Genomic DNA, 122,509 nt, shown 5'->3' with positions numbered 1-122,509 from the left:
ATATTATTCCCAGAGAAAATTTAAAAGAAGGAAACATCTAACTTCTCTAAAATGATAACACTGATACCAAAACCTGAGGGGGAGGGGGAATATATATATATATCAGACGACTAATCTAACTTATGAATAAAAATACAAAAATATCTTAAAGAACATATTAACACAGAATCCAGCAGCATGTAAAAACCAAGTAAAAGGAAAAAAGAAAAAATATTTCATGACCAAGTAAGGTTTATTCTAGGAATGTAAGGATGTTTATATGTTAGGGGAAAAAAAATCATATGAAAATATTAGGAGAGAATAATAGATTCAATGTCATAGATGCTTACAAGTCATTTGAAAAATTCAACCATTACTAAGAAAACAAGCTTAATAAATTAAGAAAAAAATGGTACTTTCTTAACATGATATATCTAACTCAGCACAAAGGCTGAAATTATGATTAATGGGTAAATACTTCAAGTATCTTTACTAAAATTAGGAATAAGATAATAATGGCCACTCTCACAAATATTTAATATTATATTTGATTTACTGTTCAATACAATTAGACAAAAGAAGGAAACTGGAGTTATAATAATTGGAAGGTGTAAGTAAACTATTACTATTTGCAAGTATTATGACTATATAATTGAAAAACCCCAGAGATTCAACATTAACAACAAAACTGAGTAATAAAGACTTTATAAGTAAGTTACAAGTTATATAAATATATAGAAATAAAATTCTTTCATTTATACAAATTATTACCAGAGAGAAAGCATAGTGGAAGATCCATTTAAAATAGCAACAACAAAAACATACATAGAAAAAAATTTTAAAGAAGAATTTTATGAAGAAAAATTTAAAAACTCAACAGAAGACTTCAACAAATAGAAACACATACTATGCCTTTTCATCATGGAGACAACATCATAACATAACTTCCTCACCATCCAGCACATTCGTAATTCATGGCTGATACGGCTGTATCAATTCAAGTAAATTGCAGTGTGGCGTCTACAACTAAGAACTGTGACTTGAGGTAAATCAGAACTTCTCTAGGAATGAATTCTCATCTCTAAAATGAGGTTGAACTAGATTATTCTTTCTTCTGATTCTCACATTCCACATTCTACTTATTTCAGAATAAAGATGGAAAGAAACTAGACCATTTTAGCTTCTTGGCTCTCAATAAGGAGTAGGTTGGACTACACGTCCAGAATCATTAAGAAAGTTTTTTAGTTGAACAGTAGCAACCCTGTATAGTTTTATATGAGGGATTGGCAAACTTTTTTGTAAAGGGCCAGAATAGTACACATTTTTGACTTTGCAGTCCATGGGATGGTCTCTTTTGCATATACTAAACTCTGCCATTGTAGTATGAAAGCAGTTATAAATGATATGTCAATGAATGGTTGTGATTGGATTTGGCCCACAGTTAGTTTGGTGATTCTTGTTTTAGATCAAATACCTTTCAAACCATCTGAAGATAGGCAGAAAAACCAGGAAAAAAACCCTCCACACTTTAATGTTAACATTTTATTAACTCTGGGTGCATAATATAACTGGTACTCATATCTAAAAACAACAAACCAACAAATTTTCATAATTTCAGGTTATACACACTTTAAGTTAATGAACTAGATTTATAAAAGCTACAAAATATTTCACAAGTATGGGATGATGTGGTCATGAGACTTCATTGTAAGAATGGGTATAGGATATGTTAAGAGATTTTTCAAACCTCAAAGGACAATTTGAAATTTACAATGTTAATAAAGTTCTTGCTTAGATAATCAACATTTTTATCTTCATTCATCAGAAGATTTAATTAGAGCAGCTTTCTTCTTATACTTTTCTCCAATCTCTCTAATCTTTTCCAAGAGATCTTCAGACGCATGCTCTTCATACTCTCTATCAACTTTAGCAATCTGCTCCTCAAGGTGTTTCTAGTGGAAACAATTAGCAATTGTTAATGTAAAAACATTCCATTTAAATTTCATTTAAAGTGTTTAATTGTCAAATTTACAGACAAGAGTATACCATTTGGAAGAGAAGGCATACTCTTGTACCCACTATGCAGGCTCCTTTGTGTCCTTTCCTAATCATATCCCCTTCTCTTTTCTCCTGAGAGACAACCATTCTCCTGAATGCTTTTCTTTTCCTTAACACACACACACACACTCTCTCTCTCTCTCTCTCTCTCTCTCACACACACACACACACACACACACACACACACACACACACACACGTATGTTTCTCTAAACAATATAGTTAGTGGTACCCGATTTCAACCTTCATATTTATTGAAGGATATTAAATGTAACGTTCTATGACTTATTTTTTCATCCAGTATTTTAAGGCATGGTAGGCTGAATAGTAGCCTCTCCAAAGATGTCCATGTCCTAATCCCCAGAACCTGTGAATACATTATCTTACATGGCAAAAGAAACTTTGCAGATATAAGTTAAGGATCTCAAGAAAATACTATTCTGCATTACCCTGGTAGACCACAAGGGTCCTTTTAAGAAGGAACGAGCAGTGTAACAGTCAGGGGGAGAAGATCAAAGGATAGAAGAGAAGTTAGATAGAAGAGAGGACAGAAGATGCTGTGCTATTGGCTTTGAAGCTGGAGGGAGAGGTGACAAGCCAATGAGTGTAGGTGGCCCCTCAAGGACTGCAGCCCAGAGGCCCCCTTTAGACTTCTGACCACCAGAAATATAAGAAAATAAACTTGTGTTGCTTTAAGCCAATTTAAAAATTGGTGATAATTTGTTATGGCACCAATAGAAAACTAATACTCCAGGTTATTTTGTTATTTTACTATTTCAAATATATTACCATTAACATCATGTGGCTCACAATAACAAAAATTTATTACCTCAGAGATTGGAAGCTAGAAGTCTAAAATCAAGGTGCTGGTGGGGCTATGTTCTTTCTGAAAGTTCTAGGGAAGAATCTGTCCTTGCCTTTTCTCAGTTTCTGGCAGTCCCTGGCCCTTGTATTCTTCCCAGCTTCTACCAGTTATCCTTGGCACTCTGTAGTTGGTAGCTACATCACTATATTTCTGCCTCCATTTCCATTCAGACATTTTATAGTCTACCCATCACTGGATTTAGGGCCTACCCTAATCTCCTATGACTGCATCTCATCTAATTATATACACAAAACTTTATTTCCAAATACAGTCACATTATGAGATTTCAGATAGACATGTATTTTGGGGGTATATTGTTTAAACCAGTACAGTACCTCTAGCAAAGTACAAATTTAATTAAATACCTAGAGTGAAAATGCATAGTTTTATTAGGGGTTGCAAAACTGTTTGCTAAAACTGTTACATCACTTTGTAACTCCATCAATATAAATAAGAACTCTCATTTCTCCAATTCTTGCTGGCATTTAATATTACCAAACTTAAATTTTTTGAGGGTGGGAAATGGTATATTTTTCACATGTTTGCTAGCCACATTAGGTCTTTGTGAAATTCCCATTCAAGTCTTTTTTTTTTTAAATAAATCTTTATTGTTCAGATTATTACAATTGTTCCTTTTTTTCCCCTCATAGCTCTTCTCCACCCGGTTCCCAACCCACCCTCTGCCCTTACCCCCCCGCTCCCCCCGCCCCGCAACCACTGTCCTCATCCATAGGTGTACGATTTTTGTCCAGTCTCTTCCCGCACCCCCCACACCCCTTTCCCCCCGAGAATTGTCAGTCCACTCCCTTTCTATGCCCCTGATTCTATTATATTTACCAGTTTATTCTGTTCATCAGATTTTTTATTCACTTGATTTTTAGATTCACTTGTTGATAGATATGTATTTGTTATATCAATTTTTGGTCTATTCTCATGTATCTTTTCCTGGACTCTTAACCAGAGAGATTGGATTGTATATACAATACTAAAATGTGTGAGCTATTATAGCTTTATAATAATTTTTGGAACATCAAAACAAACAAAAGAAAAAAAAGATTTTGTGTCCTCTCAGGGAGGTTAGGAATCTAAAGGAGTTAGCAACCTTTTCCTGTCAAGGGCCAAGTAATAACTATTTTAGGCTTTGTGGGCCTAAAATACACTAAATGGTCTTTGTATCTGCTGAGCCCTGATGTTGTAGTAGGAAAGCAGCCATAAGTAGTATGGAAGTGAATGAAGTGGCTGTGTTACAATAAAACTTTATTCAGATCCAAATCTTGTTTTCTAATTTTATATTAACTGATTAGAAGTTTAATAGTTGTGGTTAGCTTTCACATAAATCCATAGTGATAAATCACTACTGGATTAACAACACTAAGGTCAGACGAATAGTTATCTGTAATAGACAGAGGTACAAAGGATGTTGACAAATATTTAGTACAACTCTCTCATTTTACAGATGAAGAAAATAAAAACCAAAAGAAGTCAAATGATACATATACCAGAAAGCAGACTTTCTCAATCTAAACCAATATTTATATATTATGAATGAATATTTCTTTTATAAACCTAGAATAAAACAACACCATCTTTGGGAAACTGGCAGCAAATTCTATATTGTTGATGTAATAATATCATTGTTTGCTGTTTATGTGAACAAAACAGATTGCTTTATAAGATGCACAAGTGTCCCCTTACCACACTGCTAGGTAGGATTCTTCTGATAAATTTATGCTAGATCATATTTCCCATAGAAATAAAATATATCATTTAATTTCTGTAGAAATAAGACAGAAATATAGCAAAGTTTTAAAAAGCTTTCTTAGAATGTAGAAAAGACCTTCACACACTTACCTCCACAGAGCCTACATGCGTGGCAACCATCTCTAAAAGACACTGCAAGTTATTTCCCACTTTTCGTCTTTCTTCAGTTGTGGTCTGTACAACTAGTTGGTATCTGTAGAATAAAGACTCTTGTTTGAGTTGTCTAGGGAAAAACTTAACATATCAGTTCTAGTTAGTTCACTTCTCCTTTTCAGATTCAATAAAACCAGGCTGTGATTGGGATAGCTGCTGCTTGTTCACATATAATTTACAGAGATCCAGCTTTCAATCATTAAAACAGAAATAAAAACATTTTCAAAGACCCTTGACAAACAACAAAACAAAACAGCAACACAACCTCATTCTTTGGTAAACAAAGCTTGGGAGCAAATGGTCTTACCTAAATCTCCAAAAGAATTGTAAACTTAATTTTTGATATAATATTTTCCTATGATTATCATGCATAATAGTATTATAGTAAAAATTCCTGTTTACAAATGCTTTTAGGGGCAAGGCATTAAATACACTTGAATAGGAGAGGGGGAGTCTTGTTTTTAGGCATTCAAATTCAAACTTGAAACAAAAACTACAAGCCAAAAAAACCTTCAACTGAGTTTCCTATTCCTAGGCTACAAATAAAAAAATGAAGAAGTGATTTTCTTAAGGCTTGTACTTCCAACATTAAAATAAGATTTTAAGTTACTCGAAGGCCACTTATGACTTAGAGAACCTGTGAATTAACTAGTTAGTAAACTAATTTTATATAGTTTGCATGAGAGAATTATGTACACAGAGGCAGAGTATTTTAAAGAAAGGAATGTCACCATTTTTAGTTACAGTTATTACATAATATGTCTAAAATTTTCCTCTGTAAGTTTTAAAATTATAAGGGAAACCAGCCGGGAAAACTTAATGTATAATTTGAAAATAAAAAACTTCTAAGAAATGTACCATAGTGTCCAATCAGTTCAGCTATAATGCTTGTTTGGAAACATGTATTTGTTTCAACCTCATATATTAGGTAGTAATTTGAGCATAATGCAAATTTTGCATTCTCTTATGTCAATTTCCTGCTTGAGAAACATTAGGTGAATGCAGAAAACTGCACGCAGCTGAATCCAGATGCAAAGGAATACATAAAACACAAAATACTTAAGCACAGACCTAACAGGAGCACTAGCTCCTTCAGTTCATTACATGTGTGATGAGTGACATGCATCCACATCTGGTAGTCACAACTTTCCATTTTATTTCAGATAATCCTCCTTCTACCTCTTCTCAATATTCACAAGCTGCAACCCTTTGATTACCCATTTCCCCACACAAACTTCAGGTCTTTTAAAGGTAAAATATATTTATCGTAGTATTTATGCTTTTCTTAAATATTTAACATGTTTACAATTGTGCTAGCATTTTCATTAAGTTCAAGTTTTTTGTTTGTATCACTGACAGAGTTTTTGAGTATTCAAAACTTCATGTTTCAGAAATATTTTATGCTGTGTTTATATAAAACAGAGTTTTTGAGTATTAGGCCCCAATCACAATTTTCCCATAAGTCCTGTGATTTTTATTGCAGATTCTGCATAGTGTAGTGATTACAAAGGCAGACTGACTATATAAAGTATAATTAGTTCATATATACCTAATTTCTAGAAACTGTATCTTAATGAGAGCTCAGTAGAATTTATTAAAGCTTAGTGAACTTATTAAAATTTACTAACAAATAGACAAAGTTATTTGAATTGACTTAAAATTTTGTGTTGTTTTGAAGGATCAAAAGCCATTTCTTAATTAGATCTAAAAATGAAGGGGGCAATAGCTATAATAGCCGTAGAATGTATTTGTCTGATAAAAGTATCTTTATGTTGTAAGCTATTCTGCTTAAGTTCTAGTCACCATTCCCTCAACCCCCAAAATAGCTCTGCAATACAGATTAAAGCAAATAAGCATAGATCTAGTTCTATAGAAATGTTAAAGAATTAAACTGAAAATAAACATTGAACTTACTCCCGCTGAATAGAATCTAATTCATTCATAGTTTCACTGAGGCCCTCATTAACAGCACTCTCCAGCATGTGCTTGTGTTTCTCCAAGGACTCCAGCTCATTGGCACATTTGTTGTCCTCTTCCTCAGCTTCCTATCAGGATAAAGTCATGGTTTTATATATATATATTTTGATAGTCACAGTGTATATACTTCAGGTGGATTTTAAAAAATGTATGCAAAGCATTTGAAAAAATCAGGTTGCATCATCATTTGTATTCCCAGGATGCTTACTGCTTTACAAGAGATATTAAAATGCTTCTCTGGGAATCTTATACTGTGAACATAAATGTTACCTTCTCAAGAGGTCTGCATAAAATTCATTCCACAGTATGTTCAAGACTGTATCATAGGAAATTTTATGATATTCTAATTAAAAATTTTTTCCATGAGCATCAAAGATGCTTTATTATACGTAAAAATGTGGGTAACTTTCATGCTACCATTATTTCACATATGTATTAATTATGTATAGGCAAAGTAGCCCAAATTCATAAATTCTTAGGTTTCTCAAGATGAAATATACTAAAAAAGTCTTTTACTTAAGTGCTTTAACGAAAAAACTCAAGTGCTGTCATAGAGAACATATGAAAAAACAAAAATGATTACCAAATGCCTCATATTTCATATGAAGATCATATTATTGTAGTGTATTTTCTAAAAATGTCACATTGCATAAAAAATGTGTAAACCCTAAATACATTACAGGTAAACAAAAAAGTTTTTAATTCCTAATACTTTGTCATTGTAACTAAGTGAAAAACAGTGGTGTGGTTAAAATTTTCACATAAATTGTATAAGTGGTTATGAGTATTTTCTTAAGTAAAATGCTCGCCAGAAGGTGGGTTAGAGGTGGTAGGGAATGAATCTTATTATTTTACTCACATTTTAGATTTCACATACATGATCTTTGGAATTTGGCCAGGATTGTCAGTTTGGAATGACATTTTATATGAAATGACATATACAGAAGGCCTTATTGGGATTTAAGCTTTAAGAGTATGTTTTGGTCTTTCAAGGATACTAAATCACATATGCAAGTATAAAAAATTAGTGAAAGAGTAAACATCTATGGTGAAATAGCCCAAGTCCAGAAAAAAGTCATTTAAAAGAATAAAAAAATAACTCCTTATAATAAACTTTGGAAGAGAAGACATAACTAATACACAAGTTATAAGATACAGCTTAACTATTTCAGTTTGTTGTCAAAACAGGTGCCCCATCAATCACTCATGACATAGCTTTGCCTAACCTATACAAATTGCGGCAAATTTCTTACCTTCACTTTTTGTTGGTAGAGGTCATCCAGCTTTTGAATTTCTTCTTTCAGAGTTCTTACACTTCTTCTGCTTTCCATTATCATTGTATTTAACTTGGAGAAGAAAATGTTGGGTGAGAAATCGTAACTATACATAAAAAAATTTTTAATAAGTTATAGGACTTTTGTAGTAACAATTAACTAAACCATGCTATTTCTTCTAGTCCTTTTGGACACTCACCTATGATTTGTCTTAAGAAGCTATTTATTGTAGAATTGTATACCTGAAACCTGTATAATTTTATTAACCAATGTCATGCCAATAAATTCAACTAAAAAAAAAAAAGAATTTATTACCCAAAGGGGAGTTAATTTCAAGGAAACTTATAAATAACTACAGGCTCGATGCACGAAGATTCGTACAAGAATGGGCCTTCCTTCCCTGGCTGCTGCAGCGTTCGCTCTGGCCGGAGCCGCCTTTCCGCCTTCCCACGCTGCCCAGAGGCCCGGAGTGGCTGGGGTGGTGTGGAACGCCTGCGTCGTCACCACGACGCAAGCGTCCCACTCTGCCCCCGGCCGCTTGGCACCTATGTATGCAAATTAACTCACCACCTTTGTTGGGTTAATTTGCACACTCACTCCTGATTGGCTGGTGGGTGTCACGAAGGTACAGTCAATTAGCATGTTACTCTTTTATTAGGTAGATGTTTAAATGCAGAGAGTAGTATAAGAGGCCATTAACTAGAAATCAAAGATGTGGCTTAATTCTCAGTAAAATAGGATTCCATTATCTGTTTTTTCTACTAGTAGCTGTGAGAATGCTTTTAAGCTCTCATATATATTATATAAATATCCTATCCTATATTTTTATATTAATTTATTAATAGTAAATATAAGTTGCTTTTGCTTTCTAGTTTTTTTAGACTTTATTTATTTTAGTTATCTAATTTTCCATTTATGCTCACTTTTTGGGATATTAAAGAAAACTATTCATATGGATTTTACCAATAACTTACTGATTGGTTACAGTCAATGATTCTTCCAAAGAGTAATAAAGTAAGCAAATTTAATCTTGTACTTTAAGTTCTGTTGAAACTAAAAGTCAGAAAAATATTTCCCACAGGAAACAGAAAATAGTAAAATGTATAAACTGACATCTTTCTTTAAAAGGATGACTCTATATGTACATAAAATAAAAAAAATTATACACACACACACACACACACACACACACACACACACACACACTAGAGGCCCTGTGCACGAAATTCATGCACGGGGGGGGGGGGAGGGGGAGGTCCCTCAGCCCCGCCTGCACCCTATCCAATCTGGGACATCCCTCTCACAATCCAGGACTGCTGGCTCCCAACTGCTCGCCTGCCTGCCTTCTGAATTCCCCTAAATGCTTCTGCCTGCCAGCCTGATTGATGCCTAACTGCTCCCCTGCCAGGCCTGTTTGCCCCCAATTTCCCTCCTCTGCCAGCCTGGTCACCCCTAACTGCCCTCCCCTGCAGGCTTGATCACCACCAACTGCCCTCCCTTGCAGGCCTGGTCCCTCCCAACTACCCTTCCCTGCTGGCCATCTTGTGGCAGCCATCTTGTGTCCACATGGGGGCAGCCATCTCTGACCACATGGGGGAAGCCATCTTGTGTTGGAGTAACAGTCAATTTGCATATTACTCTTTTATTAGATAGGATGGAAAAATTTAGTGAAGATATTGTTATTTAGCAAAAGATAGGATGGTAAAATGACTACACTTGCTAAAAAAACTTTCACGTACTTTTTATTCAATCATCAAAAGTCCCTTGTAAGAGACGTTCTTTTCCTATTTTACAAGTGAGTGGAGTGGGCAGGAAAGAATGCTATTTACTCAAGATCATGCAATGAGCATATGCCCAGAACTCAGACATAGACATTCTAACTCTAAGGACTTTCTCTATACCACCTGCCTTTTCAATTATTTTAAAGCCTAGAGTTACAGAAGCTATAAACTTTGCTTCCAACCTAAGGATATTTTACTTCTGAAATAATTAGTAAGTTAAGCTAGTTGTTTCATTAAATTCAACTGCAATAAGACCAATGGACACCCAAATAATCTGAACTTCCACTGGGCCCTCATGGATGGTCAAAATTAAGTTTATTTATCTCTGAGGAGCTTCTATTTTCCATGTCAGCTTACTAAAGTTTCATCAATTAAACATTTCCTCACTTGATTATAAAAATATACATTCTTTCATTCAATAAAGAGCTCTAAAGTTACTTATAAGAAGATAGAGCCACTAGTAGACTGGAATTCCATCACTACTTGACTCCAATCAACCAAGATACCTGGAGGAGATCTTCCCTTCTTCCTTCAAGTCAGTTTCAGAATACACCCATTTTCCTCATGAAGAGAAGTAAGATTCCAGCTCTTCTCTGGATTCTATGCCTTCATATTTCTTTATGGGCTACATTCATATCCATCAATTCTCTTTGCTCTTAATTTTTAAAAACTTTACCCTTGAACTCCCTTATCTTTGAAACAAAACCCTCTCCCCCATAAAACACCACAAAATAAAACCACAAAAAACAAAAACCTTTCCCATATATTTCTAACTACTGTTTCATCTCCTTTCCTCAGACACATTTATAATAGTCTAATTGGTAGTAGTCCACAAAGAGTAGCCTATTTGTACTAAAGTATCTTTCATCATTTAAGCTTCAATCCACAGTAATATGCTTTCTGGCTCCTCTGCTTTTGAAAATGTCACTAGTATATCTTAATTGTTAAAGCCAAAGAGCAACTTTCAGACTTAATCTTATTTGACATCGGAGTAACACCTGATTACTCCCTTCTGAAATCCCCTTACTTGTGTTTTAAGACCATGTAAACTCCTGGTTTCCTCTTTAAGTTTTGGGAGGTCCTTCTCATTCTTTCTCACAATTTTCTCTTTGTTTGATTAGACTTTGGATGTAGATGTTCTCCCAAGATTCTGATCTTGGCTGTATTCTCATTCGCTCATTTGGGAGAGCTCTTTCTCAATCTCACAACTGGGAGATCTCCTGGCTTTAATTAACTGCATACTAAGAAATACCTACCTATATCTATATTAGAGGCCCGATGCACAAAGATTCGTGCAAGCATGGGCCTTCCTTCCCCTGGCTGCTGGCACCACCTTCGTTCTGGCTGGAGCCGCCTTTCCGCCTTCCCACACTGTCCAGAGACCCGGAGCGGCTGAGATGGTACTGAACGCCTGTGTCCCGGCCGCTTGGCGCCTGCATATGCAAATTAACCCACCATCTTTGTTGGGTTAATTTGCATACTCACTCTTGATTGGCTGATGGGCGTCACAAAGGTATGGTCAATTAGCACGTTAGGTAGACTAGAGGCATGTTGCACCAAGATTCGTGCAATAGGCCTTCCTTTCCCTGGCTGCCAGCACCGGTTTTCCTCTGGCACCCGGGACCCAGGCCTTTGCTCTGGCCACAGCAGAGAAGCCAAGCCTTGAGGCTAGGCTTCTCCACTCTGGCCGCAGCGAGGCGTGGCTTTTCGGCTTCTCCACTCCAGCCGCAGCAAGACTTGGCTTCTCCACTCTGGCTGCAGTGGAGAAGCCAAGCCTCTTTAGTCTTCGCTCTGTGCCTGCATATGCAAATTAACCCACCATCTTTGTTGGGTTAATTTGCATACTTACTCCTGATTGGCTGGTGGGCGTAGCAGAGGTACAATTTGCATCTTTCTCTTTAATTAGTGTAGATATCTCCAAACTCCAACTGTCTATTGGACATTCTCCACTTTGGTCTCCCAGAGACCTGAAACTCAGCATAACCCAGCCTGAAATTCTCTCTTCCATACCCTTCTCTTGTATTCTTTATCAAGGTTCTAGAACATCACCAATGACAAAGATTCTTTCCTTGACAAAACTATGCTCTTCTGAACTCTCAACTAGGCTGAATTTTGGGCTTCATGTTTGTCTCTGTAGTGCCCAATTTTAACAAGAATTTAAACCAGAATCCTCCCATCTTTTGTATCTGATCAGGTTCCTCATCCTCCATGCCCCTCCACCTTCCTGTGTTATGTTCTTGCCTTCAGTAAGAACTCTGCTAGGCTGGTTTAGCCAAAATCCCCCTTAACCCTTAGTTTGTTCAGTAATTTTCTAATCCCTGAACTCCACCCTGCTCCTTGGCTATAAATTCTCATTTTTCTTTGTTATATTTGGAGTTGAGTCCAATCTCTCTTGCCTACTACAAAACCCCATTGTAATAGTCTCCCTTGAATACAGTCTGCCTTATGGTCTTTAATAAGTGTCATGAATAATTTTTCTTTAACACCATATACTAAAGCTAGACACATGAACATTTTTAATTTATCTCTTCCTTAAACTTTACATACAAATGGACTAAATTATGTTGTTTTAACCTTTAAATCTTTTTTCTTCATCTTTACTGCAGAGGCCTTAGTTTGAGTTCTTACCACTTATCATTCAAGTTACTATGCAGTCTCTTAACCCTTTGCACTCACTTGCTTTTTTCGATTCCTTTATTCTACTGCTAACCGTGTCGAGTCACACTTGACATCCAAGTGCAAAGGGTTAATTGTGTGTATTTATCCTTCGAAAGGGCAATACTATGAGCTTACTAAAACACAGGTGTTATTCCCTGACTGAAAAAATTTCAATGGTCCCCACTGCCTACAGAATAAACATTCAGCCAACAAGCAACTAACCCCCTTCATAATTATATCCTTGTTACTCTAGGCTGCTCCCTTAATCTATTTATTATACTAATAGTAATTCATTAACATGCTATGCTCTTTGGTCTCTGGACCTTCAGTGGTGTGTCTAGTAGTATCCTTCTGTGTAATCCACTGGCCAATTCCTACTTGTTACTCACAACTCAGCTCAGCTACCACTTCCTTCAGAAAGAACCTAGTGATTATTTTAGATAGGTGTATTATCTAGATAGGTGTATTTACACTACAAAAATGTTATAAGAAAAATAAGTGTTTTCTAGCCCTCCTTTCTACCTGAAATAGTGTTAAAAAGGGCAGATATTGTATCACCAACATCAATTACAACAATACCAGATACACAGCAGGCTTTCAAAAATATATCTGCTTCGCCCTACCCAGTTTAGCTCAGTGGATAGAGTGTCAGCCTGCAGATGGAAGGGTCCCGGGTTCGATTCTGGTCAAGGGCACTTACCTCGGTTGCAGGCCCTAGTCGTGTGTGCAGGAGGCACCGAATCGATGTGTTTCTCTCACATCAATATTTCTCCCTGTCATTCCCTCTCCCACTCTCTCTAAAAATCAATCCTTGGGTGATGATTTAAAAAAAAATATATATATATATATATATATATATATATATATATACATACACACACACACACACACACACACACACACACACACACACACTAAGTGGCCAGATTATTATGATCTCTGAACGCATAATAATCTGGCCACTCAGTGTGTGTATATGTGTGTGTGTGTGTGTGTGTGTGTGTGTGTGTATACATATATATATATTTTAGAGGCCCAGTGCATGAATTCGTGCATGGGTGGGGTCTTGCCATCCTGGCCAGGGGGAGGGGACATGGGCGGTTGGCCGGCTTGCCTGCTGGTCGAACTCCTGGTCGAGGGGACAATTTGCATATTAGCCTTTTATTATGTAGGATATACACTGAGTGGGTAGATTATTATGCATTCAGAGATCATAATAATCTGGCCACTCAGTGTGTGTGTGTGTGTGTGTGTGTATATGCTTAGTAAATTTCAGTTGCTAATATTTAAACTTTACATTTATATTCATAAGTGTAATTGGTTTAATTCTTTTGTGATGTCTTTTATCAGGTTGTGACATGAGAATTAGCTTTATAAATGAAATTCTTAAAAGATTTATGTTTATACTGTATTACTTCATAATTCAAGTAGATTCCCTCTATATTTATAGTATACCCATTTCTCATTTGTATGTTCCTGTTTTTTTCTTAAATGATTTTGGCAATTATTTTAAAGTACTTTTCAGATTGATTAGTTTTGTCATTCTAATTTACTAATTCAATTTAAACTGTTCTATTTCAAATTGCTATTTTACCTTATCCTCTCTTAACTTGGATAAACACTGTCAAATTGAGAAAATCGTTTTAGTCTTTAGTCTCTGAAGCAAATGGCATTACTAATCACTCTCTTTTCCCTCCAGTTTTATTGAGATATAATCAATATATAACATTGTATAGGTTTACAGTGTATAACACAATGATCTGATACCCTATATAATAAAAGCCTAATATGCAAATCGACCCAACGGTGGAATGACCGGTCACTGTGATGCACACTGACCACCAGGGGGCAGACGCTCAATGCAGGAGTTGCCCCCAGCCACAGGCCCCAAGCCAGTCAAGCCAGGTGCCAGCGGGGGCCTCTGATTGCCCTGCTGGTCACCTCCCAGATTGGCCCTGATCGTCAGCCAGGCCTAGGGATCCTACCCATGCACGAATTTCGTACATCGGGCCTCTAGTATGTATATATTGTGAAATGATTAGCACAGTAAGGTTAAAGATCACTCCTTTCTTGAAGTCTTTCTTACTCTGACTTTTATAGCATATTCTTTTCTTCTGATTGTTCTACTATTTTGTCTACTTACTCTATGTGTTTTTCCCAGAATCTTCTTTTTCCAATCCCTTAAGTGTTGTTCTTTCTCAAGATTCAAGCCTCTGCCACTTTCTAGTACAGTCTCCCTTAGAAATATCAGTGACATATTCAATGATCACATATATGCCAAAGATCCTGGAATCTGTATTTTTGGACCAATTCTCTCTCTTATGTTTTAAATCTATTGCTTCAACTTCCTTTTGGATGTCTATGTCCCATAGATAGCAAGCTCAACATCTCTAGCACTATCTGTGTCACTCCTGTACTCATTTTTCTTCTCTAGGTTGCCCACAATAGAAAAATGAAAGTCACTGTTGATTATTTCTTTCTCTCGTATGTTTTACATTCAGCCATGAAATGCTTAGGTTCTACCTTAACATTTCCTAAACCTGTCCCTTTCCTTCTATTTCCACTACAATATACTAACCTCTTAACAATTTTAGTTGCTTTCCCTTTAATCCACTTTTCTCTATGACCAAATGAGTTTGCAAAAGTACAAATATCATTAGCATAATGGCATGTCAATCTCTTTCTCCAAATGGGAATTTATATTTCATATAAACTTTATCTTTGGAACATTAGCTAGCCTATAGTAGGCATCTTACAATCCCCATCCCTCTTCAGTTGTTCTGACTATAGCCTTTCAAAAGTTTCACTGTAAATTTAAAAGGTGTTTCAGTCATGAGGTCCCTATTGCTTGGAATTTACACCTTTTTGAGAGTTTCTAGGTTTGGTGCCCACCCCAACAAAAGAGAGAAATCAAACTGGAGCAGGCTACAAAAGACTTAATCTTAAATAACCCTATGAAACACCTGTTAAAGCAGTCCTAATTCCTTATCTTTCCATACTGTAATGTTACAGAAACCCCAACTTATAACTATAGTATCACAGAACTCCTCACTTATATGTTACACACTTTTCTTTTTTAGTGGAAAAATTCTTTCTAATATAAAGTAAGTCTTGATAGAATTTAACATTAAAAATATTTGGCTTACTTGCATTTGTGTAACACCACAGGTTTTATTTCCAGATGATAAAAAAAACAAACAAGTTTCTATTCTGAGAAAAAAGATAGGGTTTCTTTTATACAGTATTCCCCCCATATCTATGTGGGAGAAGTTCTATGATCCCCAGTGGATGCCTGAAACCATGGACGGTATTGAATACTTACTTGAACACATGCACTGCAGTGCTACAACAGTCGATCCGATAACTGAGATGGCTACTAAATGACTAAACAGGTGGGTAGCATATGTGTGGATAGGTTGGATAAAGGGATGATTTACATCCTGGGTGGGGATAGTGTAAGATGTCCTGAAATGTCATCATGTAACTCAAAACAGTGTGTAATTTAGAACTTATAAATTGGTTTATTTCTGGAATTTTCCATTTAATATTTCTGGATTGCATTTGACCATGGGTTACTAAAACTGTAGAGAGGGAAACTGTGGATGGGGTGGGGGAGGTGGGGACAATTGTATCTTGAAATCTGTTAGCCAGAACACAACAGTTCTTGGAGAGTTGAATTAACTAGGGTTTTCCTTTAATTGTTTATTGTCATACTAACAATACATTTTGTTTGCATTTGAGTAGCTTTTTAAACTTTTCTTAATCAACTATAAGAATGTTTATTCTAAAGGTTGTCCTATATAATAAAAGCCTAATATGCTAAGTGTCTGGTCGGCTGTTCAACCAAAGCGTAATATGCTAATGATATGCTAAGGCCACTCAACCTCTCGCTATGACGTGCACTGACCACCAGGGGCAGACAGTCGACTGGTCAACCAGTTGTTATGATGTGCACTGACCACCAGGGAGCAGATGCTCCAACTGGTAGGTTAGCTTGCTATTGGGGTCCAGCTGATCGGGACTGAGTGAGACGGGCTGGACACGCCCTGGAGTCCTCCCTCGATACCTCCTTGGCTGTCCAACATCACCTCCCTCTCCAGCCCCGAATGTGCACTGGTGGGGTTCCTCGGCCTGGCCTGCACCCTCTCACAATCCTGGACCCCTCGGGGGATGTCAGAGAGCCGTTTTGGCCCGATCCCACAGGCCAGGTCAAGGGACCCCACGATGCACAAATTCGTGCATCAGGCCTCTAGTTAAATATAATAGTAGTATTCTCTTTCAAGGATATTGGTGTAGCTCATAAGCAGAAACTTTCAGAAAACTACTTTTAGAAACAAACTTTCACAGACATTTAAATATGAGTTTCCCTGAATTCCAAGAAAAATTTGGTAAAAATAAATTTCTTAACCTATTATATCCAGTTAGCTTCTAATCCCAAATGATACATATCTACTTTTAAGGGAGCCACCTTAAAGCCCTTTTAGCATAAAAATGAATATAATTAATTTATCTCTAGTTAAATGAGGCAATTCTCCATTAAAAGCAAAGGGAGCCCAGCCAGTGTGGCTCAGTGGTTGAGCGTTGACCTATGAGCCAGGAGGTCAAAGTTCGATTCCTGGTCGGGCACATGCCTGGGTTGTGCGCTTGATCCCCAGTGGGGGGCATGCAGGAGGCAGCTGATTAGTGATTCTCTCTCATCATTGATGTTTCTTTCTTTCCCTCTCACGCCCTCTCTGAAATTAATAACAATATATTAAAAAAAAAACCCACAAAAAACAAAGGGAAATTTACTCAGTTACATATATCCCTTTCTTATATCAATGATATATGAAATCTAAGATGCTTAAATTACTTAAAAAAATTACTTCAAATGTTTCTAAGTCAAGGGCATTCCCAACTCTCATTTATCATATTTTAAAATTCATTCCTTAGTAATTAGAAACCACAAATCACATGTAATTTTAAGTTTAAAAAAATCTTATTTTTGCTTTTAAGGACTATGTTTTGTTACTTACTTGTTCTAAAGTATCATCTAACCCCATTTTTTTATTTAGAGCTTTATTACTTTCTTCTTCAGTTTGGTTCAAGAGTTCCTTGAGTGGTACCTATAAAATACATAAGAATGGGGGTTACATATAGCATATGTAATTATAAAGTTTCTCTTATGAGGCATCTACCCAATGTGATAGGAGGAACCACTTTTGGAGAAAAACAGTGAATTTGATATCCTGAATCTAAATGAACACACCGTCAATAAGAATATAAAATTAATTTTTAATATAATTTCTATAGAATATAACTTGCTTTTGGTTTTGAATACATGCAAAATTCTAGATTTGCTTATCTATTCTGGAAATCCACTGTTACTATTTAAACATTATATAAGTATACTTAGTTTTATGCAATCTTAGAAACAATTTGTATGTTTAATGCTATATTCTCCAGAGGTATCATTTTCTTTTAATCCTTTTTAACTGTTTAGCCTTACAAATATCTGCTTGTATTTCATTTCTTCACTTTTTTGCTATTCATTGTGACCCTACTGTAATTGCAAAGACTAGAACAGCGACTGTCTCAATAAGCCACACAAACAGGGGACTCTGCAAAAGAAACAAGGAACAACTCAATATACTACTGTAGAAAGATCATTGGGGTATGTTGTTCTGTGAAGAAAGCAAGGTGGGTGAACAGAATAGGTCAATGTTTACAAGTTTATTTAAATAATAATACAACTCAGGAACAACCAGATAGGAGAGCTACAGAGAGTAAGGTATTTGGGAAGGGGCATGCTCTCTGGGCTTTGCCACTCTCTCTGCATTGCCACATATTCACAAAACCAGAAGCTCTTACCTGCTTGTATTTCTTATGTGTGTGTTTTTTTCCTTTTTTTTCCTGATTTATTTCAACATAGCACTTCATTGCTTCTTATTATCATTATTATTATTATTATTATTATTTTGTTGAGGTAGAACTTACACATTAAAATGGTTAAATAAAATAATTAAGTTAAAATAAATTTAATATAAAATTAACTTTTAAAGTATATAATCCAGAGGCATTTAGTAATTCACAATGTTGTATAACCATCACCTCTAGTTCCAAAGCATTTTCATCACTCCAAAAGAAAACCCTGTACATTACTATATTTCAATAGGCCTTTTGAAGTTATTGGCAGGTTTTAATTTGGGCTGCTCTGTTTTGAAAGATGTAGTGTCCTCTTTATCTTTTCTCCAAATACTACTTATAACAGTTGGAATGGTACCTTCTTGATGCTATTTCTATTTTTATTATTCTATTTTTATGTAAAACTATTTCTAAGATAAATAAAAAGTGTTTCCTTCTTTTTCTGAGCATATGTATTCTTTTTGCAATAGATAATCTTTTCTGATTTGATTCAGGTAATTATTTTATTACACTAGTAAAGTCAAACTACTCAAAGCAGCAGTGAGTACATTCTATCTGCCTGACTGCCTGCCTACCTGCCTATCTGTCCAGCTATCTAGCAATTGTTTGAGAAACAATTCAGTAGAAGACTAAATGTTTACTGGGTGCACCTTTTGAAATTGAAAATGAGTGTGGTTTTATTTAATCAAAATCTATCTACCAATAAACTGTAATCTCTGGGAAATCAGAAACTATCTTTCTGGGTATTTTATTTCCAACACTTAGCTAATATGGAACACTTGTACTAAATAACTTATTGAAGGAATAAATAATTCTCAAGGGAAAAATGCATAACTTTAGAAATGAAATTCTTTATTTAAAAATTAAGTATTTAAAAATTTACATTTTTGGAGGGACCACTAGAGTACTGAAATTTGTGAATAATTGAGAAATTGCAATAGAGCAATTAAAAAATTTTCTTCCCCAAATTACATCCTTAGATATGTTTAACAAATTAGGTGCAGATTTCTCATCATTGAATGCTGAAGTCACTTAATGCTCTATTATATTTCATGTTTCATGTGTTTCCTTGTGTATAAAACTATTCTCCACAGACAACCCCAAAAACCTTTCAAGATTCATTCCAGGTTCACCAGCTCTGTGGACGCTTTTCCTCTTAATTCTGGGAAGAACTGGTCTTGTTACCATACCTTGTAAAGACTTCTACTAAAGCACAATTTTTTACTAGATAGTTAAATAGATAAAATAGGTAGATAGGATGAAAAGTCATTATAGTTCTAAGAGTAAAGTACAATAGAGAAAATTTCTACTATCAAGAAGAAGATAAAAACTTTCAGTGCTTTATTTTTAGTCCTGAATTATAGACATGCTGAAATTTAAACTTTTACCTATAGACATATGAACTAGATAGCAATCATATAATCTGAAAATCTTTGAAATACTTATGATTACTTACATAAACTTGAGCTCTGTATTTGACAAGGCAGTTTGCACCAGCTTCAGGATAAAACTTAATTTCAAAGTCATAACCTTTAGAATTCTCAGCACCCTTAGGGATAAGTTTTAATTTTCTAGCCAACTTGTGATACTCTGCTAATTGTGTTTCAATCTGTAAGAAGAGAACAAAAAAATAAATGTTAAAAAAAACCCAGCCCCTTTCCAAATGATTTTCAATTGGCATTTCTGTAATTTTACACAAAATTATATTGTCTATTTTTTAGTATTTTAGTAATTTAGTATTTTTAGTTGTAAAAGTGGAAATTTTAAAATACAAAGAATAAAAAATGTTATTCACACTCAATTTGTAGGATAATTATAAGACTATAATTAGTAAGCAATATACTACTGCTCTTCCATTTATCTGACAAATAGTTTGAAATAAGAGTCCATCCACATTGAGATAATAATGAAAATTCACCTCCCCTCCCGTATAGAACCAATAAATAGAGCAAACATAAAGAAAAAAATATGAAGCAAACCAAACTTAGGTACATACATCATAGGCAACCTATTGAAAACAAAAGATAATATTTTGCCAATATTTTGTTAAGGATTTTCATTTCTGTGACATATATTTGTTCATCACCACAAACAAATAAAAGCTCCATGAAAGCAGCTGAATCCCCAGAACCTAAAATACTACTTAGCAATATAGTAAACACTTTTTATTTGATTAAAGAAATGAATCTGCAGAGTTTAGGCAATTTATTTTCATACTTTTTCCTCCATTTAGTACATACTTAGTTTCTCATTGCTATTACCCATCTATAAAAAAGAATGCAATGGCAAAAGCACTCATTGGAACTTGCTTAAATAATCTGCCATTTCCAAAAATTTATTAGCTCTACTTATTTATTAAATTTAGGATTTCTTCTTTATGAAAGGAAATAATCTCAACTACTACAATTTGTTATATAGTAGCTTTCTAGGAACCATTAAGATATGTATTTAGGTGTATTTGTCCTTATACTAAATGGTACTAGGGGTAGTTTCTTCTGTTGTTTACTAGCATTTTACTTATTTAATGAAAACAGCTTTCACAAACCCATGTACTTTATCATGCCAAACTGCAGGGAGAGCAAATATGTGGTACATGTGTCTCTACTTTCTCCTTCCCACAACCAATTCAGACAGTGAAAACTGATCAACTCTTTTCTTTTTAATCTAGATGCACTCTCAATGTCTATCTCAACAAAGATTTCCAGAAGGCTACCCCCAGTCAGCAGTGCATGTAGAATAAAAATTAGTCCAGAAAAAGAAGAAAGATGAACAAAATATTTATATTGAACTTTTACATTCTGCAACCATTCTTTACTCTCTCTTACCCAGTATCCAACTCAAGGGCTTTGTCTTCAGTGTCCATGGCCGTACTCTGGCTCATTAGGCCATTGTTTACCTATCCCAGATAATTTTCTTCTTTCAGCCCGGTCCTCCAAATCAAAAGTAGCATTCCCATTGGTACAGCTAGTTTTAGTTAGTCAAACTCAGAGTTTACTTAGTCTAGAGATTCCTAACTTCCCCTTTTACATACAGAACTCAAGAGATAAAATATACTCATAAATAATTGTTGAAGTAAGTCATTTCAGATTCATCAAGCTAATCTAACCACACTTCATTTTATAAATAAGGAAATTGAAGCTATGATAGCTCAGATGACACACTGAAGTGACACAGGCTTGAGGTGGCAAATCCAGAGCCAAAACACAGGTTAACCAAATTCTAGGTTCAAAAACTTTAGGGATCACCACCATAAACTACTTCTTATAAATGCATATTTTTCTCCTTAATACATGAAGACAGGAATTACCTAGAGGGTTAGGAGGATGAGGGAGTACAGATGATTAAGGCAAAGTAAAAGTATAGTGAAACAGGGCCAAAAATAAAAGGAGGTAATGCTTATTCCTCAAACTGAACTGTCTATTCCAGATTAACAATTACATATGTAGATGTTAAAATTCAGATTTTTAATAATGCACCTATTAATTTGCATTATACCTATAATGTACTTTATAATGTGACCAGGATGAAAAGTAGTATTGCCCCCATATGCAAACATGGCTGCATTTGAGCTCTTTTTTTCATTTTAACAATGGTGATAAATATATATAAGAAATATTGTACTAAGGGAAGTGCTGGAAGAGGATAAAACAATGTCATTTCTTTTGGAACAAAAGATAGAGACTAATTTTTTCTTGGTGACTATTTAAATTTTAGAACTACAACTACCAATAAACAAACATTGTAACTGAAAATACTAGTGTACACAAAAGTTTGAAACTCTCAAAAAAAGAGCCTATTTATAGACATGCTTTCTTTTCCTTTCCTTAAAAAGAAGCTTTATATAAGTTTTCTTAGGAATGCAAATAGTGTATATAGCAGAAAAGATTGCTGTAGAACTGACAGGAAAAATGTCCCTAGACATTTTTAAGTCAACCTGTTAACTTATTATATTGTTTAAGAATACACTGGTGTCATGTTCATAATGCTGAATCATTAAAAGTTCATGTATACTGACAGCTACATGTAAAAAAGTAAATAGCATATAGCCATGTAAGACAGAAGTATAGAATATTTATAAAAGATTGCCTAGAAATTTACATTGTTAGTAGGCCCACTCTCAACAATGTTGGCTAAAATGATAATGTACTACCTATAAAATTAAAATAAAGTTAAATAATTTGGTTTTGATAGCGATCACTAGTGATCACTATTAGTGAATCTGACAGAAACTTTTGCATTGTCTTATTGCATATGACAACACTAAGTCCTTTCTGAATATTTCCTTTCTCAGCTTCTATTCTCTTGACCTCTCTGGATAGTCTTTAGTTTCCTTTTAGGCCTCTCTTAAAGAACCTTATCCACTCCAAGATGGTGTTCTCAGAGTTCTATCTTCCTATGTACTAGTATTCTTCTTTGGTTTCCATCACAATATTACTGTATAAGGATTTTTACTGAATCTACATTGCAAAGCCACATTGTCCAGATCCATATAGCAATAGCCTATTAGACACTTTCACCTGGATGCCCAATGAACACAACAGGTTCAGCAGACCATCCCCTTCCTGACTGGTGACTTTCATTTCCAAGTGAATGGTATTACTGCTTGTTCAACCACCCAAGCCAGACACTGTGACTATTCCCCTTTCTTTCACCAGGTCTTTTTCACTCTCTCTCCTATCTAGTCAGAATCTACCCACTTCTTTGAATCTCCACTTACATCATCCAAATTCAGCTTGTAATTCCTCACCACATTACTGCCACAGATCCTTATCTGTTTTGTTACTTTCCAATCCATTTTTCACATTACCAAAACTGAGATTTTTCTGAATTGTGGTCATATCTATTTAAAAAATTTAAAGGCTTCTTAGAGTTTTCAGGATAAAGTCCAAACAACTTCTAGACATGAAAAGGATCTTTACTGTCTGGTCCATGCCTTATCTCTTGAGTGTCATCTGTTGCCGTGCCTCTGTACCTTGCTATTAAGCACCAGCCACATGGAATGCTTAGGACACCAGAGTGCATCATGCTATACTCTCTGTGGTATTCTCATAAAATCCTTGGTTTGCTGACTCCCCCCTACCCTTGCCATGCTAACTGTTCCTTAAACTTTCCATTTCAGTTCAGGTGCTGTCTTTTCAAGGAAGCCTTTCTAAAAACCACCTTATCCATCTCCCTACCCTATACACACTAAATCTGGGTTAGGTATAATATATGCTTACTCAGTTACTTATGTAAATACCTATTAAAGGTCTGATCTCACGGTAGAAAATATCAACCAGATTAGAAGTTTCTTGAGGGGAGAATACATGTCTTTTTATCTTTATTTCCTCTAGGTCCAGCATGATGAGTGGTACATAGTAGATGTTAAATAAATGTTTGAGTAGTGAATAGGTAAATTAAGAGGTGACTCTTATCCTCTTCTAGAATGAAAGGCAGGAGATTTAAGAAAATTATTTTCATGGCCTGAGAAACCTTTTTGCTTATTTTTTGATTCACTGTTTGACAATAAAGGCTACCTTAATTTGACTGACAAAAATTGGCATGTTACTGAATTGACATAAAGGGATGAGTGTGTTTTAGTAAAATGTCAATGCTAAAAAATTTTACCTCTTTAGCCAACTTATTCTACACTAGTGGCCCAGTGCACGAATTCGTGCACATTGAAAGGAAATTAATTAGAAGAAATATTTTAATATCGCTATTCGCCCTTTCTCTATAATAGAAGTGTCAACCAAATTCATGATTGTCAATGACAGATGGAAACACACGCATGCGATAGGTGCCAGCAAGAGCTTTATATGTATAGATAAACTTGCTTAATTAAACCTGCTTTCTGATTTAGCTAAACTTTTTCCAGCCCAGTGAAGCACTCCAACTTCTCTTTCAGGTAATTGTCAGCAACACAGCAGTAAATATCAACACGAAGCAGATTATTATTGTAAATCACACAGGGAGAACAAAGGGTAACATATTTAACTGCAGCAGTGTTTGACTATATTCTGCACAGTGAGAAAACCTGAAGTCATTTACAAGGTCCACCATTTCTTACTTCTCTTCAGTCAGGTCAAGTTTCTAAGCTTTCTAAATCTCTGTTTTCTGGGTAATGAAAAGAAAATAGGATTCCACTGAGTCTCCTATCTACCTACTCCAGGACTTCTGAGAGGATCAAATGAGATGAGGCATGGGAAAACACTTCACAGATATTTGGTTACAGTGTAAAACGTTTCCACCTGGCTATAAAGCAAGTCATGTTCCTGGGCTGAAGAAACTCAAAGGAGGCTAGTTGCTAGGAGAGGAAGCCTGGCATTGCTATGTGATGTCATTACCCGGTGCCTATAGCCACCGTTTCTGGGCTGGGCTGAGCTGTGGGCCACATTTTGCACCATGGCATCTCAGCAGCATTGGCTGTGATTTGGTGGGGTGTCGCCCCGGAGTGGTGGCAGGCAGGGTCTGTGTCCCACTTGGAGGAATCTGAGTGTTGCTTTGTGGGTGCCAGGTCCGCAGTGCCATTTCTCCATAAATGGCCAGTGTGCGTCATGGAAGCTCCTGTATTGAGTGTCTGCCCCCTGGTGGTCAGTGCGCATCATAGCAAACGGTCGGACACTTAGCATACTAAGCCTTTTATATATATATATAGATATTCAGTTCTGAATTAGGATAGACCTTTACAAAGGCTTGCTCTGGTGAGCTACCACTCTGGAAATGCTATGACTTACCGCTTCTTTGCCTCTGGCATATTTTAACTCCTCATTCCACAACTGCTGCTGTTCATCCTCCAGGTCCTTGGTTAATTTATTAATTGTCTGCTGCAATTCATTTCTTTCATGATTTATTCTCTCAATATCTGCAACTGAGTACTTCTGGTTATCAACAATATTCTGTAGTCGAGTATTCTCCTGTTTCATTGTTTCACATTCTAGTTCTGCATAAAAAACACACAAATTTGTTAAATTCCTTCAATTTCTAGAAAGAAATTATGCCATTATTTAGTAGAGTTGATTAAGGTGTTTACATTTTCAAGTTATGTACATGTATAATTTTCTCTTTTGGATAATTCTGTTTGATCCCACTTTAATAACATTCTTAATAAACAAAGTTTTATGTGAACCTTATTTCCCTATTGCCATGCCATGTTTTTCAGAAAGTGCTACATGAAAAATAATATGACCCCATGTATAATGATTACAACTAAGAATTGTTACAGCTAAGAGAGATAGTCTGTCAATGTTCAATTCAAATACTTTTAACATTCCTATGTGATTCTCTATAAGCTTGAAAATCCATAAATTCTTCACAAAAATATATTTTTTAAATAGATCAGTTTATTCTTATTCATTGATATTTCAGTGATTTCATCAGATATTAATTAACCATAGTGATTAGGCTCTTGCTTTGTCTATTTACCAAAATTTGTAATCCAGAATGACTATATTGTACCAAGAGGATATGGGACATAGAAACAGCAAATGATTATACAAAAAGGAAGAGGAGTTATAAAATTAAAAATATTTGGGGTTATATAGAATAGTGTTTTCTAACCTTCTGTGACTCAGCTTGCAAAGAATATGAAAACATTTTTAAGCAGGCTGGGATAAATGGATGAAGATGCTCATGACCAAAGGGGCCAAGAGAGATCATCCTGAGGGCTGAGAGGATCAAGATCATGGCTTTGTTATAATCTATTTGTAGCACTGTTGCTGGAAAGCTCTGTACCTGAGCTCATAATAAATTAATGGTTGGCTTAAGTAAAATTTTATACAGGAGTCTGCACACAAAAATCTGTAACATACAGTATCGATAGAATTTAAATATGTCTCACTCACTTTTGGCCATGAATGGCTTTAAATAATCAAGAAAGTTAAAGTTTAAATAATCAAGAATAAAATCATCTTAGGTTAACAGCTGCCATATTATTGTATCAAACTAAATCACTCTGGGAATTGCAAATGATTGAGGTACTTCTCTCTCACTTTAAAGTTATTGGGGAAAAAAATTCCCATACCAAAAAAGTAGGAAATATCAAAATTCTCTTGATTAAATACTAATAAAGAAGATAGAATATTAATATTATAAAGTATTGATTTAACTGCATGACAAACATTGCTATAATAAGAAATTAATGGGGTGGCCCCATTAATTTGAGCTAAAAGGAAAATAAGAAAGAGAAAGAACTCTTGGACACGGACAACAGTGTGGTGATTGCGGGAAGGAGTGGGGTGGAAGAGGTATGGAGGGATAAATGGTGATTAAGGGGGAAAAAAATTAGTCCATGGTTCCTTGTCGCTATAGAGAACAAACATTAGAGATCAAATGTAAACTATTCTAAGAGCTGGTTTCGAGCAAACCTAATACACACAATCTGAGTTACTTAGCCATCACCCTAATAATTATAATCCTTGGCAGATGATCAATATTTCATAGGGTAAGAGTTATATCAAATATCCTAAGGACAATCTACATAACTCCTATGTGAGGCAGACACTACCTGTAAAATACAAAAAGAATAAATTGAAGCAGGCAAAGACCTGGGAAAATAGTATAGTAGGTTCATATACTAGTAGTTTTTTATTTTGTAACTGTCGTCCAATGGCCCTGCGATTTGTAGATAACTTCCTTTGCTTTCCTTCTGGTGCTAGAGAAGTTTCGACAAATCATGTACTACTAGTACAATAACATTTTCAGTGTTTTATGATTAAGATCAATGTGTTTATGAAAACAAAGTTAGGGACACACAGGCTATAAACAAGCTTTTTTTAATTGGGCTTCTGTTTCATAATTATAATACTTGCCTCTTTTCGTTGTGTTTTCAGTTAAGCTGTTGAGTAGTTTAGGCGGTAGTGATGGAAGATAACATAATCACAGCACACTGAGGCTAGCAGTGATTTAAGAATCTGGCTAATTAATTACAACGTGGAATACAATATACTAGTATATTTATATGCAGGCAGCATATGCTCTTAGATTAGGTCCCTCTTGGCTTCAAAAAGCCAGGTGCCTGAAAACATATTAGAAGGTATAGTAGGTTGAACAATGGCCACCCAAAGATATGAAGTCCTAATCCCTAGAGTTTGTAAACATTACCTTATTTGGAAAAGGGGATTTTGCAGATGCAATTTAGTATTTCGAGAAGAGACTACCCTAGGTTATCTAGGTGGGCCATAAATGCTATAAAAAATGCCCTTAAGGCCCTAAACGGTTTGGCTCAGTGGACACACCATTGGCCTGTGGACTGAAGGGTCCTGTGTTCGATTCCGGTCAGGGGCACATGTCGGGGTTGTGGCTCAATCGCCAGTGGGGGCATGCAGGAGGCAGCCGATCAATGATTCTTTCATCATTGATGTTTCTATCTCTCCCTCTCCCTTCCCCTCTGAAATAAATAAAAATATATTTTAAAAAAATGCCCTTAAGGACAGAGGCAAAGAGAAACTAACACAGACAAGAGGACAGACATACAGAGATGGTAATGTCAGAATGGAGGCAGAGATTGCAGTGACATGGCCACAAGGACAGGAATGCTGGAAGAGGCTAGAAATGGATTCCCCTCCACCATCCTTGGAGCAAGCTGGTCCTGCCAGATTTCAAACTTCTAGCCTTTAGAACTGTGAGTGAATACATTTCTGTTGTTTCTAGCCACTGAGTTTGTGGTAATTTGTTACAGCAACTGCAGAAAGCACTGAAAACTTGAAAGCCAGCCCTGGTCGACGTGACTCAGTGGTTAGAGCATCAGCCCATTGTGGGTTTGATTCCTGATCAAGGGCATGCACCTGAGTTGCAGGTTTGATCCCCAGCCCCAACTGGGGCCATGTGGGAGGCAACAAACCAATGTGTCTCTCTTACATCGATGTTTCTCTCTCTTCCTCTCCCTCCCCTTCCATTCTCTCTAAAAAAATCAATGGAAAAAATATCCTCAGGTAAGGATTAATAAACAAACAAAATAACCCCAACACAAACCAATAAACAAAAAACTTGGTAGCCTGCTTTAGCTATTTACCATTAAAGGAAAAAAGATATGATGACAAAGTTGTCTCTATATGTGATAAATCCCATGCAGGTCCCCATCCCAATATGAATATCTTTTAGTACTAGCTGTGCTTACCTATTCTAGAAATATCTTCATCAAGACCATTCAATTTCTGGTCCAGAATGGCTGAATGAGACTCCAAATTGCTCATGTATGCCTGATATTTTTGAACATCTGCTTGTAAAGAAGCTTTCAGTTTTCTCAATGTTTCTAAACGATTCTTTAAAAGAAAAGAACACTAAATTAGTTATTCTCATCAATAATAATTCCATACTTTCCTTGAAAGTAAAGCAATACTTCTTAAATTCATCATAGAGAAGGGTAAATAGAATTTTTCTTTTATTTTTAGAGGGAGTCAAGGAACTTTACTGTTATTACATAATTAAGGTGTACTTTTCAAGAAGTCAGTTTGGGATAGAAAAAGTCAAGAGCCAGAATGAAAAAGCCAAACATTTAAAATCTGATATTTTACAGAACAGTCTAGCTGCTTCAATAATATAATACACAAAACAAAATTAGGTATCTAAATATTATCATTTAGCTTTTAGAAAGTCCCTAAAATACATTATATTATATAAACTCTTTTATTACCATTTCCTTTCCACTAACTAAAAAGATAAAAAAAATAAATAAAAAAAAATTGGGGCTCTTATACAGTGTTTCCTAGAGGTGTATAACAAGGGGATCTGGTTCAAAATATCTTTTGGTCTTATGTAAATAGGTAAGACTCTTTCATCATATTCTGAACATCATTAGTCCAATACTGATAGATCCCAGGGGAAAACAAAGCTCCAGAGATACAAAATGTGTTTTCATTGCGAGTTCTGTCCTATAAAAAAATTTAGCTTTTAAAGAAGCTTATTTTATCTATTTAAAAAAATTGATAAATAGCTGGTATTCAATAAAGAGACTCAAGAGTACAAAAGAGCAAAGTCTATAAGTTTATTGAAGATAAGCATGTTTACTAACCGGTTCTTTTTCTCTTTCTTGTTCCAATCTTGCGATCTGTTCATTCAGTGCTTTGTTTTTTGCTGCTAATGATTCCAGTTTGAAAGCATCTACATTAAATAAATCCTCTGGAGACAAAAACCAACAACTTCATAAAATCTCAAATCTTCCTGGAACATTGTCCCTCAGGTTTTCACCAATGCTTTCACAAAACACTTTCAGTGAAGGACACTCACTCTGTCAGATAGCAAACTGTTCTCCTTTCTCCACTACACTCTCAATCTCCTTATCCTGCTTTATTTTTCTGCGTAGCACTTAGCACCACTGACTTATGGTTGTTCATTTGATTACTGTCTCGGTCTAAAAGAATGTAAGCTCATTAGGTAGGGTAGGACTTTCATCACTTGTTCATTACTGTATCCTCAGTGCCTAAATGGTTGCTGGCACACAGTAAGTATAGAATAAATATTGTTTAAATAAATGAATACAATTTATGATTAATTATAAACAGAAATATCCAAGAACTAAACAGACGCTATCTGTTTAGATCACTATGAATTTTCCTCTTTTAAAACATTATTTACCTTGCTCCCTTTCTAATGTGGAGAAGCTGAAATTATCCTGCTTATTCTTCAGGAGTATGAGAACATAGAGAATTGCTTTCACCTTCCATGGCAATAGTGGCAAGAAAATATTCTCCTGTTTTGATTGATTTTATTGTCTTTGGAGGAATAGCTTTCCACAAATTTATCTATTTTAGCTACTACTCTGGCATTTTATATACAAGGCTATTTCAATAAGAGGAACAAAAACGTAAAATAATACCTTTGGAACATTTTAGAGTTAGTTAGTAAATACTGAATGTCACTAGGTTATAGCTGAGTGGAAAAAGTTTTCTTTGGAAATATAATGGACCACTAACTCTGTCACAAATACTGAAAGCAACCTTAGGTCTTTTGACTAATTGATGCTTTAATTTCTCACATAGTAAAGCAAAGATATCACAGAAATTTTATCCTTCAAGGGGAATAACACTTGCTGATTATCTTCTGTGCTCCTGCTAGTGTGTTTGATACTTTATTCACATGGCCATCTAATCTTGCAAAACTTTAACAAGTAGTTTGTTAAGTTCACATAGCCAATGAGGAGCAATGCCTCAGGTCTGACTCCAACACCAGTATTCTTTTTGCTCAACTACTACTTCTTTTCACCAAGGAAACAATGAAGATAAAAATCAGTAGGCATCCAAATGAATTTAATGTGAGTGCTTATATAAACATTGGGTATGGTAAGCTAAGCTATAAATGACCAAAAGCAAGCATGCTAGGAATGAGAACACTTACTCAGCTTTGACTGCACCTCTGCATTCATCTCCTCAAAGCTGTCGGCACCAGTCATGAAGCTCTCATAGCATTTTACAGTGTAGTCCAAAAACAACTGATTGGGTTAAGCAGATTTAAAAACAAAACCATGATTCTCTATTTACTTTGTTTCACTTTTTTAGGTGGAAGTTTAAATTTGAGTTTTAAAAAAAGTCAAGAATACTAATTAACTATATGAACTCCAATAAATGAGACACAACCCTAGGTTTTAAAAAAAAGTCAAGAATACTAATTAACTATATGAACTCCAATAAATGAGACACAACCCTAGGTTTTAAAAAAAAGTCAAGAATACTAATTAACTATATGAACTCCAATAAATGAGACACAACCCTAGGTTATATCATTAATAATGCCGCACAGACTTGGTCTGCTATGTATTTCTAATACAGGGGATGAAAAATACACTTAAATTTGGATAAAAGTGATAGTAAACAGTAAAAAACACCCATACCTTCAGAATTTGAGAAGGTCAAACAAGGAAGCCTGTTAATAAATACAATTCAACATAAAATGCACAAACTTATTTACTAGGGATAATCTACTTTATAAAAATTTTAATGAATCATTAATCATGTAAGTCCAATTAAGCTGACAAGATCTAGTTGTGAAAACCAGAACTTAATATTTAAGATTATAATTTCACTGTAACTTCAGGCTTGAAAACAGCATGATTAGTAGAGATCTAAATAATATTATACTATCATTCTTAATATTTATCCAGGAGAAAGTAACACTGTATTTTGCAGTTATGAGTTGTTTTGGTCACAGAGGATGCATCCTTTGTTAGGAGGTAAGAATGACTGATCAGAATTTTCCATAGCCTAGATGACGTAAATATCCCTCAAGACAAACCAATTCCCTTTGCACTGATTCTGTGCTTACAAGCAACCTTTTCATTACTTGGCTGATATGAAAGGGGTATTCTGAATAGGCAGTATGAGTATTCCTATAACAGGAAAGGTGTATCACTGATGGTAAATTAATACATTTTCAGTTTACTTTAGATAAGTTTCTTGTGAATTCAATGAGGATGAATCAGTTTCCTTTAAGCGTGGTCAATTTTGATTTTTCAGATTAAAAAACACAAAACACGTTTCTGGATCCACAGAGCTGAGGCTCAGAATCTGGTAAAGTTAAACAGTTGATAATTCTCTAATTAAAAATTGCACTTTATAGTTACAAAAGTGCTTCTCTATATATTGTCATCTGAAATAATAGTTAAAATAGCAAGAGTAACTTTTATTGATTTAACCTTTAAAATAAATGTAAAAAAATTAATATTTAATAAGTGTTGAACTTATAATTGGGTGAAATCTGAGGTACAAATAAATCTAGTCCAGTACACATATGCAACTTGAGAGAATTTTCTCTCTAGCTGCTTCTCCATAGTTGAAGTAGTACAGAAGCATAATTATTCTTTGTTTAAAAAAAAAAGGCAATATCAAGTCAATCAGTTGATACATCACTGAACTGTTTCATAGGTAGTAATAAAAGATGGGTCTGAAGTTATTTCCACTTTCTTTTTTTGAAAAACGCTCCAAAAAGTGAAGAATTAGAGCAGATTATATATATACATATACATACATATACATATACATACATATACATATACATATTATATATATATTTTTAGGGACCTGTATGGTGATAGGTGTTTATGGCAAGGGACATTAATGTTTAATGTCAACATTATAAATTTATTCCTTATAGTTGTTCACTCATTAGGACATATGAATTCGTTTGTTTTAGGAAATAGGGTGGGGCTAGTTATTCTGGGCTCCAATAGAGTGTGGTTTGAGAACCAATTTAGACTGTTTACTTTTGGAAGTGGTAAATCTGATCTAAGCGGCAATATGCCTAACTGAAAAGTCAAACACAAAAGAAACAAACAAAAACCACACATGCAATATTTGAATACTCAATCTATAATGCTTTGTATTGACAAAGAATTATATTAAAATAATGCTGCCTTATTGAATGCTGCCTCTTCCTCTCCTATTTCATGGTTCTAAGAGATAGGAGAGGAAAAGAAATGTTATTATGTATACATTAACAATATCATGTTATGATTTAATTTCAATTGCCTTGTATTTTTTATTTACTTAGTTAACATTTTCAAATGTCTGTGCCTAGTAAATTTCAGGAAGTTACAATATAACTCCAAGAGTAAATCCATTGAATAATATTAAAAAAAAATCAATTTTAAAGTTTTTCAGGAAGTAAAAAGACAAGCTCTACAAAAGAACATATTAATTTCAAGGTACACATTTATTTAATAATATCATAGTTTTATAGCTGATTACTATAAAATAAATATTTATAGTAATCAGAGGTACCTTATTATACATGATTCCATCTTCAGTTTCTTCTCCCCAAGGCTGGCCATCATCAAATGAAGGTGAGCTTTCTTTCATGGCAGTATGTAACTAATCAGTACACAAGCAACATTAAGTTTATGAGAAAAACACACAGCTCTCATGTTGTGTCAATTGTTTTTAGTGTCATTTTTTGATGCATTTACATTGCTCATGCTTGAAAGTCTCTTCAGAGATTATTTTATTGAAGCCTTAAGTTATAATCCTTTAGATATTTTAGTAACTAAATCCCATAGGATTAAACAAGAATGGGTTTTAGTTCTATTCTACAGAGAAAGATACGCTGATCTTTACACTATTAACCCATTGGAAGCATATACAAACATTTAAAAAAATATATTTTTATTGATTTCAGAGAGGCAGGGAAAGGGAGAGAGAGTTTCTTAGAAACATCAATGATGAGAGAGAATCATTGGACGGCTGCCTCCTGCACGCCCCCTACTGGGGATCGATCCTGAATCTGGGCTTGTGCCCCTGACAGGAATAGAACTCAGGATCCTTCAGTCTGCAGGCCAACGCTCTATCCACTGACCCAAACCAGCTAGGGCATACAAACATTTTAATGCAACTCTGAGAATCCAAAACATAAAAAGTGAACCAATAATAATTATTTCTCTTTTATATGAACTCAATTTTGGTGCTCAAATGTTATCTACTGACTCCTTCAGTATGTATAAATATGAAATTTAGATTGAATTTTACAATATAAAATCTCCAAAAGTACAATTGTTTAAGCTTAAAAATTACTACAGATAGTAATTTACAGCAAAACTTTCAGATGTTTATACTTTACTAGGGGCCCAGTGCATGAATTTGTACACCTTGAAAGGAACTGTATCGACCCATGAATCAGGAGGTCACGGTATGATTCCAGTCAAGTCACATGCCAGGGCTATGGGCTCAATTCCCAGTAGGCGCATGCAGAAGGCAGCCAATCAATGATGCCTCTCATCATTGATATTTCTATCTCTCTCCCTTCTTCTCTATCAAATCAATAAAAACATATTTAAAAATATATATAACCCTTTAAAATGAAAAAAAAAATTAGATTTAGAGTTATCTTAGGAGCTCACTTGTCAATAGAAGCCACAATAGGTATTCCATGACCTCCTGTAATCAATGTGGAAATGCTATCTCCAAACACATGACAGCGGCTTAGACAAAAAAGGGTAAAATGTTCTAGCAACAACAGGGTTATTTGGTGGGGAGAGCAGAGAGATAGTTACCCAATGTCCATAGGTATCACTGAGGAAAAACCAATTGGTATATAAATGCTATATATAAAGTTCAATAAAACTTGAGTTGTATTAAAGGACTATGGTACTGGATTTCTTCTCCAGTTGAAATTGGGGGTACTGAATGTACTAGAATAGCTACTGGGTCAAAATCCATCCACCCACTGCCTGACTACATTTAGTGAAGAGCCAGCTGATGGGCAAAAGAATGCTGGGGGGACAATATTGGTTTTAAGGATTCTAGCACTAAGTAGTGCAGGAAACTAAGAAGTTATAAAAAGAACTGCACAAGACTAGATAAAAATTCACACCTCTGAACAGTCGAAATACAGCATATAAATCAAGAGGAGAAAGAGGGAAAAATACTTGCATCCTACACATAAGAACTAATTTCTCCAAATTGATTATTTTTTATGCACAAAACTAGAGGCCCGGTGCACGGAAATTTGTGCACATGGCGGGGTGGGGGGCGGAGAGGGGTGGTCCCCTCAGCCAGGCCTGTGCCCTCTCGCACTCTGGGACCCCTCGGGGGATGTCCGACTGATGGCTTAGGCCCGCTCCCTGGGCAATTGGACATCCCGTTGGCAGCCCAGGAGCCCTAGGGGGAGCCGTAAGGGGAACGGGCCTAAGCCATTAGTTGAACATCCTTAGCACTGCTGCGAAGGTGGGAGAAGCTCCTGCCACCGCCATTGCGCTGGCCAGCCATGAGCTGGCTTCTGGATGAGCAGCACTCCCTCTGTGGAAGTGCACTGACCACTAGGGGGCAGCTCCTGCGTTGAGCATCAGCCCCCTGGTGGTCAGTGTGCGTCATAGCCACCAGTCGTTCCCAGTTATTCCACCATTAGGGTTATTTGCATATCACTCTTTTATTATTCTAAGTAAGAAAAAAAAGGCAAAAGACACAAATAGGCAGTAATAATGTGAAAAATTTTCAAGTTTAAATACAAAAAATGCAAATATGAAAATTATCTATCATGTCAATTATTAAAAACATTGATAAGCTTAATATATAAATTCAATAAAAAAGTGTTCAAATTAATAGCAGGAGCAAATAATAAAATACAAAATAGGCCAAAAATATGCACAAATAAATTATGACAAACCATATAAAACATAATAGCCTATATAATAAAGAGGTAATATGCAAATTGACCATCACTCCAACACACAAGATGGCCGCCACAAGATGGCCAGCAGGGGAGGGCAGTTGGAAGCGACCAGGCCTGGAGGGGAGGGCAGTTGGGGGAACCAGGCCTGCAAGGGAGGGCATTTGGGAGGAATAAGGCCTGTAGGGGAGGGCAGTTGTGGGGGGACCAGGCCTGCAGGGGAGGGCAGTTGGGAGGGACCAGGCCTGTAGGGGAGGGCAGTTGGGGGGGACCAGGCCTGCAGGGGAGGGCAGTTAGGGGCAAACAGGCTGACAGGGGAGCAGTTAGGCATCAATCAGGCTGGCAGGGGAGTGGTTAGGGGGTGATCAGGCTGGCAGGCAGAAGCGGTTAGGGGCAACCAGGAAGGCAGGCAGGCGAGCAGTTGGGAGACAGCAATCCTGGATTGTGAGAGGGATCCCAGATTGGAGAGGATATGGGCTGGGCTGAGGAACACCCCCCCCCCCACCCTGTGCATGAATTTCATGCACCGGGTCTCTAGTATATATATATATATATATATATATATATATATATATATATATGTATATATATATATATGTATATATATATATATATACATATATATATATATATGTATATATATATATACACACATATATATATGTATGTGTGTGTGTGTGTGTGTGTGTGTATATATATATATATTAAAACAAGCTATTTTTCACCTTCCTAATGGGTAAAGATCTTAAAGCACGAATGGCTATGGTATGGGAAAATTGGTATGTTCATACATTGTTGAGGAGCTTTTAACTGGTGCAAGTTTTCTGAAGGCAAATTTGTCAATATGCATAAAAAGTTTAAAAACTATACATAATTTTCACAGCAAAAATGTAACTTTAAAACTGTATCTCAAGGAAATATTTTAAGTTGTCTTTGAGTTGTGGGTATATCACTTCCTGTGTATGTTTTTTGTATTTTTCCAAACTTTTTGCAATAAATATGGATTTTAATTTAAAAAGAGAAATTAAATAAATAAATGCTATGGGGAAATAATTTTCTACTGACTCACTTTTTTTGAGCTGTAAAAGCTCATGCAAACAAAGACTCTCCTTGCAAATGTGGTACTTCCTATTCCTCACCTCTGGAATCATGTATTAATAGTTTGAAGAATTTAAAAGGCATTTGAAAAATGAAAACTGATGCAGACTTTAAGATAACTGACCAAAGCAAGATTAGGAGAGAAAATGAAATATCTTGAGGAAAAAAATTTTCTATGTATACATTTTATAATGAGAAATCAAATACCTTAATGCAGTCGATTAGCCAAACCAAGGCTGCCACAATGTGAGGCCATGTATGAGGGGCCCCTACGGTATACATGGAGCTTTTGGATAATGCAAAAGGATACCTATGAAAAATCAAAAAAAAAATAAACTTAGTAAGTTAATGTTATAAAAATGTCTAAATTAACCAAGAAATTATATTTAAAAACTTCCACATATACACCAATAGTCTTGAATTGTTTAGAAGTAAGATCATTGTTGAGATTCTGTCCTTAGTCATCTTACTCTCAGATGATTTTGTGTATTTTTTGGTTTCTTTACTGCAGATTACTGTGAATATATATATCTCCTAAGCTACAGAATGCAATTTACAACCAATATGAATTTGTCTCCTAAAAGATCATCTATCCCCTCAAACGAAATGTACCTCAAATAAACCACACATATGCAACTCCTCATCTTCAAATCCATTCTTCCCCGTGTTTACTCTACACAGCTTTTTAACTTCATATCACCCCTTTTTCATCAGGTCTTCAACCTTGTCTTTTTTGCTTCTATAAACTCTATGGTATCCAGTCCATCCTACCTATTCCTTGTCACTTCAGTAGCTGAGGCCCTTACGATCTATCATCTTTATTTAGGTAATAACCTTCAAATAGTTTTTTAAGTTATGCTACATATGTTGCCCACAGGGACCATCGTAAAATATATTATTTCTCTTAACTCAAAATATTTATAAATTTATTGAGTTGGATTCTTGTCTGTGTTCTAACATTCTGTCTAGGCTAATAAGAAATATAACATACAAACCCAAGCCCTTTAAAGATTCTTGGAACCTCTTCTTCAAACTTTGTGTCAGGCAATTCATACGAAGGGCACAGGAAGCCATAAAGAAAAGTGAAGATCTTTAGGAAGTCTTTAACAGAAGGAGCTTGTAGAGATTTCATGGATACATTATATGCGTAACCATTTTCTGTAAGAAACTACAAAAATTTTTGTGAAATGTCAAACATTTTATAATAAAAAAATTATTGGAAATGCTCACAATTTAGGCTATTTAAAATTATAAAATACCTCACAGAGTTGTCGAATACACTGCTGAATGAATGCTTTGTCATTAAGTGGTCTTGGGTCCTTGATTTTTTCAGAACAGGAAAATATACCAAATTGACTATTCCGGGATCCAGTTCCACTAGCTCTGGAAACATTAAAAAAAAAAAAAGAAGTCAAACTATTTCCTTCTGTGGTCAAATGTAAATTATTTCAAGGTGATTTTAAATTTTAACATCAGCATCAAACATTAAAGTTCAACAATTCTTTAATTTTTATTTAACTAAACAGAAGAATTCTCTTCAAGGTAGAGAAAAAAGCAAGTAATGAAGAGTAAAGTATAAAAAGAAGAATACACTTCTGGTGCTTTGCAATAGATTCATCTTCTAAGGATGTGCATTTTGAGTCCACTAGATCTTCTATACTAACCGTTCCCCAAATCTATTCAATAATTCAAGTCCTTTTGCTATCCCATTTTCCCCTCCATGATTGTTTCTTCACTCCCAACCCCTTTATTTGCCATTATTTCTTATAGGAAAACTGTCTTTGAGATGGTAGATACATTGTGCATGCTTTTATTCATGAACACTTTTATCATGCAATATTATGTATCTGTTAATTTATCATAAATATACTGTATATGTTGCTATCTTTTAGTCATTAATGGCTGTAGTATATATGCTCCATTCCAAGCCCCTCTCCCAAAACAAAACCTTATTTAGTTAAATCTTTATAATGGTTGCTTTTGCCTACCTATATGGCCCAATTTAGCTCACCATTGTAGTTTTATTAAATATCTTTGGAACAATAATTTTCTTTATTGGACAGATGCCACAAGACTGAATTACAGACAGCCCTCCATATTGTGGGTTCCACATCAATGATTCAACCAACCATGGACATAAAATATTAACAACAAAAGTTATGTTGTTGATGACATGTACTATGTAGTTAGGCCTACGAGGGTTGTGTCTGCATTGAACATGCACAGACGTTTTTCTCATCATTGTTCCCTAAATACAGTATAACAACTATTTGTACAGCATTTATATTGTATTAGGTATTATAAGTTATCTAGAGATTATCTAAAGTATATGAGAGAATATGCGTGGGTTATATGCAAATACTAGGACATTTTATATAAGGGACAGGTCCTTGAACTAATTTCCAGAGGATGTCTGTACAATGAACTTTGCTGTAATATCTGAACTCTGTTCATCAAACTTACTTTCTCCTTGCAAGCTTGCTTGCTGCTTTCAAGTTCTTTCTTGTCTAGGCTCTAAAATTCTTTGGCTTGGGCCCTTCTCACTCCACTGCCCTTATTAATTAGCTAAGTTTTTCCTTCAGGATTTGCTAATTTGAGAACCACTTTTCTTCATACTACTGGTGCTTAACCTTTAATATATATTTTTTTACCATAAAAGGAACATATGTATAAACTCAGCTTTTATTCTACACAAAATTACACTAAGATCTTTTTGAACCACAAGAGAACTTCCCAACCAATCTAAATACTATATCATTCAACTTATAGTTCAAGAGCATAGGATCTAGAACCAGAGTCTGTATTTCAAATTCGGTCTCTATTACTAGTTGTATGATTGAGTAAATTAAATTCTCTGTGCTTCAATTTCCTTATCTATAGAATGGACAATAACAATTATCTACTCATAGAGCAGTTCGGAGGATAGATTAAAAGAGTTAATATAGATAAAGCACTTAAAACAATGTCTGGCTTATAAAAGTATTCTGCAAATGTTAGATTTTATAATTATTATCATTATCTCTGAAGTTCAGCTCTGAGGTGAAAGTTATATTATAAAAATGCCTTGTGATTTTTCATTAAACGGAAAACAGTTTAACTTGGTTTCATGGCAAAGACTTTTCCTAAAATAACAAATATTTCATCTCTAAATGTTTTCATATCAACTGAACAAACAGATTTGTCTTAAAACAATTATATTTTGTTTTGATGAGATAAAGGAACAGCTTATTTGCTCAATTTTGGGGTTGAACATTTATTTAAAAAATGAACTTTAGCCAAAACTGGTTTGGCCCAGTGGATAGAGCGTCGGTTTGCGACTGAAGGGTCCTGGGTTCGATTCTGGTCAAGGACATGTACCTTGGTTGCGGGCACATCCCTGGTGGGAGGTGTGCAGGAGGCAGCTGATCAATGTTTCTCTCTCATCGATGTTTCTAACTCTCTCTCCCTCTCCCTTCCTCTCTGTAAAAAATCAATAAAATATATTAAAAAAAATAAAATAAAAAATGAACTTTATTGAGATGCAATCTGCTTAGAATAAAATGTGCAGTTTAATGAGGTTTGGCAATGTATATACTTGTGTAATCTCTATCACAATAAGACTGACTATTTCTACCATCCCCCAAATCTTATGCTCCTTAATAGTCAAGACTGATCCACCTCCAGGCCAGGCAACCAATGATCTGCTCTAGACAATGTTTCTCAAAGTGTGATCTAGGAGACAGGAGAAGTCAAAGCTATTTTCATAAAAACTAAAATGTTATTTGTCCCTTTTATTCTCATTCCTTTATGAGTTTACAGTGGAGTTTTCCAGAGGCTGACTATATGATGTATGATATTGTAAGAGACTGAATGCAGCAGATATGAGAATTTAATATAATCTATTAAGCTAGACATTAACAAAATTTGCAAAGATGAAAACAAGGACATGCTTCTTATTAAAATAGCTTTGTTTATGAAAAACTAAAATAAAAGGATGCTATATATGTTAACATGTAATGGCTTCTTATTTTAAACTGAATATGTATTTTAAAGTTTTCTCAGTTTTGATTTCTAATATGGTTAATATCAAGAGATATAGCCCACAAAATAAAAGCTTTATTGGAGTCCTTAATATTTAAGTGTATAAAAAAGTCTGGGACTAAAATGTTTAACTAGATAACAGTTCCTCCTAATTTTAAATGTTATGATTCCATAGTATCTGAAAGTTAGGTATAGAATTTTAAATTAATTATTCACTTATAACTATACTAGAGGCCCACTGCACAAAATTCGTGCGTGGGTAGGGTTACTAGGCCTGGCCGATGATCAGGGCCGGTCAGGTTCCCCGCCTCCCTACCTCCCCGCCTCCTCCGTCCCTTGCTTCCTTAGCTCTCTGCCGCTGCCACTGGTCGCCCACCATGTTCTGTGCCATCCCCTGGTGGTCAGCGCATGTCATAGCGAGTGATCGAACTCCCATTATCCTGGTCAAACTCCCAAGGGGACACTTTTGCATATTAGCCTTTTATATATATAGATAGAAGATAGTAGTCTGCCCGGCTGGCATGGCTCAGTGGTTGAGCATTGGCCTATGGACCAGGAGGTCATGATTTGATTCCTGGTCAGGGCATATGCCCAGGTTGCAGGCTTGATTCCCAGTGGGGGGCATGCAGGAGGCAGCTGATCAATGATTCTCTCTCATCATTGATGTTTCTATCTCTCTCTCTCTTTTCCACCCCCTCTTCTCTCTCTCTCTCTTCCCCATCCCCTCTGAAAAAAATATTAAAAAAATAATAGTCTGACTGTGCTGATATATCTCTTTGCATCATCTAAAGCAGATATAACCATTTAAAACAGAAGAGAACTAGATGAAAACTTTCTCTTGAAAGGGACCATGCTATCTAATTTTTTGTATCCAGAGAGCATTTAGTTCAACCCATGGCTTTAAGAATCCCTTCAGTAGAACTAATAAAGAAGATCATTACCTTTTACCAAATACAGAGACTTTTCTTTCAGATGTGGGTTTGGTCATATTCAACTTTCCAAAGGGTGGCCTTTCTTTGCTTTAAGAAAAGGAGGAAAACAAACTATTTAAGATAAATATAAAAAAATATTAGTTCAAGAAACTTTTGGAAATATGTTAGAACCAACATATTAGGTTTCCCATTACCTATAAAAATAATTCAAAATTATGAAAACTTTTAGTAGCAATCATAACTGCAATAAGAATAGACTAATACAGTATAAGTTATAATGCTAAAACGTTAAGAAGCTGAAAAAAACATAGCTACATTATGACTTCAAGTATCTTAAAATATAGACATTTATGGATAACAGCATTAAAGGAAAAGAAAAAAACTTAAAAATATTTTTAATCATAGGATGATAGCCACATTAAACATTTTTTTTGAGGCCTAGTCTATCAGAACACAGCTACACTTAAGAACAGTTAGCAAAAAAAAAAAAACTTGTACCTTATGTTAAACAAAATATGTTAATTTCATGGCTGAAAGTCTTTTTGAAAAGAAAGGATTTATTAGACCACTGCTAGCAAAAAACACCAGGTTCTGGAGCATGAAGTCTAAACCACCAGCAGCACGGCTAGATGAAAAGACACGTCTGATGTCCTGGAATTAAGCCACTTTTTACATCAAATGTTGGGGTGGGCAGTGGGAGATGTAAGCTATTCTGAAAGAATTTACATTAGCTACAGGCAAAAGGGGTGGGAGAAGCTGAAGTGGAGCCAGCTCTGGGATGGGTCCAGAGTTAGCAAGGAAGAAGTATCCACTCCTTTGGATTAGCTGTGGGTAGCAGACTGAAACGTTTATATGTAACTAACAAGTGGAGGCACCTGGGCTTCTAAGGCACCTGGCTATTCTCTGTTGGATATTCACAGAAATAGCCATCTTGAAATTAACCCTAAATTCCAACATATATAGAGAAATGTGAGCAATCTTTTGTCATAGGTGGCCCACAGCTATTAAAAGGCTAACAGTCTCTCACACTTCAGGCCACTGTAAGCTGTATGTAATTTTATTTTAGAACACTTCAGAATGTTTTTCTTGTCGCTTGGTATGCGAGAAGGATTGATACAGATCTACAGTGGCTTAATAACAGCCTTTTTCTTAATAGGAAGACAATCACTCATAGAGTAAAACTAGTTTATCATAGCAAGTTCTTTTGGACACCTTTTTCCAGTGCATCTTGAGAAAAAAGTTTGGAGAAGTGGTGCTCTGTAGACTGCTACTTAACTGCAGCTTACGGTCAGAGCAAATAATACCTTTGATCGAGAACTTTGCTAGCTGAATACACCTCAGCAAACTGAAAGTTACTGCACAGGAAATGAATGTTAGTTGCCTGGCAAAAGACATGGCATTGAGACTTAAGAAACAGATGAGATAGAAGACGCAACACCTTAGTAATATGCCCAACTTTTAGCTTTCATTGACCCAAAATTAGGTGCCACTGTTAACAGACAAGATTCATCACGACATCACTGATAGTGCAGCTTTGTTATTATCACCTAGACAGATTTATTTGACCAAGACAGTAAGGCATGCGATACTTACGTTTGAGGGGTATAGAGGCCTTGTTTATTGAGGTCTTGGGATCTTAACTCCTGCATAGATAGGCGGCCAGCACCACCGGTAGAAACTGAACTGCGCTTCATGCTTATGACCTGCATTCATGAATTCAGTATTAAAAAAAAAAAATAAAGTTTCCAGGTGGCACTATGAAGCACCAACTATTATCTTTATCTTCAAACAGAAAGGCAGTCAAGTTCCATTGTTTCTTCAAAATAACCTTTCCCCAGGGAGTTCATCCTAAATTCCCACAAACGTAGAGGAGTCTGAGCAATCTTGTGTTAGCTGGTTAACAGCTATCAACAGGCTAATTGTTCTGCTTTTTTTTTCTCTCAGTCTCTGGCTGCTGTCATGTAATTTACAACATCTCAGAATTTTTCTTTTCTTGTCCATTTCTTGGTTTAACCGTGTATTTTTTTTTTTAAATATATGCTTCTGCATCAATCAATCAACTTTTCCACTCTCACCCACAGGCCCACTCCCAATCAATACTTGAAATGCACTCTTAAGATTAAGATGAAGACTTCCAGATGTCCGTACACGGACACTAGGATGTTCCACTACTATCTCAAACTCACCAAGCAGCTCCTGTCCCTGGCTCCCCTCAATTCTTCCCCCTGTCCGGTCTCCAGCCTCTCTTCTTCCCATCAGCGTCCCCCAGGCCACCCCGTTTCCCCTGGGAAGTCGCTGCCAGTAGAAATTTATTGGGACTCCTGGACACCAGCGCCTCGCAGGTTCGGGCCCGAGGCTTCCCCCAACAGCACCACAGCCGACACTGGAACATCGCCCCGCAGGGCCACTAGCTGTGGGCGCTCTCGCCTTCTCCCGGCCGCCACACAATGAACCCAAAGTAATTACTCACCTTTCTCACCGTTTCCTGACAGGACTCAGGAATCAAATGTCCGTAAACCGTGCGATAACCTGCTGGACAGGAGGGCAGCCGCCAAAACACCAGCGCCTGGGCCCCACCCACCCGCGCCGTTAGAATTTTAAAATCTCCGCTGGCGCTGACGTCACCACGTTCCGCGCTCGCGCGTGCGCATCTCTTTGGCGGAGCTGCGCGTCGCGGGAAATCTGCGTGTGCTGCGTCCCGCCGGGCACGCCGGCGTCTCCCGGGCACCGTAAGCGTCCCCCGACCAAGTCTGGTCCGACCCCCAAGGGTAGCTCTGAAGGCCTGAGCGCTCCAAGTCGCTGAGTAGCGGGCAGAGCGCACTCAGTCGCCCTGGAAACGCTTTGTCCGTACAGCAACATGGACGCGCCGGTGGACTCTTAGAGAAGGAGATTGCCCCGCCTTTGGGCTGAAAGGGGCGTCTTTTATGACAACTATTTCGATGCGTGCTTTTTTCCCCGATGGCAAATCTGGGAAGCCGGCGTGCACTTTTCTGAGGAGGGGAAGCAGTGCGGGAGGAGGTGGTGGGACTGCTGAGTTTGGGCGCAGTCGGTTCCGAAGATCGCGCCGGTGTGGTCCACGCCTAGGTTCGGACTCAGAATTTGCTCGCTAGGATTTTACGACCTTTTTAGTCTGGTGGTGTCCCGTGAGAAGCTAGAAGGAATCCAGATGATTAGGGGTGGGGTTGGTGTGAGGCAGAGAGGTAGGAGAGAAAAAGGGGTGCAGGGAGCATAGACTGCTTTGCTGTTGGTTTTGGTAAACCTCTGGTATTGGTCCTCCCTTCACAGTCACTCCCGCTTCCCTGAGTTTGAACTCAGACAAACACTGCCTGGAACACCCAGCGGGGTGCGGTTGGGAGAGGAGCTCAGAACCGAAGTCGGGAGACCTGGGTCTTGTAGCAGTGGTGCCATTAACTGCAGTTGTAATTTTGGGCACTCCATGCCTTCTGTCTGAGTTGCAATCTTCCTATCTAAATTTCCAGCTCTCACTAGATATTACAGGACCTCCTCACCACCGTGGTGACTGAAGGGAGTACCAGATTTACCATCACCAAAAGCATTTATTTGAGCAGTTGTGTCAGGCACTGCACAGCACTTCATGTCGATTATCGCATTACATTCTCTAAACTGCCCTTTGAGAAGTCGTAAAAAAAAGGTGAAATTGTGGCTCAGTGAGATCAAATAGCTTGTCCATGGTCATAAAGCTAATCCATGGAGTTAAAAGTTTGAATCTAGATGTTACTAGTATTAACTGTGCTATTAGTCACATATATTTCTTTTTTTAAAAAAATATATTTTATTGATTTTTTACAGAGAGGAAGAGAGAGGGACAGAGAGTTAGAAACATTGATGAGAGAGAAACATCGACCAGCTGCCTCCTGCACCCCCCCCACTGGGGATGCGCCCGCAACCAAGGTACATGCCCTTGACCGGAATCGAACCCGGGACCATTCAGTCCGCAGGCCGACGCTCTATCCACTGAGCCAAACCGGTTTTGGCTAGTCACATATATTTCTTAATTTGTCCCTCCCGCTTCAGTGTTCCACTAGACTAGATTTAGTAAGCAATATCCAGAACTGAAAAGCATCTTTTGAAAAAAGATTAGGAAGTTCTGAAAAATCTAGTTGCTGGAGGGGAACTGCTCAGAGCAAATACAGGTCTAGACTGTAACCTTGCGATTTTGCTATGGGTTAGTGCTGTCAAAATTGCATTTTGCTTTACCTTTATCCTTTGCACTCCATTGGTACCAGTGGTTAAGTAAGGCAATGATACCGGAGAATGGGCTCAGTTATTATGTTAAATGTAGTTTGAAAAACAAGAGCTGATATGCTAACAGCTCCTCTGAAATTGTGATCTCTAGGTTTATCTCACTAAAAAGAGTGGATTCACATAGGTAATACAGTATTTTTTGCTTTGACAGGACACATTCACCTGTTAAGGATTCAGTGACTTTCTGACTTGGAAGATGTAGACATAGTGGCTGGTTCCAAGCAGGGCCCAGGAAGATAGAAAGATCAAATTGGGATTCTAGAAATAAGATCAGGTTTTAATTATCTTTGTCCAAGTTGGCTGAAAATTTTGAGTTATTAACCCTGATATTAAAAGTTTATATTAAAACATTGTAATTATTTTTAGACCTGCTACATATCATGAATGCTAAATTCTCTTCTGTGTACAAGTCAAGTTTATTTACTTGTGTGTTTATTTGTGTATGAAGTATATTTTTATTGAAATATAGGACATTTAAGAACTTGATCTGGAAAGTTGGGTTTTACTTCTAATCTCATTCCCAGAGGGTTTTTTTTCCTTTTCTTTCCTTTTTTAAAGAAAGAGAATGTCAGTGGTGCACCAGCTGTCACCAGGATGGTTACTGGATCATCTTTCTTTCATTAACAAGATCAACTATCAAGTTCACCAGCATCACGAGTCTTGTTGCAGTAAAAATGAGCCCACTGCTTCTGTTCACCTTGATTCTATGTCCTCCTTTGGATCCTCAGCTAAATTTATTGCTTCTGACTCTACCACTAAGCCCAAGAATGATGATGGAGGAAATTGTGAAATGTTCATACAAAAATATATTTTTAGATCTGAACTGTTTGATATCACTAAACCTTATATAACTTCAGCTATTCACAAGGAATGCCAACAAAATAATGAAAAGGAAGATCTAATGAATGGTGTTAAAAAAGAAATCTCCATTTCTACTCTTGGGAAGGTAGAAAGTTTTAAGAAATTTTTATATTTCTACAGAAAACAAGAGATTTATTATTCCAGTATCAAATATCTTGTGATTTACTAAGTTTAAAGAATAAAGCATAAGAATCAGGAAGCATAAGAAGGCTTTAGTGTATCCAGAGTAATTTTTAACAATTTGCTAATAACCCTTGCTATACAATCCCTGGCCTTCATGGATCTTATAATTGTAAAGGGAAAAAAGATATTATTAAATAAACATATTGAGAGTTAGAATAAGAAAATTAATAGAGGTAAATTATTACATTGTTATAGGTATCTGAAGTAGCAATTTTAATATTCATGTGATTTTTTTTTCTCGTACATATGTTTTTTCTCTTTCAACTAATTATTGATCATCTGCTATGTGTCAGGCACAGAAAATATTTCTGAGCTTTCAGTAATATAGTATGTAGGTAATTTATCATTACTGTTATTAATTCAGGCAAATAACAATAAACAGTTGTAAAGGACTTTACAGTTCACCAAGTATGGACATTGTCTTAATGTTTAGGTATTTTAGTATTTAAATGTTTAGGTGTCTTATATTGGGTAAATTTCTCATTTTAATATGGAAAAATATAGATGAGCATATGTAATGAGATTATCTTGATAAAACTTACTTTATTTTTGATATGCTATGGCAAATTGTACAATTAACTTAACCTTAAATCCATTTATTTATTCAGCCAACAAATATTTATTGTTAGTCTGCTAGGAATTTGCCACCATGTAAGCACTGAGGTTTCAGCAATAAAAAGTACATAGTCCCTGCTCTGTATTGCACTGTCTTACGTGTTCTTTGCTATGGAGTTGTTAGATATAGCATAGTATTCATATATCTGATTTGTACCTAACCCTCAGATCAATTACAAACAACTAATAAAAATACATTGGAAATTATTTTAGACATATAGATGATAGTTCTTCTCCAGAACTGAAGAAAGTTCAGAATAATTATACCATATATATCAACTGACAGATGACACTGCTGACTGTTTATAGAATGTCACAGTTGTTCCATGGATGTCAGTGGTACATTTTACCAGTTAGTACTATTTTTCACTAATAGCTGATAAGGCTGAGGTGACCTTTTATCACCTATTAAATTTGTAGTAAAAGTATTAATAATTATTTGGGAAAACATTTGTATCCTTTCTCCATACCCTCTGCACTGATTTTGACCTAAATAATAATTATGACGTCTTAAAGACTGAGGTACCCAATATGGAAAATGTGATAAAGAAAAAAAAAAATCAAAATATTAATATTGTGATAGATGGCAGTATAATTTTCTCCCTGTAATTTATTTAGAAGCGTAAAAGGTGTGTTGGTTTCAATCAAGGTGAACTGGATGCTATGGAATACCATGAAAAGGTAAAGTATGAAATGTTCATTGATAACCTTATAAGATTGATGTGAAGTAGTGTAAATAGACGATATAAATAAGGATGTTCTTAAAAATGCAATTGTGATTAAGGTTAGAATTTAATAAAGGAGTGGTTTATTGCTACTTTTATAGTAATGAACAATTTAAACAAGTTTTTATTAAAACTTCATATATTCCTATTTTACATATTTAATGTAAGTAAACTTATGCTATATTGGTTAAGTTTAGAAATTGTATAAGTTATAAAAGCCTACTGTCCATAGCTAAAACAACTTAAGAGAGTGGCAGAAGAAAGCATGAATAATGTGAAGGATGTATTTCTGGAACTTAGAGATAAATGAAATCTAGGAGATAAAGAAATGGGAGAAAACTGAGGGAACACAAATATTTTAAGCTTAATTGCCTAAGGAACACCTTTGATTGAAATGGGAAACCAGGGTTGGACATGTTGAATTAATGTGATGGTATGACATTGGATTTTTTCCCCCAAAAATCTTTTTTTGTGGTAAAATATACATAATAGAATCTACCATTTTAACTTTTTATAGGTGTATAAAATTCATTTTATAACTTAAGTATATATTTTCTTATATATACTGTTTTGTTATTTAATTTTCAGTAAATTTATGAGGTTTGTATCATTCCCTAATTAGGAAACTGCAGTTCAAAGGTATACTCATGCATTCTTCTTCTTCTTTTTTTTTAAAATATATTTTATTGATTTTTTACAGAGAGGAAGAGAGAGGGATAGAGAGTTAGAAACATCAATCAGCTGCCTCTTGCACCCCCCCCTACTGGGGATGTGCCCACAACCAAGGTACATGCCCTTGACCGGAATCGAACCTGGGACCCTTGAGTCCAAAGGCCGACGCTCTATCCACTGAGCCAAACCGGCTACTCATGCATTCTTATCTTTTCATTGTAGTATGAAATTATTTTCCTACTAGAGGCCTGGTGCACAAAATTTGTGCACGGGGGGTGGTTCCTCAGCTCGGCCTGCACCCTCTCCAATCTCATGGAGACCGGTCATTTTGTTGTTTCGGTCGTGACGCTTCTTGGCCTTTTAGTATTAGGATAAGCATTATGGATTAATTTCAATCCATAAATGTTTACATATTCAAAGCATAGTAGGAGTTTCATTATTTAGAAAATTGTTTTAATGTCAGTGACCTTTTAATGTACTTAAAAAATTTTCTTACAGATCAGGGGGCTGATTTTGGATGGATCTTCACAGATAATCCAAGAAGGTTTAAAAAGTGGCTTTCTTCATCCACTTTCTGAAAAACAGGACAAGTGTAATGAACCCATTACTTTATCATTTGATACCTGCAATTTATCAGAATTGTGTGAAATGGCAAAGCATTTGCCTTCTCTGAATGAAGTGGAACTTCTGACATTACAATTGATGGAAAACGATATGTCTGTTACAGAGCAGGATTTATTTTCACGGATTGTTGAAAACAACTCTAGATTTACAAAAATGATTACTTTAATGGGACAGAAATACCTGGTGCCACCAAAAAGCAGTTTTCTTTTGTCTGACATTTCTTGTATGCAACCGCTTCTGAATTGTAAGTAATTATTATGTATTATTAGAAAAAGATAATTTTTCTGTGGCCTCAAAAGTCAAGAGCTAATCTGAATGTTGAGTGAGGGCAAACATTTTATGAAGATAGGTAAACACTGGATTTTCTCAATGTAATTTTGCTTTTAAATTCAAGTTTAAAATGCTGAATTTTGCTTTTAAAAATATTTTAAGTTCTCATTATGAACAAAGGGTCAAAAACTACCTAGTCCCTAAGAGAGCAAATACAATTACTGTTTTTTACTTAGGAATTCAGGTTCAATTGGGTTTGACCAAATAATTTTATTTAACTTTTCTTCATAGCAAAGTAGAAACACTTCAGATATGAATATTAATTCTTAGCCTTTTAGGTTCTATTTTAAGCTAATGTTCAAGTTTATTGTACCAAATTTCTTGAAACATTTTCCTGTATAAAGTTGAAAACCTTAAATATTGAAGCCCAGACCAGAATTTGAATTTAGATTCTGATGTTTAACTAACTGTGAATATGGGTACTTCACAAAACTGAGCTTGAGTTTCCTAATCTATAAAATGGATATGATAATACCTACTTCTCAGGGTAATTTTGAGGTTAAATGAAATAATCTGTATCAGGAGTTTAGCTCCATGATTTATATGTTTTTAATAAATTACAACTCAGTATTCTAAGGGATGAGTAGGTAAAAGGTAGGTATTGATCAAGTTGAATTTAATCTGCTATTATTATTTGGACATTTTATATCAAAATTTAAAGTTAAAATGTCATAGCTTATTAATGAAAAGGTTATTTTAATTGTGATCATCTTACACATGAGTGGTTATTCATGCCATAATATTATAAATTCCTCAGGGTAAATGATAGTTTAACAAATTAATGAGAAAATCATGCTATTTTTGAACATTGTTTTCATTCTATTTTATTTTTGTTACTCTAATAGTTTAAAAACTCTTACTTCCTTTTTTTAAATTGCGTTCTTTTGATTACTTATGAGATTGTACATTTACAGAAATACAAATCACTTTTGTTTATAAAAGGAGGAGAAGTGACAGCTCTTCCTTACTGTGAAATTCCATTTAATAAATGTGGATGGAATGATGGAACTGGAAAATTTACATTTGGCAAATACCATAGTAGTTGGATGTAAAAGTAGTGGATGAAAAGATGAGATACAGTATATTTGCATAGTCTTACAGTATCTCCCCCACAAGACACTTATTAATTACAAAGGAAAAACTGGAGAAACCTGTAGACTACACTTTAACCGAGTGATCAAAGGTAGTATCACCAATAATGAGACATTCTGACATCTGAATTTCCTGAGAGGTGGTTCTGATAAGGACACAGCATTACTTCAATGGTACTCTTGCCCAAAAAAACCTATATTTAATCATGAGGAAATACTCAAACTGAGGGACATTCTACAAAATAACTGGCCAGCAGTCTTCAAAAGTGTCAAGATCATAAAAGACAAAGAAAAACTGAGGAACTTGCCCAGATTGGAGGAGATTTAGTAGACATAACAACTAAATGCAAAGTGTGATCCTGATTTGGGTCCAGGACCAGAAAAAACAACATTAGTAGATAGTTGAGGAAATTTTATTATGGCCGATATGTCAGTTAAAAGACTGAAAGTTTATTTCATAAAGAAACTTAAAAAAATAAAGCAAAAAACCTTGAAGTTTGAAAAAACTATATTAATATTTCTATGAAGACTAACAGGGTTTTTAAAATCATTGGTGTCCAGCTAAGTGAGCTGTAGTTATTTTCAGACCGTCTCTATAAAAATAGTAATAGGTGAAATCATGTTAAAATCCTAGCAGTACTAAATTAATGTTTTTAGTCTATTTGAATAAATGCCACAAATCTTTTGTTTCATTGCATTGTATTTGTGTATGTGGTGAATGCACTTCGGTTTTGAAGGACATGTTTAGTTTTTAGGGTGATCACATACAGAAATTTCTGAAATTGTGTCTTTGTTCTTAGGTAGGAAAACATATGATGTGATTGTGATAGATCCACCATGGCAGAACAAGTCAGTTAAAAGAAGTAACAGGTAGGTGTAAATAAATCTTCTATTGGGTATGTTTTCTGAAGGCTATCGTCCTTTGTACATTTTAGTTACATGTGCTAAAAACATTAGTTTTTGATATAGGTTGTCTCAAACTGCTAAAACACTTTAGTATTAAAACTTTAATTTCTTTAAGTAGATAATTCTCTTGAACTAGAGCTATATATAGGTGTAAGGATGTTTAAAGTAATATATTTATTAATTACTGAGGTTACTGACTGAACCCGTTCAGGGATGTTTCTGCAAAGGGCAACATTTTTGCCTTTTTTAATATCAAACACTAAAGTTTAGAAATATATACCATAGTATAGATTTCCTTAATAATCTGACTTTTTCCCTAAGCTGCTGGAGGTAATCTGTCATAGCTGGTAGGATTGTGCTTGTGTAGTGCAGTGTGTGTGTGTGTGTGTGTGTGTGTGTGTGTGTGTGTGATCTGTTTATTATAGATTTTACAAATGTATTACCTAGACATTATCTGACCAATGATATGAGACCTCTACACTGAAAATTATAAAATATTTTTGAGAAAAATTAAAGGAAATATTAAAAAAAATTTAGTTACTATAATATTATTGAATATATTCCCTAAGCAAAGAGAATCTTAATAGAAGAAGATGTCATATATATAACTGGAAGACTGAATATATAAATAGTGTCTATTCTTCCTAAATTGTCTAGGTTTTTTACAGTCTCAAACACAATCTCAGAAGATATTTTATTTCTGGTGAAAATTGACAAAGGTAATTTCATAATTTATATGGAAATGCAAAGGGCCAAAAATAGCCAATGCAATAAAAAATTCAATTTATGTATAGTTGGTATACAATCTTATATTGGTTATACTAGTTTCAGGTATACAATATAGTGATTCGACATTTTTTATCTTACCATGTGATCACCCCAATGATTGTAGTAATCTGTCACCATGAAAACGTACCACAATTTTATTGACTATATTCCCTTTCTCCTTTTTACTTATCCCTCCATCACCTCCTTTCTGGTAACCATCCCTTTGGTTTCTGTTTCTATTAAGTCTGTTTTTGTTTTGTCTTGTTTATTTTGTTTTTTAAGATTCCACATGTAAGAGAAACCTTATGGAATTTGTCTTTCTTTGCTTGACATTTCACTTAACATAATACCCTCTAGATCCATCCATGTTGTTGCAAATGGCAAGATTTCATTCTCTTTTATTGCTGTTTAATACTCCATTTTGTGTGTATGTTTATGTATATATAGCACATTTTTATCCATTCATCTGTAGATGGACACCTAGGTTGTTTCCATGTATTGGCTATTATAAATAACTAGAGGCCCGGTGCATGAAATTCATGCACGGGTAGGGTCCCTAGGCCTAGTGGGTGATCAGGGCTGATCAGGTTCCTCACCTCCCCATCTCCCTGCCTCCTCCTTCCCTCACTCCCTCAGTGCTCCGCTGCTGCTGGTTGCCTGCCATGTTCTGCACCGCCCCCTGGTGGTCATCGCACGTCATAGTGAGTGATCGAACTCCCTGTCTCCCAATAGAACTCCTGAGGGGACAGTTTGCATATTAGCCTTTTATTATAAAGGATGCTGCAGTGAACATAGGGGTACATATATCTGTTTGAATAAGTGTTCTCATTTTCTTTGGTTAACCTTTTGCACTTGGATGTCGAGTGTGACTGGACACGGTTAGCATTAGAATAAAGGAATCGAGAAAAAAGCAAGCGAGTGCAAAGGGTTAAATACTGCAAAGTGGAATTACTGGTTTGTATATCTATTTTTAGTTTTTAAAGGGACCTTTATATTGTTTTCTATAGGAGCTGCACTAGTTTGCAGTTCCACCAATAGTGCACAAGGATTCCCTTTTCTCTCTATCCTTGCCAACATTTGTTATTTGTTCACTTTTTGATACCCATTCTGACAAGTGTGAGGCAATATCTCATTGTGGTTTTGATTTGCATGATAATCCTATATAATAAAATCCTAATATGCTAAGTGTCTGGTTGTTCAGTCGTCCGTTCAACCAATCAAAGCATAATATGCTAATGATATGCTAAAGCCACTCAACCACTTGCTATGACATTCACTGACTACCAGGGGGAAGACGCTCCAACCAGTAGGTTAGCTTGCTGCTGGGGTCCGGCTGATTGGGACTGAGTGAGATGGACCGTACATGCCCTGGAGCCCTCCCGCGGTCCCTCCCTGGCTGGCCAACCTCCCGCTTCCCTCCCCTGCCCCGATCCTGCACCGGTGGGGTCCCTCGGCCTGGCCTGCACCCTCTCGCAATCCGGGACCCTCGGGATGTCGGAGAGCTGGTTTCGGCCCGATCCCACAGGCCAGGCCGAGGGACCCCACTAGTGCATGAATTAATGCACCAGGCCTCTAGTTAGTAATATTGAGTATCTTTTTGTATGACTGTTGGCTATTTGTATTCTTCTTTGGAGAAATGTCCTTTCATGACCTTTCCCCATTTTTCTGTTGTATTGCTTATTTATTTATTTTTTTTATTATTGAGTTGTATGGGTTTCTTATATATTTTGGATATCAACTCAGATCAGAAATATCATTTATGAATATATTCTTTCTTTCAAGTAGGTTGTCTTTTTGTTTGTTGAAGATTTCTCTGTGCAGAAGCTTTTTAGTTTGTTGAAGTCCCACTTGTTTTGTTGCTTTTGTTTCCCTTGCTCGAGGGGATATTTAAAAAGAGATGTTACTCAGACTGATGTCAAATAGTTTACTTCCTATGTTTTTTTCTAGGACTTTTATGGTTTCAAGCCTTACATTTAAGTTTTTAACCATTTTGAGTTTATTTTTTTAGCCAATAAGGTTTTCAATTACATTTTACATTCACCATTATTTTATATCAGTTTCAGGTGTACAACATACAGTTACCATGCATTAGAGTTGGATTCTAACGTTTATTGTATTTGGCCATTTTGATGTTATTTACTTTTTCTAGAGCAGGTTTAATAGTAGAAACCTCATTGTAGCCAATTGAGGAATATAGGAGAGACAGCAGAAAGACTAATTGCATATTATTCCTTAATTTAGCTGTAGCCAGAAGGAGACCAAATTGAGGAAAATTCTCTGTTCTATAAGAAACATTAGAGGTTAGCATGGCTGGATAGCATACCTCTCAAAGAGAAGGGGATTTTATGCAAGGATGGATGAATTATATCCTGGAAGCAGCAATAGGGGACTTGGGAGAATTCTAACCTCTCTTCTCCCAGTTGTATGTATTGAGTGTTGGAAAAGGGCAACATATACCAGTATTTGATTGAGTATTGTAGAGCAAGTAATACAAGAGAAACTAGACTTCATACTATTAATGGCCACGAGATGCAAGATTAGGATTTTTAATTTTTTTATTTTTTTGTAATGAAAGCATAAGAGTTTTAGAGAGGCCAGTGGAATTGATTGGGAAGGAAGAAAGAAGGAGGATGATAGGCTGATGAATGAAAATACGGTAGAATATTGAGACAGTAGTGTCAAGACTCACCGTGACAGGGTACCTGTGTAATGTACAGATTATGACAACCAAACAATAATTGTAAAAAGCATGTTGTAAATATTAGTAAAATTACTGAACTGTAATGCATTTAAAAGTGATAAAGAGATATAGTCTGACAGTTTAAACAAGTAAAAACAAAAAATGAAGTTATTTCTGACTTGCCTGTAATAGTGTGTCCACTGGATGTCACTGTGGGTTCATATTTAGTAATACGAATGCATACCTATGGGAGCTTTGTGTTTGTGGAGTAAGTGTTATACAGGTTTTCCCCCTGCTTATTATTGTTATTTTTGCAGAAAATTTTGCTAATATTTTTCTATTTATTTTTAGGTATAGTTATTTGTCACCACTGCAAATAAAACAAATACCTATCCCTAAACTGGCTGCTCCAAACTGTCTTGTTATTACTTGGGTGACTAATAGACAGAAGCACTTACGTTTTGTAAAGGAAGAACTTTATCCTTCGTGGTCTGTGGAGATAGTTGCTGAATGGCACTGGTTAAAAGTAAGTTCAGAAGTTAATTTGTTTGTTCATATAGCATGACATGTAAGTCACATTAAGATAGCATCTACTTTTTAATACTTAACATGTCGCTGCTCTACTCCTTCAACATAGTCTAATTAAAACTTTTACTTTGCTGCTAAATACTTTCATCTTTTTATTTTAAGGCTTTGTTTATTCCCTCTGGTTTTGTAACAGAGTTCTAAACTACTGACCTTAGTAAGCCACTCAGAGAAATACCAGGGTGACTTTTTAAAAAGTTCTGATGTCTGTAGTTTAAAAAACAACAAACGAGGGAGGGGGGAAGGGGGCGGAGGAGGAGGGCATTGGTAAGATATGTACACGTATAATACCTTAATAAAAAAAAGGAAAAAAAATAAAAAACAACAAACAAAAATTTTGAGGAATCTGTTCATCACTAAACATAGAAATAGCCTTACCCTTCATCTTCTTCCTCTTTATACAGCCACAATTTCAGTCACTATTTTTGACTCCTTCCCTTTTTTTCTTTCTTTTGTTGCTGGGGATGGGAGGGAGAATAGCAAAGTAACCCAGTGTGGCAGAGATGGGAAGGTGCTGGAACTAAGAACTTTTCATACTTTAAATCTTATCTTAGGCCCTTCAGTGCCTTATGTGCATATTTTTGAAAGGAATGATTGCAACACTCATATTGGTTGAATGATCTTTAATATCTTGCTTGCTATAAGAATACCAAAATATACAGAAAAGTTAAGGCATTAGTTCAGAGTTCAATGGACATCCTTTTAAAGATACATTGTTCACTTAGATGAATTCCACAGAAGCCTTCCTAAATTTTAGAAAGTAAGCCAAATTATTGTCACTTAAATGTTTAATATTTAGATAGGTACATTCATGTTAGACACAGGAGAGTTCTATTTTTATATGCTTTGTTTGTATATAATGACTTACCTGCAGGCTGCGTAGGGTGACCAGACCGGCAGGGGGGTTAGAGAGGTACAACCAAATGACTGACCAGCAGGCTGCGTGGGGCGACCAGGCTAGCAGGGGGGGCAGTGAAGGGTGACCAGGTCGGCAGAGGGGGGCAGTGAGGGATGACCAGGCTGGCAGAGGGGGGCAGTGAGGGGCAATGAGGCTGGCAGGGGGGGCAGTTGGGGGCAACCAGGTCAGCGGGGGGGGGGGCAGTTAGGGGCAACCAGGCCGGCGGGTGGGGGGACAGTTGGGGGCAACCAGATCGGCAGGGTGGCGGTTAGGGGCGATTAGGCTGGCAGGCAGAGGCGGTTAGGGCTGATCAGGCTGGCGGGGGTGGGGGCAGTTAGGGTCAATCAGGCAGGCAGGCAGGTGAGCAGTTAGGAGCCAGCAGTCCCAGATTGTGAGAGGGATGTCCGACTGCTGGTTTCGGCCCAATCCGTGGGATTAGATCGAAACTGGCAGTCGGACATCCACCAAGGGGTCCTGGATTGGGTAGGGTGCAGGCTGGGCTGAGGGGACCCCCTTCCCCCATGCACGAATTTCGTGCACCAGGACTCTAGTATTATATGAAATCCTATTATAATAGAAGGAGTAATCTGCATTGAGTATAAAGAATATCCAAAGAATGAGAATTTCCAGTGCTTTTAATGCACTTTATGGTAGATGTGCTATCTCATGGGCCCTAGTGGTGATAAAAAGGTTTTACTGATTTTATTTTTAGGAACTTTGATATGGGCTAAAGGATTCTATAGATAAAATAAATGAATATTCTGATAATGAAAATATATATCTCCATCTTTAATGAATTGATAGTGTTATTATGAATTACATTTTGAATTTGATTAGCTTAAGTGAGTCTTTGAGAGTCTAATCACTCCAAGATGAAAAGATAAAATTAATTTCTGGATTTATAATGCCCAAGGATTGTACTATTGTCTATCTCATCAATCCCTGAGCTTCTGTCATTATTAATTTTAGCTCTGACAGCATTAATGACACTGTTTCCTATAAATGAAGGAAAGTATTATAATCTACTTAGTCACATTTCCAGTAATCATTAAATATTTGAATGAATGAATAAATGAGTTAATGATGGCATGGTTTCCAGGAATAAATATTAATGAAAATTAGAGATTTCTGTGTACAAGATGATAAAGTAATATTTAAAATATTTTTTAGTCCCTTACAGCTGCTCTGTCCAATATGGTAGTTTGCTCTGTAGTTAGTCCAAACTGAGATGTGGTGTTAGGTATAAAATACTGGATTTTGGAGGTTTAGTATGAAAACCAATATAACATATCTCAATATAATTTTTTAATTTATTACATATTAAAATAATATTTTTGATATATTAGATTAAATTAAACATGTAATTAAAATCAATTTCACTGCATTCTTTTGACTTCTTAAAATGTTGCTTCTAGAAAATTTGATATACATATTTGTGGCTCACATTATACTTATCTTTATTAGACAACACTAGCCTGGAAGTTTAATAATTTCTTTTTCTTTGGTGGAAAATGTAGGGAAAAAGTCACAAACAAACCTTTCCAGGATATTTACAGATGTATGATTTTTTTTACTCCTTCCTATCAGATCACCAATTCAGGAGAGTTTGTGTTCCCATTAGATTCTCCACACAAAAAGCCTTATGAAGGTCTTATACTGGGAAGAGTTCAAGAAAAAACTACTTTACCATTAAGGTAGGAATAGTGATTTTTCAGTTATATATATCTATTAATTTTTAGGTTTTTAAAAATTATTAATCAACTGATCATTGATTTTCTTTAATTTTTACACTTTCAAAAATCTGCAAATGTCCCATACCAGAAAAGTATGAATGGTATGGTACATGAAATTTTATAATATTTTTTGTTTTATCTAGTATGTAATTGTTGAAAAGGAAATTATTAGGAATGTTTTAATACTTAAATTGTTGATTTCCATTATTGTTTCTATTAATTTTAAATTCAGATATTATTTGAAAGGTGAAAAAAATTAAGGCAACTGTGGCTTATATATAAAAAAATGTCCTGTAAAATATAATTTACTTTGTTCTCTTTTAATTAGGAATATGCTCCCCATTCCAGATCACAAGTTAATTGTCAGTGTACCCTGTGCCCTTCACTCCCATAAGCCACCTCTTGCTGGTATGTTTTTATAAATAGAATTGTTCTGACTCCTGTCAAATTTAAAAAAGGATTGAATTTAGTATTTGAATGGTCTAGAGATCTAGAAATTAAATCAGATATGTTATTTTAATTAATATTCTAAAATTTTATAGCAGAATATATAAATAGTTTTTTTTGGTTGTTTTGTTTTATTTATTTATTTTTTTTGTTTTGCTGCCCTTGCTTGTTCTAAAACCAGGAGCTCAGAATAGCAGTCAGAGATGGTTAGAATTCCCTTGATATTTGGTAGAAACTCTCAGGGTTTTATGTTGAGGTAGTGTTGCTTTTCTGAACCATTGGAAAGGTAATTGCTGCAGCGTGCAACTCTTACTAGTCTTAATGCTTTAGTATAATGTTCATCATTCAATGAAACTAAGCAGCAAGGAAGAGTGAAAAGTTTTGGCTTTGGAGATTGACTGCCGTGAGTTTGAATACTGGCTGTGCAATTTGAGTGAGTTACTCTAATCATTTTCCACCTCAAAGTTCTAATTTAAGAGGGAATAATGATATTTAATCTTTCAGATTTGTGAGGATTGGTTATAATATATTTGAAATTCTGTAGCATATACTAGAAGCTCAGTTAATGCTATATTTTTCAAGTGAAAGTTCAAACAATAGGATGTAAGTTTTCAAGTGAAAGTTCAAACAATAGGATGTAAGAGAGAGACTGAATTTGCTATTCAGAGTTTGCTATTCAAATAATTTCTTCAGGAATATATATTTTATTAATTTGGTGATCCCTGCTTTGAAAACCCCCAACTTTTCAAGCTGTTACTCAGGAAAACTACAGGCCGTCATCCTGTCATATTATTTTGTAGAAAATGGTATAGTTTATGAGTTAGGATATATAGGAAAGTGAATACACATTCCCCAAAGAATTTTTATTGATAGCACTTAGGCTTTCTGTATCTTAAATTGCTTATGTAGAAGAAACAGTGTAGTGTTACTTCATTTGAGAAATAGATGTCTACCTCATGATTAATTTTTTTTTTTTTTACTTAGAAGAAGGATTCTCTGAGAAGGAATAATTGCCTTAAAACTTTGGACTGCCATAGATTCTTTAATGCATTAAATATGTGACTTAAATGAAAAGTGGTATTGTACTGCTCTTTGAGAAAAAAAATTGTCTGACGCCAGTTATACTTGATGGAGGAATTCTAATTTGTATTCTTATCACTTAAATTTTAATCAGTCAGTGAGTGCCAAAGCTCAATTTAGTGTTTGCCTTAGGGCTTATTATTTTACTTGTAAAAATCCAAAAGCTAAGATCCAAAATATTTCATTCTTAAATAATAATTATACTATTTATCAATTACTTTTAAATAAAATTATGTTTAAAGAGATAAAGTTATAAAACAGTGAAAACAATTAGTCTTTTATTACTACTAATAAAAATTAATGTTACAGCCTGTATCTATGAAATGCAGTACTGCCATATTCCCAGCAGAGAGCAGCACAAGTACACAAGAACCATTTAAAACAAAAGTTAGATTGGGGTGGTGGGGCGAGTCGCATTATTCCTTATATGTAATCCTTATGCTTTGGGTAAGTAGTGGTAGATAAGAAATACTTGTAATCCTTTATTTTTGAGTTCATGTTATTATATAGCATGTGCATGTATTTTATTTTTAATTTTTATTTTTTTTTAAATTAAAGCTACCAGAAAGCAGCTCTCAAATTTCTGCAGTATATTTTACTCTGAGATCATAACTCTAGGATTTAGGATACATGTTCTATATATAATGTTTAGAACTTTTACATGTAAATGTTCTTAAACTGCAAATTCATAAACTGTAAAGTTCTCTTTTGCTTCTAGAAACACCAAGATTTTAAAAAAAATTATAATTTGTTATTTCTGCCTCAAAATATAAAAAGCAGCAAAATTAGCAGCATATTCATTTTAAATAATACATTTACTCGATTTTTAAGTTTTGAAGTTTCCTCCTTAGTTTGAAAGATAAGCCGTTCATAACTATGATGGCTTATAACCCAGCATTTTAAATGTATATTCTTAAGTTTAAAGATTTAATAGGAAGATTAGGAAATAAAAGTATTTTTAGTCAAACTTTATATTTTACCTTAGAGGAATTTTCACTCCTTTTTACTACTTTACTCAGTAACAGTCTCTATTTGAAGAGTAAAACATAGTTTTATGAGAATCTATATAGCGTTTGAGCATCTTCCCAACCCTGCTCCTTGCTCCCAGAGCAAAAGGGGAATTACTGGCTGTGCATGGATTACTTCCTCATTGTTGGTTAGAAGTATATTTACTAATGCCAGATATTATGTAATTATGTAAGTATGTACATGTTATACTCAAATTTAAATATATATGCACTTATGTTTTTAAAAAATATACTTTTATTGATTTCAGAGAGAAAGGAAGAGGGAGAGAGAGAGAGAGAAACATCAGTGATGAGAGAGAACCATTGATTGGTTGCCTCCTGCACACCCCATATTGGAGATCAAGCCTGCAACTCAGGCTTGTGCCCTGACTGGGAATCAAACCATGACCTCCTGGTTCATAGCCCTGATTTATCGGTTTTCGTTTGTAGATGAGAAATGAGGATTTTAACACCCACACAGATGACTTCAGTTTTCCAACAACTTAGCCATACCGGCTGGGCTGCACTTACTTTTTAATTGAGATATAAGTAACATATCATATTACTTTCAGGTGTACAACATGATTCAATATATGTATGTACAGATGGCCCCCAATTTCCGATGGTTCTACTTAACGATTTTTTTTTACTTTACAATGGTGCCAAAACGATATACAGTCAGTAGAAATCATATTTTGAATTTTGATTTTTTCCCCTGGGCTCGTGATATGCAGTACCATAGTTTCTCATAATGCTGGGCAGCAGCAGTGAACCACCGCTCCCAGGCAGCCACCTAGTCCCAAGACTAACCAAATCACTTAAAACCTACAGTGCATTTATTGTGTTAGGTGATTTTACCCAACTATAGACTAATGTAAGTGCTCTGAGCATGTTGAAGGTAGGCTAGGCTCAGTTGCGATGTTCAGTAGGTTAATTGTATTAAATGCATTTTTGACCTATGATGTTTTCAACTTGTGATGGGTTATCAGGGCGTAACCATCGTAAGTTGAGCATCTGTATTGCAAAATGATCACCAACAGTAAGTTGAGTATCTGTATTGCAAAATGATCACCAACAGTAAGTTGAGTATCTGTATTGCAAAATGATCATCTATATTGCAAAATGATCACCAACATCTGTATTGCAAAATGATCACCAACAGTAATATCCATCATCACACATACATTTTTTAATACATTTTTTCTTGTGATAAAACTTTTAAGATTTTGCATTTACTTTTAAATTGATATTTAAAATTAATAAGAATAATTTTTTTATTAATTTACCTTTATGTCTTTTGCCTTCTTTTGAACTTAAACAAATATTTAGCATCATAAGACTTACTCTTTGATTTTCTATTTTTTGTTAACTAGGAAGAAAAAAAATATCATGCGGTAATGTGTTGCATTGAGAAAGGACGTGGTAAATGGGTTTAGGTTGTATGTATTTTTCCACTCTAAGTACCTGGTCATCTTTTTCTATTAGATTGTGAACTCTTAGAAAACATGGATATCTGATTTTTTTAAAATTAACTCCCATAGCACTGATTAAAGTACATGCTTAGAATAGTAAATATTTTTGATTGGCTGACTCCAGTTTAGACTCCAGATTAAAGTCCAAAATAGAGGTGCTAACATCTTAGTACTGAAAAACTGAACAAATAAGCAAAAACAAAGAGAACCTTGGTTTACTATTATCTTAGACCACATTAAAAATGAACTGAGGCTGGTAATGCATTGAATTCATGCGGGGCGGGGAAAGTGGAAAAGTACTACAGGTTATTGTCCTCTAAGACTTTGGGGAAATCTTTCTCTTTCCAGTTCAGTAACATTTAATTCTATACTTATGAAAGGACTAGAAGTCTTTATGTTACCATCTCCTAGACGCTAGCAAAGCCTAAATTTAAATTCAGTTGAGTTATAGACAGGTACTTTTAGTTCTTTGATTTTTTTTTTTTAAACAGGACCAGTACTTTCAAATATTTTGCTGTGAGAGCAATTGAAGAACATTATAAAAACATAAAAATTTTGATATATTGACCTTTAAACCTTACCTACATCAATTATTCCTAAGGAACTCTTCTTATTACTAAAGGGAATTTGATAGATTTCTTCCAAGTTCAATCTTGTATAGCAATTAAGATTTTATTTTACCTGTCTAGTGACTTTTCTTCCCTGAGTTGTTATTTTCATACCCAGTTTCTGTAATTAGTGAATAGCTAACTTAGCAATGTGATTAAGGTTAAATTGACTTAAGTATTTGTCTAAGTAAGCATGGTAAAAGCTTCTATGGTATTCTTTTCTTTCTGTTAGTGTTGATCACAGCTATTTATCCAGTATATATGAGATCCTTTTTTTCCCAACAAAATATCATTTTCAATAATAATATAATGAAGAAGGAATACTTAACTGTGGAAATAATATGGTGAAATTTTTAGGTAAATAGGGATGTATAATTTGAAAGTGAAAGAATGTTCTTAGTACTACCAAGTTATAGCTAGGGGGTATAGTTATTTGTTAGTTATGTATTCTGAATATTTCTGGGTCCAACAGTCCATTCACTTCACTTTCAGTAAAGTATATGTTTGCAGAGACTCACATTTTATCTTAGTTTTTAAAGTGGGTTGTCTCTGTATTGTTACTGTAGACTTCTTTTTTATGCATGGATTGCATTTATTAAAAAATAAATTAAGTTTGTACTCAGAAGACATGTCAGCAGTATTGGAAAACTGAAGTCATCTGTGTGGGTGTTAAAATCCTCATTTCTCATCTACAAATGAAAACCGATAAATCAGGGCTACTGGAAGTTCTCATGGTGTTTTTTTTCAATCTCAAGGGTACTTATTTCAAATGACTTTCTACCTATAAATAGTAAAGCCTGTGACAAAATCCTTGAAATTAATTTGCTATCTCTTTTTTTAAGGGAATATTTTTGCTTTTCTACTTTTAACGGCTAAAAGGATATTGATTCTTTTCTTAATAATAATTTTTGTGTTTTTTCTCTTTTTCGAACAGAGGTTTTAAAAGACTTTATCAAGCCAGATGGGGACTATTTGGAATTGTTTGCTCGAAATTTACAGCCCGGTTGGACTAGTTGGGGCAATGAAGTCCTCAAATTTCAACACGTGGATTATTTTATTGCTCTAGAGTCTAGAAGCAGACTCTGATCTTAAAGTTGTGATTTTCTTCAGTTTTTCCTTATCTCTCTCCCTGTATTCTGATTTTTTAAAAAAAATTACCAAGCAGTATGTTTAGAACTGTAAAAAGAACATGGTTGTTCAGTAAAATGGCCAGAGGTGACTAGCCTTTATGTGATTTTGAGATGAATTTTACTTCACTTGCAATATATTATATATTATTCTAGGCTCATTACAAATAAAGATGGTAAGTGTTTAGAAAGATGGCAAGACTTTGTTATGGAAAAAGTCATGAAGCCTGCACTGTGGACCAGAGGTCATAATTCTGCCTATGGATGTGTTTTATTTGGCCCACACATTGATATAAAACATTTGAACCATCATTCTAGAAAAATCAGGAAATTTCACATAGAAGTCCAGTATATGTTCTTTCCTATGTCAATCTGTAGGACTCAGTGGTGGCAGCTCTTTTGGGAGGGGTCATGTACTCCCCAGTTTATGGCAGTGTACCTGTTGCTCCATGACATTCACTTACATTATCAATCTGGCCCCTGTAAAATCTAAATATACAGCCTCTGTTATACTGTAACATCCTGGGAAGAGCATTCAGAGACCTGCCAAGTTTGTACTGAGTTTAGGGAACATTTTTGGAGGATTTTAAATGGTGTTCAAGGCTACTTTTCAAGTATGTCTTATTTTTCTGGAAAAAATTTAAAAGAATTTTCTTACACTAGTAAAAATGTCTGAGGTGGCATAATAGATGGAAGCTACACTCAGTTCTCCCAGGACCAAACTGGAATTACAACTAAAATACAGAACAATCAACCTGAATAACCAACTGAAGACTAGCTGAACAGAAGTCTCATAACCAAAATTTTACAGAAGAAGCCACATTGAGACTGGTCGGAAGGGCGGAGATGCGAAAGGGATGGCCTCAGTCCCACAGGTGGCTGGGATTCCAGAGGGATCTCTCGGCTGCAAAGGTTCCCCCTCAGGAGCATGGAGTCTCAATCCCACGCTAGGCTCCCCTACCCAGAGCACTAGAGCCAGGAATAAGTGCTCATATAACATCTGGATGTGAAAAGCAGTGGGAATCCTGCTCGCCAAGGAGACAGCTGTCTGCTAGAGACACAGGAGCACTCTTAACTATGCTGATGTGTTATATATAAATTTTTAAAAAACTTTGAGGTATAATTTTCAAATAAAAATTTCCAATTTTCTGTGTAGAAGTTCAGTGAGTTTTGAAAACATATATAATCAGCTATCTACCACTATAATTATGATACATGACATTTTCTTCTCTTTCAAAGTTCATGTGATTCTTTGCTGTCAACCCCCTCCTTCCAGCCATGGCCCTTGACAAATAATGATTTGTTGTCTATCATTATTTTTGCTTTTTTAGAATTTCATATAAATGGAATTATAGACAACATAATCTATTGTGTCTGTCTTCTTTCTCTTAGCATTTTGAAAAAGCATACTGTCAATGTAAGAAGCATTCAAACCTTTAGAGAATTTTTGTGAGTTTATTTGAGCCAAACTGTCAACAATTGCCAAGAAGCAAAATCTCAACGGATTGAGATTATGCTCCAGAGAATGGCAGTTCTGCAACTTATTTTATACATTACAATCATTCCAATTTTAGTATATGTGCTGCCGAAGTGAGTACTACATTACAGTCAAAAGAGAAGATGTAAGTGGGTTACATGAAATCCATTGGTGATAAATTAGGGAGGTGGGAGAAAGCAAAGCAGGGAATCCTCTGGGATGATAAAAAACCTCTTTTACATAAGTGGGTGCAGGATAGTTAACAGTCAACAATTAACTCAATCACGATGAGGGGATCTGTGGTCTCTGCATACCTGGGCTTTGAGGGGTACAGAAAAAGGAAATTACTTTGACATTCCTAAGGTATGTTTTTGTAGATGCAAAGAGACAATAGGCAGCATTTTCAATGTCCTATTTCATCCTATCTAATAAAAGAGTAATATGCAAATTGACTATCACTCCAACACACAAGATGGCCGCCCCCATGTGGTCAAAGATGGTTTCCCCATGTGGACACAAGATGGCTACCACAAGATGGCCTGCAGGGGAGGGCAGTTGTGGGCAATCAGGCCAGCAGGGGAGGGCAGTTAGGGGTGACCAGGCTGGCAGAGGAGGGCAGTTGGGGGTGACCAGGCCAGCAAAGGAGGGCAGTTGGGGAAGGACAGTTGCGGGGGACTCAGGCCTGCAGGGGAGGGCAGTTGGGGAGTACCCAGGCCAGCAGGGGAGGGCAGTTGGGGGGGACCAGGCCAGCAGGGGAGGGCAGTTGGGGGGAACCAGACCTGCAGGGGAGGGCAGTTGGGGGGACCAGGCCTGCAGGTGTGGGCAGTTGGTGAGGAGGACCAGGCCTGCAGGGGAGGGCAGTTGGGGGGGGTACCAGGCCTACAGGAGAGGACAGTTGTGGGGGGGACCCAGGCCTTCAGGGGAGGGCAGTTGGGGGGAGGACCAGGCCTGCAGGGGAGGACAGTTGGGGGGGTACCAGGCCTGTAGGGGAGGACAGTTGGGGGTACCAGGCCTGCAGGGGAGGACAGTTGGGGGGACCAGGCCTGCAGGAGAGGACAGTTGTGGGGGGGACCCAGGCCTTCAGGGGAGGGCAGTTGGGGGGACCAGGCTGGCTGAGGAGGGCAGTTAGGGGTGACCAAGCCTGCAGGGGAGGGCACTTAGGGGCAATCAGGCCGGCAGGGGAGCAGTTAGGCATTGATCAGGCTGGCAGAGGAGTGGTTAGGGGGTGATCAGGCTGGCAGGCAGGAGTAGTTAGGGGCAAGCAGGCAGGCAGGCAGGTGAGTGGTTGGGAGCCAGCAGTCCTGGATTGTGAGAGGGATGTCTGACTGCCTGTTTAGGGGTCCCAGATTGGAGAGGGTGCAGGCTGGGCTGAAGGACACACCCTCCCCTGTGCACAAATTTTGTGCACTGGGCCTCTTGTTATAAATAAAACATTGTAGTTCTCAGAAGAACTGATGGGAATGAATATTTCCTCTGACTTGGTGCTGATGATCTGGGGATAGTATAATCTAGTTGAGTAGAGTGCTATTTGTTAAAGAATCAGGATATACCTTTTTTACAGAGAGTAAATTGGAAGAACTGTGTTGAGTTAGAACTGGATTGAAATTGACGCAACTTGTTATTTTTTTAAACTGCTAACACAGTTTATTAATTGCAATAGATATGATTTTTTTATGTGCTTCATTCAGTAAGACACGAGATGGGAATATTTTGCTTAAGAGTTTCCAGCTCTCTTTTGAACTAGCTTTTGTAGTCAATGACTTGGAGACTATAGCACAAAAAGCCTCCTCACCTTATTTATTTTTAAATCGCCACCTATCCCTTCAAAATCCCCTTTGTGGCAATATGCATTTTTGGTGGCTCTATCTGCTGAGGGCTGCTTTTTTCCAATCAGTGATAGATTTTAACTCTCACGTTCCACTCCTCCAGCCTCTGCTAGCTCCACTGAATTTTTGTTTTTATGCTCTAACTTCCTTTCCTTCTTTGCTTTTTGTTCTATATTGAACTGAATGATCTCTTCATTTTTCTTTGTGATGTATTTTAGCAGTGAATTACTCCTCCTGGCTAAGAACTTTATATCTTCCGTATCAATTGTGCTACTTTCCCCTGTCTGTTGAGAAGAGAATCTCTGTTGCTCCTGGCCTCCTCCTTCCCCCACGCCCCCAGCAGTGGCAAGAGCTCCACAATTTGTTATTGATCCTGGTAAAGTCTATTGACATCTCTGAGCCTCACTTGCTCACCTCATGCAGTGGTTTTGAGTATCAAAATGGAAATGCACTCCTTAAAATAAATAATACTTTATTTTTTGTTCTATCAGTGCCTAGAACAGTGATGGCCCATAGTAGGTATTTAATAAATATTTGTGGAACAAATATATAAGTGAATAACTTTTATTATACATTACTTACACATTAAAGCAAATAAGGCACTATTGTGTATTAAATGATTAATGGCAGTTAAACCAGATTTCTTAATTTCAAATCAGATACTCTTGGCATTACTAAAAATTGTATTGCTAAATTTACTTTGCTAAAAATGGTAAAGTACCATTAGTTAGTACTATCTTCATAAGAATGAACTGGGAAATGTAAGTTTTTTCACTAAATAGTCTGAGTATTTTCTCAATGTGTTCACTAAATATTTTCTAGGTATGGAACAATGAATGCTTTTATTGATTAAAAATAACTACTTCATAAATTGGGCATTTTTTTGCACAATTGGCTGGATTAGGGGTTATTATATGGACTTAACAGTTGAGAAAAATTAGAATTTGGAGAATTTAAGTAATTGACCATAACTATAGAACTAACAAGTAATGAAGTCTGACCTCCAGGATTTCAATACCTAACTTCACTTTCAGCTACATCATGAAACTTCACTTGAAAGGAAGGGGAACCTAATGGTAGAAGTAAAAGGAGATACATTTTGTTTAAAAATAGAGGGGTGAATTTGCTTTGAAACATAACTGAACTATGATTATCTTAGCCTAACAAAGAAATAACCTATTTCAACATCTATATAATAAAAGCCTAAGCAACCCTTACGGCAGAACGACCGGTCACTATGATGCACACTGACCACCAGGGGGCAGATGCTCAACGCAGGAGCTGCCCCCTGATGGTCAGTGTACTCCCACAGGGGGGGCACCGCTCAGCCAGAAGCTGGGCTTAGGGATGCAGTGGTAGTGGCGAGAGCCTCTCCTGCCTCCGAGGCAGCACTAAGGAGCAAGGAGCAGGAGGGCAGTAAGGAGCAGGGGTCCTGGACTGTGAGAGGGCGCAGGCTGGGCAGAGGATCCTCCCTCCCCCCCAGTGCATGAATTTCATGCACCGGGCCTCTAGTAGAAATATAAATGCCATTTTGTGCTAAATACCATTCAACTGTTTTCCCACCATGATAATATTTTATGTTTTTTAAAAAAGAGCTAGTTTAAAAGTGAGATACACTTCCTACATTATTATTTTTAAGTCTCACATCAACCCTGAAAAGTAGCTATTATGATTGCTGGTTTATAGATAGTGAAAGGGAGAGTCAAGGATGTTAAGTATGTACCAAGGCCACACAGCTAGTAAGTGGCAAAACTAGAATTCAAAGCCACGTAGGCAAGAGTCTAAACCTTTTAATATCCACTACCCACAGCCACACTCACCAGGCATTAATCCATGTGCTAAAATAAAGCCAGAATATGCTTCTTTTTAGCATAAAGTTTAGTACTTTCTCGTTACAAATATGGAAATAAATCAGCATGTACCTGTTTTTTATTCTGTTTCTACAGTGAGATAGTGTGTGCTCTGGTTGCTCTCACTAACTAGCCATCAATAAAATGCCAACCTGCAGATATCATTACTTTAGAATCTTGAGAGATAAAATATTTCTTGAGGCCAAATGGGAGCTGAAAATATTATCTGTTCTGATGAAGCAGATGAGTGGATAAAATAATCCAGTTAGTTTTCTTTCAAGCTGCAGTGAGACATTATTAAAGGATTAGTAAAATGGCAACCCTGAATAGCCAAGACATTTGTAGACTATAACTCTCATTGAATTACATGAAATTCTACAGTGTAGCCTTAATTAGAAAGGATTACTTACAGATATGACATCTGCAAGTAAATTTCAACCTTTTTTCATTTTCTTATTGTTTGAATATTTTAGCTATTGCATTTTGTAGTTGCTTATCATTCCTTCTCATTTTCCATAAAATCTAAGTAGCCCTTTCTTTTTTTGAGTTCCTTAGATTAGTTGAAACATTAAAGACAACATATTCTAAATTGAGAAAAAACTTTTCACCTGCAAAATTGGAGCTGATTCGAGCATTGGGACTTTCAGAACTGGGAATGAGATGCCCTCATTCACTTTGAGTGGATTAGCTTTGCTTTGGCATTATTTGCAATGAGTTGTAAACAAATACTTCTATATTATTTGAAATATGTTTAAATTATTTATGTTGGTATGAGAACTAGAAATAATTGGCCAAATCATTGTTGATAGATGCACAAGGACTCGGGTGTTTTAGTTATTTCTTGGTTGAGATCAGATTAACAATGATGTTATATACATATATATTTGAAGGTGTTTCTTTTGAATCATCTGATAAGCAGTTTTCCCTCTTATATAAACTTTCTGCTAGAATATAATCTACTCTACTGAGAAGTGTGATAGGATAAGTTCCAAAGTTTTTATATGACATATATTTGTACTTTCAGCTAAACAGAAGTGTGAAAAAAATGTGTATCTTGCCCTACTCTTTTTTGAAAGGAATTATACTACTAAATTCAGAGGATTAGTGTGTCTTGGTGGCATTTTGGCATAAGACTCCAATGCTGTTTTGTTTAGATAGTGCTGGGATACTGTCCACACCATCGCTTTGCAATAGAACTTTCTGCAGGGATGGAACTGTGCTATATCTGTCTGTCCAAAGAGTAGTCATATGTAGCTTTTGAATGCTTGAAAGAGGGGTAGTGTGACTGAAGAACTGGATGTTTCACTTAATTAACTAAACTTTAAATCATGTGGCTAGTGGCAACTTTATTAGACAGACTCAATTTGATTTCTTATTCACAAGTAGTATTTAGTAAGAATAAAATTATTTAAAATTTTTGAGCTAGAAAAAACATAGTAAGTGTATAAAGGTTCTCTCTGTCTCTGTGTAGTCAATTCTGTTAAAATGTTTTTGGAAAGGGGGCAGTATAATATTATGAAAAGGGAAGACTTGCATTCATTTTGCTATGCTTTTAAGCAGCTTGGGCAAATTATCTCTCTGGACCTTTCCTTGCCTATAAAATGAAGAATTTGTTAGTTTTCAAGTTTATATTTAACAATGGGACTCTTTTCTTAAATTAAAAACACACACCACTGAATAGAAACCAGAGGTGAAAGTTAGGGTTGGGATGGGATGGGATGGGATAGCAGAATCCTGTCCATCAAGCTATCCCTTTGTCTCTCAGCAATTTCTAAACTTCTCCACTACAGTACAGAGTTCAATTTGCAAAATACTGGGGTTGATGAAATCCAAAGTTTCTTTCAGCTCTGATAAAGTATGGTTTCAATAAGATTGCATATGGAGTTTTCTTTCTTTGATATCATCTTGGTAGCAATTAATCTCCAAAAGCCAGTCTTCACCTGTATTTTGACCCAACTCATTAAAGTTGAGTTTTCGAGTTACTCAGGTCATTCAATAGGGAGAGGTTTGTGTTCTAGTTCACCAAAAATGAAACTAAAACAAGAGCTTAATAGACATATAGCACATAAGGGCAGCTCCAAATAATTTTTGCATGCAAATTTTAAAAAATCCATTTATCCCTTTGTAAATAGTTTTATTATTTTTCTGGACTGACTTTCATAAAAGAAACTTTCAGTGCTGGAAATTGGTATTTTAGTGGCTTACTCTGGACTCTGTGTGTGCTCCAGAAACTCGTGCTTACCCTACCCTCCCTTCTAGAGAAAAGTAACTGATCTGTAATAGAGTTCTCACATGCATACAACTAGAACTTGGTAGAAAGTGGAGCGTTTCAGAGGGCTGGGTGAGTTTTTTCTTAATTGCAAGTTCTTAGTGTAAAATCATATTTGAGGGGCCAATAAGAGCACTTTCTTGGCAATCACAGGTCTGTGGTTCATAACACACTGAAGAGGAGCACAGTCGCTTGGCCAAGATGCTAAGGGGGTGAGGACTTGGGAGGAAAGGGAGATGCTTTAGTGAGGATTTATTTCTTTTGGGGTCTCCAGTATCCAAAAGCTAGGTGGAGTTCCAACTTTCAGTGAGGGTTGAGAAATATTGATCTAACCTAATATTTTCCTCTGTTCCTTGAGGAATTCAGGTTACCTACACGTGGCTTCTTTTTTTATTATTGATTTTGAGAAAGAGAGAGAGAGAGAGAGAGAGAGAGAGAGAGAGAGAGAGAGAGAGAGACATCGTTTTATCATTCTATTCATTTATGTATACAATGGCTGATTCTTGTATGTGCCCTGACTGGGGATCAAACCCACAACTTTGGCATGTTGGGATAACACTCTAACTGAGCTCCCTGGCCAGGGTCTATACTTGGCTTTTTGATAATATCTCCTTTCTTCATTGCAATTTTCCCTGTAGTGAGCATAACATTATAAATCAAGTTGCTGGCTTTTGTACTATTTTCTAGGTTGGGATTTCTGCAAAACAAGTCAGGGACATATGACTAGGCACTGCTCATTTTAATTTTGAATTTAATAATGTGGCTGTAAAAGCAAATCTGTATAAATTAAGTTACTCTCAGGTGTCTTGCTTAGATTTATATTTTCTCTTAAGAGCTTTAATTAAGGAAGTAACATTAGAAGAAGATAATTTTCAATAGTAAAGTTGATGCAAAAGGAGATCATTAGAATTATATCTATAATAATAAAAGTGTAATATGCTATTTAGATCAGACATCCTTCCAGACAACCTTCCAGACGAAGCCGGGGCTGTGAGGGAAGCCTGGATCTTGGGTTCCAGAGGGAAGCCCGGGTCCCAGGTGCCAGATGGAAGCTGGTGCTGGCAGCCGGGGGAAGGAAGGCCTACTCTTGCGCATTATGTCATTAGGAGTTTAATATATGTACAACAAAAAGATTCTTTATATTCAGATGTGCACTTCGGTTTATTTATCCTAAGAGCTCATCAACATTCCCATGCGTAAAGCAGTTGCTACAAAGATTAAAAGTATGTTTAGTTTTTGATAATGTGTCTGATTAAAGGCAGACATATTTTCTGACATCTGCCAGTTGCCTGTAGGTGTTACACACACACACACACACACACACACACACCATTTGTTTTGTTTCACTTTAACTGTAATATCATTTAAATAAATCCATAGGAAATAATAAATGGCATGAAAATAATGTTGGAGAAATGTAGGAATTCATTAAATTTGCTTAATTATTACTTTTTAATTCTCATCTTAGAATGTTTACCTAGTTGTTTTTTTAGTTGATGAGAGAGAGAAACATCGATATGAGCGAGAAACATCAATTAGTAGCCCCCCTGTGCGCCCCAACCAGGGATCAAACTGAAACCTGGGTATGTGCCCTGACTGGGAATTGAACCCACCACTTTTAGGTGTACGGGAAAATGCTCCAAACAACTGAGCCATACTGGCCAGGGCTATGTTTGCTTAATTAATTCATCATGTAAGAATTTAACAAAATGGATTCTTGGTGCCTGGCATTGGCCAAAGGGCTGAGAGGGGTACAATCCTGATCATCAGGAACTTGCAATCTAATTGGAGACATAAGTCAAAGCAGAAAAATTAAATAAATTTGGATGGAGTATGTGCTTTAATACCAGTCTGAATAGTAACTACAATAAGTACTATATCTCAGATAAGGGAGACATGCACAAAATAAGCTTCCTAAAAGATGTGAAAGTAGAAAGACTTACATTTTTTTTCCAGATCCAAATCAGAATCAGGTTCTTCCCCCCTCCCTTTACAATCTATCCTTCATAGAGCATTGTTTGGTGTGGGTGAGCTGATTTCTGAGTTTTCCCAAATTTAAAATGCATAGATTGTAATTTTAAAGAAATGGATTGGATTTTGTTTATTATGAGTTCAGCACAGATAGATATCTTGACTCCTAGTATGGAAAACTGGTAGTGAGTGATGGGGCTCAGATCCAGAGTCTTTGGGGAATCTCAAATTCTTTTAACCTGTGTGCTCTCAGGAGCTTAGAGACAGGTAGGCGGATACTTTGGCCCTCTCTAGGAACTTCCAGTTGCTCTTCCTGTCTTAACTCTGCTGGAGGATGTAACAACCTGAGGTGTCTAAATCACTTGTGAGGTATATTCCAAGTAATGAATAATGAACTTTTCCTTCACATTAGAGTGCTTATCCTACAAGGATGGTATAGTTACACATCACAGTTCTAAACCTGAAGAGGGAGAGATGAAATGTGGTGAAAAATGGCCCAAGTTTGAACCTACTAGGTTTTTGTGTGCTTGTTTGGAATGTGTCTTACATGGAAACATCATTTGTCATATGTGTCTTGGTGAAAAAGAGGATAGAAAACAATCGCTCTAGTGTAAAGACAGCTATTTCTCTCTGTTCTACTCTTTCCTTATTGGGAAAGAAAGGTTTTTTATTTTTTGTCTGGGTCTCAAAACCATTTTTGGTGGCTGGTCAAAATTGCTTTCCTTTCAGCCACTTGAATGCCAATTCAATTAGACCCTCACTTTGCCGGGTACCTAAACTAACCCTAATTATAAAAAACTGCCTAAGATGCCCTCGGTGTTTAACACCACCCTCCAATTCTAATAAATTCTTACCTTTTTTTCTCTCCTGAAGGTCTCTATCTTTATTTAAAAACAAGTTTGCCTCTTTATTTTCACTCTGTGGCTTTTATTTTGACTCCTCATCTCAGAATCAACTTCTTGCCCATCATCTCAAATAAATATTAGAGTATCTGCCAGCTAATTACATTTCAATCCCTCCAGCCTCAGATGGCTTGGGACTTCTCAAATCTCTTTTGATTTTGGGAAAGGATTTTAAAAATGTTTTTGCTGCAATTATTTAATGATTCAACATTTGCGGAAACTTAAACTTCAGTGGAGCAAATAGCCTCAACATAAGTCTAATTAAGCTTCATGTTACCCTAGTGAAGTAGGGAGAACAAGTGAGCAGGGAAGCTGCAATCATTTCCTCTGAAGCCCAATTAGAAACAAAGTTTTAAAATGTTAAACCAGTACTAATCTGCATGACTGCTTGGGGTTTCATTTGAGAAAGAATTGTAGCTGCTAATATTATCACTAAAATATGTGGATCTATTTCCATAATCAGAGCCCTATGATACGACCATAGATTTAAATGTGGCTTTGGTGCTTATGTGATTTCCAATACATTGTCTGGTACTGTCCTCTATTGTGGAACCCAATCATGGACAACCTGTCAGAGGACTGTTTTCTATAAATTTCAGGTGAACCAATATCTGTAGATATCTTAAGACTAAAGAAGAGTTGATGGATACACCACAATTAAACTTGCCTTGTGAATTGAAGAATGGGGAAAAGGATAATGAACATGTTGAAATGACATTACATGTTTTATGCATGAAAATTTGTAATTAAAAAAGATCCTGAAGGTAAATTTGTGTATACTAATATAATGATTTCAAAAAGGCAGAATGTGTTATTAACTATCTACAGGGCATATTTCCCAAGTGGAAAATTTGGCTCTTTTGCTTCCTCAAGAGTTTATCAGAAACCAGAGATTGAGAACCTCAGCAAACCATACTTGTTAGGAACTTTGTTTATAATGACCAACTATGTGCATATTATACAAATCAGTTCACCTTCAATATATAATTTTATAATATTGTTTTATAAATAACTTCAATTTCAGTTTCTCAACTACACATTAACATTTGCCAAAAATTCCCCAGTTTTACAAGGAATCCTTTGAGATCTTTAACAATTCAATAGTTACTTGTCCAAAGCAGCTCAAGTTTGCATATAGCTATTACAGCCATGGCCATCTTAGGATTTAATAATAATAATTTACATTTGCAAAATATATCAATCACATCACATTTATAACCTTTTAAAATAATTTGATCCTCAAAATAATTCTGCAATGTAGGAATAAATATTGTTACTATTTTACAAATGAGGGAAATAGAGGCAAATGACATGTTCTAGAGACTTTCATTTTTTGGTTATGAGTAATGGCTAGTTACCAATAATCTATTAAAGGAGTTATTAAAGTTGACTAAAATTTAGCTATCATAAAGGAAAATTAATAGGTAACTAGAGAACTCTAATGCAGTATATTTCTGGTTAAAGAGTCTGGCTACTATGTAGTTCTTGGCAAGCTGACAAAACTCCTATTGCACTTGTTCCCATGTAGATAGCTGTAATGAACACAATATCTAGGAGAAACATTTATCTCTATATCACCCGCTTTCTTGAGTATGGTTTTTAGTTGGTGCTATTTTGCTTTATAATTATAAACTACTATTAGAATATTGTTAGTTGTTTGATTAACCTTCCATTATAGAGTGTTGCATATTTGTAACAACTGTAACCTTGGCCCTTACTTTTCATCATAATAAAAGCATATACAAGGAAGAAATTAAATTTGGTATTACAGTAATATCTGAAATATTACATTGAGGCAAATAACCAATTATCATTATTGTCTAAAAGGTATGGATAAAAAAATAATTATTCAAACTATTATCCACAAATACCACAAGATATGAATGAGGAAGAGGGAGAAAGAAGCCCAGGAGTAAATAAATTTGGCATTAAAGAAATGATGCTAAATTTTGTTGTTGTTAATTCTTATCTGAGGATATTTTTTCCATTGATTTTTAGAGAGAGTGGAAGGGAAGGGGAAAGATGCAGAGAGAAACATTGATGTGAGGGAGACACATTGATTGGATGTCTCGTTAAGTGCCCTTGACTAGAATTGAAGTAGCAACCCTTCAGTCTGAGGGCTGACTAGGACTAGAGAAAAACTGGCTAGGGCTAACCTTTGAGGAATTATGTTACTGAAGTAGTATATCTGCTTATAGTTAATCAGGCATATTACCTATAGTTAATAGTTTGTAAGAAAAAGTACAGATCTTCTTTAAGTAAACAGTTAAACAATTATGAGTAGGTTGTCAAAGAGTGAAGGAAAGAGTTTCTCTTGGTGACAACTGGTTGAAGATCACCGAGGGACTGCATCAGTGGCATCAAAGCAGCAATGTATCCATGGCATCAGTGCATCAAGGGTATCAATGCACGGGTGGAATGAACACATCAACACGTTATTGGCATCAGTGCATCAATGTTGCATCCACCCTGTCAGTGGAATGGTCACAGAAGGAAGGAAGGTTTTGAGTTAATTTATATAAAGTAAATTTTATTCACATTAAGGAATACAACGCATTTAAAAGCTTTGGATAATACGGCTATGTGAAACCTTGAAATAGGTGTCTTGCTTCTAGGCCTTTGAACATATAGTTTCTCTGCCTTAAACCCTCTTCATCTCTGTATTCCTCTTTGGCCAGCCCCTACTCCTCATTTTATAAGTCTCAGCTTAACGTATTCTCCTTGAAGCTTTCCTGACCCCTCAAGTATGGAATAAGTGCTCCTTTTAGGCACTGCTAAAGCAGATTGGACCTCCCCCATCATTCTCTGTACAGTCTTCCCAATACATTGCTTTGTATTCTAATTGCCTGTTAACTTGTCTGTTTTCCTGACTAGACTATAAATTCCTGAAGGCTTCAATGCATTTCTATTTCATGTATTATTTTACCTCCAGGCACACAGTAGTCTTCAAGAAATATTTATTGAATCAATACATTTATTTAAGTTACATTTACTCTAAATAGTGTGTTATGATTTTGGTGAAAAAAAGTTAAGTTAGAGTATAATAACTTTTTAAAGTTGATATAAATATTTTTAACTGACACTTTGCACCATGATATTCCTGCAATGAATTATCTTATATACTAATGAATTAATAAGCACACTATGAAAAATCAAACTAATATTTATTCTATTTATCATATCTATAGGTATGATTGACTAATGTATTGATAGCCAATTATATTCAGTGGTTTCTAGAATATACTCTTCTATTATGTACTTACAGTATTATCCTATCTAATAAAAGAGTAATATACAGATTGATCATCACTGCAACACACAATATAGCTGCCCCCATGTGGTCTAAGATCCTGCCCCCATGTGGACACAAGATGGCCACCACAAGATGGCCAGCAGGGGAGGGCAGTTGGGAGGGACCCAGCCTGCAAGGGAGGGCAGTTGTAAGGGACCAGGCCTGCAAGGGAGGGCAGTTGAGAGGGACCAGGCTTGCAAGGGAGGGCAGTTGGAGGTGATCAACCCTGCAGGAGAGGGCAGTTAGGGCTGACCAGGCTGGCAGAGGAGGGAAGTTGGTAGCAAACAGGCTGGCAGGGGAGCAGTTAAGCATCAACCAGGCTGGCAGCGGAGTGGTTAGGGGGTGATCAGGCTGGCAGGCAGAAGCGGTTAGGGGCAATCAGGAAGGCAGGCAGGCAAGCAGTTGGGAGCCAGCAGTCCTGGATTGTGAGAGGGATGTCCGACTGCCCGTTTAGGCCCGATCCCACCAGGATCGGGCCTAAACGGGCAGTCGGACATCCCTCCAGGAGTCCCAGATTGGAGAGGGTACAGGCTGGGCTGAGGGACAACCCCCCGCCGTGCACGAATTTCGTGCACCGGGCTTCTAGTACTTTTATAATAATAGATTAAAGTATTATATTTCATATTTAATTATGAAAACTGAGATATATTTTGGTAAATATGGTATCAGCAGTATAGAAAAATCCAATACTGATACTGGTATAATATCAGTATGGACCCTGTTGGATTACTGAGTTTTTACTGAAGTTTGCCAAAGGGTGGGTTTCTAGTAGGTAGCAGAACCCAGATTGGAAGGTCAGCCAAGCTGGTCAGCCAAGGTTATTTTACTGTTTTATACAGTTTTCCTGCTCTAATATGGCTCCTTGGAGAAGTTATTGACTAACTGTGCTGATGAAAACCAGATATTAAACAAAGGATACTATTTTGGGACAGAAAAGTACAATACTGTAACATATAATATAAAGCAAGTAAAATATATAAAATTTTTTTATAGTTATCAGAGTGTGGTTCTTAGCTAGCAAAAAATCCAATTGCCCTTTATTCTTTTAAAGTGGTGTCTTGAGAGTGTTTTACTTCCTTTAAATGAGTTTATTATATTATTGGTGAAATAATGAATGTTGCTCTCCTTCCTCATTTAGAGCCTGAGTCATGATCATGTTTTCTCTTTCAGTGAGATTATTACAGGATAAAGGCCAAATGAATGTCAGGAAAAACAAGACATCAATAAATAGAATTTCTAGAATTTTGTATCACGAAGTAAACAGATGCTTCATTCATTCATTCATTCATTTATTTTTAACAGATGCATTTTAAACAACACGAGTTCATGGTGTTGAGGCAAAGAAGGGTAAATGGTTGGGGAGAGGGGTGAATTGAAAATATGGAAGGTGGAATGAACATAAAGTTCTCTTTTTTCTTTTCTTCTGCACTGTGATCAGAATTTGATTCTCACTTCTCTTTTCTGGTTACTGACTCTTGCAGGTCAGAAAGGGAGAGGGAGAGCTTTGATGAGCCAGGTCTTTACAAAGTACTTTACTAAAATGTGTTTTTGTCTAAGTCTGAGAGCAGAGTCTGAGACATACTTGTGTGTGAGCAAAGGAATGGGGGAAAACCGATTCATAGGCCCATCATCAGGCTGTTTAGCACTGTAGACAGCTGAAGCTGGATCCTACTGGACCTCCTGAAGAGCTGTGTAGAATGCACCTTTGAATTAGCCATCTGGCTGACAGAGGGAGGTGGCATTTATTCACCGGCTCTCTCATGGACTGTAATTCACCCAGTCTTCCAGATTAGCCATGTAGGAGTGCCACAGTTTAAGAAAAGCCCTGGGTCATAAAGGAAGAGCTGACTGGTAGAGTGGCGAGGAGGAGCAGCAGGACCCACTCCACGGGCATGCAACACATGCAACCACCGGGCTCTGCTTGGCTTATTTTACTCATGTCATTGCCTTGATATTCTTCATACATTTTGAACAACGGGCCTTTTGTTTCCGTTTTATACTGTTGTCATTTTTTTTTAATTTTACAATTTTAAGGAAAAGAGGTCAGTGACTAGTCAGGTATTACATATTTTAAAAATTCTTGTGGCATAGCAGTTGAAAATTGCTGCCATAGAAGTTAGTCAGAGGTGCCCAGAAGAAAGAAACATCTAGTACATATTTTTAAATTAAAATTATATATTTAGTTTTCTAGGTGAGAGTACATTTAACTCCTGTCTGACCTCTGTGTGGAGAGAAAGGAAGTGCAATAAGGGTACAACATGGTGTAGCCAATTTGTTGGCCAGGGTTCACATGATTGGCTGATTCCAAATCCACATGCAGTGTGAGAGGCTTATCCCCACCTGGCCTCTCTCTGAATCACCATGACCAGCTCCCAGTTGACTCCCCACTGGAGTGGTGCAATGGACAGGGTGTGGACAATCATGGGGAAGTTGTTACTGTTTAGCATCACTCACCATCCAAAACCTAAAGTTATTATTATTATTTAAAATATATTTTTATTGATTTCAGAGAGGAAGTTATTACAAGTAGAGAGAGAGATAGAAACATCAATGATGAGAGAGAATCATTGATCGGCTGCCTCCTGTACCCCCCCTACTAGGGATTGAGCCCGCTAACCAGGGAATGTGCCCTTGAACCGAATCAAACCTGGGACCCTTCAGTCCGCAGACTGATGCTCTATCCACTGAGCCAAACTGGCTAGGGTGAAGCAGAGTTATTTTTCTCACTTTTAAGTTTCCCTATGAAAATTTCACACAAGTCATCTGGGCGTGGCTGACTTCATTGAATAGTGAGGATAATGACATGTAGGTTATGCTTGATGGGACACTAGGTCTGGTTTGCCAGTGATAGCCCTGTTTTATATGTCCTGACATTGCATAATTATTAATGGCACCCCTTTTTATTTTCAAAGGGCCCAAGTTTGGGTCATAAATTATGTGGTTGCCCTAGGTATACTACAACTTCAGGCAACAGATTACTAAACAAATTAAACTCTGGCTTCCCTGTTCTCAAAGGAGCCTTATATGACAACATGTCTCCACTTTCCCCCTATATGTGAGGGACTCTCTCCCTTTCTCCTCCAGTCTTTTCCTCCTTTTCCTTCGCTGTCCCCAATTCCTATTTATGTCTCTGTCCCCAAATGTCTAAGGCCTGAGTTTGGAGGTAGGGGCTGCCCACATCTCTGACTTTTGGTCATCTCCTTGGTGTTTCTGAAAGATATCCAATCCTAAAGTCACAGATGAAGGAAACTCAGTAGAGTGATGGAGTAAAATTTCCCACAAGAAAGCAGAAAATCTAGCCTTGAAGATAGCACAAAAGAATTACAAGTAGAGTTGTGTCTGTCTTGAATCACTCAAGCTTATGAAAAACATGAATAAAAATCCGTGTTCTTCAATTTTTTTTTTTTGCAATTACAGGGATGTCCTAATGAGGAAGCAGGTAGGAAATTATGTTCAAAGAAAGCTGCCTAAAGCTCCATCTTCAACAGTGTTTAGGAAATTTTTGAGTGGTGTGGAATTAAAAAGTTATATCACCTTCATTGTTATTCCAAACAGATGTGAATTAAATTTTGATTTCTGGAATTATAGTGTTACATGGCTAACATAATTGAATAATGGCTTACCTCTAGATCAGGGGTGGGGAATGTCTGGCCCAGAGGCCATATAAGGCCCACAAAATCATTTGGTCTGGCTCTGCCAAGGCATTAGGGGTGAGTTAATTAAATGTTTGGCCAAATACAGCAGGCTAATTTTTAAGTTGATAATTTTGTATGGGCCACGAATGATGCTATAAGTATCCAAATGGCCCTTGGCAGAAAAAAGGTTCCCCACCCCTGGTCAAGATGTTCTGGCGTTTTTTTGCAACAAGTTGTATATATAAGTGAGTGAATACAGGGAATAAAGACTCAGAGAGGAGAAATAAAACAAACATTTTTATGATTGATACGAAGCTAAAAATAAACACTATGCCTCATTTATACATATAGTGATACACATTTCTTTTTGAAAGGAAGAATCCCAAAGCCTTCTGAAAATGTAATTTTTTATTTAAAGATAAAAAAGTTATTTTTCTATGCTATGAAAAAATATTTACAATAAAAGCATTGCTTCCAAATGTATTTTCTTTTGAAGATGTTCTTTTTATTTGGAAATCTAGATCTTTAAAGATTTTCTGGTTTAACTATACTTAGATATAATGGTTGTAAGTGGCACTCATGGTACCCCACTCAGTGAATCAGTATAGGGTATGATGAGTGGGAATTCTGAGGCTGAGATTTTCTGTTGGCAACAGATCCAGAGACAGAGAAGCATTGACCAGACCATCAAACCTCAGAGGGAAGGTAGGGAAGGGTGTGGGTAAGGGGGAGAGATCAACCAAAGGACTTGTATACATGCATATAAGCCTAACCAATGGACACAGACAACAGGGGGTTGAGGGCATGAGTGGGGGTGGGGTGGGGGGGCAATGGGGGGATAAGGACACATATGTAATACCTTAATTAATGAAGGGGAAAAAAAGAATGCTGCTGAACCACTTCGCTACCTTTACAGAGCCATTAAATGGGATCTTTAAAGGAAGTTCATAAATAAACTGCCAAAAAATAAAAAAAAAATAAACAGTACACATTATAGATTGTTTCTTGTACTCCTCTAGCATTTTCATTATTCAAAACACTGGGGAATTAGGTAACTAACTTTCCTGAGTTGTCCTAGAACCTTATGTATTTGGGGACAAGAACAAAACAGTATATTTTTGGGAGATAGAACACTAATCTAATCATACTTTGTCTATCTCAGTAGGCATCTTCCTGAATAACTGTATCTAAGCCAAATCACATAAAATGTGCTAAATTTAGTTCATTACAGGTGTTGGGTACGTGTTTATTGTGTTATTCTTTATACTTCTCTGAAGTTTAAAAAATTTCAAACTGAAAAAGGGAAAAGTGTTAATTTATATTTTCTGTGAATTATTCTGTTAATCCAGGTCTGTCCAGAAGCAGACACCAAGATAGGATCAATTGTGCAGGAGTAACTTAGGTTAGACCAAAAAAAAAAAAAAAAAAAAAAAAAAAGACCAGTCAACCCACAACATTCTGAGAAATATTAAGTCATTGTTTCTTTAAGCCACAAAGTTTTAGGTGGTTGTCAAGTGGTAGATAGTGTCAAGGTGAGATGAATAAGAGTTCCTTGTGTGAGCACACAAGTTCCTAGTGTACCTCTCACCGAGGGTGTTGTGCTTTGAACTAAAACCCAATAGGTAATGCATATTTGTAAATGAATTAAATTTTGTTTTTATGAAGAGTAGCAAACTAATCTTATTTAATGATAGTGTGATCCTAAAATGGGGCATCTAAATTAAATAATTTAAAATTTCAAAGAACTTAGAATAATAAATTCTTTAAGTGCATCTTACAGTGAACACATTTAGAAAGTAAATAAGATTTCCTTAATCTATAAATTTTGTAGTGTACTTTTTAAATTGCCCTCATTAGTTGGGCTGAAATTGTTCAACAATAGATGTGAAGAATGGGCATATTTGACAGAGGAAGAAATCCTAAAATGATTTTAATTTTGAGTAATGAGTCCTTGAGGTCAAACTTAGCCCAAAAATTGTTAATTCTTGCCAGGTGTGGAAGGAGTAGTGGTCTTAAGATCACCCGAATTGAGAGCGATGGTGTGGGGTGGGTGGGTGTGGGTGGGGAAGCGATGTTATGGGTAGTTGAATAAAGGCTGTAACAGTTGATAAGTTTATGAATCTGAACTTTGGAAAATTTCAGACAGAGAAAATTCAACAGCTTTGGTGAAAGGAAGTGACCAATGTGGATAGAACATGGTTTTGTGCTACTGTAAAAGAGGATTAGAATATTATATACATTGGATGATGCAAGGAAAAAGCCAGAATAGACATGATTCTCTCAGCCCCTCCTGGCTAACACTATTACCAGGACCTCAGTAGAGAGGTGCTGGTGGTGAACACCGGGGTGACTCTTATATTAGTGGCATGGGGTCTGTGTATGCTGAGTCTGTGTCTCTATATATTCCTATATTCTTTGTAATACACTCCATTAGGTGTGTTCAGTCACTTTCAACATTGTTTTTAGTTGTAGTTTTAAAATGCTAAGCCAAATAACTGGCCAATTAACCAACCAACAATCAAGACTCCCAAGCCTTCTGATTTTATTCTGGAGAGATACCGGAATTGGATTAAGTCCTCTGGCTGACATTTGTGGTTCTCCAGGTGGGCCGAAAAGGTGTGCAGCCCCTTTCAGGGAGGTCTCTGCTTAGGCCTATTTCTATTTTGTGTGCCATGTAGTTTTGCTTGAATCAGCAATATGAGTATTTGAATAACAACTACAATACAAGTGACTAGAATAAGAAGCCCTTTAACTGCTGATAGGGCTCTATTTTAGGCAGCACACCTGTTTAAAATCTCCTTTGGACAACTACCACTTGAACGCCTAGGAAGAAAAGAGCGGCAGGCTCATCTCAAGCAATCATCCCCTTGAAAGGGATAAGAAAGGATGAGCCTCGGAGTGATTACTCCAGCTTAAAAAATATCTAAACTGTTTCTCTCTTTCTCTGCAGTATATGTATTTCCTCTTTAGTCTCCTGGAGAGATGTGAAACAAGGCCTGGAAAAGAGGGTCTCTTTTGATAGAGAGGTTATAAAAGAAGGTAGCTCCACAGTCTCTCTCCTTCTTGGTAATTTACCAGCAATGAAAACCCCAGGAGGCCACAGTGCCTCCTATTCTAAGCAGTGCGATCTTTCTTGTCTCAACTACCCAGAAGTCATAGCTAACTCTTTCTTCTCTTCTTGGAAAGTATTATTTGTGGTGGTGAAGTTGCTTCTTGACAAATAAATGCCCTGGGGTATTGTTATATAGCATGTATAGCTAGAAGTTGGAGGGTTATCTGTATAATATTATAGTTTTGTTACATGTAAATCTCACAATTTAAAGTTGGATATTGCTTGGTTTGGGTGCCTTTTCATATTTAGCTCCCCAAAATTGTCACTGTTTCCCATTTTAAGATAATATAAAAAGAAAGATGTGGAGTCAGTAGATAAAGCCTAATGGGTTTGATTTCATAAAATGTATGATAGAAATCTGCTAATAGGTAAAACAACCGTATTTCAGTTCCCAATTCCTTTAACCCTTTTGTGTTTCATGTATCTGTTATTAAAATTTTTTGAACATTTGTACATATGAATAATATAATATAATAACAACATATGTATGCATTCATATATTAAGACTGGATGGGACCAGAAAAAATTAATGTGACAAAAGTGTTTTTTTTCAATTTACTGTTTACTATATCCTTATGTGGAAATTAATCTATTGCCACCTGTTCAGGCCCTCTTTTTTTTTTAAATTTCTTTATTGATTAAGGTGTCACATATTTGTCCTCATCCCCCCATTCCCATCCCCCACCCCTCCCCACGGATGCCCCCACCCCCCTGTTGTCCTTAACCATTGGTCAGGCTCGTATGCATGCACACAAGTCCTTTGGTTGCTCTCTCCCCCCTCCCCCCACCCTCCCTTGCCCTCCCTCTGAGGCCCGACAGTCCGATCGATGTCTCCTTGTTTCTGGGTCTGTTCTTGTTCATCAGTCTATGTTGTTCATCATTTCCCCCAGATGAGTGAGATCATGTGTTACTAGAAATATACTTATAAGAACCGAATGTGAGACGAGCAATAATAGTTATGCTGACAGGCAAATGAATCAGTCTGTAGTGAGTTTCTTTCTGGACCAACAGTTCTTTTGAGACCCAATTTCAATGTCCACCAGTTCCTATGTGTACATGTCGGCACTGACATTTCAGCTCTGGATGGTGGACAAATGGTGGTAATGCAGGTCCGACTCCCTCTGGTTTGGTCTCGCCCGGACGCAGGGGCGCCGCTTCACCCAGACTCAGGGGCGGGGCGCGCGGCCTCACCGGGACCTGGGACCCAGCATCACCCAGGCCCCGGGGCGCGTGGCCTCACCCGGACCCAGGTGTGTGCGGCCTCACCCGGTCCCGGGATCCAGCCTCACCCGGACCCAGGGGCGCACGGCCTCACCCAGACCCAGGGTTCAGCTACACCCAGACCCAGGATCGCGTGGTCTCACCCGGACCCGGGACCCAGCCTCACCCGGATCCAGGGGCACACGGCCTCACCCGGACCCGGGATCCAGCTTCACCCGGACCCAGCAGGCCCTCTTATTAAAAAAATAGAGCCCTAACTGGTTTGGCTCAGTGGATAGAGCATTGGCCTGAAGACTGAAGGGTCTTAGGTTCGATTCAGGTCAAGGGCATGAATCTTGGTTGCAGGCTCCTGGCCCTGGTTGGGGGCATGTGGGAGGCAACCAATTGATGTGTCTCTTTTACATTGGTGTTTCTCTCTGTCTCTCCTTCTCCCCTCCACTCTCTCTAAAAAATCAATGGGAAAAAATATCCTTGGGTGAGGATTAAGAAAAAGAAAAAATAGAAACAGAAATGACATAATATTTTCCTTGATGATTAAAGAAAAAATGAGTAGTATATGATTTGAACTATTTCTTGCATTATAAAAAAATCAATTTTTGGCTTTGTAGCAGTGAATGTTGATTGACTATTTCTTACCCCTGAACCAGCTGGCATGCAGACCTAGACCCTTCAGTATTTTCTATGGTCTGGAGTGGACATTTACATTTTTTTTTTTTTTTTGCAGTGTGTCAAAACTCCTCCCCCCTGTTTTTAGACCTGCATCTCCTTTGTCATGCAGTGGCAGCTGTCATCATTTTGGCTGCAGTGATTGGTCTAGGGTGGACATCTTGCCCATGCTGGGCCAATGATAAAATCCCCTCCATTCTCAGTGGGGTGAGAAAGCTTTGGGATGTGGGTCCTGGAGCTTCTGAGTCTCTTATTTCCTGTCACTGGCAAGGACTGGGGGTAATTCCATGCAGTGGAAGTGACAACAACTTCTCAGCAAGGTATTAAGATGTCTTGTGGATTGAACATAAAAGTATCATAAAATATCAACACTAGTAAGGAATAGATTCCATTTTGTAAAAAAGATAATGGCAAACTTCTGCTAAAGTGTCTGATGACACCTTAAGGTTAATTAGCCACCTCACTCATTTGTTGCATTCTTTTTGGATGGCTGTTATACAAATAAGGGTTTTTGCAGTAGAGACAAAGAATAATATCTGGAATCAGTGGAAGTATGGGCTAGTGGACAGACCTATACATTGGGAGGTAGGACTGTTGGGTTTCTGCCTTGGTTCTAACTCTGTATTGTTTTGTATAAGTCATATTCACTGCTTTTACTAAAAGTTCTGAGAGCCTATGATTTGTATTCACTTTAGTTTTTTTTACCAAATCAGAGCTGGACATAGAAGTCCTGAAATAGAAGAGGTAAGATTGTGTACTTTTCATTTGTCCATCAGCATCTGGACTAGATAATGCCAGTCATGATGGCCTTTGGAGAGATGTGAAAGAGAATAAAACTTTTTAACAGCCTAAGCAAAGGCTTTCATTTTAATTGAAAAGAAGTCTCTGACACCCATGCTATTGCCCTTGCTGGCAATTATGACCATAGGTCATCTCAACTTTGGCTATTGCAGTTTCCTCTAATTTGTCTCTTTTCTTCCCTATCTCCTGCTACAGTTTATTCTCCATGTAGAAGCCAGGAGTGATTTTTTTTAAAAAAATATTTATTGTTGAAAGTATTATATATGCTCCATTTCCCCCAATTGACCTCTCTTCTAGCCCACCCCTGCCAGGAATGATCTTTTTTTTTTTTTTTTTTTTTTTTAAATAAGTCAGGTCATTTTACTCTCCTCTTTGAAGTCTTCTATTGACTTTCAATTAGATTTAGAATAAAATCCAGATTCTTCATTTTCATCTTCAAGCTCTTATAGGACCTGACCCATACTTTTCTCTCTGATCTCATCCTGAACCAATTTCCTCTTTATATACCATACTCTAGATACCTTGGCCTTTTACTGTTCCAAAATCATGTAGAATTCTTCCTTATCTCAGGACTTGGCACCAGTGGGTCCCTTCACTTAAAAAGTTCTTTTAGACCTTCAGGGCTGAATTTATCTTTATTTACTTTTTGGTTTACTGTCTCCCCTTGAACTAGATAGAAATATATGCTATGCACTTGTATATCTCATTGGCTGGTTTAGCCCTGGTGCCTAGGAGAGTACTGGCTAGATCTCAACAAGCATTTTTTAATGGAAAAAAAAGAGACCTCATAAGTAGATGGAGTACAAGGTAGCTTGTCTAGGGTTAGTTGAGGGGGCATGAGGCTGGACTACTGTATTCTAAATTCTAAATTACTTCTTTGAGTCTTGAAAGATTTGTAGCCTTCAAGATTTTCCTCTTAAAATGCAAATAACCTAGTGAGTTCACTTTTCTTTTAAAAAATATATTTTTATTGATTTCAGAGAGGAAGAAAGCAGGAGAGAGAGAGAGAGAGAGAGAGAGAGAGAGAGAGAGAGAGAGAAACATCAATGATGAGAGAGAATCATTGATCAGTTGACTCCTGCACATCTCATACTGGGGATCGAGCCCACAATCCCAGCATGTGCCATGACCAGGAATTGAACAGTAATCTCCTGGTCCATAGGTCGATGCTCAACCACTGAGTCATGCCAGCTGGGCATGAGTTCATTTTTCAAATCAACTCATATTTTGGTTTTTAGTGACCACCTAGGGAGAAATAGGATGTAGGATGTACAAATGACAGTGTCAGGAGGTGGGGGAGGGGATGGTAAAATAAAAACAGAGCCAAAAGGCAAAAGTCAACAATGAGAAAAAATAGGTACAAAAAGATGAAAAGGTGGTGGGAGAAGAATTACATCAGAATTTTGTCTAGAGTGGGAACATTATTGTTTCTCAATCTATGGGATAGTGACACTGTTGACAACTGGTACTCTATGTTTCCAAATATCAGAGAGTTTTTTATTTTAATAAAGCAGATTCTTTAAAAGCATAGTTTTTTTATGATTACAAATAAATTAAGAAACAAGGGAACACTATGTGTTTTCAGTTAAGAAAATGAAAGGTGGAAGCAACTATTACATAAAACAATGTATGCTGTTCAGCATGAATATTTCAGGGAAAAATTTTGGTGTCTTATAATGTTGCTGTTACTATGGTGATAATGCATTTTTAATCGCACCATTAAATGGTAGTATAACTACTTGTAACTAAGGAGTGCTGAATAGTCACAGCTATGTTGTTTGGAGTTTACATGTCTTTTCTCCAGTATGGTCTTTAATGACTTCAAAATGAAAGTGTTGTATAACAGAACATCACTTTGCTATATAATATATGTACTTTTTAGAAATAGAAAGGACTTTAGAGAATGCTATTCTCTTTCTAGACCTTACACACACACACACACGTGAGTGAACACACACATATATGTGCATATTTGATAGATGACGATCTATACACTACTAAGATTAAGTAGTTTTCTCAGCTCCTTTAGCTAGTGACAGAATTAGGTTGACAGCTTATGTTTTCTGACTCCTAAAATAGTTTCTTCCTACCATTACACACTGTCTTTCCCCAACACAATACAACACACAAAGTACTCTACATTTTCACAAATCAAAGTGGTAAGAAGTTGCAGTGAGTTTATATAACCCTGTCTGGTTATGAGGTAGTTAAGACCCAGATGAAAGAGTAATGAATAAGTAATGTAATTTAAAGAGTCTGTAGATGGAATACAAGAGGTCCATAAACCCCTTATAATTGTTTGCAAATGTATATGTGCATATGTTCATTTTTCTAATGAGGGACTCAGCAAATTCTCACCGAGTTTGTGACCTGTCCTCAAATAAGCTCTTTCCTCATTTAGGATCAAAATACAAACAAAATGGAAAAGTGAATGGCACATTGAGAAAAGTATTTCTTATGATGTGATAAAAGATTAATATCCTCAATTTACAAAAATCTCATGCACATCAAGCAAAAGGGTGAGAATGTTGGAATTGCTATTCTGAGAATTCTTAGACTCAGACAAGCATGAGGCTGCTGGCAAACCCTGAAGTACTTGATTTTCCATGTGAATTACCATGTTTAACATTCAACTATTGAATTGACTGTTCACAAGTAATTTGAGCTCCAGAGTAGCTTTTCATTAGCTTTATCTCTGGCTCTGATTTTTAGTAACAGACCAAAAAAAAAAAATGATTTAAAGGGGTGGAGGGTTTATTGATGTCAAATCTCTGGGACTTCTTATGAGGGATGTGGTGAATGGAAAGGAGGCAAAACCCTGTTGGTACCTTTATTCTGGTCATAAGAGTATACCCTCTTCCACATACAAAAATCTAGTTGTGGAGAAAAAAAGAAGAAATAATTCCTTTAACGATAACTAGTAAATAGAATCAGAAAGGATATAGCAGAGAGGGTGTAAGTACAAATGTTTCTGTTTGCAAGTCTCAGTGGTCTTATGAAAATGCTGAGTAGAAAAGGTGAGAGAGTATTTTTTGTATAACCATGGGAAGAAAACAGTGAAAGGAACCTTTCTGGAAGTGAGTGTGCACTAGGATGTGGGATGGCCAGATGCAGAAGGTTGCTAGGATCTTGACATTCCCAGTTCTTGTAGGGCCTGGATGAACGCGGGCCCATGTGCTTGTCCCATTCCGACTGTGCACCCAACTACACATCCACCCCAGGGCTCTGGGCTTCCTTGCTTTCTGATTTCCTGGCTCTAAATGTGGACTCCTCATATGTGCTTCTCCGTTTAATCCCCATTCAGTATTTATTCTCTAATTGCTAGCAGTGTGAGTCTTTGCTCCACATGCTCTCTTGCTTTTAGAGATCCTGTCAGCATTGGATAAGAGAAAATCCTTCTAGCAGCTCAGTAGTGCCATGAAATCCCAACTATAGCTTCCTGCTTTTTATTATTTTCTAGCTGGAAAAATGAATTTGCCTCTAGACTGATTGACACCCATTCTGCATCCTAGCAGCTTGAGAAGAATGAAATCATGAAGCTGCTTATGAAACATCCTACAGATATAAAAATATGTATAGTTTTAAGGACTGTGCAGCTTAAGTGTATTTGCTCTAGTGATGAAAAGCAAATCCACTGTGAAGTGGGGTGAATGTCAGTAGTTGCTTTTATACGTGGATGCTTCAGCCTGCCATGCATCCTGGTTGGGATTTGACATATAAATTTCATTATAAAATATTTCTTTAGGATGTCAGAGGTTGAAAAAGGAGGACTGAGATTGGATGATCACAAAGGCAGGATCTGAAGTGGGAAGTATGTGAGAGGACGCTAAGGGAAAAGAGGAGAAATGAGAAGGATTTTTGGTATTATGTGTAAGCACTGGATTTGCTTCCCGTGGAAAGCTGTGGTTTCTAAAACAAGCCCTCTGATTTTCACAGACCATTTTGCAGAGGCAGGGATTAGAGGCTCCTTGAGAGCATCCTTTCTTTTCTTGACCTCCAAACTCCTTTCTTCTTGCCTGAAACCTTCTCAATTCCTCTGCTTGTCTCTGTTCTCTTCTCCCTCCTTTCTGTCCAATGCCATTTTTGCAATTGTCTTGACACTCCCACAGTTGCCTTTTCTTTTCTTCTTTCTTGAGAAGGCCCCAGTACAAAGAGTGTGAAGCTTTTTGGGGAGTGACAGGGAGAGACAGGTTCTTAATGAAAAATAAAGGACCACAGGCCTTGAAATTCTAGTGGAAGTCACTGAAATTCTTAGACATAATATTAATTGAATAGTGCCTCTGTTATGTTTCTCAAACTAGTCTTAACTGTCAGGTCAGGACCCAAGCTTTCACTGTGATTCTTAACAGCTACTTATCTCAAAATACAGGAATAACATTGACTTCTCATGGTTATGACAATAACAACTCCCTCTGGAGGAGGCCTTTCCTGACATCTTGGCTAGAAAAGGCTTTTATATGATTACATTTTATGGTGATAGAATATAATTTGTGCTTATTGTCTTATATATGTATATATGCATGTATGTACATATGTGTGTATCTATGTCTATCTATTATCTATCTATCTATCTATCTATCTATCTATCTATCTATCTATCATCTATCTATCTCATCTAGAATGAGTCAGTCATGTGTTCTTATTCCCCTTGCTATTCAATATGGATATGGGCAAATGACCCTTTCCTGGGCAATGGAACCCAAGGGTAATCTGCTAAGGAGCTTCTGGGAAAGGTTTTTTTCACTCAAAAAAGTAAAACAATAAACAAACAAACAAAAACAGGTGCTCAGTATAGAATGCCCCTCTTGTTCCCTGGATTTTGTTTGTTGCTTTGATGCTTAGAATTGCAGCCTCTTTTGGGACCATGAGGGGAGGCAATTTTGACATATCAGAGTGGAAGAGTAAAAGACCTTGAGCCTTCGTGATTGTCCTACCACTGGGGTTGTTGTTATGTTTGTTGTTTGCTTTGTTATACCTCTTATTGGCTAAGCTATTTTTAAGTACAGCTTGATCTGAGGAGCTGATATATGCTTTATTAATATACAATGGAACTTTGGTTCTTGAACTTAATTCATTCCGGAAGGCTGTTTGAGAAGTGATTTATTAAAAAACGGAATCATTTTTCCCATCTATATATATGTAAGAGCCTAAGTGACCAGATGACCGGATGACCAGCTGGGAACTATGACATGCACTGACCATCAGGGGGAAGGCGCTCAACTCAGGAGCTGCTCCCTGGTGGCCAGTGCGCTCCCACAGTGGGAACACCACTCAGCTGATAGACAGGTGCCAGTTGCCAGGCTGCTGAGCACAGCTGTGTGAGCCTCTCCCCTCAGACACTTCCCCTGCACGCCCAAGGGGTGGTGGTGGCAGGCGCAGAGGGGCCGGGTTGAGTGAGGGTGGTGCAGTGCCCAGCCTGGGCTCGGGCTCCTCCCTGGCTGCCTGCCACTTCCCACACTACTTCGTGCTGTGTGGGATCGACACAGACCTCGGGCTGGAGCCTGAGGAACTGGCGGGTAAGGCTGGGTTGCAGCAGCACAGAGGTCCACTGATCCCCACTGGCCAGGTAGAGGGACCCCACCAGTGCACGAATCTGTGCACCAGGCCTCTAGTTAGAAATAATGATGAGTGGATAAAAAAAGCTGTGGGTACATTTATACAACAGAATACTACACAGCTATAAAAAAGAAAGAACTCTTACCATTTACAACAGCCTGGATGGACCTGGAGAGTATTATGCTAATGGAAATAAGCCAGTCAGAGAAAGATAAGTCTCACATGTTCTTACTCATATATGCAATCTAATGAATGAAATAAACTGATGAACAAAATAGATCCAGAGACATTGAAGCACGGAACAGACTGTTGAACCTTAGAGGGAAGGCAGGGGAGGGTGGGAGAGATCAACCAAAGAACTTGTATGCATATATGTATAAACCATGGATACTGACAATGGGGTGGAGGCAGGCTAGAAGAGGTCAATGGGAGAAAAAAGGGGACATATGTAATACTTTCAACAATAAAGATAAATAAAAATAAAGAAATAATATAAATTGAATTTATCTGTTCCAGACCCCTGAAATGATACCCTGTTCTAACCTTTCATATATACAGTACATGTCTAATGTGCTATTTAATCTATAATTAAACACTTATTTTCTTAAATTTATCAAACCACCCCCTACTAGCCTTAAACCAAACATATTTAGCACTCGGTCCAGGGGTGTGTTTCAGGCCAGCATGCAGTATCTTTGCTTGTTCATATATCACTGCCTCTGAAATGCTGTCACTGGCTAACTGTTTTTCATTTATCCAAATCAACAACAGTTTTTCTATCTCTTCAATTGCCTGTGACCAATGTTTCTTTCACATCCTTGGCAACATTAGTACTTTTGATGGCCTCTTTATATTTTAAAATTGTGTTGATCAGCAGTTGGCCAGCAACAAAAGCAGTTTCTCCTTTGTTGCCTGAGAGACACTTTTTGTCGTGCTGAGGTATCAGTTCAAAAGCTGAAGTTTGTTTTTTTGGTCAAGAACTGAATTGTTCAAGATGCAAGACCTTCCAGAAATGAGGTTTGACTATAATTTTTTTACGTATATCCTGAACATATATTAGGTAAGTCTGTAGAACAGACTAAAATATAAGCAGCTACAAAGAAGAAATGTGGTGAGGGAGTTAAGAACATAGGAACCAGTTGCCTCAGTGTGCTTCTCTGTTCCAACTCAGTATCTGGCTGAAACTGGGAAAAGTATTTAGTCTTTCTGGGTGTCAGTTGCCTGATATGTAAGATGGGGATACTAATAGTACTTGCCTAGGGCTAAATGAGTAATAGCGGCAAAGCATTGAGCACAACGACTGGCACAGATTACATACCCAATAAATATTAGCTATTATAGTTGCTGTATTTGAGAATATCGACAGGAGCTTCAGAGAACATATAAAAATGTTCATGTTTTGGTAAAACAAAGTTTCTCAAAGATAAAAAAAATGTTATGAGTATTTGTGATTTTCACTTTTAAGTTACAAAAGTAAAAAATGATTTGGTAATAAAGATGCAAAGAAAATGGAATATTCTCAAAATTTAATATAAAGAATGTTTTGTTTTAACAAACATTTTTTGAGTTAGCTAATGTAAAAATTCAAAGGGACATAATGGCATTATGTTCCTCTAAATAAGTGGAATATAAATTGAATAAAATATCATACAAAAAAGAGAATTGTGATTTATCAGCTAATCTGAGTAAAAGGAAATAGAAGAAAGGTTTAATGGAGAAATTTCCCAATATTTGTATTTACCCCAAAAGTCAATGCTTCCTTCAAGTAGCAATGGATGGTTGGGATTTAACTACTGGCTAATATAAATTTGGGCTTTATCTGTGAATCCTAATTACTCATATCCAATCCTTGGAGATAATTTGGAATTAACTGCATTGCAGGATAGAATAATTTGGTTTAGACAATTCTTAACCCAACTGAAGCAAATCTCTAAGCTGAACACTTAACTATTATGTCTTCAAACACCAATGGCGTATTTACTTCTGATACATGTTTGTGTTGACCTTATTATATAGTTGGGTTCAGTTGTAAATTGTTTTTCCAGAAGTAAATATTGTGAAAGAAATCAGTTGATTTAAGAATGTGAGGCTGACTTTTAGCTGCAGCTACTTATCAGAAAACTTTGGTAGTATCTTAACATTCCCCCTAGAATTCTGTAACAGTTTGTGTCATGCAAAACATTTTGCAATTTAACATTACCCTTATGTGGATGAGGTTAGAAAAGGATTTTATCTGATTAAATCATATGGTGATAGATGCTAACAATTTGTGCTTATTATGAGAACAGTTTTCTGAAAAGAATTCTTGATAAATTATGCAGTTTTTCTTCACTAGATGTACATAGATATAGCTTATATTATATCACAAATACATATAAATAACAAGTTAAAAATAGGCCAGAGGGATTTAAAATTTGTCTGGATAGAAAAAATTAGAGTTTGTGCATGTTTTCTCAGGTCTTTATTTATTTATTTTGTTAAAATTTGGATTTTGTAATTGAATTTATTGGGGTGACATTGGTTAATAAAATTATATAGGTTTTATTGGTTAATAAAATTATATAGGTACAATTCTCTAATACATCATCTGTGTATCGCATTGTGTGTTCACCATGCCAATTCAAGTCTCCTTCCATCATCATTTCCCTCCCCTTTACCTCTTCTACCATCCCCACCCAACTTTATGGTCTCACTTTGATTAAAGGATGACTGGGAAGAGTGAAAAAGGGAAAAACAATTCTAAGAAAATGTTTACTAGAATTATAATCCATGCTTTTGCAATCCATGACCTCTGGAGTAAATTATCGAAGGGCACACAAGCAGAGGTCAGAAAGAATTTTCCTTAGATAGCTGCGTTGGAACAACACAGAGACTGAGAATTAGCTGTCTAGAGCTCACTGTATCTGTACTAAAGCTCAGATCACAAGATAAGTAACAGGTCTGTCCTACCCTTGGCTTTCATTTTGGAGCTGCTGAGCTGAGAATATGTGTACTTCAGAAATGCAGGTGTAAACTTCTTTCTGAGTCCAGTCACGTTAAGGGTAACCTTAACCAGGAAGAGCTCAAAGGCTCTGCTAGAACCTGTTACTGGAAGGAGGTAAATAAAATGTACACACATGTGAGTATTTTACTTTCCTGGCTAATAAGTCAATGTCAGTCAACAAAAATTTAATGAATATTTACTATATATTTAGCATTGTGAAAGATACTCTGAGATGTCAGGAAGGCACAATACATGGCTCCTACTCACTAAATGCTATAATTAGGACTCATAATCAGGCCTTTTTGACTCCAAAATCCTGTGTATCTTATTGTACTATACTATTGGCTAGACATTTTTCTTACATTATGTTATTTATTTATTTATTTTTAAATATATTTTTATTGATTTCAGAGAGGAATTGAGAGGGAAAGAGAGTTAGAAACATCAATGATGAGAGAGAATCATTGACTAGCTGCCTCCTGCATGCCCCCAACTGGGGATCGAGCCCATACCCGGGTCATGTGCCCTTGACCGGAATCGAACCTTGGACTCTTGAGTTTATAGGCTGACACTCTATCCACTGAGCCAAACCGGCTAAGGCTACATTGTGTTATTTAATATTTACTGTAAGCTTACAAATAAATTATTATGATTCACAATTTGTATAGAAACCTCACCATTTAAGCAGAAGGAACCCAGTTAGTGATATAAGAAATGGAAAAGCATTTTCTTCAAAATCAAAAGAACAATACCAACTACACTATAATACAGACTCTTGCTGATATAGTGTTATCAGGGCTCACTGGTGCTCACCAGTTGGGCTTTCATGAGCCAGTAGAATTGCTTCTCTTTTTTACATAGCTTACCTACATTCTTTTTTCTTGTAATTCAACTCTGAAGTACTAGGAAAATGAACTGCTTACCATAATCATTAGTTTGAAAAGTTTAAATATCACCCATTTCATGTATGTTGTATTACAAGATTTAGAAAAGGATCATCTAAAAGGTGAAGAAAAGTAGCGACAGCAGTATTTTCTAAGAAACATCAGGTTTTCTATTGTTAATTAGTTAACACAGTACGTGTAAAGTGCTTAGAAGATGAAAAGCAGTGTATAATTAAGTGTCGCCTTTCTTATCAGCACCAGTGGACTTTAATCACATTATAAGGTCATAGTCTATCTATTTTGCTACAATGGGAAAGAGGTTTTTTTCCCCCTCTTACACTGTAGATATTTCTTTAGAAGTAACTATGGGAAAAATTACTTTCTCTGGGTTTCTTTCAGTGTTTCCTTGCCCTGAAACCAATTAATATTTCTGTAGTTTCTGTGGGTTTTGTAATCTAGTCATAGGTTCATAATGCCTGGGATTGGGGGCACAGGGGACTGTCATGACAATGCAATGTATATACCTCTCTAATCCTGACTCCCACATCTTCTGAGAATTCTATTCGCTGTCTATTGGATAGCTGTCCTCAGATGTCTACTGCTCCCCTAAACACAAAACACGATTAGAACCAAGCTTTCCACTCAGATTGTTGCACCTGGTTTTATTCTGATCCAAGTACTGCCATCCTTTTTCCTCTCGGGATTGTACATTAGTAGTTACCATTTATCTCTCCTCTCTTCAATCTCAGTTGTCTAGCCAGTTATTAAGTCACAGAATTATTGAATTTGTCTCCTCTTTAAGAAGACCCCAGTGACAGCTTTGATTTAGGTCTTTGGGCCACTTGTCACTTTTCTGCTTCCCTTTGTTTATATGAGCACATTCTTACATTTTGAAAGTGTCCCAGATGAAAGGTGTTTTTTTTAAACAAGGAATTCCATTTTAATTTATAAACAATAGCCTCATACACTGTGAATAGCATTTGTTATCATTATCTTGTGATGGTAATACCTTAATATCCTATATAATAAAAGCCTAATATGCAAATAGACCAAATGGCAGAACGACCAGTCGCTATGATGCACACTGACCACCAGGGGGCAGACACTAAATGCAGAAGCTGCTGCCAGCTCACAGGCCCCAGGCCAGTCAAGGCGGGTGCCAGCGGGGGGGGGGGAGGGGGGGAGCCCTGATCACCCCACCCGTCGCCCCGCAGAGGGAGGTGACTGGTGGCAGTGGAGGAATATGGGGCCTGCAAGCGAGCAGCACGAGGCCGGCCAAGGTGGGTGCCAGTGGGGGCCCCCCTATCGCCCTGCTGATCGCCCCATAGATTGGCTGTGATCACTGGCCAGGCCTAGGGATCCTACCCGTGCACGAATTTCATGCATTAGGCCTCTAGTTCCTCTAGTTCTAAGTGGATGTGCTGCAAAAGAAAATCCTAATGATTTTTTGTGGGAGATAACTAAGAAGACTTTTTTTATTAGTGGATTATTTATTTTGCAATTAATCAAGGTTGGCATACTCTTTAAACCAGGCGTCCTCAAACTACGGCCCGCGGGCCACATGTGGGTGTTTTTGCCGTTTTGTTTTTTTTACTTCAAAATAAGATATGTGCAGTGTGCATAGGAATTTGTTCATAGTTTTTTTAAACTATAGTCTGGCCCTCCAACGGTCTGAGGGACAGTGAACTGGCCCCCTGTTTAAAAAGTTTGAGGACCCCTGCAGTTTAAACTTTCATATTGAAGACTCATAATTAAAAAATTAATAAAATTGTGAGCAATTATTTATAATACCAACACCCAAGAACCTAGGGGTAGAAAGAACAATGAATTCATATTTACATAGAGTTACATATGTAGGGGGAGGAAAAATTCCCTTCTACCCTCCTTGGGTCTGTGGCTGGGCTTAAGAACTAAATGGTCATAAGACAGCCTGACCAGTGTGGCTCTGTGGTTGAGCATGGACCTATGAACCAGGAGGTAGTGGTTCAATTCCCAGTCAGGGCACATGCCCTGGTTGCAGGCTCGATCCCGGGTGGGGGCAGGAGGCAGCTGATCAATGATTCTCTCTCATCATTGATGTTTCTATCTCTCCCTCTCCTTTCCTTTCTGAAATCAATAAAAATATATTTAATAGGAAAATAGCATATATATTTATTGAATTTTTAAATGGATGATTTTTACATGTACATGGATCCTTCACAAGAGAATGCAGACCTGAAGAAGTGATCATAGCAGGATGCTTTTGTATCTTTTAGACAAAGAAACAATAAATTTGTGAAGAATTAACAAGACAAAGGAGTTTGGGCTATGGGTAGTAAATGGTGAAGAGGTAACTAGGGAGATAAGGATTAGGTTAACAAGGTTTATTTATACAGCCTTCTTGGCCATAAATTCCCTGTCTCTGATGCTATGGATATCTTCTATTCTCCTGGCACAGGGAGGGTACCTTTTCACATGTAGTTATAATCACTTTGGTTATTTTAGATTTTATTCTGTATTTATTTAAATAATTTCAAAGCTTCTCATTAATCATTATTTTATCATAGCTTCTTCATTTTGGGATTGTTTATTTTGATTCATCTTGTCTGTGATTGGAATTATCATTTAGTAGCTCACCACCCGGGCATGTACCCTGACCAGGAATTGAACTGTGAACTCCTGGTTCATAGGTTGATGCTCAACCACTGAGCCATGCTGGCTGGGCTTATTTAGTAGTTTTTAAAGAAGGACTGTATTTGTGTGCTATCATTTAGGTAATATTTTATTTGCTCCTTTTTTCTGCACTCACTATACACAATTTTTAAATATCCTGTTGTTTTATTATCTCTCTGTTGTATGTGTGTTTTGAAAAGTGAAATAACTTTTCACAAATTTGTCATCCGTTCTCAAGGCTCATCCTCATACACCCTTAAAAATTATAGAACATGTACTGCAGCTTACTTACTTTATAATATTACCATAGTTTAACTCATCAGGGAAGTCATGTTTTGGTTAAAGTTGTTGTAAACCTATTTTCCCTTCGACAATTTTCACATTTTAAAGGTTTTTGTTATGCTTTATCATAAGCACAGATCACAGACCCTTAAATGTTGGAAATTCCTTAGGGATTCTCTAGTCAACCATGAACCCCATAAATTTTATTTCTTCTTACAATATCATTGAACGATCAACCAACTCTTGCTTGAACTTTCACTGATTTGGAACTCACTATTTTGTTTGAAGTTCTCCTCATTTTGGAAAATGTTTCTTAATGAAATAGAAAATTCTGTCATTGTCATTCCTGCTCATTAGTTGATGATATAAGGAAAATATGCCTATTTCCTCTTCCTTGAGAGTCTTAACCATGTCTAATTGAACTCTTCTCCACTCATATTTTCCTGCTTTGTAATCTCTATTTTGAAGAAATATAGATTTTTGAGTGAAATTTTAACTTGTAATCTCTACTTAAAAAAATAAACTCAATTCCCTTTTAAAATTATGTTGCTTCCTCTTTGAGAATGCTGTGCAAATGCAAATATAGTTTATCAATATGAACTGTTGTGTTAGTAAAATTATGAAGTAGAAAGTCATTTGTATTAAGAATATACATAAAATCTGTATAGTACAAGTTCATTGTCTACTAAGAGGATGACATAAATGCTTGTTAAATAAGGATATTATGCATATGTTAAGGACTTGACAGTGTGTGCAAAAAAAAAAAAAAAAGAAGAAGAAAAAGAAAATCTGTGATACCACATAAAAACCACTCATTTAGGGGAAAGGGCCTCAGAGCACAAAGACAAATGGGGGCTACAAATCCCCTTCACTGGGGAGGGGAAGACAGCACAGGTGGCTCACTCCATCCAATGTAGGAGATAAAATTCTCTAAAACGCTATTCCAGAATGGAGCAGCTTCTAACATGGTTTCCATTAAGGAAATGTCAATGCCCTTTTTCTCTCTTCTCTCCCCTCCCCCCACTTTTTTCCTTTTATTTTTCAGAATACACAGGTGATGGAGGAGAAATAGATGCCTGTTTTTCTTTTCTTTTTTGTATAGATGCCTGTTTTTCTTGGTTTCTAAGCAGCACTGGGGAAAAACAACTGCCTATGCAGAGTAAATAATAAAAGAGCCTTAGAACTGTTTTGAAATGTAAATTTAAAGACTCCTTTTAAATTTAAATTTTGTATTGGTTTTGGTGGTTCTCTTAATGACCTATATGAATTATCCAAATGAAACCCAAACTACAACACCATGAGCACACAAGGTTCTCAAATTCTTGATTTGGACCACTTTTTTAACAAATGAAGTTCAAGTATTCATTATCTTCTTTAGGCTGGTTTATACTGATTTGATCCTTAAACAAATTAGCAGATAATTTTCATAAGAAATGTAGTTAAAGCAGATCTCCTCAAGCTATAGTTGTGCAATTAAAAAATCCCAAAATTTAAATGCAGAATTTTGCATTTATTTTTGTCTATTTTTTTGGATGTTGTTGTTTCTAACAACTAATGAGGATATTGAAGTCATCAGTTCAGATTGGTAACTTGTCTACGGTCACACAGCTAATAAGGGGGGAGTTTGGCCTGGATTCCAAACAGCTCTAAGGCTGGATTGGAACCTAACCTTGATGTTTTCTAGTCTATAGCTCTATCCATTAAAGAAGAGGTTCTACAGCCCTAGCTGGTTTTTCTCAGTGGTTAGAGCATCAGCCCTCGGACTAAAGGGTCACAGGTTCAATTCCAGTCAATTCCTGTACTTTGGTTGCAGGATCAATCCTGGCCCTGGTCAAGATGCATGCAGAAGGTAACCAATTGATATGTCTCTCTCACATCGATGTTTCTCTCTCTGTGTCTCTATCCCTCCCTTCCACTCTCTCTAAAAATCAATGGAAAAAATATCCTTGGGTGAGGATTTTTTTTTAAAAGAAGAGATTGTGCATGTATATTCAACATTTATCTATTTGTACTCTTTATGTAAATTGGCAAGTAATATATCAATTCATTCTTATTAAAAATTCAGGACAGAAATACCTAGAATAAATATCAAAGTTCCTTTTTCCCACACCAATCACAATTCTCTCTGAGAGGAAGTAATTTTTACAGTTTGATGTGCATTGTTCCCCATGCATTTACATACACGTAGTGATATATTGGTTTGGTTAAAAGTGCTTTTCCATAAAAGAGTTCATGAATACATATTGCTCTTTAGTTTTCTTTTCACACTTAATGAAAGATATTAGGCAAATGTCTATGTCATCGTTAGAGCTCTAATCCATTCTTCTAACTCCTGCATGGATTATACAGATCCAATTGTGTGTAAAAAATAAAAAGGAAGACAAGATTCACATCATCTTACTGAGAGAAAACGAAGAGTTTCCCTTTCATTTTGTGTATTTCCAGGGCTTTCTTTTTATTACTGTTTGCTTCCTGACTTGTACTTGTTCCCTGAAATTAAACTGTTTTCTCTAAATGTCTTTCATCTCTTTCCCTTTCCTAAATGAAATATATTTACAATAGTTGCCATTTGCAGCATTTTCTTTTGTTTTGTTTTGTTTCTTTTTAGTTGTTGATTTCAGAAATAGGAAGGAAGAAGAAGAAAGAGATAGAAACATCCATGATGAGAATTATCGATTGGCTGCCTCTTACACCTCCACCCTCCACCCTCCCACTGGGGATCGAGCCAGCAATTGCAACCCAGGCATGTGCCCTGACTGTGAATCGAACTCACCTCCTGATTCACAGATCAACACTCAACCACTGAGCCATTGGCTAATGAGAGGATTGTCATATTTAAAAATAGCACTCTTATCATGAAAATCCCACGAAATAGAAACGGGATAAGCATTTTAAACTTTGCATTTCAAATCAAAGTTTAACCAACACAACTCTCATTCTGAATGACAGCAATATTAGGTTCAAAGTAACATTTTTTCCTGCATTTATTACCTATCTAATATTTGAGAAAAGTCATGCTATGAACCTATATTTCCTATATTTCTTACCTTTTGACCAGTTATACTCTAAACCAGTTACAGGGACTTTCCTGTTTTACAGGCTGAAGTTGTGCTCTTGAAAATGCTGTCAGGTGACACTGTAAAATGAGTGCCCTGGTGGAAACCTAGAGGCTCAGCTTACTTTATAGATCTTGTTCACAATGGGAGGCAGGGGCTGTGATCTCTATCCTGCTGGCAGCCCAGCCATCTAAATCATCTCTTTCACTTTAGTCAGCTTCACCTATGGTGAATGAAATCCAGGCCTTAAATAACATATGGCTGGGCAGTGGTTTCATTGCTCTTACAGACATGATCTAAGCTGTCAGTTTCTAATCTAAAGAAAGATAGGGAAAATGAGGAGAAAATGACAATGAGGCATTTCATTTCTTTTGGGAAGAAGGCAGATAAAATGCTCCAATAAATAACTGAATAAATAAAAGCACTATATTTAGGGGTTGATTTTAGAGTCCTTGCCAATCTGGCCATACCTACAACCTCCGTGGCCCATGGATTTTAGTGTCTTTACTCCAAACTTCATGATATTCTCGGGAGATTGTACTGCCTTTTTCTTTTTAACATTTTACATTCATGAAACTACATATTGTAAGACAGAATTTTGATCTTCATATCATACTTGAGTGCATCTCTTAATCCATGCTTTGATAAAATATACTATCTCTTCAAAAGAGGAACAGATAAGAACAGCAACTACCTACTACCCTTTATACTAACTTTGTACACCTAGTGCCATGCTCTGTACTAATATCAAGTAGTTCAAGAAAATGCTGGTTGGACATATTTTGATAAATAGACATATAAGACAAGAAAAATTTTATACTACTGGCAAGCAGTAGAAATCAATAACAAAAATGATATTTTTGAGTTGAAACAGTCCTTCTTGAGGAAATAGCTAAGCACTCAGTTAAAGGAGGGTTCAATCTCACAGAAAGGCAGATTTTAAATACCCAGAAAGAGATACAGAAAGATGCTTACATTGACAAAGGTTTTGATGTGTACATTTGTGTACACGACACAATCATGAAGCTATCTGTAAATTCTAAAGACTTTTCAAAAGAATTCGAAATAATTTTTCTGACATAATTCCTAACATGTTCATTTACAGTTTTTCTGAGTGTTTCATTTTGTCTGTACTTTCTCGGTATTTGTTTCCCCAGTGTTCTAGAGTTGCACTCATCTTTCAGCTTTTCTGTTGCTATGCTAGAGGAATATGGGATTTGTTGATAGGTGTCCTCTCAAATCCCTTCCCAAACCCCATTGCATTTAGAAAAGAGAAAGTAAGGAACATAGAAATATCATGATGACGTGGGTTTGCCTGACAGGACAGAAAAGCAGGTCTCATAGCAGGCAGTGTGTCCTGTTACACAAGAGGATTATACCACACTTCAGTATAGAGATTTTACATACAGTATATCTTTATATAAATGCACACATATTTATAGAACCTCTGTATAGAACAGCCAAGCTTGCTTCTCCAGTTCATTCCTCTTTCAGAGGGCCAGCCAGCCAAACTCAGAGTTGGTTATGCTGAAGATTCAAATACACCAGACAGGTTTTAATAAGGGCCAGTGTTTGCAATTTGAAAGCACTTGCTGTAGGAATACACAGATGGAGAAAATCCCCGGTGGGGCAGAAGTTGAGCCAGACTGGACATGTGAGTGAGTTCTGTCCTGAGTATAGCTCTGTTTTTTTGGGGAATCAGTCACACTAATCTAGGAAACCAGGGAGTTTTCCAGCAGACCTTTACGACCCTGACTTTGTAGAGTTCAGACCTCTCACTGCTGAGGTCTGTGTCACCTCAATGAAACAATCCTGCCTCGGCAGGGATACTTTTGAGATGGAACTGGGGCCAGGATGCTACCTCTCACTGGGTTCTTCAAAGTGGCTGTCATCTCTGGGAAGTGTCCTGGACCACAGTGGAGGCAGGGGAAACAATGAGGCACTGCTATTCAATAGACTAGACACCCGAGTAAAGGGATGAGACAAATTATCGAACACGCAGGGAACAGAACTAGCAGCTGTGTGTGTGTGTGTGTGTGTGTGTGTGTGTGTGTGTGTGTGTGGTCTGGCTATTGAAAATGTGAATTCAAATCCTCACTCTGCTCTGACTTGGGAATTATACTATGAGATGTTCTTGTATAAGAAGGTTACATGATGGCTTTTCACTGTCTTTCACTTCATCGAAAGGAATCTGGGAGGTATTTGATATAATGTCTTTTAGCCTTTGTTCCTTCTTTCCAAATGTGGTGTGATCTTAAAGAGAGCATCAATCCACATAAAGTTTTGTTTTGTTATATATAAACCCAGACACTAATGTGTTTCTTGCTTCTTGAGGTAGGCCTGTAATGCTATAAATTTCCATCTCAGGACTGGCCTACCAGTTTAGGAACAAACAGTTGGAGGTTTTTTTTTTTTAAGTCCTCTCTGAATATATGTCTTTCTATTGATTTTTAGAGATAGAGGAAGGGGGAGAGAGAGAGAGAGAAAGAAAGAGAGAGAGAGAGAGAGAGAGAGAGAGAGAGAGAGAGAGAGAGATATAGATTGGTTTCCTCCCTTACGCATCTTGAGCAAGAATTGAATCCACAACCTAGGTATATGGCCTGACTGGGAATTGAACCCACAATCTTTTCTGATGTCTGGGACAATGCAGCAACCAACTGAGCCACCTTGCCAGGGCACTGTTGGAGCTTTTTATATCCCTATACTGACTAAGGGAAAGTGGTCAGGTGGTGGAAAGTAGAGCATTTTCTATTCTCCCAACCCATTTCTAATGCAGATTGTGAGTGGTGAGATAGTGAGCCACCTGTCTTAATGAGTCTATCACCAATATCAGAGCAGCCAAAAAAAAAAAGGACAACCAACGTATGGAAAGAATTTGGGATAATAATAAGTCACAATTTGGACCCCCTGCTCCATTACCACTCACAGCTGTGGACCTTGGGAGGGTCACGTGGTTCTCTGAGTTTCCTCATGTATGAAATGAGGATAATAGTAATAGCTATTTATTACAGGAATTACTTTGTGAATTATATTTACTAATGTGTCTGTAAACTTCAGAGAGAGTATTGGTTATTTTTTAAATTTTTAAAACATTTAATACATTCTAAATAAGAATGAGTCCTGGTGTTCTAATTAGCGAATTGAATTATTAAACATATAGTATGTGACTCTTTAGGGATAAGGCTAAAATCATCTCTTGTGTATAAGTGTATAAAAGGAAGAGAAATCCAACCCTTCCTGTACCAAAAAGAAACCCGTAGGAGGTTAATAACTGTGTGCTCTTTCACTGCCCCAGGTGCAAACATCAGCCCATTGGATGGGTAACGCAGCTGGCCCAATTTAGCACTCAGCACCCGTCTTTATCCATGCTCTGTTGGAACTCAAAACACAAAGAGTAGCTTCTGAAAAAACTGGTTTTAATACTAAGATAATGTCCCCAAGAGTTTAGGTTCAGAAATAAATAACATTTTCCACCATTTTTAAAACAGCAAACAGGATTTCAATCTAGCTTTTTAAAAAGTGTTTTCCTATTTTCTTCAAAGAAACAAAAAAGTGGTTACCCACAGAGCTCAAATTTTGTCCTCCAAATACAAAAAGCAGACACTATCATAGAGCCCTTCATAGTACTCAAAGCCAGAAAATCAAAGAAATATGTTAGCTTTCTGATACAGGTGATTTAAGAAAATATTCTTATGTGCTGAATGTATAATGGATGTGCAGTTAATAATGAGTTCATAAGGCAACACCCATCAGCAGAGGCTTTGCCATTTCAAAATAAAAATGCACTTAGAGTACGTATATGTGTCATAGGCTACTGCTCAGAGATAAGGGATATGACAAGATCAAACAAATGATGAGATGATGCATCTCTTGGAAGATGAGTCCCTCTTGTTATAGAACATGCTCATGGCATAGCCCTGTACTTCTAGGCAAAAAAACCACCACCACCACCAACAAAAAACAACCACACACACACAAACACACACACACACACACACACACACACACACACACACACACACACACACAACCTGCCCTACATTGTAGAAGTTGCACTTGAATTAGGCTTACAGAGGCAAATCTATTAGAGAACCTTAGGCACTATGAATGACCACCACAGGGAAAAGTGGTGGAAAGAAATGATAGCCTTATTTTGTTTTATTTTTTCTGATGGCTATGGTGGTGGTGGTGGTGGTGTGTGTAGAGATAAAATATGTGTGTTTTTTTTTTTGGACCCTAAATTTATGCTGAGCCTGTTAAAGATTGAAGGAAAAAGTATAGTAGAGCAAATTTCAACAACTCAAATGTACTTGGTGCAGCAGACAAATTACATGGTAAAGGGGGAAGGATAAAGGCTATAAGGACTGTGATGTAATGAACATGCCTAACTTCTAAAGGCATTAAAAAAGATTTATTTTTTAAAAACATCATGCAGCTCAAACAAAACAAGTGTAGGGGCTCAAATCCATCTCCTGGATTGCAATCTCTAGGCAAAATTTTAAAGAGTAGGGGCTCTGGAGTCAAGCTGTCTAGGTTTAGCTCCTGTTAACCAGCCTAGGTGGTAAGTTTGGCGTTATTGATCATCTGGAAGCCTCATTTTTCTTAAGTCTAAAATGTAAGTAATAATAGACTTACCCCATGGGATTATTGTGAGGATATTGTGATAATGTATATACATAACAGAGTGACTAACAGAGTGACTAACACCTAGTAAGCACTTAATAAATATTAGCTGTGTACACACACACACACACTCACACACTCACACACACGTAAGCTATATATACCAATGATCATTTCCTTCTTCAAATAGCCACCCAGGGAAGCTAGCTATACACTTTTAAAATGATGTCCTGTGGCATATATATTTTTAATTGAATTTTCTGGGATGACATTGGTGAATAAAATTATACAGGTATACAATTCTATAATACATCATCTGTATAATGTTTGTATGTTTTATACCCCAAATAAAATCTCCTTCCATCACCATTTATCCCACCTTTACCCTCTTCTACCTCCCCCACTCCCTTTCCCCCTGGCTATCATCACACTGTTGTCTGTGTCCACGAGTCTTCTTTTTCTTTGTTAATCTCTTCATCCTTTTCGCCCAAACCTCTGTGGCAGCTGTCTGTCTGTTCTCTGTATCCTTAAGTCTATCTCCACTTTGTTAGCTTATTTTGTTCATTAGATTCCACATATAAGTGAAATCATATTATAGTTGTCTTTCTCTGATTGTCTTATTTCACTTAGTATAATACTCTCTGGGTTCATCCATGCTGTCACAAAAGATAAAATTTCCCCCCTTTTCAGGGTTGAGTAATATTCCATTGTGCAAATGTACTACTGCTTTTTTTCCTACTCATCTACTGATGGGCACTTGGGTTGCTTCCAAATCTTGGCTATTGTAAATAATGCTGCAATGAACATAAGGGCGCATATATTCTTTCTAATTAGTGTTTTGTTTTTTTGGGGGGATATATTTCCTGAAGTGGAATTGCTGGGTCATAAGGCAGTTCCATTTTTAATTTTTTGAGGTAACTCCATACTGCTTTCCACAGTGGCTGCACCGATCTGTATTCCAACAGTGTACAGGGGGTTCCTTTTGTCCACATCCTCATCAACACTTGTTGCTTGTTGATTTATTGATGATAGCCATTCTGACAGATGTGAGGTGATATCGCATTGTGGTTTTAATTTGCATCTCTCTGATGATTAGTGACATTGAGCATCTTTTCATTTATCTATTGGCCATCTCCTCTTTGGAGAAGTGTCTATTCACTTACTTTGTCCATTTCTTAATTTGATTGTTTTGTTGGCTTTCAGTTTTATAAGTTTCTTATAAATTTTAGATATTAAGCACTTATCAGATATATTGGTGAATATGTTCTCCCATTCAATGGGTTGAATTTTTATTTTGTTGATGGATTCTTTTACTGTGCAAAAACTTTTTAGTTTGATGTAGTCCCATTTGTTTATCTTTTTTTTTTATTTCCCTTGCCCAAGGCAATATATCAGAAAGAATATTGTTATGAGAAATGTCCAAGATTTTACTGCCTGCATTTTCTTCTAGGATCTTTATGGTTTCGAACTCGGCAAATTTTCTCACTTCTTTCAGGTCTTTACTTTAAAGTCACCTCCTCTGGTTACCTTATTTTGAAGCTTTATTTCCTCTCTCCCATACTTTCCTTCCTTGCTTTATTTATTTTTTCTTAGAAATTGTTTTTGCTGTCTCTTGCTATAGAAGGTAAAGTCCATGAAGTCAAAAAATTTTGTCTGTTTTATATCCTCAGTGCCTTTAATATGCCTGGCCCATAATAAACACTCAATATATATTTGTTAAATGAATGAATACATGAATTAATTGCCTTTTGGTTGCCTATTTTAAAATGATGGAGAAACAATGGAAGAGATAGGCAATGAGGTACAGTGGCGAAAACATTGGACCAGAAATCCAGGTACTTGGATTCTACCTCTAGCTGTGCTACTAAGGAGCCATGTAGTTTTGGGCCTGTTGCTTTACTTCCATAAGCCTTGATATCCTCATCTGAAAAATGAGGTAGTTAGTTGAGATAGATGGTTGCTAGAATCTCTTCCATCTCTGTGGTTATGTGACTCTGATGTAACAAGAAAGATGTTTAAACTAACAAAGACCTATGCTGTATTTAGGTCAACTTAGAACTTTCTGTGATAGCCAGTAGGGGTGTATATTGAGGTTAGCTCCAATATGCTCTGTCTTTGAGGGAGGATTGAAGGCAGACAGTGGGGAGAAGAGAGGTAATTCCCTGGTGTTGGTCTTCAGCTCTCATCCAACATATGCATACTGGCTTAACACATTCCCTCACCAATTGACAACTTATTTTGTATTACTTGCTCATATTATGCTGATGCCATAATATCAATTTATATTTCCCCCTAAGTATTCCTTCATATATTTATTGCTATCACAATATCACCATGCAGAAGATGAGTCAGGTTTTATTAACATCACCATTTACAGCCACTGGAAGCAGAGAACCAGAGGGTGACTAATTGACATTGTCACAGAGAATGTTTGTAGCAAGTCAAGACCAAAATCACATAACAAGAAGTGTTCTTTCTTAATAATAGAGTGCTACCATAAGATGTTAAGGTCAGAACTGGTAGCATTCTTGCCAAAACACCTCAGTCTGAAATGGTAAGTTGATTAAAAACACTTATATAGATGTTTCTGCAACTATGGAGTAACCAGGATGCCACAAAATTTTGTTAGAGGTTTAAGATTTTCAATGCCATATAGAGTTGAGATAACAGAGCTTCTTGACTCTGGGCTTTATAAAATAAACTAGAGGCCCAGTGCACGGAATTCATGCACGAGTGGGGGAGTGTCCCCTCAGCCCAGCCTGCATCCTCTCCAATCCGGGACCCTTTGGGGGATGTTTGACTGCTGGTCTAGGCCCAATCCTTGGCCCTAAACCGGCAGTTGGACATCCCTTTCACAATCCTGGACTGTTGGCTCCTAATTGCTCACCTGCCTGCCTAACTGCCCCCCGCTGCCGGCCAGGTCGCCCCCAACTGCCCCTTCCCTTCCAGCCTGGTTGCTCCTAACTGCCCCCCACCCCATTGGCCTGGTCACCCCCAACTGCCTCCCCCACTGGCCTAGTTGCCCCTCACTGCCCTCTTGCCAGCCTAATCACCCCCAGCTGCCCCCCCCCCCCCGTGCTGTCTTGGTTGCCCCTAACTGCCCCCACCCCCCTGCTGGCCTGGTAGCCCCTAACTGCACCCCCTGCTGGCCTGGTCACCCCACACAGCCTGCTGTTCAGTCGTTTGGTTGTCCCTCACTAACCCCCATGCCGGCCTGGTCATTGACAGCCATCTTGTGAGGGTGTGAGGATTAATTTGCATATCACCTCTTTATTATATAGGATATCCTTTCCATTCTCTTTACTCAAATCATGTGAAAATAATAGTCCTACCCAGGTATTTAACCAGAGTAGCAGTATATTTCTGTCCTCTGAATTTCTGGTAAGAAGAAAAAAAAAGGAAATATGTGGCCCTAGCTGGTTTGGCTAGTGGATAGAGCATTGGCCCTGAAACTGAAAGGGTCATGGTTTGATTCAAGTCAAGGGCACATACCCTGGTTGCAGGCTGGATCCCCAGCCCAGGTTGGGGACCGTGTGGGAGGCAACCAATCAATGTGAGACACATCAATGTTTCTCTCTCTGTCTCTCCCCCTCATTTCCACAATCTCTAAAAATCAATGGAAAAATATCCTGGGATGAGGATTAACAAAAAAATAAAATATGTGGAGCAAAATGTGCTTCATTATTAAGCAACCCAATAAGTTCCTCAGTTGAGAATAGAAGTGAGCAATGGCAAATATAACTATACAGATATTAACAAATGCAGAATTTTTAAATGCAAAATAAACTTTGGAGAACTGGGAAGTTTATCATGTTATAGTATATGTAAATGAAAATATTTAGTTTTTCATGCTCAGTAATTAGAATACAAGTAATTAGAGTTCAAGTTCAGATATTTTTCTGAGACCAATTTGAAATAAGCCCATCCTCGGGCATACTCTATAGGGTTCTAAGATTGAGTGTGTAGGAAGTAGAAGGTTGAACCAAATCTCTTTTCCTGGAAAAGCTGGAGAATGGTTTCTAAAAGCTGAATTCCTTAGTGATACCTTTAAAATATTATAATTTTTGATAATGAGGTCAAATATATCACACTGAGGAGAAAGTTCAGAAATCTGAGTACAGCAAATGAATGTATGTAGTAATGTCTTGTACCTTAAGGTAGGAAGTGTCAAGGGCATATGCATTATAGGACTGCTTATAACTGGAACTCCAATATCATGGAGAATCTTCCTGGCAAGGGAACAGATTAAACCTTCCTCTTGACCCCAGCGCCTGAGAGAGAATGCAGCTGTCAGAGCAGAGACTTCCACACATGAAGTGCATGTTAGAGCTGCCTAGAGCAGCATACAGATAAAAGCTATTCCAAAAGATGAGTAGAACAGGCCGAAAGCATTTTGCAAAGTATATTAGAATGAAGCAAAGCTTCAGTAAAAATCAATAGATAAAAAGAACTTGAATAATTCATATGTCAAGAATGATCATACTGAAAGGAAATAGCATCAGTCCCAGGGTAGCACAGCACAGTGCTATTCAGCAGATCTGGGGCCAAACAGGAAGGTGGTCCCAGCTGAACCAAATGAGATTGTGCTCTTAGTCATACCAGCCTTGTGTGCTTTCCAGTGTATTCAGAGGGACTGAAAGTCAATTTTAGAACCTCATTGCTTATTATTTATATTTGTGTGTATTTTTTTTTTAAATCTATGAGTATGGGTTGAGTCACTCCCAGGGAGTACTTCTGGCCTACTCATGGTCCTCATCTAAAAGAACTCCTGTAGGGATTGTTATATTCAGATTCCTGGACAAGGTGGACCCTGAATTTTCTTGATAATTGTGGAGATTCCAACATTTAAGAATGCTGTATTAGCAGGGTTGATATCTGTTTCAGTGGCAATTTATAGTTTACCATTCTCTGAGAGATCCTGGTTAGATTCCTTCTTTCCATACATTGCATCTGGAATTATATGTTCTGGAATAATCATATAACATAACTTACAAGAGTATTTGTGAACATTCTTACGAACATTTTTATATTCTTATAAAGGTGGTTTTCCAGAGCTATAAGATATAGATGAACATGTCTCTTTAGCACACACACAGAGGAAAAAAAACAAACTTTTAGACAGGAGACCATGGTAACACATTCATGTGTCAGAGAGCCTATCCACAAATCTTTTCTCTTTATCAAGACCTAACTAGAACTGACACTGAGTTAGTTCATCTGCCCAGGTGACTTATTGTCTAGTGGGTAACACATGTCTGACTTTGTTATCATTAGCATAAAACCTTCAATGACTCCTCATCACCTGTGGGATAAAGCTTGAAGTCCATTATAGACCATACAAGACTTCATCTTCTGCTGTCCTTGCTTCATATTTTATGCCCTTTTTTTTTTTTTGGTTAATCCTCAACTGAGGATATTTTTCCATTGATTTTTAGGGAAAGTAGAAGAGAGAGGGAAAGACAGAGAGAAACATCGATGTGAGAGAAACACATTGATTGCTTCCTGCATGCGCCCTGACCAGGACCTGGGCCAGGTAGGAGCCTGCAACCAAGGTATGTACCCTTGACAGGACATGAACCTGGGACCATTTGGTCCATAGCCAATGCTCTATCCACTGAGCTAAACTGGCTGGGGCCATATTTTATGCTTTAGTGGCAACACACTACTTCTGGGTCTTTACACACATCACACTGTTTATTTCCCCCCAAAAGATGTGTGTGTATGTAGGAAAAGTGATGACCTCTGGTTAAAAAAATCTGTGCTTTTTGAACTTATAAATCATCCCTTTTGGGATACTTAAAATACACTGGAATGCATATTGTAGATGATGCAGCGTGATTCATGCTGTCTCATTGGAATTATATAGGCTTTTCCTGTTTTTAGGCACTTAGTTCCGGTCGAGTCACTCACTAGACCATTAGTAATTCTATTTTGGACTTCTGGAAGGTTCGCAAAGTTGAACAAAGTTAGCTGGAGAACTAGACTACAGGATATCATGTGTACTTAAAAATCTATCTCATGGTGTGCAGAAATTTTAAATCTTTTCTCTGTCATCTTATCAGTTTTATTTCCTGTTCTTTCCCAAAGACTACCCTCTGTTCTACTAACCTTATTCTTATTGCTCCCACCCCCTCCTACTGACCTCATTTCTACCTGTGTTTCTTGGCTCATGCTCTTTCCCTATAACTGGGTTGTTCTTCCCTTTCTGTTTTACATATTTATGGCCTGGGAATTCTTCAGGTTGCAGCTCATTTACCACCTCCTCTTCAATCTTCTTCAAGTTCTCGAACATATTTATTTCTCTCTTCTTTAACTATTTAACCATTGTCTATTTTGTTTATTTTACCTGTAACGTCTATAGAGATAATTATTAACTGTTTCAGGCATATGTGTTGGTCTTAACAAATCTTCATAGTAACTTGCATCCTGGAGATTCTGATTCTAGGTGGTCTCCTTAACCAAATAGCGAGCTCTATAGAGGGAGAGGTTCATTTATTTTGGAACCCCATATAACGTCTAGAACAAAACAAAGGACATAGATGCCTAACAAGTATAGTATGAATTGCTGAAAGAATTGAAATTGAAATCTTAAAAATCGAATGACATCTACTTTCATGAAGAAGACATAGGTGTTCAGAATTTGTATTCAACTTATAAAATTGGAATTTATATATAATTTTTTTGCTAACCTACTTATACTTTATGCCCATAAAATAAGAAAATTACTATTTAAATAGATTCACAAATTGAATTCTCATCAGCAGTCTATATGGAGGCTAAATTCTAAAGCCTGCAGCTTACATTAAATCATAGAACCATAAAACCAAAGATCTTACACTAGTTATCACTCCTATGTTTGGTTTTGCAAATTTATTTGGGAAAGGATAAAAAAATCATAAGGGCACAAAGGTCATCGAAGATGAAACAGGACAACTATTAATCTCTGCCAATGGAAACTGACTAAAGTTTTGACATGTTTTAGGGTCACAGTAAATGGGCTTATTGGTTCCTTCCCTGAATCCTATCCTTTGTTGAGCCCACGGCTCTCATGGGACTGAGATTTCTTGTTAGAGAAAGATAGCCAGCACATTAGTACAGGCGTAATGCTTAGATGTTATCTTTTATTATGTCCTCTCTGTCCTTCCCATGGACTTCTAAGAGTGTCTCAGTGCAGACATCTGAGTAGCTGGACAAATGCACTATCAGTGGCCAGCTTTGTTTTTTCAGGGTTTATTGTAAAGGAGTTGCAGTCCAGGAGTACATTACTTTGCATTGTTCCCCATCTTTCCAGCTCTACTTACAGTTTTCCTTACTCTTGCTCGCTGGGGATTGTATGCCCCAAATAAATCTTCAGAGCTTCATGTTGCCTTAGGCTGTTTTTCCAGGGAACTTTGGCAAGACAATATAATAATGACTATATTCTTGTCCTTTCTGGGAGACTGTAAACTCCTTGAAAGCGGCAACCATGTAATACTTTTTGTTAGGTCTGCCTCAGTACCTGATGTAGATTAGGCCAAAGTCCATGCTCACATAACAAACTTCTACATGAAAATATAGGGAATCATAGAATAAAAATGTTCATTGTAAAGTGGGTACTCTCAAATATTATTATTAAGCAAGCCTTTAATCTTATTGACTAATATTTAAAAATCATCTCTTTTATGTAAGAAATATATGAGCTATTTGAATCATGGAGAAAGAAAGAAAAATAAAGTTTTCAAAAAATACTTTTATTAATTTCAGAGAGGAAGAGAGAGGGAGAGAGAGATAGAAACATCAATGATGAAAGAGAATCATTGATTGGCTGCCTCCTGCACAACCCCTACTGGGGATCGAGTCTGCAACTCAGGCATGTGCCCTTGACCAGAATCAAACCCAGGACCCTTCAGTCCGTAGGCCGATGCTCTATCCACTGAGCCAAACTGGCTATGGTGAAAAATGAAGTTTTACTAAGCAGATAATTCAAAGTTCCAGTGGTAATTTTGCCATTTTGCTGTTGTCCCTAGTGAGACAAAAATAAACCCTAAAAAATTCAAAATCTGTGCAATATATTTAAATATCTTATGATTTGGCGGTCTCTTAAAGGTAAAGGGTAAATAAATATCAAGTAATAAGCATCTAAGTGCTTTGACAGGAAATAAAGGCAGAAAGTCCATTATGTTCACAAAAAAAAGCTTAAATAAGCCTAGATAAAGCCATACTGGGAAGAAAGCCAATCTCAGCACCTCCTGTTGCATTTGCAATAAACCACAGATGCCAAACATTCATCTCATTTAACTTATTCCAACTCTAAACTTGAACAGAGTACTTTAAGTAGTTTCCAAATTGGACTAATGATAGTGAAATCCTGCAGTTACAGATAAGAGGATGGTGGGAAGATTGCAAGCCCCGAGTAATTTATGATTGAGAATATATCTTGATTATGAACGCTTTCTGTCTGGGGCTGTAAGACCTGAGCCCTTTGTGACTGCATTCAAGATTGGGCACAGAGTGAAAAACAAGCATGCTATAAGAATTTACATCTCCAATCTGAACATTAAGTTTACCCTTTAATTTTATTTCCAGCTTTGTTTCAAAGTATTTAGAATGTGTATGGAAGTGTTTTAAATTTTAGTATCTCAAGTTTAAGCATTTTAGGAAATCTGAGGGTTTTTTTTTTTTTAAAGGAAGTTAGAGAGGTCCAGATGGGAAATAGCAAGAATGAAAATTTCATTGAGCTAGAAGCTTTGCATGTATTATCTCACTGAATTTTGATAGCAATCACTCTTCCTATGGCGTACCCGAGGAACCGAGGCTGAATCAGTTTTACTTTGAGGGCCACTGGGCCATTAAGTGGTAGAGCTAGAATATAACCCCAGGCCAATTGATGCCAGAGCCCCTGTCCTATTGGCAACATCAGGCTGTCTGTTTATCACTGACTGTTGGCAGAATTTAAGTTCTTATTGTTTCTTATTAAATGCCCCATTCTTATCCATGGGGCAGCTATCAATTGCCAGCCTTTTGCTCTCTACCATTGGATCTTGGTTTTAAAATGAACTAGACTGGTTTGGAGGATTGGCCCAAAAGAGTGAGAAGTAGAGATTGGATACTGAGATATTCAGGGTTCTCTAGAGAAACAGGACAAAAGGAACCATCACAGGTACTGTAGTCTCTGTCATCACTGGATGCTGTTTAGTAAATCATCAATTTGATCCTGAGTTAATAATAAAGATAAGGGTGATAATTGAAGTCATCCTTTAAAATTCTGCCTCTGTTTTTGCCTTTGGTTCTATGTTTGGTACCCATATTCATGTGATTTTTATTTTGATACAGTATAATGTAAAGAATCATAGGCCAAAAACTCAATGAAAAATCCACAGATTTTTACTTTAGACTTTGCTTGGAAAATCTACTCAGTTGTTTTGCTTTTTGAATGCTTGTTTTGTAAACGTATTGCTATCAAAATATTTTCTACCAATGAAATGTCCAGTCACCACTGCTTTGTTTTCTAGGATGGGAGATGTCTTATATATAGGAAATGGTCTATATCTTATAGAACCTCAAAGCAAACAAACACTGAGGTGCTATTATTTAGTGTGTGTGTTTGTGAGTGTGTGTAAATGTGTTGACATTGAGTCTAAAATCAAGGTATTATTTTCCCCTCTTATTTAAACATGCATTTTAAAATTCTTATTTCTTCCTTTAGAAACTACAAATAACATCATGTAGAAATTTTACTTCTTCAGTTTTCTGAGCTCATAGGTCACATTGCCTTTTTTTTTTTTTACTAGAATCTCTACCTGGCTCAGTAACCAAGGCAACAAATCCCTGGTTAATGATTCACTAGAAATTCACTGTGGAGGTGGCTTATTAGTTTCCCCCCCCCAAGAGCTGGAATAAAAAGCTTGCTTCTGATTCTTTTCATCTATTTCTTCTTTCTCTCTTACTTGCAATTCAGACAACCTAAAGTAAATTTAATTAAAATCAATAGACAAAAATATCCCATAGTTTTTGGGACTCAAAGTATTTGTATATGTCAATATTAATATTAATAAGTTTAAGAATATTTTATGAATTTTTTCAGTTTGCATTTTTGAAATGCAGATAAAAATAAAAAATAATTTTAAAATGGGCGGGAGCAGGGTGGACGGGGGTCGATGGGGGAAAAAGGGACATCTGTAAAAACTAAACTAAAAAAAGCCTTGGTGCTGCTTCAAAATATTCCACAGTATGCAAAGATACAGTTTTAATGGATGAATAAATCCAAATCTGTTTCTGGAAAAAATTTTCTATCAAAATATTTAAAGGGAAGCAAGAGGAGGAAGAAATGATATGATGACATTTCATATGTTTCTCAAGTGTTTACAGAGGAGAAAAAGTGCTAAAAGGGATGGACCATTTAAGGAAGGCATCTAGGAACAGGAAAGACATTAACTACAGACTTTTACCATATTCCCCTCGCCACAGGGAGCTTTTAGTGCCATGTTAAAAAGGGCAAACATCTGTAATACTCTCAACAATAAAATACATTTTTAAAAAGGCTAAAAATAACTGAAATCATGAGGCAAGAACTGTTAACTCAAGGAAATATTTTAGAATCCCCACTAAGAATCAGAGACAACTAACACAAATAAATTAGGCTTTATAAATTAATGGAAGGCATTTATCACCCGTGTTACAATTGTTCATATGTCAAAGAAACTGATAATAAAAACTCACGATTTTTGAGAGCTTTAGAAGAGTTTACTAACGGACAGAGGAAGTCTAAATGCATGATTACTATGTCAGTTATTTTTATGTTTTACATATTTGGAAATCGTTTCAGGAAGAACAAATAATTTCATGTGATAGTTTTGTAGAATGTGTTTGTCATTAGGAAATATGGCAGTATAACACAGACTCCCACAGAGGATTACTATTTTGACTTAACTCATCACTCTGCCTTCCCTCTTGGCCTGAACGCTCTGGTTGAAGCTGCCTTTACCCCAGGGCTCCAGAACTAGAGCCCTTACCTCAGCTAAATCAGTCAACACTACCAATTTGGTCAATTTTAACCAAAAAGACTCAATCCAAACTTTGTTTGCATGTGATGAATATGGGAACCTGAAGTTGCAGGAACTATTGAAGGAAGCCTGAGAATGGAGCCAACTCAGGAAGCACAGAAAAGAGGTGATATCATCTGAGTCCTGAATAAAGTCATACCTGAAGTCACTACTTAGTGTGGATTTTTCATTTAAATGAATAATAAACACATTTTTGTATACTTCAATTTGAGATTTCCGCCCATTACTTCCAACTAAAGATTTTGAACACAAGCAGAACTCTTTAACCTATCCACAGATGTAGAACCCCCAAAAGCCTGTATCTTAGAAAAAAAAAAGAGTAATAGCAAACACACACACACACACACACACACACACACACACACACACACTCATACACCACAGAACTATTAGGAGCTATGTTCTGCTGTTCTGATTTAGTAAATGCACAAAGGATACACAGGAGGGAGGAGAAAATGATTAGTCACGAGAAGACTTTCAGAAGGAGATGGGCAACATAGTAAATAAGGAAAACAACTGGGTTACATGCCTGCATTATGCATGGGCAAAACTTAAGCGCTTATTAGGACAGATAGCTGAGAGTTTTTTATTTCACTGAGATTGTCTATACTGGTCAACATTTGAATAGAGATAAATCACCAGTTCATTTTATGGCATGTGAACAAACACCAATAAGAACTGCTTTAGTTTTAGTTTTTGGATCATAATTTGAGAACCAGGGTACCAACTGAGAGAATATTTTAAATGCCTTTGTAGCAGATGTGAACAATGTTTTTCATTACTAATGTGATTCTCCTTGAAAGAACGAATGGATGTTCTGGTTTAGCCACTTGCAAGTGGTTCTACACTTTACAGACTATTTTTTCTTTGCTTTATGAAAACATAGAGTAGATCTGCTGTTCACTTATAAGAAATATTTTCCAATTACTTTGTTTCTATTACTGAAAGGTAATATTGGAATAAAGTTGAAGATCAATTAGAAATGTTAACTTCTGATGTTTTCATGGAAGACTAGAGACTGAGTACTTCTTTGTTTTAAATGGATTAGGTGAGGCAGGGGACAATTGGGAGCCAAAAGGCAGCCAACAAGTTAATTACTAAGGAATAGAGAGTCTTCTTACTGAAATATTGAGAGTATAAAGGATCCTAACATCATCAGTGATCTCTAGTGAAAAAAGAGTGGATGAATTTTTTTGGATGTTAATAAAAATCAGTGAAACGTACATTGGAAAGACTGTTGGGGACAGTAGACTAAGTATAGCGACAGAATTTAAGTCCGAGAAGCTGAATCTGGTGTGAGAAAGGATGCAATGAACAGTATCAAATAAAGTAGCAGGCCAATATTGATGTTAAATAGCAGAATCTGCTTTATTCTTGATGATACTGAAGCGGGATTTTTGGACTGGAACACCCGGTGTTCCTTCCCCTGGGCAGGATGGGTTCCCGGCTCTCGGTGGAGTCGAAGAATGAATCCACGAATGGAAGGTGGTATAGCAAAGGTGGAAATTTTATTGAAGAACAAGTACGGACTCCCACATGGGGAGGGGGAAAGGGTCCCACCGAGTCTCTCTGTTTCCAAGGTTTATAAAGGCTATAGATCTTTGGGCCTTGATATCCCCTCTGATTGGTCACTATTCCCTTAGACTGGTTACTATAGTAATTTCTGAGCTCAAAGGTCCCCTCTTCCCTTATTGTTTTTCTATCCCCTTTGGGCTTTCTTCTCCCTCTGAATGAGGGACTTCTTTCCCTTTATTTTGTAAATATAGACCTTCTGCTGTTTCCAGCTCCCTCATTCTTTGGAAATATACCTTCTGCCGCTCTGCAGCCCTGTGCTTCTTCCATGGTGCCCTTAATTTCTAAAATTGCCTAAACCTGTCTTTTTCACCCCTAAAAATTCCTGTTTCAATACTGTAATTAAGGATTTCTGTCATTAAAAATCATGTGCAGCACTGAAAAAATTAGAGGTGATTGAAATATAGTGTACAAGTAGCATTTTTTTGGTCAGAAAAGTAAATTTATTGTGTCTATTGTATTCATTTATCTGCAATATTATATTTTGCTTCATTGATGTAAAATTTATTTCTTTTTAAATTTATGATACAATTTAAAAATGTTCTTTTTCTTGAATGGGCTCTATTTCCTTCAATGTCCTTTATCTCTCTTTGTTTTGTTTGTCTCATAAAGCTAAGACTCCTATTTCCACTGTCTATTGGTTCCTGTGAATTAATATTTAAGTGCGGTCTACTATGAAGATGATTGGATGCATAGGGCATGCTGACCATGGACTCTACAATAGGCTGAGCTTATTTGGTTGTTTCATTGATGATAGACTCAAATATCAATATCTTTAGTTTATTTGTTGTAGGTTGGTCAGATTCTGCAGATACAGTTCTCCCAGTCTCCTGCCAGTGTTCTGTGAGCCAAGTCAGGAAATAAGGTGAGGATTTCAACATCAGTCTCTTCCAGTATTATACCCCGTTAATCCTCCTTCAGTATGAGTACCCCTCACTTCAACTGTACTTGGTGTCCCAGTCCAGAGAATCTCTATTTATTTTCCTATTCCATGGGGTGAAGGATTGGCAGCCACTCAGCTGAGTGAAGAAGGGAGCTCATTTGAACCTTTTAAATCAAATTTTGAGTCTTCTTCACGGTTTTAGCTACACCTTCACTTTCAATACCAGAATTCTTCAGAGTTGCTCATTTCTGAGACTTTTGAAGATTTTGGTTTGTAATTTGTTTTTGCTTACTTTCCCCCATTGACAACTTAGGATTCAGCTTTTTCTAGTCTGCAAAGTAAATACCCATTGATCCCTTCTGCTTTGCATCTCTCCGAATGTTGCGGGCATAAAAAAAAAAAAGACTTTAATTTTAGAGTAGTTTTAGGTTCATAGAAAAATTAGATAGAAAGTACAGAGGTTTTTCACATGCTCCATGGCCCACATATGCACAGCCTCCCCCATTATAAACATCATTCACTGGAATGCTATATTCACTACAATTGATGAACCTACATTGACATATCATTGTCACTCAATGTTCATAGTTTATATTAGCATTCACTCTAGGTGTTATACATTCTGTGGTCTGGACAAATGACAGATTCCCACCATAATAGTATTTCACAAGGTATTTTCACTGACCTAAAAATCCTTTGTGCGTTGCTTATTCATTTATCTGTTCCCCAACCCCTGCCATTGTTGTTATTGAGGCTTCCTTGTGCTTGTGTTTATACTTTCTTTTTTAAAAAAATATATTTTTATTGATTTTCAGAGAGAAAGGGAGAGATAGAAACATCAATGATGAGAGAGAATCATTGATCGGCTGCCTCCTGCACACCCCCTACTGGGGATTGAACCCCCAACCCCGGGAATGGAATTGCTACCTCCTATTTCATAGGTCAATGCTCAACCATTGAGCCATGCTGGCCGAGCTATGTTTTTCTTTTCTTTTAAAAAAATATTTTTATTGATTTCTGAGAGAAAGGGAGCTGGAGAGAGAGATAGAAACAGCAATGATGAGAGAATCCTTGATTGGCTGTCTTCTGCATGTCCCCCACCGGGGATTGAGCCCACAACCTAGGTATGTGTTCTGTCCGGGAATCAAATCCCAACCTCCTGGTTCATAGGTCAACCCTCATCCACTCAGCCACACCAGTCAGGCTATGCTTTCTTTAAAAAAATCCCCATTACTGTTTGTTAATAGGGATTCACAAGGAAGAATAGATGAATGTGTGCATTCAATCTGCCACATGATGACCAGCCTGAAAAAAAAAATTTAAAGCAGAGCGATGTACATTTTATTTAGTTTCTCAAGTCTGATGGTCTAAAAATAACTAACTAATATATCATAGTTAAAATTCAGGTTTCAGGACATTTCATTTTTGCTTTGGATTAGACTGTGGAATACTTTTATTTTTCTTTGTTCTAAAAAGAAAGTATTAAGATTTCATGATATCTTTCAGTAAAATCAATACAGTGTGTAGAACATTTCACCTTTACTCCTTAAAAACGCCAATAAAACCTCAACACTTATAAATTATAAAGTTTCAAAGTGATCATTTTGTCCAAATATTTAATTTATAAGAAATTGAGGCCTGGTTATTGAGGTGGCATCTTGAAGCTGTACCTTCTGTTTCTAGAATAAACGAAACTAGAGATCAGGTGTTTTGTGGGAAGAATGATGGTGATGGAAAGGAAGAGGA

At 36.8% G+C, this 122,509-nt stretch overlaps 2 protein-coding genes across 5 annotated transcripts; one reads left to right on the top strand and one right to left on the bottom strand.

The window, feature by feature from the left end:
• Positions 1 to 937: 937 nt before the first annotated feature.
• On the bottom strand, positions 938 to 44,193 carry NDC80 (NDC80 kinetochore complex component). Its single transcript, XM_079784533.1, has 17 exons — positions 44,001 to 44,193; positions 43,124 to 43,233; positions 41,540 to 41,617; positions 37,838 to 37,961; positions 37,574 to 37,746; positions 36,786 to 36,888; positions 33,101 to 33,190; positions 30,723 to 30,816; positions 29,401 to 29,507; positions 28,507 to 28,651; positions 25,127 to 25,332; positions 19,867 to 20,019; positions 17,522 to 17,611; positions 8,047 to 8,139; positions 6,731 to 6,861; positions 4,754 to 4,856; positions 938 to 1,931 (listed from the first exon to the last, which is right to left on the bottom strand). Exons 2-17 carry the CDS (start codon positions 43,222 to 43,224, stop codon positions 1,794 to 1,796), a joined length of 1,929 nt encoding a protein of 642 aa, XP_079640659.1. The 5' UTR covers positions 43,225 to 43,233; positions 44,001 to 44,193; the 3' UTR covers positions 938 to 1,793.
• Positions 44,190 to 65,487, top strand: METTL4 (methyltransferase 4, N6-adenosine). 4 transcript variants are annotated; one of them, XM_079784535.1, is made up of 10 exons: positions 44,211 to 44,259; positions 45,341 to 45,442; positions 46,355 to 46,742; positions 48,074 to 48,136; positions 49,351 to 49,720; positions 51,698 to 51,767; positions 55,603 to 55,777; positions 58,322 to 58,428; positions 58,796 to 58,875; positions 64,016 to 65,487. In XM_079784535.1, exons 2-10 carry the CDS (start codon positions 45,426 to 45,428, stop codon positions 64,165 to 64,167), a joined length of 1,422 nt encoding a protein of 473 aa, XP_079640661.1. In that variant the 5' UTR covers positions 44,211 to 44,259; positions 45,341 to 45,425; the 3' UTR covers positions 64,168 to 65,487. The 4 variants fall into 4 exon arrangements, with proteins under 4 accessions (XP_079640663.1, XP_079640662.1, XP_079640660.1 ...); XM_079784537.1 differs by lacking the exon at positions 45,341 to 45,442 and having other exon boundaries at positions 44,190 to 44,259; XM_079784536.1 differs by lacking the exon at positions 45,341 to 45,442 and having other exon boundaries at positions 44,206 to 44,614.
• The last annotated feature ends 57,022 nt before the right edge of the window (positions 65,488 to 122,509 follow it).

Source organism: Cnephaeus nilssonii (genome assembly GCF_951640355.1).
Source record: "Cnephaeus nilssonii genome assembly, chromosome: 11".
NCBI classification, from domain to species: domain Eukaryota; kingdom Metazoa; phylum Chordata; class Mammalia; order Chiroptera; family Vespertilionidae; genus Cnephaeus; species Cnephaeus nilssonii.
This window is presented reverse-complemented; position numbering and strand designations above follow the sequence as displayed.

Bases quoted from the DNA above. Each gene is read 5' to 3' on its own strand.
- NDC80 (XM_079784533.1), bottom strand. From the start codon at position 43,224: ATGAAGCGCAGTTCAGTTTCTACCGGTGGTGCTGGCCGCCTATCTATG. The intron at 8,140-17,521 runs GTAAGTAACAAA...TTCTTCTCCAAG, and splicing joins TAGATGATACTTTAGAACAA to TTAAATACAATGATAATGGA. The intron at 4,857-6,730 runs GTAAGTTCAATG...TTTATTCTACAG, and splicing joins TTAGATTCTATTCAGCGGGA to ATACCAACTAGTTGTACAGA.
- METTL4 (XM_079784534.1), top strand. The intron at 58,429-58,795 runs GTAGGAATAGTG...TCTTTTAATTAG, and splicing joins AAAACTACTTTACCATTAAG to GAATATGCTCCCCATTCCAG. The intron at 58,876-64,015 runs GTATGTTTTTAT...TTTTTCGAACAG, and splicing joins CCATAAGCCACCTCTTGCTG to AGGTTTTAAAAGACTTTATC.